This window comes from Hemitrygon akajei, chromosome 13, assembly GCF_048418815.1.
Source record: "Hemitrygon akajei chromosome 13, sHemAka1.3, whole genome shotgun sequence".
In the NCBI taxonomy this organism is placed as follows: domain Eukaryota; kingdom Metazoa; phylum Chordata; class Chondrichthyes; order Myliobatiformes; family Dasyatidae; genus Hemitrygon; species Hemitrygon akajei.
In genome coordinates this window covers 47058194-47190424 of record NC_133136.1, presented here as the reverse complement: position 1 = coordinate 47190424, position 132231 = coordinate 47058194, and the positions used below count along the sequence as shown (strand labels likewise).

The 132231-nt window shown below is 43.0% G+C and overlaps 1 protein-coding gene across 1 annotated transcript; it reads left to right on the top strand.

Annotated features, from left to right (window-relative positions):
- The first annotated feature begins 19983 nt into the window (after positions 1-19983).
- Positions 19984-95834, top strand: mtnr1ab (melatonin receptor 1A b). The gene is made up of 2 exons (XM_073063950.1): positions 19984-20220; positions 94966-95834. The coding sequence occupies exons 1-2, from the start codon at positions 20037-20039 to the stop codon at positions 95832-95834; spliced, it is 1053 nt and encodes a 350-aa protein (XP_072920051.1). The 5' UTR covers positions 19984-20036.
- Positions 95835-132231: the final 36397 nt, after the last annotated feature.

Sequence of the window (132231 nt, the reverse complement as noted above, 5' to 3'; positions counted from 1 at the left end):
ACACCTAGTCACACAATCACGGGTGTAGAGAGAGTAGAGCAGTGGGCTAAGCACACATCTTTGTTGTAAGCCAGTGTCGACTGTCAGCGAGGTAGAGATGTTATTTCCAATCTGCACAGATTGTGGTCTGGTTAGAAAGTTGAGGATCCAGTTGCAGAGAGAGGTACAGAGGTCTAGGCTTTGTAATTTTTCCATCAGGACTGTAGGAAAGATGGTGTTAATGCTGAGCTACAGTCAATAAACAGCATCCTGACATAGGTATTTGTATTGTACAGGTGATCCAAGGCTGTGTGGAGAGCCATTGGGATTGCGTCTGCTGTAGACCTATTGTGGCGATAGGAAAGTTGCAGTGGGTCCAGCTCCTTCCTAAGATAGGTATTGATTCTAGCCATGACCAATGTCTCTCAAAGCATTTCATCACCGTATATGTGAGTGCTACCTGGCGATAGTCATTGGGGCAGCTCATGCTGCTCTTCTTGGGCACTGGTATAATTGCTGCCCTTTTGAAACAAAGTGGGAACTTCTAACCTCAGCAATGAGAGAATGAAGTATCTTTAAATATCTCCGGCATTTGGTTGGAACAGGTTTTCAAAGCCTTACCAGGCACTCCATCGAGCCTTGCCACCTTACGACGGTTCAACCTCTTGGAAGACAGACTGACGTTGACCTCCGAGTCAGAGATCACAGGGTCACCAAATGCTGCAGGGATCCTCATGGCTGTGGTTTTATTCTCCTTTTTAAAGTGAGCATAAAAGGCATTGAGCTCATCTGGTAGTGAAGCATCGCTGCCATTGATGATGCTGGGTTCTGCTTTGTAGGAAGTCATAGCCTGCAAACCCTACCAGAGATGTCGTACATCCACGATTGCCTCCAAACACTCTTGGGCTTGTTTCTTGGCTTTTGAAATAGCCCATCACAAGTCATACTTGGCTTTTTTGTGCAGACCTGGGTCACCAGACTGAAATGCCACAGATATAGCCCTCATCAGACTACGAACCTCCTGGTTCATCCATGGCTTTTGGTTTGGGAATTTACAGTAAGCTTTTGTAGGCACACACTCATCCATACAGGTTTTATTGAACAATAACACCCACAAAATGCTGGTGGAACACTGCTGGCCAGGCAGCATCTATAGGGAGAAGCGCTGTCGACGTTTCGGGCCGAGACCCTGCATCAGGACTAACTGAAAGGAAAGGTAGTAAGAGATTTGAAAGTAGTGGGGGGAGGGGAAAATGCGAAACGATAGGAGAAGACCGGAGGGGGTGGAATGAAGCTAAGAGCTGGAAAGGTGATTGGCGAAAGTGATACAGAACTGGAGAAGGGAAAGGATCATGGGATGGGAGGCCTCAGGAGAAAGAAAGGGGGGGGGGGAGCACCAGAGGGAGATGGCGAACAGGCAAACAACTAAATATGTCAGGGATGGGGTAAGAAGGGGAGGGGGGGCATTAATGGAAATTAGAGAAGTCAATGTTCATGCCATCAGGTTGGAGGCTACCCAGCCGGTATATAAGGTGTTGTTCCTCCAACCTGAGTTTGGATTCATTTTGACAATAGAGGAGGCCATGGATAGACATATCAGAATGGGAATGGGATGGCCCTGGTTCCCCTGCTGTATTCTGACTCTATGGGGCCTTGGTTCCTGTGCTCCCTTCCAAATATCTAGACCTTTCAAAAGTCATTCTTAGTCTGACGTGATGAGACGCAGGAGGGGGTAATGTTAGAACGGATAATAAATCAAGGTAGAAGAGACAACAATAGGAAAAGTCATAAAAGTGGGACATTGGTCTGGAAAAGTATAAATGGGAAAGAAAAAGAATTTTGAAGTTACCCAGAAGAAACTGTGAGCTGGAGATGTGAAAGAATGTAATTGATATGTTAATTATCTGAACTTGTAATTAACATTATTACTAACGTGCATTTCCTTAAAATTAGCGAGAGCATCCACAAGGGAATAGGGGCAGGTATAGATATACTAGGAGAAAGAGTAGATATCCTAGGGGCAGGTGTAGATATACTAGGAACTTAACAGGTCGGGCAGCATCCATAGAAATGAGCAGTCAATGTTTCGGGCTGAGACCCTTCGTTAGGACCCGAAATATTGACTGCTCGGTTCCACGGATGCTGTCCGACCTGCTGAGTTCCTCTAGCTTGTTATACATGTTGGTTTGACCCCAGTATCTGCAGTGTACTTTGTGTTAGATATCCTAGGGGCAAGTGTAGATATCCTAGGGGCAGGTGTAGATATCCTAGCCCTCTAAATCTAACCCTCCAAACACAATGATCTTAGCTGCTCTGCCAAAGGCCTCAAATTCCCTTCAGTGTCAGTTGCACATAACCCTCAAAAATGTACATATGCCTTTTTAAATCCTTCCAGTGATCTTGCCTCCACGATGCTGTGGAGTAGAGAATTCCCAACCCTCTGCAAGAATCTGTTCCTATGTGTCTCAGTTTTAAATGACTGCTCCCTTAGCTTGAATCCACCTCCCCTTGTTCAAGATTCTCCCACTAGTGGAAACATCTCCATCTCTAGTTTGTCATGCTCCCTTAGCATCATATGTTTTAACAAGATTAACAGTCTAAACTCCAATATCCTAACCTTTTAGTCATTCAAGATAGGCCAATCATTTCATTCCTGGTATTAACCAAATGAATCTCTTCTGGATAGTCTCCAACCTCAGTATATCATTTCATAAACAAGAGGACCAGAAAAATATCGAGTCCTTCGGGTACAGCCAAATTGTAAATTACCGTATTACAATACTTATTTACAGTACAATTGCAACATCCTAACAATAAAGGCCAACGTACAATTTTCCTACTCAATTATCTGTGAGTATGTATTCCAGATATTTATTTTCCATTCACAAAGACACCAAGATCACTGATCTCCACTCATTTTCAGTCTTTCTCTTGATTCCACCCACAGAAGTGCATCATTCATTCCTACATTAAACTTCATTTGTCAAGCTTTCACTTACTGACTCACTCACTCAACTGAGCTGTTCCCTCACAAGCAAGTAAAAATCTGCTGGAAAGCCAAGCAACACAAGGGGAGGAAGAAACACGAGGTGATAGGTGAAACCAGGATTGGGGAGAGCGGAGACGAGTGAAATAAAGAGCTAGGAAGTTGACTGGTGAAATGGATACAGGACTGGAGAAGAGGATATCTGATAGGAGAGGACAGAAGGCCATGGAAGAAAGAAAAGGGAGGAGCACCAGAGGGAGGTGATGGGCAGGTAAGGAGATAAGGTTGGAGAGGGAAAAAGGAATGGGGAATGGTGAGGCAGAGGACATAACTGGAAGTTTGAGAAATCAGTGATCATGCCATCAGGCTGGAGGCTACCCAGATGGAATATAAGGTGTTGCTCCTCATCCTGAGTGTGGCCTCATCGCGACAGTAGAGGAGGCCATGGACTGACATGTTGGAATGGGATTCTCCAGCCCTGTATCTCTTTTACCAGTCAACTTCCCAGCTCTTTACTTCACCTCTCCCCACTTCCTGGTTTCACCTATCACGTTGTGGTTCTTCTTCCTCTCCCCCCACCTTCTATCTCTGACTGCTCATTTTTTTTCTCCAGTCCTGATGAAGGGTCTCAGCCTGAAATGTCAATTATGCTCTTTTCCATAGATACTACCTGGCCTGCTGAGTTTCTCTAGTTTTTTTGTGTGTGTTGCTTGAGCTGTTCCCTGTTGGAAGGGTCCACACACCCTCGTTGCAGCCTGCCCTTGCACCCACATCAGTAAATTTTGGATATATTACACTCTGCATGTTCCTCCAACTGGATACAGATAACAAGTAACTGATCCTTGAGACATACTGTTCATTATGTCTGTCCAGCCTGAAAAAAATACCCAATTATTCCAACTCTCTGACCTCCATATGATAACCAGTCTTCACTTCATGATTTATATCAATGATCTGGAGGATGATGCAAAGTGTAAGGTATCCAAGTTTGTCTATATGATGGAAGCAGGTCAGGGCACATGCTGCGATGCTAGCCAGTGCTGGGTGGCATCCAAACCAGACTCTGAGGCAAGTGGTCCCAGGTTCGATCCTGGCCAACACCTTGCACACTTTCCATCCGTGCTAGATTGAGAATCAAGCTAGCAACTCAGCCTTGTAAAAAAAAACCAAACAAAACATAAAGAAATAGCACGGTTGCCACCCGATGCACCACAAGGCATGGAAAGGAACAGCACAAATGCTGTGATGAGGAAGCATCAACACTACAAAGGGTAACAGAAAGAGTAAGTGAGCAGGTGAAAACTAGGCAAATGGAGTTTAATGTAGGACCATCTATTTTATTCAGAAAAATCTATACACAAGCAATTATCTCAATGGAGAAAGTTTGTAAATGAGCAAAGTGCAAAGGCATTCTTATACACAGGCTATGGAAAGTTAGCAGGCAGATGCAGCAAGTAACTAGGAAGGCAAATGGGTTATTGGCCTTCATTGCAAAGTGTTTAGAGTTTAGAAACAGGGAAGTACTGTTGCAATTGCACAAATCACTAGTGACACACATTTTAGTCCCCTTGTAAACAGGATACATAGAACATAGAACAGTACAGTACAGAAATAGTTCCATCAGTCTATGATGTCTGCGTTGAACATGATACCAAATTAAACTAAATCTCTTCTGCTAGCACATGATCCTTATCTTTTCATGCCCTGCAAATCCATGTGTCTAACGGCCTCTTAAATGCCACTATCAAATCTGCTTCTGCCACTACCCCTGACAGCCTGTTCCAGACAGCTACCGCTCTACGTAAAAAACTTGTCCTGTATACTTTCTTTAAACTTTCTCACCCTCACATTAAATGCACATCCTGCAGTACTCAATGATTATCCACAAAGAAAACGATAAGTGGATATTTTCCAAGAAGACTTAAGAAGTGTAATATCTCCGCTGACTCATAGAAATCACAGGCCCATGACTGCTGAGAACAGTGAAGGGCCATTCAGGATAGCACAGAGAACCACAGGTGCATTTGGTGCTATCACACTGTGGTGAACTACATATACCTGTCTGGACATGCTCCCTGATGACTGCTCCTGTGGCTCCTCCCACAGACCCCTGTATAAAGGTGATGGAGGTCTGAGCCCGGCCTCTCAGTCTCCAGGATGTAGTATGGTGGTCACTCACTGCTCGTTCCTTCTTCCAGTCAATAAAAGCCGATATCTCGTTTTTACGTCTCAGAGTGAGTTATTGATCGTGCATCAATTTTATTGACTGGAAGTTTTAAAACATGGAAACCGTTTTACATCCGGAAAGATTGGATTTGGACCCCCAAGACCCTGAAGCGGCTCTTGCCTTTGAACTCTGGCTTGCATGCTTCCAATCATACTTGGAGGAGGTTCATGCAATTGACCCCGCTGTTATGCACAGAATTCTCCTCTCGAGAGTCACCCCAAAAGTTTATTCATTTATCAGGGACCTGTCGACCTACGAAGGGGCACTGGACGCCCTCAAAAGACAGTACCTGCGGCCGGTGAACGCCGTCTACGCAAGACATCGTTTAGCTACACGCCGACAGCGGCCTGCGGAGTCGTGCGCCCAGTTTCTCCGAGCTCTGCAGACACTCGTGTGGACTTGTGACTGTAAAACGCTCACGGCGGAACAGCATGCGGAACTCTTGGTACGGAACGCCTTTGTGACAGGAATTAGGTCAGTGTACGTGTGCCAGCGGCTGCTAGAAAATGCCAATCTTACCTTACGCTTGGCGATTGAGACGGCCGACATGCTGGAGGCTGCTCTGCACAACGCTGACGCTGTCCAGCCGCGCGATTCCCCGCCGGTTCCATGGATGCCTCAGACCCCGCCGCCGCCGGTTCCCGTGAGCGAATTCGCCAACGCCGCTGCCAGTCGCGATTCCACGAACTCCCCAAACCCGACCACGGCAGCGGCCAGGCAAAAGCCTGAGCTGTGTTACTTCTGTGGACTCAAAATGCATCCCCGAAAACACTGCCAGGCTCGAGAAGCGACCTGCTCCAGCTGTGGGAAAAAGGGCCATTTCGCCAGGGTCTGTAAGTCTAAACCGCGAGCGGGGTCGAGTAGCGCGGCGTGTGAGATGTGGGGGCCGCCATCTTGCAAGCCCGGATGTTGGCGGCCATCTTTGTCGGCGTCACCATGCCCCGCCCCCGACCCGCCAGTGTTTACCGGGCACCAAGACGGCAGTTCAACTCTGGCCACCGTAACCCTCGACCAAAGCGCCCCACACCAGCTTGCAAGGTCAGTGATGGACATCCTGGTGGAGGGGCACAGGACTAGCTGCCTGTTTGACATGGGCAGCACCGAGAGTTTTATTGACCCGGACACGGTGCAACGCTGTGGACTCGTGACACAGCCGGTAAGCCAGAGGATCACCATGGCTTCTGGGTCGTATTCCACAGACATCCGGGTGGGTTGTGTAGCGACATTGGTGGTGCAGGGCACAGAATATCAGAACTTTGCACTACTGGTCATGCCTCAACTGTGCGTGCCTGTGCTATTGGGGCTGGACTTCCAGAGCCACCTCGAAAGTGTGTCTATGGCATATGACGGGCCCCTCCCACCACTCACTGTCAGGAATCCTGAGTTTTGTGGGACCTCGCCATATACCCCGCTACTGACCACACACACACACCGACCCACACATCCCACCCAGCACCATGCCGACAGCTGCGCTACTGACACCACTTGCAGCCTCTCCACCCTCAAGATCCCTCCCCCACCGCTGTTCGCCAACCTGACCCCTGACTGTAAACCGGTGGCAACTAAAAGCAGGAGGTACAGCACGGGGGACAGGGCCTTCATTCAGTCAGAGGTGCAGCGGCTGCTCGGGGAGGGGATCATTGAGCCAAGCACAAGCCCTTGGCGGTCCCAGGTGGTTGTTGTTTGGACTGTGCAGAAAAATAGGATGGTCGTGGACTATAGTCAAACCATCAATAGGTTCACGCAGCTTGACGCTTACCCCTTACCCCGCATCGCGGATATGGTCAACCAGATAGCTCAGTACAAGGTGTACTCGACAACAGATCTGAAATCCGCTTATCACCAGCTCCCCATCCGCCCAGAGGACCGCCCCTACACCGCCTTCGAGGTGGGCGGCAGGCTCTATCACTTCCTGCGCGTCCCATTTGGTGTCACAAATGATGTCTCAGTCTTCCAGAGGGAAATGTACCGGATGGTGGACCAGTACCAACTGAAGGCCACATTTCCCTATCTGGATAACATCACCATCTGTGGTCACGACTGGTCGGATCACGACACCAACCTCCAACAATTTTTCCAAGTGGCCAAAACTCTGAACCTTACTTATAACAGGGACAAGTGTGTGTTCGGAACCACCCGACTCGCTATCCTTGGGTATGTCGTGGAGAACGGGGTCATTGGCCCTGATCCCGACCGTATGCGCCCCCATTAGAACTCCCTCTTCCCACCTCTCTCAAAGCCCTCAGACAGTGCCTGGGTTTTTTTTCCTATTACGCCCAATGGGTCCCCCATTACGCAGACAAGGCCCACCTCCTGGTCAAGTCTACCACTTTTCCCCTCTCTGCTGAGGCCTGCACGGCCTTCAGCTGCATTAAAGGGGACATTGCCAAAGCAACGATGCATGCAGTGGACGAGACCATTCCCTTCCAAGTACAGAGTGACGCCTCCGACTTCGCGCTGGCTGCTACCCTCAATCAGGAAGGCAGGCCAGTAGCATTCTTTTCTCATACCCTTCAAGGCTCTGAAATTCGGCACTCTGCGGTGGAGAAAGAAGCCCAGGCCATAGTGGAAGCTATTAGGCACTGGAGGCACTATCTCGCCGGCAAAAGGCTCACCTTGCTGACCGACCAGTGCTTGGTTGCGTTCATGTTCAGCAACCAACAGCGGGGCAAAATCAAAAATGATAAAATTTTGCGGTGGAGAATAGAACTCTCCACCTACAACTATGATATCCTGTACCAGCCTGGAAGGCTCAATGAGCCCCCTGATGCCCTATCCCGGGGAGCATGTGCCAGCGCACAGCTCGACCAGCTATACGCCCTCCATGCACATCTTTGTCATCCGGAGGTCACCCGATTTTACCATTTCGTGAAAGCCCGGAACCTGCCGTACTCCCTGGAGGACATCAGGACGATGACCAGGGACTGCCAAATCTGCGCTGAGTGCAAACCGCACTTCTACCGTCCTGAAACGGCGCAACTTGTCAAGGCCACCCGCCCTTTTGAGTGACTGAGTGTTGACTTTAAAGGCCCCCTTCCCTCCACCGACCGCAATGTCTATTTTCTCAATATTATTGATGAGTACTCGCGGTTCCCCTTTGCCATCCCCTGCCCCGACACCACTACCACGTCCGTCATAAAAGCCCTGCGCCAGCTCTTCACTCTGTTCGGATATCCCTGCTATATCCACAGTGATAGAGGGTCCTCCTTTATGAGTGACGAGCTGCGCCGGTACCTGCTAGCTAGGGGCATTGCTACTAGTAGGACCACGAGTTATAATCCCCGGGGGAATGGACAGGTGGAGAGGGAGAATGCCACAGTGTGGAAGGCCACACTTTTAGCCCTTAAGTCAAAAGGGTTGCCGGTCTCTCGATGGCAGGAGGTCCTCCCCGAGGCACTCCACTCTGTCCGCTCCCTGTTATGTACGTCCACCAATGCCACCCCTCACGAGCGCCTATTCTCTTTTCCCAGGAAGTCTGTCACTGGGACCACCCTACCGGTTTGGCTGACATCCCCAGGGCCAGCGCTGCTCCGGAAACATGCGCGGAGCAATAAATACTCCCGGCTGGTCGAGAGGGTTCACTTTCTACATGCGAACCCCCAGTATGCTTACGTGGTCTTACCTGATGGGCAGGAGGACACGGTCTCCATCTGCGACCTGGCGCCCGCAGGAGCAGCAGACCACTACCCCGAACACTCCATGGTAACTATGAACCCTGTACCCGAGGTGACACCGCGCACACCAAGCCCTACACTGACCCCTCACGACACTCATATACCGGGAGTCTCGTACGCGTATATTCCAGGTGCCTCGCACACGCATGAGGGATCACTGACGCCTAGTGGGCTGACACCTCCAGTTAGGCCGGAACCAGCACAACCACCGTCTCCGGTGCAATCACCACTGGCACCTGTGCAATCACCACCGGCACCTGTGCAATCACCACCACCGGCATCTGTGCAATCACCACCATCAGCACCTGTGCAATCACCACCAGCACCTGTGCAATCACCACCACCGGCATCTGTGCAATCACCACCACCGGCACCTGTGCAATCACCACCTCCGGCACCTGTGCAATCACCACCACCGGCACCTGTGCAATCACCACCTCCGGCACCTGTGCAATCACCACCACCGACACCTGTGCAATCACCACCTCCGGCACCTGTGCAATCATCACCACCGGCACCTGTGCAATCACCACCACCGGCATCTGTGCAATCACCACTATCGGCACCTGTGCAATCACCACCACCGGCACCTGTGCAATCACACCCGGCACCTGTGCAATCACCACCACCAGCATCTGTGCAATCACCACCACCGGCATCTGTGCAATCACCACCACCGGCACCTGTGCAATCACCACCACTGGCACCTGTGCAATGACCACCACCGGCACCTGTGCAATCACCACCACCGGCATCTGTGCAATCACAAGTACCGTCTCCAGTGCAATCACCACCGGCACCTGTGCAATCACCACCACCGGCACCTGTGCAATCACCACCACCGGCATCTGTGCAATCACAACTACCGTCTCCAGTGCAATCACCACCGGCACCTGTGCAATCACCACCACCGGCATCTGTGCAATCACAACTACCGTCTCCAGTGCAATCACCACCGGCACCTGTGCAATCACCACCACCGGCATCTGTGCAATCACCACCATCAGCACCTGTGCAATCACCACCAGCACCTGTGCAATCACCACCACCGGCATCTGTGCAATCACCACCACCGGCACCTGTGCAATCACCACCTCCGGCACCTGTGCAATCACCACCACCGGCACCTGTGCAATCACCACCACCGACACCTGTGCAATCACCACCTCCGGCACCTGTGCAATCACCACCACCGGCATCTGTGCAATCACCACCACCGGCACCTGTGCAATCACCACCTCCGGCACCTGTGCAATCACCACCTCCAGCACCTGTGCAATCACCACCACCGGCACCTGTGCAATCACCACCACCGGCATCTGTGCAATCACCACCACCAGCATCTGTGCAATCACCACCACCGGCACCTGTGCAATCACCACCTCCAGCACCTGTGCAATCACCACCACCGGCACCTGTGCAATCACCACCTCCGGCAACTGTGCAATCATCACCACCGTCTCCGGTGCAATCACCACCACCGGCACCTGTGCAATCACCACCTCCGGCACCTGTGCAATCACCACCACTGGCATCTGTGCAATCACCACCACCGGCATCTGTGCAATCACCACTATCGGCACCTGTGCAATCACCACCTCCGGCACCTGTGCAATCACCACCACCGGCATCTGTGCAATCACCACTATCGGCACCTGTGCAATCACCACCACCGGCATCTGTGCAATCATCACCACCGGCACCTGTGCAATCACCACCACCGGCATCTGTGCAATCACCACTATCGGCACCTGTGCAATCACCACCACCGGCATCTGTGCAATCATCACCTCCTGCATCTGTGCAATCACCACCACCGGCACCTGTGCAATCACACCCGGCACCTGTGCAATCACCACCACCAGCATCTGTGCAATCACCACCACCGGCATCTGTGCAATCACCACCTCCGGCACCTGTGCAATCACCACCACCGGCACCTGTGCAATGACCACCACCGGCACCTGTGCAATCACCACCACCGGCATCTGTGCAATCACAAGTACCGTCTCCAGTGCAATCACCACCGGCACCTGTGCAATCACCACCACCGGCACCTGTGCAATCACCACCACCGGCATCTGTGCAATCACAACTACCGTCTCCAGTGCAATCACCACCGGCACCTGTGCAATCACCACCACCGGCATCTGTGCAATCACCACCGGCACCTGTGCAATCACCACCACCGGCACCTGTGCAATCACCACCACCGGCATCTGTGCAATCACCACCACCGGCACCTGTGCAATCACCACCACCAGCACCTGTGCAATCACCACCACCGGCACCTGTGCAATCACCACCACCGGCACCTGTGCAATCACCACCACCGGCATCTGTGCAATCACCACCACCGGTATCTGTGCAATCACAAGTACCGTCTCCAGTGCAATCACCACCGGCACCTGTGCAATCACCACCACCGGCACCTGTGCAATCACCACCACCGGCATCTGTGCAATCACAACTACCGTCTCCAGTGCAATCACCACCGGCACCTGTGCAATCACCACCACCGGCACCTGTGCAATCACCACCACCGGCATCTGTGCAATCACAACTACCGTCTCCAGTGCAATCACCACCGGCACCTGTGCAATCACCACCACCGGCACCTGTGCAATCACCACCACCGGCATCTGTGCAATCACCACCACCGGCACCTGTGCAATCACCACCACCGGCATCTGTGCAATCACCACCACCGGCACCTGTGCAATCACCACCACCGGCATCTGTGCAATCACCACCACCGTCACCTGTGCAATCACCACCACCGGCACCTGTGCAATCACCACCACCGGCACCTGTGCAATCATCACCACCGGCACCTGTGCAATCACCACCACCAGCACCTGTGCAATCACCACCACCGGCATCTGTGCAATCACCACCACCGGCACCTGTGCAATCACCACCACCGGCATCTGTGCAATCACCACCACCTGCACCTGTGCAATCACCACCGGCATCTGTGCAATCACCACCACCAGCACCTGTGCAATCACAGCCGGAGCTACGTAGATCGCAGCGACAGATTCAACCACCTGATAGACTTAACCTGTAAATATACTTGTAAGAAACTTCGCCCCATGGGGACTCTTTTTAAAACAAAGGGGGGGTGAATGTGGTGAACTACATATACCTGTCTGGACACCCCCCCCCCCCCCCCCGCTGACTGCTCCTGTGGCTCCTCCCACAGACCCCTGTATAAAGGTGATGGAAGTCTGAGCCCGGCCTCTCTGTCTCCAGGATGTAGTATAGTGGTCACTCACTGCTTGTTCCTTCTTCCAGTCAATAAAAGCCGATACCTCGCTTTTACGCCTCAGAGTGAGTTATTGATGGTGCATCACACACAGAAACCAAGGCAGCAGTGGAAGGAGCACCTGCTACATGGAGCCCCGTCTACCCACCTGTGTCCGAGTTTGCTGGCTCCACACCTCAAAACTCGTAATAAAGGAAAATTTAAAAAATTATATTCAGAAGCTGGAAAAATAAAACAAAAATGGAAAAGGCTGGAGAGTCATTGACATCGAGTCATAGTCATACAGCACAGAAACAGGCCATTCACCCAACTGCTTCATGCTGACCAAGGTTCCCATCTAAGCTGTCCCATTTGCCTGTGAATTGGAGGGAAAGCAAAATTTCCTCAACTCGGAGGGACTGAGGATTCACTCTGTTGCTTCTACTTATCTACAAACTGCTGAATTGCACGTGTCTTGTGAATTCCAGTGCTGGATACATTTTCAGACCCCTAGGAGAAAGATTCCTCTTAACAGGTACGTGGGATGCACATGATCACACTTCATAGAATAAGGGCACAGTGCGAAAAGCTTGAACTGCTCGTTTTATCGACAAAAGCTGCTTTTTCACAGGCTTAATTTAGTGATTCTGCAACCTCATTACTTATTGAGCATCTAACACGTGGGACAGACTTTCTGAGATCTGTAACATATGTGTTCTTACGTAGGCAATCTCCATGGGGATGAGATAGGTTGGCCTATCTGTTCTCTGGATGCAGAAGGAAGATGGGTCCTGAGAGTAGTGATGTGTTGGCCCACACCAATCCCATCACATCCCCCAATTCCCTAACCTATTCCAACCACACCCATCCCCCTCCCACCAAGCTCACCTGTGATCAAACCTGCTGCTTAACTAAAAAAATTGTGAGCGTCTTGGACAGCCACAATCACTCAGGACCTGCCAAAGGTTCAAGATAATGTCAACATTAAATAAGGTCTAAACATACAAACATATTTCAAAACATTCAAACAAAAGCGTTCCTTATATCAGATCAAATGAAATACTATACTTGCTTTTTACCTGGCGGTTAACTTCCACCAAAAAGGCAGCAGAACCGATCTGGAACTCCCAGCCAGAGAGGTGAGAAATCTGTGACCATTCCTTCAGACTCCAGAAGCACAAATGCTATAACCTGTGTGACAATGTCTACATTGGAGCATAACAGACTGATGCACATCTCATAGGCTGAGCTCACACGGGGAGTGAGTATTTGTCCAAGGACTCTTCCTGGACTGCTTTCTGGAACTTTATACAAAAACCAGCTGCAATCCAGGGAATTCTCTATTCTCTGCATTTAAATATATCAGACGGCCCTGTAATGGCCTGCATGTCGTTGCTATGGTGAGGCCTGAGCTCCTGCACTAGATGGCCTGCTGGAATACACGAGAAGAAGAGTGCATTTTGGGCAGCAGACAGCCAGTGAAGCCTCTGCAAGATTCCCACGCAGATCCCCCTTCACCAAATGCAACGCTGCTTGTCCGGTGTGGAATATCTATGGAAATATGGAGGGCTATGTGTGAGGGCAGGGTAAGATTGATCTTGGAGAAAATTAAAAGGTCAGCATGATATCATGTGCTGAAGGGCCTGCACAGTACTATACACTATGTTCTATGTACAAAATCTCCTCATACCCTATTGCGTAGGCCAACCATTAAATGTACTGTACCCAACTCTAGAATGTAGATGGTTTGATCCAATTTCCACTTTTTGGTTAGTGATACTTGGCTTAAATAAGTATGACCTCAGCACAAAAGACACTTTCCTCAGATGCTCTGCCTTCAAACGGTGTAGGTTCGTTGTAGTCTGGAATGCTGCTCAGCACCGACAGTGGCAAGACAGCAGCACGTCACAACGTTTTGATCAGACACACAAAATAGGAGCAGAGGTAGGCTGTCAGAGGCTTGACCTCTGTGTGAGAGTGGAGGGGTAGACCGACATTAGTGGGTTGAAGTGGGTGCATGGATAGGAAAGGGGGTACTTGGACAGGAAAAGTTTAGGGAGATATGGGTCAAATATGGGCAAGTGGTACTAGCATGGATGGGTATCTTAGTTGGCATGGATGAGTTGGACCAAATGCCCTATTTATGTACTGTCATGGCTCTGTGACTCTCTGTAGCTGGTTTTGGAGTATAAAAGTATAAATATACCAAAACTATGAAGTCAGTTCTGAGCTTGCTCCTATTTGCTATGCATGTACTCAATTTAGTAGAATGAAATCTTAGGAATGTAGAGGTAGCTAAAGAGCTAAAGAAATGTAGATTAGAACATTGCTCAGTTCTGAGTTTATTATTTTCTATGCATGTATCCAATTTGGTAGGAGACTGCAGTCTTAAGATGACAATGGTGTGTTAATAAGAGGTAGCTACAGGAAAGAGCTTGCTATTTGCTATGCATATATCTTAAGAATGTAGAAGACAATAGTATGTTAATGAGAGGCAGCTAAAGAGATGTGGATTGGAACATGGTTGGGTCAGTGGGTAGAAACAATAGGGACAAGATAGTACGTGTGATATGCAACTATAGCAATTGGACCAGGAGATTGCTTTAAAAGCTGCTGTGTCCTCGGTGGGCAATCAGCGACTAGCTCAATGACTGTCTCAGCTTTGATTTGCAAATTAAAGTTTAACCCTTCTTGAAGAACCTTCTGCGTCTCCTGGTCATTTGTAAGGCACAAAAAACCACGACACTGGTGGTGTAGGAATCGGGGGTCATGAATGGAGTAAAGGGTTTTGTAGGTAACCATTCACCTGAGTGAGGAAATGTGTCTGTGTTTGTGCATCTGGACAAATGTGTAAGGTGCAGTATCTTGTAGTAAAACATTTGTCGTTGCTCCATAGCACTGGAGTTCCCACTGCTGCAGGAGCAGCTCCAGCTATACTCTTATACTCTTAGTCTTCTGCCTGACTAAGGCCACTTTCTCCCTCCTGGTGTGTGTTTCATGCACCTAGACTTTGCAGAGCCTTTTTTGGAGTTCTCTCCACCGAAAAGGAGTCTTACAGCTGTCTGATTGCCGTGGGCAGTGTGCCTTTAAGAGATGACCCACACATTTCCCTGATGATTGCACAGTAAAGTGCGGGCAGCTGTGCTCATTTGAAGCTGGTTAGCTCAGGAATTCTGTAGATACCAATGCTACTCTTTCTTTCTGGATGCAAACAACCCATCACTGTTCCCAACTACTTGACGGACCAGTTGTGTTCGTTTTTTGATGGGAGCCCTACTTAATGTTGGTGCTGCACAAAACAATGCAACAGAAATAGGTCAAATCTAACTGCATATGTGGGTGAACTGCATTTCTGTAGGAGACAGGGAGGCTGGAAGCTTCAACCTAATGTGGGATCATGGGTTATTTTGTATTTAGAAACCTTTATATTTCAAAATAAACTTTATTCATATTAATAAATGCCTACAAAGAATAAACAGAGCAAAGCCTTTACACTTATGGACAACATTTTCAGTAGTGCTAACTTATCTTTTAACGCATAGCACCACTCATAAAAAAGTACCCTAAGTTACAGAACATAAATAAATAGATAGTTCAAAAGAGGAATAGAGAGATAGTGTACATGGACCTCTTTTAAGGTAGTGTCAATAAGAATGAGTTGTTAAATTAGAATACTATTTAAAATGGAAACAAAATTCCCTTGAGCACCTGTGCCGTTTCATCTGACAGCGAGGGGTCGCGAATAAAGATATGTTACCGCTTGTCAAAATAGATAGATAGATAGATAGATAGATAGATACTTTATTCATCCCCATGGGGAAATTCAACTTTTTTTCCAATGTCCCATACACTTGTTGTAGCAAAACTAATTACATACAATACTTAACTCAGTAAAAAATATGATATGCATCTAAATCACTATCTCAAAAAGCATTAATAATAGCTTTTAAAAAGTTCTTAAGTCCTGGCGGTAGAATTGTAAAGCCTAATGGCATTGGGGAGTATTGACCTCTTCATCCTGTCTGAGGAGCATTGCATCGATAGTAACCTGTCGCTGAAACTGCTTCTCTGTCTCTGGATGGTGCTATTTAATTAATAATAGCAGTTTGCATTTAATTTTCTGTGTCCTGACTGTGAGGAAACTAACCAGCTTCTGAACAACAAACACAAAACCTGATGGAACTCAGCAGGAGAGCACTTAAGGGACATCTGGAGAGCTAAAAGAAGACATGACAAGGTAAAGGAGAATCCCAGCAGCTTCTTCACATGTATTAAGAGCAAAAGGATAGCAAAGGACAAAAATCAGTCCTTTTGAAGATCTGCCTGGTCATCTATGCAGGCCTGGATGGAGGCCCATGAATGGTGGTGTGCCACAGGGATCGGAGCTGCTGTTATCAATGGCAAAGGTCTGGATAATAATGTGGTAAACTGCCCATCAGAAAATTTTACAGATACCAAATTCGGGGGCATACTAGACAGCGAAGAAGGCTAGTATCAGGATCTGGACTAGCTGGAAAATTAGGCTAAAAATGGCATGTGGGATTTAATGCAGACAAGTGTGAGGAGTTGCACTTTGGGGGACAAAGCTAGGACTTACACAGTGAACTGAGGAGTGTGGTAGAACGGAGGGATCTGGGAATACAGATCCATAATTCCTTGAAAATGGTGTCACAGGTAGATAGGGTCATAAAGAGAGCTTTTGGCACATTGACCTTCCTAAATCAAAATATTAATACAAAAGTTGGGCTGTTATGTTGAAGTTGTTTAAGGCATTGGTTTGGCCTAATTTGCAGTATTGTGTATAGTTCTGGTCACCTACCTACAGAAAAGATATCAATAAAATTGAAAGAGTGCACAGAAAATTTACATGGATGTTGCTGGGTTGAGGACCTGAGTTATAGGGAAAGTTTAAATAGGTTAAGACATTATTCCCAGGACTGTAGTAGAATGAGGGGAGATTTGATAAAGGTATATACAATTATGAGAGGTATAGATAAAACAAATGTTAACAGGCTTTTACCACTGAGGAAGGGTGATACTAGAACTAGGTTGTGGGTTAAGGATACAAGGTGAAATGTTTAAGGGAAACATGAAGGGGAACTTCTTCATTTAGAGGATAGTCAGAGTGTGGAATGAGCATTTAAGAAAAATTTGGATAGGTACATGGAAGGGAGAGTAATGGAGGGCGATATTCCAGGGGCAGGTCAATGGGACTAGGCAGAATGAAAATTTGGCAGGAAATATATGGGCCCAAAGGTTTGCTTCTATGCTCCACTGTTCTATGTCTCCATGATTCTATGCCAGACATCTATGAAGGGGAATAAACACTATCGATGTTTCAGCCTGGGACACCCATCAGGACTGGAAACTGGGGCGGGGGGAGGGGAAAGAGGCAGAAAAATAAGGCAGGGGCGAGGAGGTGGAGCACAGGCTGCCAGATGATGAATGAGACCAGGTGAGGGGAAAAGTCAGTGAGAAAGGGGCTATGAAGTGAGAAGCTGGGAGAGCATAGGCGCACTAGGGAAAGGGCCGAAGGAGTAATCTGCTTGGAGAGGGCAGTGGAAGAAAGGGCAGAAGGTAATCCAAGGGGAATGATGGGTCTTGGCCCGAAACGTCGACTCTACTTTTTTCCATAGATGCTGCCTGGCCTGCTGAGCTCCTTTGTGTGTGTTGCTTGGATTTCCAGCATCTGCGGATTTTCTCTTGTTTGGGAACGATTGGCAGGTGAGGCAAAGAAACGCAGTAAGATGGTAACCAAAATGAGGAATGGTAAAAGGGAAAAGTGTGTGTGTGTGGGGGGAGGTAGAAATTACTGGGTTAGAGAAATCAATGTGCATTCCACTAGTTTAAAGACTACCCAGACAGAAAAATGAGGTGTTGCTCCTCCAACCTGAGAGTAGCCACTTCGTGGCAATGTCAGAATGGGAATGGGAAGTCTCACTGAAATTGGTGGACAACGGGAGATCCTGTGTTTTGCGGCAGTCAATGTGAAGGTGCTGAGCAAAGCGGTTCCCCAATCTGCACCGATGTCGATGAACCTGCTCCGGGAGTGCCGGATGCAATTGATGTCTCTGACAGACTCACCACTACCGCAGCTGGTCGATGATTCACTCTATCTGCCGCTGCGCGAATTTTTGCAAAAAAAGTTGCTGCAAGGACATAGCCCATTTATTAAGTGTGTATGTGTGTGTGTGTTGGGGGGGGGGGTTGGGGGAAGATGTGTACATGGACAGATAAAGAAGAACTTACGAATCATACAAATTGAACATAAGACTTAACCAAGCAACTTGTACACAAATCTCCCACACAGTAGTTTCAAAGAAAGCTTTTATCTGGATTTCCTGGGGGGAAACAAACTGGTTATTTGGTATCTTTATTTTATGATTGGGTGACTCCAGTTAAAATAGGATCTTTACCAAAATAAATCTGCATGAAATGACAACTTGTTCAAAATTAGTGCAGATCCGAATGAATAGTCAAATAAACTAAATTAATATGAAAGGTCCCGATGAAGACCACTAGATCATAAGACATTGGATCAGAATTGGGCCATTCAGCCCATCGAGTCTGCTCCTCCATTCCATCATGGCAATTCCGGATCCCACTCAACCCCATACACCTACGTTCTCACCATATCCTTTGATGCCCTGACTGATCAGGAAACGATCAATTTCCGCTTTAGATATATTCACGGACCTGGCCTCTACCGCAGTCTGTGGCAGAGCATTCCACAGATTCACTGCTCTCTGGCCAAAACAAAATCTTCCTTATCTCTGTTCTAAAAGTTTGCCCTTCAATTTTGAGGCTGTGCCTCTAGTTCTGGATACCTTCACCAAAGGAAACATACTCCTCACATCCACCCTGTCTAGTCCTTTCAATATTCGGTATGTTTCAATGAGATCCCCACGTATTCTTCTAAATTCTAGTGAGTAAAGGCCCAAGGCTGTCAAACTTTCCTCATATGTTAACCCCTTCATTCCCAGAATCATCCTCGTGAACCTCCTCTGGACTCTCTCCAATGATAACACATCCTTTCCGAGATATAGAGCCCAAAACTGTTGACAATACGCCAAGTGCGGCCTGACTAGTGTCTTCTCAAGGCGCGGCATTATCTCTTTGCTTTTATATTCTATTCCCCTTGAAATAAATGGCAACGTTGCATTTGCTCTTTTTTTGCCCACAGACTCAACCTGTAAATTAACCTTCTGGGAGTCTTGCACAAGGACTCCTAAGTCCCTCTGCACCTCTGATGTTAGAACCTTATCTAAAGCGTCCAGAGAGATGTTGCTTGACTTGCTGAGGTTCCTCCAATATTTTTTGTGTTGCTCGAGATTTCTTCGGAATTTCTTGTGTTTGTGTTATATTATTGCCTCGATAAATCGGCAGAGATGAATGGAAAGATTAAATGAGTGGCAATGGAACAAAGGCATTTTTATATGTATGTACATGTATGAATGAACAGCAAGTGAAATGAATGAATGAATAGCGAAGGCTGCAGGCTGGGGAAGCGCCGGGCTGTGATCTGTGAATCGTGCAATGTGACCATAAATCGAAGCTGCTCCTTCCCTCCACCACCAAGAGGCGGTCTTCCACACCGCCTCGCCGCAAGAGCGCGTCACGGGATGAAAGAGGGGGCAGCAAACGCGAAAATGCCACTAACTAACATTGTAATGGGGAGACCGAGTGATATAAAAGTCCAGCGTCTTAAAGATTAGACACTTCCACAAAAAAAGTTAGATAGCTCTAGTTTTTCAATGAAAAAATGTGAGGTTGAATCATAATAGGAACAGATGGAGGTTACCTTGATCAATTTCAGTGCTGGTGACCAATTGTGAATCTGAGCCGGACAGGCTTCAGATTGCATGGTTGATCATTTTCCTCCTAGAATCTGAAATCGTCGTGCCAAGTCAGAATCCAACCAAAATGAATCGGAACATAAGCGGTTTTAACAGTTCTGGCTCGGGACCCGATGCGTTCAATTTCGATCGCCCTGCCTGGGTGGCAAACACTCTAGCCGGACTGCTCATATTCACCATCGTGATTGATATCTTGGGGAACCTACTCGTCATTTTGTCAGTTTACAGGAACAAAAAACTGAGGAACGCCGGTGAGTCCGGAAGTTATTAATGCGTTTTCTATTTTAAGTTTTAATTTATATTTTAAAAGAGCCCCGTATGTTGTTTGATCAAAACTGTGCAGGCTTTTTTGGACGGGGAAGTGGGTGTAGTTGGTTGGGGTTGATGCTCGATAAAAGTGCGCGTGTTTCCCAGGTACTGGGAGCGGCAGCAGTGTTTTATACATTGAAATACCACAGACCATTACAGAAATGGTAGCAGCCAACTGTTGTAACATCAGCGCGGTGAGCGGATCACCCCGCTGACCCATTCCGACATCAGGGAAACATGCACAGAAAGAAGCAACTGGGCTCTTGGTGCCGGTACCACCAATTCTCTGGAATTCTCCCCTCCCCTCCTTATCCTTTTGAAAGTTATGAGAGTCGATTTCCACCACGTTTTCGAGCGGGATATTTCAGATGTCGTCCGTTTTTAAAGTGACCCTTTCATTCCAAACTTCCTGTGTGAGGGGCTATTGAACCACTCCCCCTCCCCTCTATCTATCTATTTATCCATCTTTCCATCTAACTATCTATCTGTGAGAGTGAAATAGAAAGGTTAGGGTAGTGATTGCATTAGGTGGCACTCCTGGAGTTGCTCCCTTCTCCATAAAATCCCCCCCCCCTTTTTTTAGAGGCGATTAGATTGATTTTAAAGTTGAGGTTGCAGCTGAGCCTGACTTTGCACCTTTACACCCCGGTCAGTCAAGTCATAGTAGCGCAGAATTTTAGCACTGCCTGATAAATGATGAATGAGCCGTGTCGTTTCACCGTGTTAAGCACACAACAGTACACCGGACGTGGTGTGTAGTGGCGCGGTTCGGCTCCAGGTGAATGAAACACCTGTTGATGCTGAAGAGAACAGTTGATTTCAGTTAATCCCATGACAGAAGTGTTTGCATTGATGGAACAGGCAGAAGGCATCAAGAGTAGAGGGTTGTGTTAATGCCCATACTAGCATCAAGGACTAGTTTGAGAGTGAGATGTCCGGGATGGTATGAGTGATGTTCTGCTGCTCTTATATCTCCTGCACTTCCTAAAGAGAAAAAACTGTTAAGAGTACACAGTCAGCTTTGGATCCGGTTGGAAGCGATACTAATATATTTCTCTCACCGTGTTGTCGTTTTCATTAGAACAATTTGTGGAAAATTTAAAGAAAATTAGCGCACATATTTCGGAATACTATGGCAGAAAAGTTTAATGACCCGTTCTCCCCGGATCCACAGACTGTGCCGTGTTTGCTCAGGGAGCATCACAAGCAGCATGGTTTCCCGCAGCTTCGCAATGTTTTTGCGGGTTTATCCACATCTATGACTGTTCTGTTGTTATTCACAGATAATGAATGTTGATGGTACTATTTTTACTTTTTCAGTGCAGCTATAAATATTTCTTGAATAAAATTCTTCCCTGTGGTGATGCTAATCCTTAGTGAAGTTTGTAAAGAATTCATCGGTAAAAACAATACTGCTGTTAAGGAGCACTGCCTCTGGCATATTTCAGCCGACCGTTTCTTGTAAATGCTGTTGTCTGCACCCAATGCTGTCTTTAATTCAATTTTTGGTACAATTAGTAAACAAATACCTCTAAGATATTAAGCTGTACAATATAAGGACATGAAATACATCTGGATTAGCCCTGACACTTCAATTTTTATACAATTATTCGTTTGAAGGGGTGGGGATTTATTTCTGCAAATTATCCAGTAAAAAAGGTAATCAAATGAAGGATGTCAGAAGAGTCTAAGCAAACTCTTCAGAGCTTGACCAAGATGAATCCATAAGCTTCTTGAAGGCATCTCCAAATACAGTATGTGAGCATCATTTCACAATTCTTCCCTCTGAGTAGTATGAATATCTTGATGGGCAAAGTATGATGTCAGGAAGTTATTAAACATCCCCAAAACGATCTAATTTTAAGAATTAGAATTCTTCTAATTTAATATATTTGTAATAAAAATATCTGATGAATTTTCCAAATTCACTGTTAAACCAAATCAATTAACTCAAGAACGTGGCTTACCATAGAGTTCTCTAAGCAACTTATGAAAGAGAAATATTCACAGGCTTTGGAAGTGCAGTTAAAATGTCAAACATTAATAATGTAAAGAAAAAGGCAATTTTTAAAAAAATGCATATTTCCTTTAAAGTTATAGTAAAGGCAATTAATTGATAATTAAATTCACAGATATATTTGAGCAAGCTATGAATATGGATTTCATTTTAATTTTCCTATGGGTACTTCAAAGTATACAATAAAAATGAGAGACTTTTTTTGTTAATGCAAGGAATAACTATCCATAGATTGGACATTAATGTTTAATGTAATGTGCATTTGAAAGGAGCTTTGAAAACTCTTCATGAATTTGAAAGAATGATGAGAAACAAGTGTAAGATTTAATCAGAGACCCAGGAGATTGAAAAGTTCATGAAGGCATGGAAAAGAACTAAGTAACCGACCAATATTATTATTTGAAGTATATTCTATATCCTGCTTGAGCTCATCTAGTAATCAGAGGTGTAGCAGAGCATATCATATCAGGGGAATGCCTGCCTTGACTTTGAAAGCATTCTGTGTTCTGGACAAGTTTAAGCACCTAGAGGAGTTTAGATGCCAGGTGACATTAGCACCGTTTACCTTTGATGCAGAATCTTTCATAGATGGAGCTTTATAAGAGATATTCCTGCCACAGCTCAAGTGAATGCAGGTGGAGAAATAATGGTTAATCCCCAGAAAGATTGAAAAAAAGGACAGGCTGCTACTCCTGGAGACTTCTGAGGGCATCATAGATTAAATCCTTGGCATGAATGGAAGAGAAAAGTGTCAAGAGATTGATGGATACAGAGGGTAGTATAGTAAATGGAACACATAGGTGTTTCTGTGGCTGCAGAAATAATCCTGGCATGGCTATTATGCTTCAACCATAAGGCTCTTGAACCAGAGGGGATAAATTCGATCAACTTCACTCATCCTAACATTGCGCCAATCCCACAACCTAAGAACTTACTTTCAAGAACTCTCCATTTCATGTCTTTGATATTTATTGCTGTTTATTTGTTATTATTATTTTGATTGTTTTTTGTTATCTTTACATTTTCATAGTTTGTTGTCTATTGCACATTGGTCATTTGTCCATCTAGTTGCATATGGTTTTTCATTGATTCTATTCTGTTTCTTTGTATTTACTGGGATACTACGTAAAAAATGAATCTCAGGTTAGTATATGGTGACATTTATGCACTTTGATAATAAATTTACTTTGAAATGGGAACTTTAAACTTTGTTATGTTCCTTGCCTGGTAACATGGTTAAGGATATCACAGAGTCATTAGGGAAAATCTTTGGTGGGCAGTGGAGGAAGGATGAGCAACCAACAATCATGGTCTACATCACCACAAATGACAAGAGTAGATAATGAAATCTACCCTGCAAGTAGATTTTATAGAATTATGAAAATGATTAAAAAATCAGCATCTCAAACATAGCAATATCCAGATTACTCATTGTGCCAAGCACCAGTGATTTTAGAAATAGAGTTGTTGAGGGTGAGGCTTGTAGTGCAAAGGAGGGAGATTTAGGCAAATTTGCCAGGGAAATGGACAGAAGAAAGTAGAACTGAAAAGGAGAAAAATACTGCAAACAATCATCAAGGGAGATAACTAGCACCCGAAGACAAAGCAGGAAGTTTTTGGATAGGACCAAACTGAGTAAAGAGTACAAGGCAGTATAGGGTGTGCTTACTGTGCATGCGGGTAAATGTGGGAAGCATACTAAACTAGGTTGGTAAGCTGCAAATGGAATTGACCAAATGGCATTAAGAAGATGTAATAATAGCAACCCAGCTAAAAATGGGGATGACAAGTTATATAAAATATTAATGGATGCAATTTGTCCAGGGAGGGTTGAGAAAGGGAGTACGCAGTGGGAAAGGCATTGTAGATTAAGGAGAATGTTACAGTACTGGGGAAAGAAGATGTCCTGGAACAATCAAGGAAATAATCTATCTGATTAGAATCTTTAACTGAAAGAGATGCAATTATACTATTTCACTACCACACTCAGTGGCTACTTTATTAAGTGGCAGTGGGGAGGATGTTGGGAGGCGACTGCACAGGATCAAAAGAAGCAACAGAAAGTTGTAAAATTAGTCAGCTCCACCATGGGTACTATTCTCCATAATATCCAAGACATCTTCAAGGGAGCGATGCCTTAGAAAGGTGGTGTCCACTATTAAGGACTCCCATCACCTAGGAGATGCCCTCTTCTCATTGCTACCATCAGGTAGGAGGTACAGAAGCCTGAAGGCACACACTCAGCGATTCAGGAACAGCTTCTTCCTCTCTGCCATCTGATTTCTAAATGGACATTGAACCCATGAACACTACCTCACTATTTTTTAATTCTGCTTTTGCACTTCTATTTTTAACTATTTATTATACAAATACATACTTACTATAATGCATTTATTTATTTTTTCTATGTTTATCCTTTAGTGCATTGTACTGCTGCTGCTAAGATGTCAAATTTCACAAGATGCAGAATGCTGGTGATATTAAACCTGATTCTGATTCTGAATTAGAATACAAGTATCATATCCTTTGTAATTGCATAACCACCCATAACTGTTGTATTCAGTTCACCAGTTTGAAAGCTTCACATAAATCACCTCTCAGGGTTCAAACACCTTCAAAGTAATGTGGCAAAGAACAATGACTGGAAGAATAGACCATAAGACCATAAAATATAGGAGCAGAAGTGAGCAATTTAGCCCATCGAGTCTGCTCCGCCATTCAATCATGGGCTGTTCCAATTCTTCCAGTCATCCCCACTCCCCTGCCTTCACCCCATACCCTTTGATGCCCTGGTTCATCAAGAACCTATCTATCTCTGCCTTAAATACACCCAATGATTTGGCCTCCACAACCAGTTGTGACAACAAATTCCACAGATTTATCACCTTCTGACTAAAGCAATTTCTCCACATCTCAGTTCTAAATGGACATCCTTTAATCCTGACGTTGTGCCTTCTTGCCCTAGAAACCCCTACCATGGGAAATAACTTTGTCATATCTAATCTGTTCAGGCCTTTTAACATTTGGAATGTTTCTATGAGATCCCCCCTCATTCTCCTGAGCTCCAGAGAATACAGCCCAAGAGCTGCCAGACGTTCCTCATATGATAACCCTTTCATTCCAGGAATCATTCTTGTGAATCTTCTCTGAACCCTCTCCAATGTCAGTATATTCCTTCTAAAATAAGGAGCCCAAAACTGTACACAATACTCCATGTGTGGTCTCATGAGTGCCTTATAGAGCCTCAACATCACATCCCTGCTCTTATACTCTATACCTCTAGAAATGAATACCAACATTGCATTTGCCTTCTTCACCACTGACTCAACCTGGAGGTTAACCTTTAGGGTATCCTTCACAAGGAGTGCCAAGTCCCCTTGCATCTTTGCATTTTTAATTCTCTCCCCATCTAAAGAATAGTCTGCTCGTTTATTTCTTCCACCAAAGTGCATGACCATACACGATAAGCCCAGCAAAGTAGGGAATTCTGAAGTCTATGTGGAAGATACAGTGAAGCCAAAAAAAACAATGCATCCCATGATGAAAGAACAGCAGTTCAAGCAACTTTCTGATACATGAACCTGATCGCTTGGCGGTCCTTCTATCTGCATACAGGCAGAGGCTAGAAAGCAAAGCGCTAGAAATTAGGACAACAAAGGTGTGGTAATGGGAGGCCAATGAGCAGCTATGGGATTGCTTCAAGTTGGTGGGCTGGGCCGTGTTCAAGGACTCCTCTGTGAATCTATATGAATGCACCATGGTTGTCACGTAACGTTAAAACAGTAGTAGTTGAGTGTGTCTCACAAAATCATTTAGTCTTCCCCAAACTGAAGCCCTGGATGAACCATGAGATCCACAATCAGAGGTGTTAAAGTTACAAGAGATCCAGGTTCAGTCTTTAGAAAGCCCTCTCATGGGTGAAGTGGCAATTCCACAACTGAACTTGAATCAGTGAATGATGGTCAACAGCTGTGGCTGGGCTTGAATATTATCACCTCTTATGCAGTAAAATCAAATGACATGGGCAACAACAGGGCTTCACTTCCAGATGAGCTGAATGCCTTCTATGCTCGCTTTGACCATCACAATATGGAGGAACCGTCACAAAAACTCCTGCACCCTCTGATGTTCCTGTGATTTCAGTCTCTGAGACCAACGTGCGAGCAGCCTACAGGAGGAGGGTGAGCCCACAGGGTTTTTGGCCAAGTATTGAAGACCCGTGCTAGAGTGTTCACTAAGATCTTTAACCTCATGCTTCATCAGTATGAGGTACCCAGCCACTTCAAGTAGGCTCCAATTATACTGATGCCGAAGAAGAACTTAGTAACTTTCTTCAATGACTTTGTCCAGTAGTACTTACATCCACAGTGATAAAGCGTTTTGAGAGGTTGGTGATGAAACATACCACTCCTACCCAAGAAGCAACTTGCACCTGCTCCAATTTGCCTACTGGAGCAACAGGTCCACAACAGATGTCATCTCATTGGCTCATCATTCAGTCCTGGAAGACCTGGGTCACAAAGATGCATACACTAGGATCCTCTTTACTGAACTTGCCATTCAATACCATCATCCCCTTAAAACTGATCAATAAACTTCAAGACCTTTTGTGTCTATATATCCTTCTGCAATTGGATCCTCAATTTCCTCACTTGTAGACCCCAGTCTGTTTGGATTTAGAACAACATCTCCTCCATGGTCTCCATCAGCACAGATGTACCACAAGGCTGTGTGCTTAGCCCCCTGCTCTACTCACTTTACACTAGTGACTGTGTGGGCAAGCACAGCTCCAGTGCCATATTCCAGCTTGCTGACAATGCCACCATCATGGGCCAAATCAAAGATGGTGATGAATCAGCATATAGGAAGGAGATTGAAAATCTGGCTGAGTGGTGCCATAACATCTACATAAAGTATTGTCGGAGGAAAGTAGCATCCATCATCAGGGACCCCCATTATCCAGGACACGCTCTCTTCTCACTGCTGCCAATAGGAAGAAGGTACAGGAGCCTCAGGATTTACACCACCAGGTATTACCTGCCACTCAACAATCAGAATCTTGAACCAAAGGGGATAATGTCACTCTACATCATTTGCTCCATCATTGCAATGTTTCCACAACCTACTGACTCACATTCAAGAACTCTTCATTTCATGTTCTCGATATTTATTGCTTATTTATTTATTATTATTGTTTCTTTCTTTTTGTACTTGCACAGTTTGTTTTCTTTTGCACGCTTGTAGAACTCCCAAGATGGTGTGATTTTTCACTGATTCTGTTATGGTTATTATTCTATCCAGGACTTATTAAGTATGCCTGCAAGAAAATGAATCTCAGGGTTGTTTACAGTGACATATATGTACTTGGATGATAAATTTACCCTGAACTTTAGACCTCTTCAGCTTCTAAGATACTTTCTTTCTATTATATCACAATAAAAAACACCTCATTGCACTGCATATCCTGTTTTGAAATTATCTTTCTTTGCGATAGTATTTCTTGATTATTTGAACTAAGTGTCCCCTCTTTAAGATGGATTAGTGAAAAAGGATGTTTTCATTTGTTTTCCAAATTGGATAGCATCTACTATTATGAATGAGTGTTTCAAAGTGAGGGAGAGAATTTTAATTATGTATCTTCATCTTTTAGTGAATGAGCTCAAATTTCAGCTATCAGTATAATTGTCATCTGCCCAGCAACAGGCTGGGCAGATGAGATTTCAAATAAGCAAGGATAAAAAGTATCTGTAAGTCTACCTGTAGAGCAGCTTCCTATAATTTTGTACTTTTCACATAATTAAATGATAAAACTTTATAAATGAATGTGATCCTTTGCAAGATCAAAAACACATTTGTATCAATGCAAATCTTCATATTAATACTAATCTACTATAGGAAGCTCACATCTGTAAAATAATAAACCACTCACATAGCAAGTCACAAAGATTTCAAAACTCACGATTCTTAGTCACCATTTGATTGTCGCTGTTGTTGGGGGGGACTCGGAATTCTGACTCATTGTGAAACCACAAGTGTGTCTTTTGTTGGTTGAAGGCAGGTGAAACCAGGAAAGGCACCCTAATAAATACAAGTTTGTCAAGCACAGAGCACCCATGGAACAGGCAAACACTTTGATCTTTTGTCCCAATACAGCCTGTACTTTTTCAAATACATCCCATGTCCATTAAGACAGTGTTCAGCATACCCTCATGAATCAATTACACATTGTCCTCCAGAACACAGCATTGCTTTGCACTTACAAAAGGACATTAACATCTACACACATAAAAAATAAGTTCAAATGCAGACACTAAGAAAGAATCCATTAACCTAGCTGTCAAAGTGACCAACAGACAGTTACTTACAGATGGACAATAATGGACCTACTGTGGCAACCCACTTTCTGCGCAGGCGAACCGGCTCACAAATAGCCAGCACGCGGGGGGAGACTTTGGTAATGCACCTCTGACATCATTTCCGCCCGGAGAGGGTGGGCGCTAGGGATTAAATGCCAATCCCACGAAGTTTAAGTAAACTAGTCTCCAAACGACTTACCGACTGCGTGTCGTTATTTCAGCGCTGTGTGTAGCACATCGCTACATTGGTGACCCCGACGGTCCAAAGGGGATTTGGACCAAAGATGACCGACTCTTCATCTGTTCACGCAGTTTCACTAAAACTGCCGACTTTCTGGATGCTGCGACCACGCGTGTGGTTTAGCCAAGCAGAAGCCCAGTTCCAGATTCAGCAGATATCCTCTGATTCCACGCGTTACTACCACGTGGTGAGTGCCCTTGACCAGGAGACGGCCGCCCAGGTTGCGGATTTCATACAGTCGCCCCCGGAAGAAGGCAAATATGAAGCACTCAAAGCACTGGTCATTGGGACCTTTGGCCTCTCACGGCGTGAGCGGGGTGCCCGCCTGCTTCACCTGGACGGTTTGGGAGACAGACTGCCGTCAACATTGATGAATGAGATGCTGTCCCTGGCTGACGGACACAAGCCCTGCCTCATGTTCGAGCAAGCATTCCTAGAGCGACTGCCCGAGGATATACATCTGCTGCTGGCCGATGCAGATTTCAGTGACCCCCGGAAGGTGGCGACCCGTGTAGACGTGCTGTGGAAAGCCAAGAGGGAGAGCGTGGCATCCGTCGGTCAGATTACCAAGCCACGCGCCCAACAGCAGACCAGACCAGGCCCGGCAGGGGGGTGCACACAACACAGAGGCAGGAGTGAGGAGGCCAGTGAACAGTGGTGTTTCTACCACCAGCAGTGGGGCACAAAAGCCTGCCGTTGTCACCCGCCCTGCAAGGGCCAGGGCCAGGGCCAGCTGCCGCTAATGACTATGGCGGCTGGCCACCAGGATATCCTCTTGTACGTCTGGGACAAACAGTCGGGACGCCGCTTCTTGGTCGACACCGGAGCGGAGATCAGCATCTTGCCCCTGACGGGGTACGACACCCACAACAGGAAGCCAGGACCCACCCTGAGGGCCGCAAACGGCAGCACGATACGGTCCTACGGCACCCGCACAGTGCAGCTGCAGTTCGGCGCCAGCTGGTTCGCATGGGACTTCACACTGGCCGCAGTGGCCCAACCACTCCTGGGGGAAGACTTCTTGCGAGCTCACAGCCTGCTGGTCGACTTGCAAGGGAAAAGACTGGTACATGCCGAGACTTTCCAGACGTTCTCCCTGGGTGAAGCCAAGTTGCCGGCCCCACACCTGGACCTCATCACGCTGTTGGACAACAAATTCACCAGAATCCTGGCGGATTTACCATCGATTCTGGCACCGCAGTTCACGGCAGCCATGCCCAGACACGGGGTACAGCACCACATTCCGACCCAGGGACCACCCCTCCACACCCGCACATGAAGGCGCCCCCCGGAAAAGCTCCGCCTGGCGAAGGAGGAGTTCAAGAGGATGGAGGAATTGGGGATCGTACGGAGGTCCGACAGCCCATGGACCTCCCCCCTGCACATGGTGCCCAAAGCAGCCAGGGGTTGGAGACCATGCGGTGACTACCGCAGACCGAACAAGGCTACAACTCCAGACCGCTACCCCGTGCCGCACATACAGGACTTTGCAGCAAACCTGCATGGGGCAAGAATCTTTTCCAAAGTAGACCTTGTCTGGGGATACCATCAAATCCCGGTGCACCCTGAAGACATTCCCAAAACAGCACTCATCACCCCATTCGGCCTGTTCAAGTTCCTCTGAATGCCGTTCAGCCTGAAGAATGCCGCACAGACGTTCCAGTGGCTAATGGACGTGGTGGGACGTGACCTGGACTTTGCGTTCATCTATTTGGACGACATCCTTATAGCCAGCAGTTGTCATCAGGAGCATCTGTCCCACCTCTGCCAGTTCTACTCCCGCCTGAGTGATTTCAACCCGGCCAAATGCCAGTTCAGTCTCGATACCATCGACTTCCTGGGCCACAGGATTACCAAAGACGGGGCAACACCTCTGCCCACCAAGGTAGATGCGATCTGCCACTTTGCCCGGCCCAACACGGTCAGAGGCCTGCAGGAGTTCGTTGGTATGGTGAACTTCTACCACCGTTTCCTCCCCTCAGCAGCCCGTATCATGCGCCCTTTGTACACCCTGATGTCAGGTAAAGGCAAGGACATTACTTGGGACGAGGAGGCCGCGGCCACTTTCGTTAAAGCCAAGGAAGCCTTGGCAGATGCAGTGATGCTGGTGCACCCCAGAACGGACGTTCCGACCGCCCTCACAGTGGATGCATCCGACACAGCAGTCGGTGGGGTGCTGGAGCAACTCATCGAGGGGCGCTGGCAACCCCTGGCGTTCTTCAGCAAGCACCTATGACCACCCGAACTCAAGTACAGTGCTTTCGACCGGGAGCAGTTGGCACTGTATCTGGCAATCCAGCACTTCAGGTACTTCTTAGAAGGCAGGCCGTTCACCGCGTTCACGGACCACAAACCGTTGACCATCACGTTCACGAAGGTGTCCGATCCCTGGTCGGTTCGCCAGCAGCGACATCTGTCCTACATCTCCGAGTACACGACGGACATCCAGCATGTCTTGGGAAAGGACAATGTCGTGGCGGACGCACTCTCCAGGCCAGCTGTCCAGGCCGTCCCTGGGGGTGGACTATACGGCACTGACGGAGGCGCAGCAGGCAGACGACAAGATGCCCAGCTACAGGACCGCAGTCTCGGGTTTGCAGCTGCAGGACTTTCTCGTAGGCCCAGGTGAGAGGACCCTCCTGTGCGACCTGGCTACCGGCCAACCTCGCCCCATCGTCCCGGCAGCCTGGAGGCAGCGAGTTTACGACTCCATACACTGTTTGGCACACCCTTCTATCAGGACAACAGTCCGGCTGGTCTCCAGCAAGTTCGCGTGGCACGGACTTCGCAAGCAGGTCAGTGAATGGGCCAGAACGTGCGCGCAGTGCCAAACAGCCAAGGTGCAGCGGCACACTAAAGCCCCGCCACAGCAGTTCGAACACACCCACTGGAGGTTCCACCACATTTATGTGGATATCGTGGGCCCCCTACCAGTGTCCCGAGGAGTGCGGTACCTCCTAACTATGGTAGACCGGTTCACGAGGTGGCCAGAGGCGGTCCCGCTCACCGACACATCTGCCAATTCCTGCGCTCGAGCACTGATCGCAACCTGGGTAGCACGCTTCGGGGTACCGGCCCACATTACCTCCGACAGAGGTGCCCAGTTCACCTCCAGCCTGTGGTCGGCTGTGGCCAGCCTGTTGGGAATGCAGTTACCGTCACTTGAAGTCGGCTCTCATGGCCCGCCTGAGAGGACCTAACTGGGTGGACGAGCTTCCCTGGGCCCTGCTTGGAATCCGCATGGCGCCCAAAGAGGATCTGCACGCCTCGTTGGCCGAGTTGGTGTACGGCGCGCCCCTGGCTGTCCCGGGAGAGTTCATACCAGCCCCAAGGGGGCAAGAGGAAGAACCCACAGAAGTCCTGGACAGGCTACGTGAAAGGCTCGGCAACCTGGCCCCCGTACCAACTTCACAGCACGGACGGACCCCGACCCATGTACCCAAAGACCTGCAGAACTGTAAGTTTGGGTTTGTATGAAGGGGCGGACACTGGGCACCGCTACAGCGGCCGTACGAGGGGCCATTCAAGTTGATCAACAACAACGGGTCCACGTACGTTCTGGACATTGGGGGGAAAGAGAAGGTTTTCACAGTGGACCGACTCAAACCAGCCCATGTGGACTTGGCGCAGCCGGTCGAGGTTCAGGCACCGCGGCGCAGAGGCAGACCTCCCAAACAGAGGCTGATCCAGACTGTGGACATTGCGGGGTGTGTCGCTGGTTCTGGGGGGGGGGGGGGGGGTTATGTGGCGACCCACTTTCTGCGCAGGTGAACCGGCTCACAAATAGCCAGCGCGCGGGGGGAGACTTTGGTAATACACCTCTGACATCATTTCCGCCCGGAGAGGGCGGGCGCTAGGGATTAAATGCCAGCGCCACGAAGTTTGAATAAACTAGTCTCCAAGTGACTTACCGACTGCGTGTTGTTATTTCAGCGCTGTGTGTAGCACCTCGCTACACTACTGTGTTTACCTTGTACAGACACTTCACAAACATTACCCACTAACAGACCTCACATGCAGCAAGAACAGAAAGAGCTAAATTGTCGTTTTATCCTCCAGACATTCAACCAATGTTTTACGAATGTTAATATGACACAGTAAGCCGCATCTCTTAGCAACTAGCCCAGGTGTCCTTTTAACCTCAAACAGATTACTGTTTACAATTTAGAGTTACGTTAATACTGAAGACTGATTCTTATTTACGACAAGAAGTTTAACTTTGTCACAAACAATTCTGACCCTTTTGGAAAGGTCATGCAGAAAGCTGAGGTTAGCAATAAGCCTCTCAGGCCCTGGAAAGCGAATTTCCATCACAGCAAGAGACTATGTGCAGATGGCAAAAGGCAGTATTAATTTCATCTGAATAATTTTAAGAGGCTTTCTATTAAGTCTCAGGATAAGTATCCAGGAAATCCAACACAGTGAGTTCACTGAATTTAGTTCTATGGCTTTTATTCAAAATTCTTGTATCTTCAAGACAATGGTGTAATTGTAGTTTAACAGCAAATTTAATATACAAAATACAACGTTGTCCTTGGAAGAATTCATAAAAAAAGAGATTAATATAAGCATCAACACACACAAAATGCTGGTAGAACACAGCAGGCTAGGCAGCATCTATAGGGAGAAGCGCTGTCGATGTTTTGGGCCGAGACCCTTCGTCAGGACTTAATATAAGCATCCAGGGTTGACAAAATACCTTATCAGATTCTTGATTGCTTTGCAGACTTTCTTTAATAATGCTGTCAATGACATTTCAAAAGAAGTTTGCTAAATGTAAATCCTATTAATTAATGCATTTAATATTTACCAGATTATCTTGCTGTGCTTATAGAATATTGTATTTGAAAACATGGGCAATTTGACTTCTTTCTTTCACATGTTGTATCGCCAATCAACGTAATAGTTCTGATTCCACTTATTTTACAAAACAAAATTCATCCAAAGGGTTTCAGTATTGTTAGTATATCAAGTAAGCTGTTAAACTGAAATGTAAATATAACAGTTCACATTTTTCTTTTCTGCTTCCTTTGACAGATGGTATTGAAAAGAATTTCAAAGAATATTTCATGTACTTACTTTTCCTGATTTTTTAGTAACAAACTGATTGCTGGCATTTATTGCCTTTTCTATTTCCTTTGAACTGTGTGATTTTCTGGGCCACAGGACATTAATGCAACAGCCACATTGCTGGATAAGGGCACCAGATCTCCTTTATTTTTATCTCCATAGGAATATACAGGTGTTTGTTCTGCATTTCACATTTAATGAACTCCCAACACCCAGTGATGGAATATAGACCCACATCTCTAGATTATTATTCTAAGATTCTGTATTAATATCAAACACAATATGGTTAATGTCAATCATTCTTATGACTATTGGGAGTTGACATGAGTTAGCAAAGTTGTTAAACAAAGGCTCCATCTAGTTTTTCAGGAAGATATAAAAGAATCATAACACTATTTTAATAGATAGCAGCAGAGTTCACTTCAGCATCCTAGCCAATATTTATCCCTCCAACAACATTATTAAAAGTAAATAGTATAACAGGTTATTATCTCCTTGTTGTTTGTGAGTCATTGCTATATTGAATTTTGATTCTTCATTCTATATTACAACATCAAAATGCACTTCTCCATTTATAAAACACTTCAGAATACCTTGCGGATATGAAAACTAACATGAAATTTATTTTTCCTGTTTAGTACATGTTTTCTTACTGTGCCCATTAAAATCCACAACATTAAATATGATGTGTTGCAGAACTTCAAAATGATGCGGGGGAACTCAGCAGGTCAGGCAGCCTGTATGGAAAAGAGGGAACAGTCAACGCTTCAGGGCGAGACCCTATATCAGCTTGATGAAGGGTCTCAGCCCGAAATGTTGAATGCACTCTTTTCCATAGATATTGCCTGACCTGCTGAGTTCCTTCAACAATTCGTGTGTTTTCCTTTGGATTTCCAGCATCTGCAGATTTCCTTGTGTTTGTGATTAAAATAATTCATTCTAATGGATTAACAATTCTTTTAAAAGCTCCTTAAAGTAAGGCACCTTGATTTTTGCAGTTGTAAATTACTTTTTCAGCTAGTTTCCTTCAGATCAATCTGTTTATCTATTAAGTACCAATTCAGGAAGTATCAGATATACATCTCAGCTAGGTCTTACTCAACAAATCTCTTGCAAACTTAGCAAAGCATTTTGCTTACAATATATAACAATATAATTTTAGAGTGAACTAGATCTGGGGAAGAAAACATAGCAAAAATATTGCTACCCATGCACATTCCAGGTGATCATCCTATTTTATAGACCATAAGACATAGAAGCAGAATTAGGATTTCGGACCATCGCGGCTGCTCTGCCATTCCATCTTGGCTGATTTATTATCCCTCTCAACCCCATTCTCCTGCCTCTTCTCATAATCTGAGCACCCTTACTAATCAAGAACCTATCAACTTTGATTTTAAATATACCCAATGACTTAGTCTCCACAGCTGTCTGTGGCAATGAATTCCACAGATTCACCAGCCTGTGATGGGCACTGAGAGTTTATTTATCTTGCATGGAATTGCCCAGTCTTTCAAGCAACAGTTCACGGTTGCTCAGGGTGTGTGTGTGTGTGTGTGTGTGTGTGTGTGTGTGTGTGTGTGTGTGTGTGTGTGTGTGTGTGTGTGTGTGTGTGTGTGTGTGTGTGTGTGTGTGTGTGTGTGTGTGTGTGTGTGTGTGTGTGTGTGTGTGTGTGTGTGTGTGTGTGTGTGTGTGCGTCCGTCCGTCCATACATGACAAGACATTTTTTCCCAATCAGTCTGATTTGAAAATATATAATGAACAGACATTCAATCTCAGGTAGATGTGCAGATTGAATAATAAAGAAAAAGTACTGTACATAGTTTGTACTTTCCTTCTGAAATTTATTTCCACTGATCTCACTATATATGACATTCTTAGTAATTCAAAGATGAATCTATACCAAAAAAGAAATGGAAATTGGAATATTTAAATCAATATAGAGAGAAACATAAGAAATGGGTTTACAAGAGACAGACAGGAAGAAATTTAGGATGAAATTCCATGTTCTTAACTTACTTGAATATTAATCTGCAATAATAGTTAAACCACATTTTAATATAACTTAACAGTAATATAGATGTAAAGATTAAAAATATCACACATTCAATAAACCATTTTCTCATTTCATAAATGGGTAACCAGTATGTCAGTACTGTAACTCAATGCTGTTACATGTATTACAATGTCAAGACCATTAGACAGGTTCAATTATACTGTGGCCTGTTGAGATTATTAGAGTGGGACTTCAGATTTTACACATTTGACTCTCGTGCAATGGATTTTTATAACTGACCACCCCAATCCCGCAAGTGATAATCACAAACTGTTTCCATTGTAAAATCCTACTCGTTTTGGTCATTTGTTAGGATATTCTTAAAGAATTATAATAGCATGTTATATCAATTTTTAAAATTCAGTTGGCTATATACTCTGGCAATGGTGGGAATATAGCTTATTGTCAGAGTTCATTTGGTTATTTTTCTGTATGTGACTGTATCGCATATGATTATATTGTCATTGCTTTGACAACTACTGTGTTTTCTTTAATATATATTTCTTTGCATCCAGAAACTCTAATGGAAGTTTGTTAGTCAATGATGCAGTAAGCGCAGTCTGATATGAAACAAATAACACACACGAAATGCTGGAGGAACTCAGCAGGCCAGGCAGCATCTATGGAAAAGAGTAAACAGTTGACATTTCAGGCCGAGACCCTTCATCAGGACTGGAGAAAGAAGATGGGAAGTCAGAGTAAGAATGTGGAGGGGTGGAGGGGGAGGAAGAAGTGCAAGGTGGTAGGTGATAGGTGAAGGGGAAGGGGTTAAGTAAAGAGTTGGAAGGTCGATTGGTGAAACGGATAAAGGGCTGGAGAAGGGGGAAACATATTGCAACTCATGAGAAATTTAATTAGTTTTTTTCTTTTCTCTGTGTATCAAAATACTACACTCTGTGACAACTGCAACAGAAGGCAGAGTCGTCACCCTGGTTTTGTTTTTAATTAAAGCCTAACAGGACCATTGCAGAATTGAGATTTTTGTTCTGCAAGTTGCTCCTAGCAGCCTCGTTAAGCTATCATATCTGATGAAAGAGACATCTACTGTCTTTGGACTCAGAAGGTAAAAGGAGCAGCTTTCTAGCAGCCAGATAGCAGCTACACAGAGAATCTAGTACTAGTTCATTAATTATTCCAGGGTGTGAAATTCTAGGGATATGATTTACAATTAATGTATTACTTCATATTGCTTTGTTATAAAAATAAAATCCAATTACAAGCTCTTTCAAGTGCATTCTCCTTTGGGGCAAATTGTTATATTGTGAAGGATAAGTTGCACCAGTGTGAGGCAGCTGCTGTCATTGTTGCAGACCCTACTCGGTTTTGCCTGGAATGGTGCTCATGTCATGTATGTCAGGTTAGTGTAATTAAATAATCTTTCAGTGTCACTAAACAGAATGATGCTACCTGCATAAATACTATCCCCAAGACCACAATTGTGCATTAATTTGACTAATTCCTTTGCTGCTATATTCATCTTGTCCTGATTGAGTGTAAAGTTCATTTGTACGTCTGGTCTCTCGTCCACTAGATGTTTTGCTTAGAGTTATGCTGGCCTCTTACCATGGTATTTCTGAGATGGGTTATATTTATGACGGAAGTTGAGAATGAGGTAAGATTTCTGCTCTATGTTGCCTTTCTCTCAGAGCATTTATTGCACAAGAAGCTGAAAGCAACAGAAATAGGGGAAAGATAATTGCTTCTGAAAGAATAGAAAATGCCACATCAACCTATCTATGTGTTATAAGTTGAGTGAAAATTGCCACTGCTATTTCTGAGCCTTCATTCGTTATGGCCCATTGAAATCCTTGAAATAGTCAGTTGCTGCAATGGTTTAAAATGGATCTCAATAAATGTCTCATGAGGTATTTTACAAAGTTGAATGATTATGAACTTAATTTCCTTAATGTTAGTCCCTCAAGCATCTTTGTTCATTTAACAACAATTCAATCAATATTTTTATGTGTATTCCTGCCTGCTTTGTAGCTGAAATAGTGGCTGGTTATAATTGATATTGAGCAGCATTCAAAGTCTTTTGGCCAACCAGAGTGGGACTGATGTGAAATCTGTATTCTAAGTGGCCACCAGAACACTGCAACTAGTTGCACTCATTAGGGAAGAAAGGGATCTTGTAACAAGCCATTTAAATTAAAAGATCGGAAAATAATTCAATGCTGTGTATATTCTGAACAGTTGGACTACACAGCAAAATGTAGAGGAATTTCTGTTTTTTTCCTCTGGGATACTCTCACTACCTGAGTATGCTGCTTATAGGATGATTCAGTAGGTTCCTGATGAAAATTGTCTCTCTCGTAGCCCTTGCGGAGATTTCCCTTGCTCCTTCACTTTGTACAGAAATTAGCCTGCGGATATTCAGCTGGGTTTCGCTCATCCTTCTGCCGCTGAAGCCTTCATGCAGTGCTATATAACCCTCAAGCTCAGGATCTGCATGTGGCCCTCGCATGGCACTAACCACTGTCTGGACATGCAACGTGAAAGTTAAAGTCTTGTCACCTGCTAGGTAGGCACCTCCAGAATGATGCAGACAATGAAGTCTTATTTTAAAGAGACCAAAGACATTTTCTACCATGATTGGGCTCCTTGATCTCATTGTATTTCTGCTTGGCAGCTGTGGTGTAAGACGAGGAGGTCAAAGCCAGGGTCCATCCCTTCAAATTCATAATGTCATTTCCAGTAATGCAATGAACCGGCAGAGTCATTATTGAGGAGTATCTCAGCAGTAAATGTTGGAGAAAATACTTGTTGCAATATTTCCCTGAGTCTCTAGCTATCAGCAGACTGGGATTTAAAAAGCAAAAAACTAGAACTATGTGTTCCTAATAGTTGTGAGTGAATTGATGGCAATCATAGTGTGGAACTTAGCCTCCAATTTATGATGTACTGTATATGGCAAGGGTGTACTAAGCCACAATATTACTCAGTGCATGTCTGACCCACCAGGAACAGGTCGGGTGTACAAATATGGATCAAAGCAGAAGGGCCTGGTAACATTTTGAGTTAGCATGACTAAAAAGGAAACTCTGCATGAAAGTGAATGTTACACTATTAAAAAATGGATATGCAATCAATTTTTGTTGACTAAATTGATAATTATATTTCTTAAGCTACTGTTGTTTAAGGCTGCTTAAAATTTTCCTAAGCTTCAGGATACCAGAGCAATTATGTCACAAGGCTCTGAAATACATGACCACCTCAATTGATTGAAGCTTGTTACCATAAAAAAACAATAATTTAAGGCAGCTAGCTGAAAGCAAAGAAAATAAAAAGATTTGGAAACAGAGTAGCTCATAGTGTTCAGGTTACTTGATGAAGGATAAGCATCAAACATTAACCATGATAGTGTATTTAAATAATTTGCTTCTGTGCTGTAATTTCTATGTAGTCTCTTCAGTCTGCTATCAAACTCTGTAGAATATTTACTATCTCACTTTCTCCACTAGCCTTCCTGAGCTATTAGTACTCTACTAGACTTGATGTCAGAAACAAAAGTGCATTGAAACTCATTTCACTTTGGGCTCCAGCAGATGTACAGCTCTTTGGAGCAAAGCTAAATCTCTGCCCTGACGACACAAAACCAGTATTTCTGAATGCTGTTCCACTTAATCTTTCCTTACTTCAACGTAAATTATTATGGTAAGGTACGTTATAGAAGCAACTCATTTTAATTGCTTAGCAGCGATGTAAGGAAGTTGTGATTTTCTGAAATTCCAGAGAATCATGAGAACCCCAACAGTACTTCATATGAATTAGAAGCCAAATCTTCAGTTATTTTACAATATTCTTCTTCTTGTTAAACACTATTTTTAATAAAATAACATACCCTCATGCAACACACACATTTGAACTTTTTGAACAAGATACCAAAGTATAACATAATTTCTAAGGGTAGAAGACTCAGAGAGATGTGGTGCTATGTTCATTCCACACTAACATATGGAAGCGAATGTTGGACAATATCAAAGCAAAATGAGGGAAGACACAAAGCTGCCAAAATGTTGTTTTTGAAAAGAATGATGAAAATGTCGTGGAAGGACAGAGTAAAAAATGAGGAAGTGTTGCAAAAAGCCTGAAGAAGAAGAGGGTTGATATCATCAATCAGGAAACGGCAGCTGGAATTTCTGGGGCATGTACTGAGGAGAGGGAATCACAAACATCATGCGGTGATGGGAAAAACTGATGGAAGAATAAGTCGCGGTCGACAGCACATGGCATTAATGAGTTACATTAAGGGATGGACAGGCAAAAGTTTGAAGAGCTTATTAGAACTTTTCAGATTAAAGACAGATGGAAGACCGTGATCACCCACATCAAAAGACACAGCACATAATGACTGACTGGCCACCATGCATTTATTGACATTGAGTTTTGCCATTGCTCTTCCATCTCAGCTCTCTTTGGTCCTATTTTGAGTCCTATTTATCATGTGGAACATAGATATTCCAGGTTGCTATTGTATACCTTCAATTAGCCACAATGTTTTTGGTGTTTTTACAAGCAGCCTTCTATTCTCCAGGATAACAACCACAGATCATCATAAGCTCAATGCAATAAAGTCATGTTATTTTCTTTATTGTGTACCAAACATAAGCAATGTTCCTCACATACCATATCTCCTGCAATGGGTCAATGGTTCAGCCACCTTGGTGGCATGCGGAGGAACCAGCATGCTGGTCAACGGATGGCAACACTAGACTAGTTAGTTGTCACTGCGGGGCAGCTTCCTTATCCGCTAATTCTGTTACACTCCTGTGTACCACTTAGCATCAGATTTGGAAGCTCAGAGAGACTGTATGGTGGGGGCATGACATCGTCTGTCTCATTACTGTGCAAGCCGTGTTGGAGCAGAGTTTCTGGATGGTGTGTGTGGCCCATAAACATGCCTGCAGAGACTAAACTTCCAGCACAGTCAATGGAGAGCTGAAGAAGAAGATAACTCCTGCAGGTGTTTTTGAGATATTATCCTAGAGTATTTTAGTCTGTGAAAATTGGAAGGAGAAGTATATATAATTTAAAATGTTTAACGTGAACATGAGTAAAGGTACTTTAGGATAAAATTGTTATGCCAGAGAAAAGCTGCCTGATTCTCTAGTAACTCCTGATGTCTGATTACATAAAATGAACATTCTGAACATGTCTGAAAATGGCATTAGGGGATACGGTGAGCGAGCAGGTAAGTGGACATGAGGCTAGGTTTAGATCAGCCATGTGATCTCTTGGACCAGTTTTCGATAGCCTGGATGGGTCGGAGAGGAATTTTCCAGATTTTTTCTCCTCAATTGGCAACTCGGTTTTTTCCCCCGGGTGATCACATGGGTTTGGGCGGGATGAATAATAAAATAAAATGGGCGGCATGGTGCCCTGTTGGTTGGCACTGCTGCCTTGTGGGATTCGGTGAAAACTAGAGTTAAGATCAGATCAGCCATGATCTTGTTGAATGGCGGAGCAGGCTTGAGGGGCCGATTGGCCTACTCCTGCTCCTATCTCTTATGTTCTTATGTTATGTTCTTATGTCTTGGGGAATGAAAGTATATAAGGGAAAACTGGTTAGAATATCTTTCACTTCTGGCTCTCAAGAGTAGGGGTGGTCTGGAAGGACTGGATAAAATATTAAACACAAGAGATTCTGCTGATGCTTGAGCAAAACACACTAAATGTTTCACAATCTCAGCAAATCAGGCAGCATCTATGGACGGAATGAACAGTCAAGATTTCAGGCTGAGACCCTTCATCAGGCCTTAAAAGTAATCTCTTTTCTTGCGATGGTGGAAATGCACAAAGTTAATCCAATCCAAAAAGATATCCACAGCATGAACTATTAAGCTCCAGTGGAGAACTTGACATTTATTTTCAATAATTGGACAAACAACAGATTGAAAGTGTTGTTGGTGTGAGAGCTGTTTAAGGAAATACCCCAGGGAAAGTATGCAAACATTGCTTTGAGTAAGGCAGTGAGTTCTGAGCTTCTGCACACATTTGGCGACCATGGCATCATCTGAAGTGATGCACGGTGACTTGAGCCCACTACTGCTGCAGTATAAAATAATTTGTTCTGGAAACAAAGGTGAACAACCCTGGAAATGATTGCCAGTTTAGGCAGCATCTGTGGAGGCAACTGGCAATGTACTGTATCTGAGCACTCAGCTTCAAAACTGAACAAACAATAATCCTAACACATACACCATCTTAAAAGTAGAACATGAGGGAAGGAAAAGGACAAACAAAAGGCAGGTTAAGAACAGAATATTTCCAATACGCTTGAGTGCGGTGTTATAGAACAGACATAATGTAAATATGAGCTAACAGAAGACTTAGAGGGAAAAAAAAGAAATTATGAACCAGAATGTTTAAACAACTTAAACATTTGAAAACTGATAAGTTGAAGGGGAGCATAAAAGCTTGATAAAGCTAAGGAGAAACTTCAAAAGCATACAATGCAAGTTCCTCTTTCCAAGCACTGACCTAATCTATCCCTGGAAATGTCAGCACCTCCATTCTGCATTTCAAAAACTATTTCCAGAGAGAGAAAATGGAATCTTTAATTGTTATTGATCATGCTAGAAGGCATTAGGACATTATTGGAAAAAGTTCATGGATATTTTCTGAAGCTTGAATTTCACATAATTTGATTAGCAGTGAAATCCAGATGTAGGCAGATCAAATTCAGAATAGGACAGTGAATCACAATGATCCAAAGTTCAGTATCATGTTCAGAGACAGGAAAGAGCTACTTCACAACACAATCACCTGAGATGGGGTTGACCACCCCGTAAAGGAGGACAACATCCCAACGGTCGTGGATTTGTTCTGTATATTACGAAACTGAACATTTTTGTGCTTGCATCAGAAAATACCATTGGGAATGTTGATAGAAGGCTAAATCATCATAAAATTAAGGTTGCTTGGGACACCTAAATAAGGAGGGGAAATAAATTCAGTGGCTGATGGTACAGTACATAGTGGGAGGACACTCAGCAAGAACACATGAAGAAGGAAGCACAGGTGATGGTAGTGACTCAGATGAGGTCTTGTCTGCTAGAAAGATGCAAATTCCTAACTTTGGGATAAACGAACACACTGAAAGTTCTGATACAAAAAAACCTTTCTTAATTTATTTATGATGTACAGGCGTTGCTGGTAAGACCATCATTTCTTGTCTATTCCCACTTACTCTTTATAAAGTGATGAACTTTCTTCTTGAACTGCTGTATCTTTTGGTGATCATCGTTCCACAGTGGGCAGGCTGTTCCAGGATTTACACAGACCACCAAGAGAGGAACAATAATCTATTTTGTTATCATTATTATTAACCAAGGCTAACCAGCACATGGTGGTATCCCATGTGCCTGCTGCCCTTCTTGGTGGGTTGAAATATGCAGTTAGACTAGGCAAGAGGAGTGACTGAATTATATTTTGTACATGGCATCCACAATGGAGCTCTACCACTCTTGGGGTCCAAGGGCCTTCTGAACTATTTTGGAGAGAAATTTTCACTGTAAGAACAGAGAAATACTTTGGAAGTATTACTGCAGATATTGGATTCCTCAGAGCTGCAACGTTAGAGAGACTACTTTAATCACAAATAGCAAGAATTTGCATATATACAATGTCTTTTATCACCTTGGGTTATTTCAATGCAATGTACACCCAGTGAAGATCTTTTGGGGCATAATACTGTTGTGATGGAACATCAGGAGCTGAATTGCACAAAGCAAATTCCTAGTTTAAAGATAATGGGCAGATAAAACATCTGTGCGATATTGAATGAGGAATAAACATTTGCTGGATACTGTAGATACTTCTCCTGCTTTTCTTTGAGTTAGTACCCTGGGATCACTTACATCCACCTGAGAAAGCACAAAGATTACGATCGCATTTCCATTAATGTGCTTATTCAATGCTGCACTCTATCAGTCTAGATTTTTCTGCACTGCTTTTTGGTCTGGGACTTGAATTCACAACTTTTAGTCACAGAAGCAGACACAACCATTGCTGGCACAATATGACATTGTGCCCTCCAGTACTTTATCAGCAATGTTCATAATTGCTCGTCTAATCTGCAGTTTCACCAGTTTCCTTGTCATGCCATTCTGGGAATAATTGTTCATGCTTCTGTATTTAAACTCAGCAGGTAAACTTCCATGTGGATTTTTCTGCTTATCTGTTGTAATTTAAAAGAACAAGCTAAAAGCTTCTTTTTGATTTAATCCATTCAGCCATGGTTTCTGCTATTCTTTTGTCAAGGGTACAGAAGATTTCCCTATGGAAATTAATGCCATATTCTTCCTCCCCAAACTTTTCTGCCTCTACTGAATGTAATGTTTCATATTACTGTGCATAAGATACCCTCTGATATCTTCTCCAAGTGATAGGTCATTACGAGTCACATTATAGCATATGGTAACAAGTGCAACTTCAGCAGCCAGAGATAATCCTGATGATGAGTTTGGACTGTTAATCTTAGAATGAGTACTAATTACACTCGGAAGGGCTAACAAATCCAGGTGAAATGCCAGAGCTTTGCAAGAATATCTTAGGATATCTTGCACTAAATAAATGCAGATGAGATATTAAAATATCTTGGATGTTGTGTCTCTTTGGTTAGATAAATATTTTCTCAGTGCTGCAGAATATAACTATTTCTGAAACATAAGCGAAGTACACTATTTACAAGGCAAAGGTTCAAGACTAAGACAGCGAAGGCGGTTTACAAGGCTGATCCTCAATAAATGAAAACTGAGCTATTTAAATGTCAACTTGAAATAATGTGAGAATTAGGAGCAAGATTTTGCCAACAGCAACCCCACCAACCAACCAATATCATAACTGATCATAAGGTTGGCTCCCTTGACTTCCTTCTTAATCCCTCCAAAGCTTACTTTTGTCATAGTCCAAAAAATGTACCCATCTCATCCTTAGAGCCAGAATAAGGGGCACAGTAACTAGTCAAAGGAATAGTAAATGTGGGCTATTCTCACAATGAGCTCCCGCATGTAAATGAGAGATTTACCGTCAATATCAAGAAAATTTACTTCACGATTAGCGTTGTGGGATGGAAGTGGGACACAGTGAACTGAGAGATGGGATGGGGGTTAATATGTATTATTGAATTAGGTAATTAAGCAGTGATAGTATCAGATCACTGTTGTAGAGGGACAAGCTATAAGGACTGTTTGGTCATTGGGTTCATGGGGGTAGTTAGGAGGTGGGACATACCTAGCAAATCATTCTATGATAATGGACATGAAAAACCGAGTCAATATCACCGATGGAAGACATAGCAGGAATGGACAGTTCTGACACAGCTCGTAATGTGACCAGACGGTAAGTGAGTTGCCACTCTTGAACTTTGGTTTGCCCTTATTGTTACAGTGGAAGAGGCCACAGGCAGGCAGTTTGGAGTAAGATTTGGTTGGTGTATCAAAGTGGCAGGCACCTGGACGTGCAGGGTCGCTGCTGTGGATCGAGTGTGGGTTCTTTACAACGTGGCCCATGAGACCAGAGGATACAGGAGCAGGATGAGGCAATTCTACTCAGATCTGCACAACCATTCAATTATGGCTTTTCTTTAATTAACTCTGTTCTCCTGCCTTCTCCCCATTACTCCTATTCCTCTCACCAATCAAGAACCATTCAATCTCTGCCTTAAATATACCCTGTGACCTGGCTTCCATGCAGGCTAAGGGAACAATAACTCATCTATTGTCTGGGTGTACTGCAGCCATTTCCAAATTCAGTTAAATCGCTTTCTCTGTCTGTGTCAGACCTGCTCCTTTTTTGCTCTGACTCATACATCTGTAACATTGTCTCAGTTTTACTCTCTCCATTAATACCTGATCTGTTGGCATGTCCCTCAATAGCAACACATTATGCTTTTCGGTTATATCACTTTCTATCTGCCACCATTAATCCATTTGATTGGGTGGTCAATGCAATTCATCACTATGGTAGCCCCGGTCTTACCCTATCATAGATGCTCTTTTTTTCCTATTCAGCCTTCTCACCAACTTAAAACTATCATTCTTTTCGACCTCTGTCCCTTTTCTGAGAAATATTCTTCAATTTGAAATATTAACATGGAGGAGCAGACGTTTGCTGAATCTCCGCAGACTCCTGAGGTGCTGTCGTGCTTTCTTCACAATTATATTTATATGATGGGTCCAGGACAGGTCCTCTGAGATAGTGACACCCAGGAATTTAAAGTTACAGACCCTCTCCACCTCTGATCCTCCAAAGATTACTGGCTCATGGACCTCTGGTTTGCAAGCAGAACAAACAGAGCTTTGTGGCAGGTTTCTCCAGGTTGGACAGTCGACACCAGGGAGTGCGTAAAAAGAGCTTGCTTTCGATCAGGAGGATGACTGAGATTTTAAAGGCAGAGCTTCACAGCAGTTTCTCTGAGTTGAGGAGCAACCAATCAGCAGGAAGTAGTGCATAAAAAGAGCTGCCTTTCAGTCAGGTCCACGCTCAAGGTTTAATAAGCAGAGCATCGAGGCAGGTTGAGTTGGAAAATCGATATCTGGAAGTGCTTAAAAAGAGCTTGCTTTCGATCAGGACAGTGATCGAGTTTTTAAAGGCAGAGCATCCCAGCAGTTTTACTGAGCTGAACAGCAACCAATCAGCGAGCGGGATTCATTAGAAAGGGCCAATAAAAATAGCACAAGTGCAAGTGGAGCAGGCCTTGGCTCATCAGGCTTTGGTGAGGTAGGTTTCTCTCTTTCTGTTCTTATTTGTTCATCATTATCTGTTAGGGCGTAGTACTCTAGTGAGAATGGTCCAGAGGCAGTGTTTTGTACTGTGAGTGGAATGTCTTAAGTCCAGTCTCCCAGATGAGCACACCTGCACCAGGTGCACCAAGCTGCAGCTCCTGCGAGAATGAATTCAGGAACTGGACCTTTGACTCATACGGAAGAATGAAGAGGTGATAGACAGGAGCTACAGGGAGGTAGTCACCCCTAGATTGTAGGAGACAGGTAATTAGGTGACTGTTAAGATAAGGAGGAGAAATACACAGCCAGTGCAGAGTAAACCCGTGGCCAATGCTCTCAATAATAAAGATTCAACTTTGGATACCATTGAGGGGCACGACCTATCAGGAGAGAGTCACAGAGACTAGGTCTTTGGCATTGAGACTGAAGCAATGGTGCAGAGGAACAGAGAGGTGAAGCGGACTGCAGTGTTGGCTGATAGAAGATTCCCTAGCAGGAGGAACAGAGACAAAGTTATGAGGGCGCAATAGAGACATTCGTATGGTATGTTTCTCCTTAGTGCCAGGATCAAGAGGGAGGGTGAGCTGCCAGATATCTTGATGCATGTTGGCACCAATAACATAGGTAGAAAAGGTGAAGACGTCCTAAAGAGAGGTTTTAGGAAGCTAGGTAGAAAGCTGAGAAACAGGACCTCTAAGGTAGTAATCTCGGGATTGCTGCCTGTGCCACATGCCCCAGAGGGTAGGAATAGGATGATTTGCCAGGTGAATGTATGGCTGAGGAACTGGTGCAGGAAACAGGTTCAGATTTATGGATCACTGGGATCTCTTCTGGGGAAGGTATCAGCTGAACAAAAGGGACTGATTACACCCTAACTTGTAGGAGATTGGTAACTAGGTGACTGTCAGGAGAAGGAAGGGAAATGCACACCCAGTGCAGAGTACACCTGTGGCCGTTCCCCTCAATAATAAATATACAATGTCCAATCCTTGCGGGTGGGTTGGCTAGAGTTGTTTGGGTGGGTTTAAACTAATTTGTCAGGGAAATGGGAACTGGAGTGATAGTGCTGAAGATGAGGTACCTTGTTTACAAACAGAGTCAACGTGTAGTGATGAGAGGCTGTTGATAGCGAAAAATTGAGGTCGAAAGGATAAGTTGCAAAGTAAAAGGTGGACAAAATCAAAAAGGGTGAACACAGGACTGAAGGTGTTGTATCTGAATGTGCACGGTATATAGAATAAGGTAGATGAACTTGTAGTACAGTTACAGATGGGCAGGTCTGATGCTGTACACAACACTGAATCTTGGCTGAAAGATTATAGCTTGGAGCTTAATGTCCAAGGATACACATTGCAATGAAAGGATAGGCAGGAAGGCAGAGGGAGTGGCTTGGCTTGGTTGGTAAAAAATTAAATCAGATCATTAGAAAGAGGTGACATAGGGTCAGAAAGTGCTGAAACATTGTAGATAGAGCAAAGGAAATGCAAGAGTAAAATCTCCCTGATGGGAGTTGTATACAGACCCCCAAACAGTAGGAAGGATGTGGCCTACAAATTACAACAGGAGATAGAAAATGCATGCCAAAAGGGACAATGTTACAATAGTCATGGGGGACTTCAAGATGCAGGTAGATTGGGAAAATCAGGTTGGTGCTGGATTCCGGGAGGGAGAATTTCTAAAATGCCTATGAGATGGCTTTTTAGAGCAGCTTGTGATTGAGCCCACTAGGGGAACAGTTGCTCCAGATTGGGTGTTGAGCAATGAATCAGAATTGATTAGAGAGCTTAAGCTAAAAGAACTCTCAGGGTCAAGTGATCATAATATGATCAAATTCACCCTGAAATTTGAGAGGGAGAAGCTAGTCAGATATGTCAGTATTACAATGGAGTAAGGGGAATTACAGAGGCATGAGAGAGGAGCTGGTCAGAATTGACTGGAAAAGAACACTGGCGGGGGTGACATCAGAGTGACAATGGCTGGAATTTCTATAAGTAATTCAGAAGGCACAGGATATACACATCCCAAAGAGGAAGAAGTATACTAAAGGCAAGAAGACACAACTGTGGCTACCAATAGATGTCAAAGCCAACATAAAAGCCAAGGAGAGGGCATATAATAGAACAGAAATTAGTAGGAAGTTAGAGGATTGGGAAGCTTTTAAAAACCAACAAAAGGCAACTAAAAAAGTCATTAAGAATGAAATGATGGAATATGAAAGTAAGCTAGCCAATAATATTAAAGAGGATGCCAAAAGTTTCTTCAGATACATAATGCGTAAAAGAGAGGCAAAGGTGGCTATTGGACAACAGGAAAAGAATGCAGGAGAGGTAGTAATGGCGGACAAGGAAATGGTGGATGAACTGAATAAGTATTTTGCATCAGTCTTCACTGTAGAAGATGCTAGGAGTATGGTGGAAGGTCCAGGTGGCAGGAGTCACTTAATGTGTAAAGTTACCATTACTAGGGAGACGGTTCTTGGGAAACTGAAAGGTGTGAAGATCTATAAGTCACCTGGACCAGATGGTGTACACCCTGGGGTTCCAAAAGAGGTGGCAGAAGAGATTAAAGGTATTAGTAATGCTTTTTCAAGAAGTACTAAATTCTGAAATGTTTCTGAAATGTCCCAGCCAACATCCCACCAATCTCACCCCCACAACATCTATTTAACATCAGCCCTCCCAAGCTGAGTGAGGTGAAAAAGGCAGTGAAGAAGGCAAGATCGGCATCAGCGCCAGGCCCTAACGGTGTTCTGTATTGTGTTTACAAGAACACCCCGAATGTTCTGAAATTCCTCTGGAGAAACATGTGGGTTGCGTGGGAAAAGCAAGTTATCCCCAAAGCCTGGAGAAGAGCGGAAGGAGTTCTGATCCCAAAAGAAAAGAATTCGTCCACCATTGAACAGTTTCACCAAATAAACCTTCTGAACATAGAAGGCAAGATCTTTTTCAGCATGTTGGCGCAAAGACTTACAAAATATCTGAAACAAAACCATTTCATTGACACAACAATCCAAAAGGCTGGCGTACCAGGCTTCTCGGGATGCCTTGAACATACCAGCGTCATATGGTATCAAATCCAGACAGCTAAGAAAGAAGGAAAGGATTTGCATGTCTTGTTCCTCGACCTGGCCAACACCTATGGATCAGTTCCTCATTTCCTACTGTGGACTGCTTTTGAATTCTTTCAGGTGCCTGCAACAATAACAAATCTAGTAAAACACTACTTCCAGGATCTGCAAGTTTGTCTCACAACATCAGACTTCACCACAGCTTGGCAACCACTGGAAGCAGGCATCATGGCGGGGTGCACCATCTCCCCATTGGCCTTCACTATGGCAATGGAGCTCATTATCAGAGACTCAAAATGGGTTGCAGGAGGAAAACGGCTACAGTTTGGTCAGTGGTTACCACCGATACGAGCCTATATGGATGATATAACAATACTGACGACAACTGTCCCCTGCACCAAGAGGCTTCTGGAAAAGCTTCATCAAAACATCACATGGGTGAGGATGAAGATCAAACCCAGCAAGTGCAGAAACATCTCCATTGTCAAAGGCCAAGTCACAGATCAAAGATTTCATTTTGATGGAACACCTGTCCCAACTGTGTCAGAAATGCCAGTGAAGAGCTTGGGCCGATGGTATGGTACTAAGCTCAAGGACACCGAGCAGTTTAAACAATTCAAAAAGGATACCATCACGTACATAGCTCGCATCAACAAGACCTTGCTGCCAGGAAAACTCAAGCTGTGGTGCTTCCAGTTCGGCATACTCCCAAGTCTCATGTGGCCTTTAACAGTGTATGAAATCCCCATCAACAAGGTGGAAAAGCTCGAAAGAGTGATCAGCACACATGCAAAACAGTGGCTTGGACCTCCATGATGCTTAAGTCCTGTTGGACTGTACGGGAACGGCAAATTGGAATTACCAATTACAAGTCTCGTGGAAGAATACAAATGCACCAAAGCAAGGTTGGTCATTACTCTCACTGAATCCGAACATACTGTTATTCGAACAGCAGCCCCCCCGTGTGGCAACAGAGAGGAAGTGGACCCCATCTGAAGTCGTTCAGAGTGTTAGGTCTGCTCTTCACTTCAGGGATGTGGTTGGCCAAGTCCAACATGGGAGAGCCGGTCTAGGGCTCATCTCAAAGGCTCCTCAATGGCACAAGGCAACAGCAGTGCAGAAGAGACGGCTCGTGGTGGAGGAGGTGAGGAGACAGGAGGAGGCAAAGCAACACGCCAGGGCTGTCTCAATGGCCAAGCAGGGCCATTGGACTAATTGGGAGAGCCTGGAAAAGAGGAAACTCAGTTGGCGTGACATCTGGGAGATGGAGGGATCTCAGCTAAGTTTTGTCATCAGAGCCACTTATGACCTCCTACCAACACCTCAAAACCTGACCCAGTGGTGGGGAGAAGACCCCACTTGCTCCCTTTGTCAAGCACCTGGTTCACTGAGGAACATTTTAACAGGATGCACCATGAACCTCAGCCAGGGGCGGTATACTTGGCGGCATAACCAAGTTCTCAGACGGCTGGCATCAATCTTGGAACAGAGGCAAACCACCGTAAACGCTCTTCCACAAACATCGTCAGGAAATACCCACATTACACGATTTGTACCAGCAGGCCAACCTCCAGAGCACCAAGTAACATCAAAGGATATAAGCATTCTGCATGTTGCTCGGGATTGGAAAATGGACGAGGACTTGGAGAAAAAGCTTGTGTTTCCCCCAGACATTGTTGCACATTAATAGGCGGAGGACCAGCATTCTGGCAGACAGGTTTGCCACTGCAACACGGATGTGTTTAAACTAAGTAGTGGGGGGAGGGGATGAACTGGAAATATAAGGATGGAGTTAAAGGGAAAGTGAAAATAAGAAAAGTTAAAAAGGACAACAGAATCAATGGAGTAGAAAGCTCAAGAAGAGATCATACAGTATGGCCAAGTGTAATAGAAATTGATATGAAAGGAGAGGGGAGTACTGAATTAAAAGTATTATATATGAATGCACGAAGTATAAGGAATAAAGTAGATGAGCTTGAGGCTCAGTTGGAAATTGGCAAGTACGATGTTGTGGGAATAACTGAGACATGGCTTCAAGCAGACAGGGCCTGGGAAATGAGTATTCAAGGATCTACATCTTATTGAAAGGACAGACTGACTGGCAGAGGGGGTGGGGTGGCTCTGTTGGTGAGGAATGATATTCAGTCCCTTGCGAGGGGAGACATAGAATCAGGGGATGTAGAGTCAGTATGGATAGAACTGAGAAATTCTAAGAGTAGAAAGACCCTAATGGGAGTTATCTACAGGCCCCCAAACTGCAGTCTGGATGTAGGGTGTAAGTTGAATGAAGAGTTAAAATTGGCATGTCGCAAAGGTAATGATACAGTTGTCATGGGGGATTTCAACATGCAGGTAGACTAGGAGAATCAGAATGGTACTGGACCCCAAGAAAGGGAGTTTGTGGAGTGCCTCCGAGATGGATTCTTAGAACAGCTTGTACTGGAGCCTACCAGGGAGAAGGCAATTCTAGATTTAGTGTTGTGCAATGAACCGGATTTGATCAAGGACCTCGAGGTAAAGGAACCATTAGGAGGTAGTGACCATAATATGATATGTTTTAACCTACAATTTGAGAAGGAGAAGGGAAAATCGGATGTGTCAGTATTACAGTTGAACAAAGGGAACTATGGAGCTACGAGGGAGGAGCTGGCCAAAGTTCAATGGAACAATACCCTAGCAGGGAAGACAGTGGAACAAAAATGGCAGGTATTTCTGGGAATAATGCAGAAGGTGCAGGATAAGTTCATTCCAAAGAGGAAGAAAGATCCTAAGGGGAGTAAGGGGTGGCCGTGGCTGACGAGGGAAGTAAAGAGCAGTATAAAAATAAAAGAGAAGAAGTATAACATAGCAAAGATGAGCGGGAAACCGGAGGACTGAGAAGCTTTTAAAGAGCAACAGAAGATAACAAAGGCAATACGCCAAGAAAAAATGAGGTACGAAGGTAGACTAGCCAAGAATATAAAGGAGGATAGTAAAAGCTTCTTTAGGTATGTGAGTAGCAAAAAAATAGTTAAGACCAAAATTGGCCCATTGAAGACAGAAACGGGTGAATTTATTATGGGGAACAAGGAAATGGCAGATGAGTTGAACAGGTACTTTGGATCTGTCTTCACTAGGGAAGACACAAACAATCTCCCAGATGTAATAGTGGCCAAAGGAACTAGGGTAAAGGATGAACTGAACGAAATTTATATTAGGCAAGAAATGGTGTTGGATAGACTGTTGAGTCTGAAGGCTGATAAGTCCCCGCGACCTGATGGTCTGCATCCCAGGGTACTTAAAGAGGTGGCTCTAGAAATCGTGGACACATTGGTAATCATTTTCCAATGTTCTATAGATTCAGGAACAGTTCCTGCTGATTGGAGGGTGGCTAATGTTGTCCCACTTTTCAAGAAAGGAGGGAGAGAGAAAACAGGGAATTATAGACTGGTTAGCCTGACGTCAGTGGTGGAAAAGATGCTGCAGTCAATTAGAAAAGAGGAAATTATGACACATTTGGATAGCAGTAGAAGGATCAGTCCGAGTCAGCATGGATTTATGAAGGGAAAATCATGCTTGACTAATCTTCTGGAGTTTTTTGAGGATGTAACTATGAAAATAGACAAGGGAGAGCCAGTGGATGTAGTGTACCTGGACTTCCAGAAAGCTTTTGATAAAGTCCCACATAGGAGATTAGTGGGCAAAATTAGGGCACATGGTATTGGGGGCAGAGTACTGACATGGATTGAAAATTGGCTGGCTGACAGGAAACAAAGAGTAGTGATTAACGGGTCTCTTTTGGAATGGCAGGCTGTGACCAGTGGGGTACCGCAAGGTTCGGTGCTGGGACCACAGCTGTTTACAATATACATTAATGATTTAGATGAAGGGATTAAAAGTAACATTAGCAAATTTGCTGATGACACAAAGCTGGGTGGCAGTGTGAAATGTCAGGAGGATGTTGTGAGAATGCAGGGTGACTTGGACAGGTTGGGTGAGTGGGCAAATATATGGCAGTTGCAGTTTAATGTGGATAAATGTGAGGTTATCCACTTTGGTGGCAAGAACAGGAAGGCAGATTACTATCTAAATGGAGTCAAGTTAGGAAAAGGGGAAGTACACCGAGATCTAGGTGTTCTTGTACATCAGTCAATGAAAGCAAGCATGCAGGTATAGCAGGCAGTGAAGAAAGCTAATGGCATGCTGGCTTTTATAACAAGAGGAATTGAGTATAGGAGTAAAGAGGTCCTTCTGCAGCTGTACAGAACCCTGGTGAGACCACACCTGGAGTATTGTGTGCAGTTTTGGTCTCCAAATTTGAGGAAGGACATTCTTGCTATTGAGGGTGTGCAGCGTAGGTTCACAAGGTTAATTCCCGGGATGGCGGGACTGTCATATGTTGAAAGATTGGAGTGACTGGGCTTGTATACACTGGAATTTAGAAGGATGAGAGGGGATCTGATTGAAACATATAAGATTATTAAGGGATTGGATACACTGGAGGCAGGAAGCATGTTCCCGCTGATGGGTGAGTCCAGAACTAAAGGCCACAGTTTAAGAATAAGGGTTAGGCCATTTAGAACAGAGATGTGGAGAAACTTTTTCACCCAGAGAGTGGTGGAAATGTGGAATGCTCTGCCCCAGAAGGCAGTGGAGGCCAAGTCACTGGATGCATTCAAGAGAGAGTTAGATAGAGCTCTTATAGATAAGCGGGGTCAAGGGATATGGGGAGAGGGCAGGAACGGGGTACTGATTGTGTACGATCAGCCATGATCACAGTGAATGGCGGTGCTGGCTAGAAGGGCCAAATGGCCTACTCCTGCACCTATTGTCTATTGTCTATTGTGGCTACAACACTCCGGCCAGACGTAGTCCTGTGGTCCACAACAGCCAAGGGAAAATGGTGTTGAAGAAGCTTATGAGAGGGAAAAGACCAAATACTCTGAACTGGCAACTGAAGCTGCTCAGAACGGCTGGAAGACCAAGATTTTCCCAGTAGAAGTGGAATGCAGGGGATTCGTTGCTACATCCACGACCAGTCTATTGCAGAAGATGGGGGTGGGGGGTGTCTCCCTCCAACAAGCAATCAAGTCCTTGTCAAATACAGCAGAAGAAAGCAGCAGTTGGATTTGGATTAAAAGGAAAGACAACAACTGGGCTGCAAGATGAAGACAGGAGGGCATGGAACTGAGGGGGGTGTATCTGGGACACCAGGTCACACCGTTGAGCCCTCTGGAGACATCGTGGGCTTATCAACAAAACATCAAAGGAGGGTGCCCACCTGATGACCCCGATGACATAGCTACCCTCCTCGTCACCACTCCAAGCCTACTGCCAACATCAAGAATGCTGACTTTATCATTGGGATTGAAACATCAAGTCCTAGTAGCTCTACTGAAATTACCATTACTAGGGAGATGGTTCTTGGGAAACTGAAAGGTGTGAAGATCTATAAGTCACCTGGATCAGATGGTGTACACCCCAGGGTTCCAAAAGAGGTGGCTGAAGAGATTTAAGGTATTAGTAATGCTTTTTCAAGAAGTACTAAATTCTGAAATGTTTCCAGAAGACTGGAAAATTGCAGATGTCACACCACTCTTCAAGAAAGGAGAGGAGCAGAAGAAAGAAAACTATAGGCCAGTTAGACTGACCTCTGTGGTTGGGAATACGTTGGAGTTGATTATCAAGTATGAGGTCTCAGGGTACTTGGAGGCTCATGATAAAATAGGCCGTAGTCAGCATGGTTTCCTCAAGGGAAAATCTTGCCCGACAGATCTGAATTTTTTGAAAAAATAACAAGCATCATAGACAAAAGAATCAATTGATGTTGTGTACTTAGATTTTCAGAAGATCTTTGACAAGATGCCACACATGAGTCTGCTTAACAAACTGATTCCATAGCATTACAGCAAATATTCTAGCAAGGATAAGGTAGGGGGTGATTGGCAGGAAGCAAAGAGAAGGAATAAAGAGACCTTTTTCTGGTTGACTGCCAGTGACTAGGGGTGATCCACAGGGGTTTGTGTTGGAACTAATTTTTTTACATTATATATCTATAGTTTGAATGATAGAATTGATTTTTTTTTGGAAAGTTTGCAGATAATATGAAGATAGGTGGAGGGGAAGTTAGTTTTGAGGAAGTAGCGAAGCTACAGAAGGACTTGGACAGATTAGGAGAATGGGCAACTAAGTGGTAGATGGAATACAGTGTTGGGAAGTGTATGGTCATACATGTTGGTACAGGAAATGAAAGGGTTGACTATTTTCTGAATGGAGAAAAAATATATAAAAAACTGAGGTGCAAAGGGACTTGGGAGTTCTTGTGCAGGATTCCCTAAAGTTAATTTGAGGGTTGAGTCTGTGGTGAGGAAGGTGAATGTGATGTTAGCATTCATTTCAAGAGTACTAGAATATAAAAGCAAGGATCTAATGTTGAGACAATATAAAGCACTGGTGAGGCCTCTCTTGGAGTATTGTGAGCAGTTTTGGGCCCCTTATTTTAGAAAGGATAGAACATAGAATAAAGAAATTTACAGCACATTACAGGCCCTTCAACCCACAGTGTTGTGCCAACCATGTAGCTTACTCCAGAGACCACCTAGAATTTCCCTAGCACATAGCCCTCTAATTTTCTAAGCTCCATGTACCTATCTAAGAGGCTCTTAAAAGTCCATATTGTATCCAAGTATATTGGATGTGCTGAAACTGGAGAAGGTTCCTGAAAGTGATTCCAGGATTGAATGGCTTCTCATATAAAGACCGTTTGATAGCTCTGGGCCTGTATTCACTGGAATTCAGAAGAATTCCTCATTAAAATCTATGGATTGGTAAAAGACCTTGATAGAGTGGATGTGGAGAGGACGTTTCCAATGGTGGGAGAGTCTAAGTCCAGAGGACATAAGCTCAGAATAGAGGGGCTTTTAGAGTGGAGATGAGGAGGAACTTCTTTAGCCAGAGAGTGGTGAATCTGTAATTCTTTGCCACAAGTGGGTGTATATTTAAGGCAGAAGTTGATAGATTCTTGATGGGTCAGGCCATAACGGGATACAAGGAGAAGGCAGAAGATAGGGACTAAAGGAAAATTGGGTCAGCTATGGTGAAATGGCCTAATTCTGCTCCTATATCTTATGGTCTTATGTTGTGCAATTATATGGGAAAATGAATTATTATCAATTGATACATGGTGTTTTATTGATTATCTTTGATTAATTCTAGCTGTTTGGGTTACAGTAACTTCCTGATAGCTGACAAAGTTACATTCAAGGTATTTTACTGACTGAGCAGTTACTGGAATTGCTGGGCTATGTGCTGATGGCTCACACTTCTGGCTGCAAGGCACTGAGTTGGCCCATATGTTTAGGAACACTTGCTAACCTCACTTTCTGAAGCCTTGACCTAATTATTAGACCATCCTCCATCAGATTTATATCTATCCTGACAATTCTCTTAATATCTTAAAGTTCAAACAGCACCATTATTCAGGGACTGTAATCCTCGTCTGTGAGTTCTCTCCTTAAAATTTAATGGTAGGTTAGTATATTTTCTCACCCTCTGCATGCCACCATGGCTGGACAGAAGAGTACTTTCAGTGATAGACTAAGACAACCGCTCTGCTCCAAAGAATGCTATAGAGGCCATTCTTACCCTCAGCCATTAGACTCTATAATGAGTCAAACTATAGCCAAGGAAGTGATGACCCCCTCCTTTTAGACTGTTTGAGGTAACATTTTTTTTATTCTTTCTTTCTTCTTTTCTAATATTTATATATCTGTGCACTTGTAATTCTACCATGACATTGTAATTTCCTTTGAGATCCATAAAGTATCTATCTATCTCCTTCCTGACAGCAACAATAAGAAGAGGTTATGTCCTGGGTGGTGTACATCCTTAAGGATGGACAGCGTCTTTCTGAGGCACCACTCCTTGAAAATATCTTGGATACTATGAAGGCTAGTACATATGATAGAGCTGACTAATTTTACCACTCTCTGCAGTTTACTTCAATCCTGTGCAGTAGACTCCCCCCACTAACACACCGCTTCCCCCATACCAGAAGACACCCAGGTGCTTGAAATTGCTCACTCTCTTCACTTCTGATCCCTATTAATTATAGTAATTAAATAATTAATTCAAACTATTAACTTGCTCTGTTCCCTTTGCTTGTTGCATAATTATCATAACCTCTGTTGATATCATGCTCTCCACTTTTGATTTATTGGTTCATTTTTATTACTGTTGTCACATGTATTATCACAGTTAAAAGCTTGCCTTGCCTACTGTTCATACAGATTCAATTATTAAGCAATGTGTTGAGACAGAAGAAGGTAAAACAATAACAGAATACAGAAGAAAGTGTAACAGCTAGAAAGTGCAATATAGATAAAATTTAAGGTAGGATCATAACCTGGTAGATTGTGATGTCAAAAGCCCATTGAGTACCTGTTTGTCTTATAACAGTGGCATAGAAGCTGTTCTTGCGCCTGCTGGTACGCACTCTCAGAGAGAGTATCCAGCGAGGGTGGGGTCATTGATTATGCTGGCTACCCTACTGAGGCAGTGAGAAGCATAGAAAGAGTTCATGGAGGGGAGGATGTTTTCTCTGTGTTCACAGCACTCTGCAGTTTCTTTTGTTCATTTCCAGAAGAGTTGCTATACTAAACCATTTTGCATCCAGACAGAATGCTTTCTACGGTATATTGATAAAAATTGGTAAGAGTCGAGGGGGACATGCCAAATTTCTTTTGCCTCCTGAAGAAATAGAGGCTTGCATGGTTGTGATATCAGTGTGGTTGGGCTGACAGACTATTGGTGAGGTTCGCACTCAAGAACTGGAATCTCCCAACCTCAGCAACGTTGTTGTAGACAGGAGGGTGCGCACTGCCTCCACTTCCTGGAGTCGGCAACCAGCTCTTTTGCTTTGCTGCCCTCGAGGGAAACATTCTCATCATGTCACCATGACACTAAGGTCTCTTCCTTTCTGCACTCAAATTCATTGTTATTTGAGATTTGCACCATTACAGTGATATCATCTGCAATTACGTAAATGGTGATAGAGCGGAATCTGGCCACACAGTCATGAGTTCACAGGGATCAGAGTTCGGGGCTGAAGATGCAGCCTTGAGAAGCACCAGCTTTAGAATAATTTTGGTGAAGATGTTGCTGCCTATCCTTAAGGATTGCAGTCTGTTGATTAGGAAGTTGATATTAAAGTTCCACTATTTAAGTTTTTCAAAAATTTGAAGTCTATTTATTTTTTTATTGTTCTCTTGACTTGTCCATGACACTTCAATGATCAATACCCTTGCATCTCCAAGCCTCAGCTTCCAACCATTTAGAGTATTTGTTTATGTCCAAGTTATTGATTCTCCCATCTCCCTTTCCCCAGTTGAATCCCTTCCAGCTGAAATGTTGACTGAATATTCTGTCACCTTAAGTCACTGCACACACTCATCTATCCAACAGCTGCATGTGCTAACCATGTTATATTTATTATGTGCTTGATGTACTTAGATTGAATAATTTATATTTCACAATGATTTGAAGAGCACTTCATGTGCCATCAGTTCTCAATGGAAAGTGAATCCTCACATTGAAATTTTGTTATAAGCCATATTTTGATTTCCTCAACTGGAAACTTCTGAATTGTTTCCAAATTAAATAATGACTGAACATTCTGCTTGAGTTCTTCTTTCTAGATCATAACCGAGAAACTACTTCATCTGCACTAATGGATGAATAATTTAACCATTAACTAACATTACTTGTTTATTATTTCAGTTTAGTATTAATTCACTTCAAATAGCTATGAGCAATGTCATACAAAGAAGTTAAATAGTGGTCCACTATGAATGTTTATACAAACAATGTTGGCGAGTTTCTTGTACCATAAGCGTTATCAATAAAGAAACCTTTTTGTTTTTTTTGTTAATGCTGATTAAATATCAAACTATTAAGGTAGATATAAGGAAAGTGCATATTCTCAGGGGGGGAAACAAAAATGAGGGAACTTAATAAAATGGGAACTAGGACATTTAGATTTAGCAGATTATGGGAATGAAGGTGGAGAGGGTCCTTAGCTTTAAATTCCATGGCGTTAGCATTCCAAAGGATTTGTCCTAGGACTGGCATGTAGTGTCATCACAAAGAAGGCACAACAGAACCTTTATTTTCTTGGAAGTTTGTGTAGATTCAGCATGTCACCAGAAATTTTGACAAGCTCCTATAGGTGCACAGTGAAGAATATCCTAACTGGTTACATCACAGCCTGGTATGGAAACACCAATAGCTAGGAACAGAAAAGGCTACAGAAAGTAGAGGACATAGCCTAGTCCATCACAGGCAAAGCCCTCCCCACCACTGAGTACATTTACATGGAATACTATATAAACAGCATCTATCACAAAAGACCACCACAGTCCAAGCCATGCCCTCTTCTCGCTGCTACCATTGAGTAGTAGATTCAGAAGCCATTATCTTCCGCATCACCAGGTTCAGGAACAGTTACTACCCTGCAACCATCAGACTCCCGAACCGGTATGGATAGCTTCATTCACCTGCCTACTCACTTTAGAGGATTCTTTAATCTTATGTTATCAGTATTATTTTTATTTGCACAGATGATCTTCTTTTGCACAATGCTTGTTTGCTAGCTTTTGTCTGTTTTTGTATAGTTTTTATTCCGAAATTCAAGAAGTTTTTAATAGTTTTCATTAAAAACTATTGAATTCTATCCGATAAATTCCTGCAAGAAAATGAATCTCAAGGTAGTGTATGTGCTGTCATAATAAATTTACTTTGAACTTTGATTTAGATGGGAAATCAGAAAGTGTTTTGTCATAAAAATCATAATAGAATTTTAAAATTATTTCCACCAGTACATTGTTATTGATGGGAAAGCATTCAAGGTTTAGAATCATAAATTTCTATCCAGCAAGGTCCCTATGGTGCAAACACAATTAAATATCCAAGTATTGATCAATCACTATCTAACTGATGGTGGTTTGTAGGGCTGAATGACTTACACTGCTCCCGTGATTGGTAGATCTTCGATAAATGCAGGAAGTTGTTAAATAGAGCATAAGAAGTCAGTCTCCCAGTGAAAGCTATGTCATCTGTATTTTGAAAGCACTTAGAAATCTTAGCAAATTGTAAAACAGCTGTCAGTCGACCGAAGCACTTTCCCCGACACTGAGAAAGCTTCTTCTGATGCAGCAAAAAGATAGCACTCCCACGATAGAACCTTGACTATTTTCATTGTCCAAAGATGGAATAGGTGTCTCAGGATCAAACAAAATATTTTAAGCACTAAGACATTTTTTTTACCTCCAGAAACTAAATGAAAGAAAAACACAGCAGCTAGGATGAACTTGTCTAAGCAACACACAAAGGGCAGGCAGCATCTATGGAAAAGAGTATAGAAGACTTTTTGGGCTGAGACCCTTTATCAGGACTGGAGGAAAATAAGAAGAGGAGTCAGAGTTAGAAGGTGGGGGAGGGGAGGAAGAGATGCAAAGTGATAGGTGAAACTGGGAAGAGAGGAAGGGTGAAGTAAAGAGCTGGAAAGTTGACTGGTGAAAGAGCATGGGGCTGGAGAAGGAGGAATCTGATAGGAGAGGACATAAGGCAATGGAAGAATGAAAAAGGGGAGGAGCACCAGTGGGAGGTGATGGGCAGGTAAGGAGATAAGGTGAGAGAGGGAAAAGAGAATGGGAATTGGGAAATGTGGGAGGCATTACTGGAAATTCAAGAAGTCAATGTTCATGCCATCAGGTTGGAGGTTTCCCAGACAGAATATAAGATGGTGTTCCTCCAGCCTGAGTGTGGCCTTATCACAACACCTTATATTCTGTCTAGGTAGCCTCCAACCTGATGGCATGAACATCAATTTCTTGAATTTCCAGTAATGCTCCTTCCCCTTACTCTTGTGGGATAATGCCTGACCGGGTTGGGGGGGGGGGGGGTGCGGTCACTCTACTTGTCAGGGGAGACTTTTGGTTGTGCAACAATCGCAGTTTCTGAGGGCTCTTCCATAGTGGTTGTAAGAGTTGACTCTGGGACTGTGGGAAGTGGTTCTGACAGCTCTGGCCACCTTTCTTTCCAAGTATTGACTCTGCTCTCCTCAACTGATTGATGTGTTGTCTCCAGATGCAATCTCCACTGTATAGGAAAGTGGTCCAGTTCTGTCCTTAATCTTACCAAGTACCCACTTTTGATCATCTCTGTAGTGCCTCGCCGGGACTGCTTGTCCAGGAGTGAAACATCAAACCTCCTTGTTTGAGGAGCCCTCAATTTGTCTCGGCTGTTTGTCCTGCATACTCCTGATATTGGGTTTCAGGAGATCCAAGCAGGAGCACAAGGGATGACCCAGGAACAACATAGCTGGTGAGTTGTTGGTTATGCAGTGTGTTTCATTGTGAAATGCAGAAAGGAAATTGGCGAGCTTCTGATCCACTGTAGTGTGTTCTGCTGACATTGCTCACAGTAGATCCTTCAGACTCCGGACAAAGCTTGTCACCAAGCCATTTGCAGCAGGATGGTACAGTGCAGATGGAAAATGTTTCATCCTATTCATTTTCAGGCACAACTAGGTGTTCTGGAAAACCAGTCCTTGAGAAGAGGCTTCTCAACACATCAGGAATATCCGAGGCTGTGGTGAAGGCTATCGGGAGCACTTCTGGGCACTGTGTAGCTACATCCACTACCACCAAGAAATTTGTGCCCATAAGGAGTCCAGCAAAGTCGATGTGAATCCTCTGCCAAGTCAACGCAGGCCATTCCCAAAGATGGAGAGGCACTGCTCTTGCCATGGCAAGCTGCTCAATCTGCTAACCTAAGCCAGGCCACTATACAAAGCTTCAAGCTAATGCTTTCATCTTGAACATGCCTAACAGATGACCAACATGTAGCTCCTTCAACACTTTAACTCTCAGCTTGGATGATACAACAACTCTCAATCCCCACATAAGGCCACCACAAGGGCAGTTTCATCTCGGTGCTGGTATAAATGGGGGAGCTGGAATTTCTGCTGCACATTCCAGTCATTTTGTGTTGCCATGTGGACCTGAGATAGTGTGGTATCTTTTCTGGGTTCCCTTTGGATTATCTTTGCCATAATAGGGAGACTTTCAAGTTGCATTATGGAGAATAGATCAAGAGGAGTGTCCACCTTTGAAGTTTTCAGTTATTTCCTTTTCCAAGGGTTATTGCAATAATACATCAGCATTTCCATGATTAGTTGCTGTTTTGAATTCAATCTTGTAATTGTGTTCTCCAAGAAATAGAGCCCATCTTTGTATTCATCCTCCTGCTATTAGTGGAATACCCTTCTGTGCATTGAAAATGGATACCAGAGGTTGATGATCAGTAATGAGGGTAAACTCTCTCCCACACAGGTTCTGGTTGAAGCGTTTTACACTTCAAACCAGACTCAAGCCCTTCCTGTAAACCTGTGCATAATTTTTCTCTGCAGTGGTAAGGGAACATGGCGCAAAGGCTATGGGGATTCACTTCCATTACTCATAACATGAGACATGACTGCACATATGCAATAAATCACAGGCAAGCTTCTCTGGATGATATGGATCATAATGTGAGTGTACAGTGTCTGATGTCACCATTTTCCTTACCTTTTATAAAGCCACATCTCAATGCTTTTTCATTGCCATTTCTTCCCAGTCTGAAGTACTGAGTTCAAGGGGTGGCAGGAGCCTGTTATAATAATAGACAAATCCTAAAAAGGACATGTCCTTTGGGCTAGGGGCATCCACCACTCCTTGAATTTTCTCAGCACACTTGTGTAATTCTTGATTGTCAATGGTGTGACCACAGTAAGCGATGCATGATTTAAGTAATTCACACTTAATCACATTGTGCTCTGAGCCCATAATCTTCTAATGTTTTCAACACTGTTTTAAGATTTTGAAGATATTCTTTGTCATTGACACTGGTAACAACGATGTCATCCAGGTAACACTGAGTGCCTGAGCACCTGGTCCATAGCTTTCTGCCTGAGTGCAACTCCAAAAATAAGCCTATTATAGCGATAAAGCTCTTTGTGAGTATTTGTGGTTTAAAAAAAAAGCACTTTGGACTCTTCTGTAGGTAGGCCTCAGCTAAGTACTCATCGCTGACATCTTTCCCTGCAGAAAGGTTTGCAAAGATATCTTCTATCCCGGGCAGAGAGTATTGATCTACTCTCAGTACTGGGTTGATGGTGACCTTAAAATCACCACAGATCCTGACAGACCCATCCCTCTTGGTTACTGGGACCATTGGCATTGCACATCGGCTCTACTCAACCTTGGAAAGAATTCCCTCAGTGTCCAAACAGTCTAGTCCCATTTTCCGGCATTTGGCCCACACCCCTCTAAGTCTTCCCTATCCCTGTACCTATGTCTAAGTGACTTTTACGTGTCATAATTGTACCTGTCCAAACACTTCCCTTGGCAATTACCCACAACTTACTGTGTAGAAAACCTTTCCCTCAGGCCATTTTTAAACCATTCCCCTCTCATCTGAAACCTTTGTTCTCTAGTTTTAGGCTGCCCTACCCTACGAAAATGACAGTGACCATCCATTTTATCTTTGCTTCTCATGATTTTATCAGCCTCTGAGTTCACCCCTCAGCCTCCTTCATTCCTGGGGAATGAGAACCCAGTCTCCCCTTACAACTCAGTCTCCTGGCCCAGCAACAACCTTCTGTATCATTTCTGCACCGTCTCTAGCTAGGTCATATTCTTCCTATAGTATGATGAGCAGAACTGCACCAGTTCTCAAGGTCCCATCTCACTGTCATCTTGTGTGTCTGCAAGGGTACTCCTATAGAGCTGCTGGGGTGAGAGTTCCACAGTTTAGTCCCAGTGGTAATATGAAGGCTTTTGAACCTGAAATACCGAGTGTTTCTTGGGCACTGCCTGTCCAGCTGAGTGTTCCAGCATTTTTATTTTTACTTAAGTTTTCCACCATCTGCATTTTTTAAAGTTTGCTTGTTAATCTATACCTCTTCTCAATCCTCAGTCCATTTGCAGAGAGAATAATAAGTGTTTAAATCTACTCATTACAAGAAAGTTGTGACTGCACAAGAGAGAAATCAAAGGGGATTTGCAAAGATATTATAAGGATTAGAAAATGTTAATTGTGACAATGCTTTGGAAGGCAAGGGATGTTTTATTTGGAGCTGAAAAAGTTAGGGTAAGGCTTACAAAGGAATATTAATTTATGAGGGCATGGATTCAGTGATTAGCCTTTCATAGTTAAGTTATTAATTAGGGAGCGCAGATTTACTTCAAGGTCATGGGCACAACAATTATCAGGAACCCGAGGGAAATATTTCACTGAACGAAAGGACAAAGTGAGTGGAATTCATTGTCTGGAAGAACGGTAGAGACAGAAACGTGCCCTACAATTACAAAGTACTTGGACATGGATTTGAAGTCCTGTGAATTACTAGGCAATGGAGTCCAAGCTCGGTGCTCTCGGCTGGTCTGTATTTCTTAGCTGACACAGACATACAAAGCTGAACAGAGACCAGCTGTACTGTGAATGTCAATGATTCTAGTCTGGCAGTATCTTGCTATTGAACTTTCAAGGGGTGTCATTTACAATGGAGTGTAATATGCAACATCAATGTAGATAGCTGCCAGATTTAAAGATTGAAACTACATTTATTATCAAAGAGTGTATAAATTATGCAACCTTGAGATTGGTTTGCTTACAGACAGCCACAAAGCAAGAAACCTGAAAGAATCCAATTTTTAAAAAAAGACCAGCCCCTATGCACACAGGGATAGAGAAAACTAAACACAAATCATGCAAGCAATATAAGCATGCAAAAACAACAGCATCCTGCACCAAACGAAGTCGTTAGATCCAAATCCGCGGAGTTGTTCTATGGTATATTGTTCTTCCTTACAGCGTAGGGAAGTATTGTCATGCACTTCGGTAGAAGGAATAGAAGTGTAGAGTATTTTCTAATTGGGGAATTAATTCAGAAATTGGATGTGCAAAGGGACTTGGGAATCAAGGCGCAGTATTCCCTAAAGGTTAACTTGCAGGTTGAGCTGGCAATAAGGAAGGCAAATGCAATGTTAGTATTCATTTCAAGAGGATGAGAATATGAAAGCAAGGACATAATGGTGAGGGCTCAGAAATTTTGGGCCCCATATCTAAGAAAGAATATACTGGTATTGGAGAGGGTCCAGAGAAAGATTACACAGATAATGCCGGGAAGGTAAGGGTTAATGTATGTGGAGCCTTTGATGGCTCTGAGACTGTACGCGCTGAAGTTTAGAAGAATGAGTGGGATCTATCTAATGCTGAGGGCTTAAGGCTTTGGTCAGACCATCTTTGGAATATTACGAACAGGTTGGGCCCCATATCTAAGAAATAATTTGCTGGTATTGGAGAGGGTCCAGAGGCAAATTATGAGAATAATGCTGGGCATAAAAAGGGTTAACATATGAGGAGCATTTGATGGCTCTGGACTTGTAGTGACAAGAGTTTAGAAGAATGAGGGGATATCTATTTGAAACCTAACAAACGGTGAAAGGCGTAGATTAGTGGACTTGCAGAGAATAGTTTCCAGCCGTGGGAGAGACTTGAATCAAAGGGCACAGCCTCAGAATAGGATATTCCTGTGGTGCTGAGATGAGGAGGAATTTCTTTAATCAGAGAGTCGTGCATCTCTGGAATTCATTACCACAGGTGGCTGTGGGTCCAAGTCATTGAGTATACTTAAAGCAGAAGTTGAAAGCTTCTTGATTAGTCAGGCAGTCAAAGGTTGTGGGGAGAAGGCGGAAGAATTTGATTTGGATAATAAATCAGCCATTATGAAATGTCAGAGCAGAGTCGATAGGCCAAATAGCCTAATTCAGCTCCTATGAATTATGGGTATTATGGTTTTATTTAGTAAGGGTGTCACAGGTTACAGGGAGAAGCCAGGAAAATGGAGTGGAGAGGAAAAATAAATCAGCTATGATCAAATGGAAGAGCAGACTCAATGGGCTGAATGGCCTAATTCTGTTCCTATGTCTTATGGCCTTATGGAAATCACCAAAAAAGGGAAAAAATAGATGAAATATGGCAATCAATTCAATATCATTCAACTAGAGCAAAGATTGCATAATTGAACCCATCAGAATTGTTTGATTTCTCCTTTTATCTCCAAGCATGTCAACAGCCTTGTGGAATATACACAGCCAGTCTTTACTTTCCATTATATTTAGTGGAAGGAGATAGTGATGTACTACTTTCTTGAACTACTGTAACTCTTCTGATGAATCTACTCCCATCGTTCTGCCAGGGTAGATGATTTCATCTGGTGAAGGACTGGTGATATATTTCTAAGTAAGGATGAAATGTGACTGGGAGGAAATGGGAGAAGGCAGTAACTTATGTGTAAAAACAACTTTATGGTATTGGTTGAGACTCTGTTGAACTGACATGAGCAAGTAAATCAGTACAAGTTGTAACAGGTACATACAGTGACAGTTGTGGAGAAAATGATTGTTCAGGGTTTAGCATTGGGTGCCAGTCAAATTGGCTGCTTTGTTATGGAGGATGGCTAGTTTCTTGAGTGCTTTTGTGGAAACAAGAATGGTTCCTGAGTGTCGCACTCACATAATGGTCCACCTTTTCCCTTGCACCGTCTCCTCTGGACGCCATCTCAATTTTGAGTATAACTTATGTAATGTGCTGTAAGGTTTCACAGCTAACATAATGGCCTCTCTGTAATGTTTCACTGCTAAGGCAATGGTTTCTCTATAGCAGCAATGTTTGGGTTATAACTAGAGATAACAGTGGCTTTGGAATGTATGCTAACCAATGAGAGGCATGTTGTTCTCTCTTGTGGGGCTGGGAGCAGGAATTTTCTGGTCTTTTTTTGGCGAGAGATGAAGAGAGGAGACACGAATGGAAAGAGTTGGTAGACCGGCGGATGAAGTGGACTCGGAGCGAGGGTCTGACGGTCAGCGATGCTCGGAGGAGGAGGATGGGGAATGAGTGGACGAATCTGTGAGCTCCAATGTGCACGTTAGATTGTTTCATTAAAATGGGCCCTTTTTCTTTTTATTTTCTTTACTAACCCTATAGTCAGATTAAGATTTATAAAGTTCAATGGTTTAAGTGCATATGGTGTACTGTCTGATATTTTGTGGTTCGGATTTGTAACCAGGCAACACATCACACAGCATCCACACAAAGAGATTTCTCAGCCTGGCTGGGCCAGATACTGTCTTACCCTAGACAAATGCATGCTGGCTGAACCTGAGGGTTACAATTTTGGGGGCTTGGCCGGGATCAATTCCGTTGGATGCTGTGTGATCACCCTGAGTATTGAACCAATGAGATGTGTGTTTAAATTTATGCTGGTATGAATGCTGCCGGGTGGAGTGGTGGTGTCCCTCCGTTGGGTTACCAGTAACTAATGTGTACGTGTTGAGTGGGGTGGATATTCGTACCTCAGATGAATTGTTAATTCAATTTTTGAGTACTGTTAAAGCTGTTGGCAAAGTTGCAGTTGTAGCCCAGAGGTTTGATAAAATGGCAGGCTCAGACCTTGTTTTAGTTCAAATTAGTGCTGACGTAATGGTAGTGGAACTGCCAATGTTTATCAGTTCTCCAGGTGAGACAGGACCATGGGCTGTCCATACTCTCAGGGAGGAGGGGAATATAGTGGAACGGGCTGAGTCAGGTGTCCCGTAGCTGGGGGCGGAGACTTCAAAGACAGGGTTCTATTGTTTCTGAGGAATGAGAGGAAGGAGTGGTCGGATTTGAAATGTTTAATTAGTCCATGTTCCCCAGTGAAGAGTGAGAATTCTGAGGTAGTATTTGCCCTTACTTCTCTGACAAATAAATGGAAAAAATGCCCAGGTTCAAAGTCTCTGCTGTGGTATGCTCCACCTATTCTTTGAAATAACAGCCACCTGTAAAGGGGAAAAGGAGTATGAGACTTGGGCAGAGCAGACCTCTCAGTTGTTAGATGAGTGGCAGTGCTCTGATGTAAAGCGACAGAGATTGGTTGAGAGTTTGAGTGGGCAGGCCGCTGGTGTGGTGAGAGCAGTGAAAACCTTTAGCCAACCTTGCCAATTATCTGGGCGCATTAGAGAGTGCCTTGGGTACGACAGTGAGCCCACTGGAGCTCATGGTGGGGTTTCAGAATATGCGTCAGGAGAAGGGGGAGAAGCTTTCTGCTTACATTTTTCGGCTAGAGAGGCAGCTAAATTGCTTGCAGCACAGGGGTCATTCAGGCGGCTGAGGTAGATCAGTTAAGAATGGACCAGATAGCAAAGGGTGCACAGTCCCAGGAACTGATTGCTTGGGGTCTCCAACAGTCTTGTAAGACGTGCTGCCCTCCTTCTATTGTTAAGCTGATCAGAGAGGAACGGGAGGAGGAGAACGCGTTGGAGGTGCGGGAGGGCTCTGTCAGCAGGGTACAGTTTTCGGTAGTGGTCCCCCTGCGGTAAAGTGACTACGGATAGCCTACCCCAGGGGGCGGTAGAGGAGAGTGTGGCAGAGTTGAGAATGGAAATATGTCAGCTGTTATCAGCAGGTGTGACCCCCCATATGATGAAGCTGATGGGGGTGTGGATCCCCCAAGGGGACAAACAATGTGGAGGGCTGCTAGCAGCCAGTGTCACGCGAGGAGAGTGAATCCCTGGGTACCTCAGCAGAGAGAGTCATTGGGAAAACCTAGAGGAGGCCCAGTGAGGGAATGGCCTGGTGTCTGGGGAAACACGTTCCCAACAATACACCAAGGAACTCCCAAAAGTGAAAGACCCTATTCCTGAAGGCCTAGTGGGACCATGCTCCATTGTGTCGCTACAGATAGATGGCATTTATACTAAAGCCATACTCGATACAGGGTCGCAGGTCACGTTGTTGTACTGTTTGTTTTACAACCAGTATCTGAAGCATTTACCATTGACACCATTCAATGCAGTGGAGATCTGGGGTCTCAGTGCCGGTGATTATCCATACGATGGTTATTTGTCAGTGAAACTGGAGTTCTCGGAGGCTGATGTGGGAGTGTCTGAGGTTCTTGAGACGTTAGTGCTGATTTGTCCGGACTCCACTGAGAAGGGCTGCATTTCAATACTGGTGGGGACCAACACTCCTCTTGTGAGAAGGCTCATGGGGGCCTGTAAGGAGAAGGCTGGTGAGAGCTTTCTGGGAACATTGTCCATGCATCCAGTGTTTTGAGCTGTTTGAGGAAGAATGTGGCTGCATTGGGTCGGAAAGTGAATTTAGACAAGGGACTGTGTGGTTCACCCATTCGAAGCCAACGTGGTATGGGCTGGGGAAGTAGCAAGAGTGATGGGGACCCCAAAATTTCCAGAGTGCCTGAGGACAAGGCCCCCTTAGTGGATTCACCGGAAGACCATGAGGGGGAGTCGGGATTTCCTGCTGGGGTACTGGTGAGGCCTGAACTACAGAAGCCCTTGGTTGTACAGGCGAGCAGGATGAGAGTGATTGTCAGGAACACTATGAAGAGGGGGGGCCACCTTCAAACGGGGGATGCCCTGTCGCATCTGTTCCCGGTGACAGTAATGTTTAGTGTCCCTCTGAGACAAGCCGAAGAGAAACTATTGGGAAAAGGAGGTAAGTTGACAGCTGAGTCATTCAACTTCGGGGACTCCTCGGTTCCTGCAGGTTGGAAGAGGAGGTTGGTAGAGAAGACGTTTAAGCTGGAAGGTGTCTTTTCCATTGACAAGTTTGATGTGGGTTGTTCCAAGAGCACTCGTCACACTATCTGGATGAGAGAGGTTGCAGCGACTGGCCTCTGCAGACGTGGAAGATGTTTGGCAGCATTTGTGTAAGTTGAAGAAAGCTGGGATCATCACCAAGTCCCGAAGTCCCTATGCCTCCCCAATAGTGGTGGCCAGGAAGAAGAATGGGAAGATACAGATGTGTGTGGACTATAGGAGTCTGAACAGGTGCACTGTCCCTGACCAGTGTATGGTCCCGAGGATCGAAGACGTGCTGGCCTGTCTGAGTGGTTCAGTGTGCTGGACTTGAGGAGTGGATATTACCAGATCCCCATGAGTGAGGCCGACCAAGAGAAGACAGCATTTATATGATTCTTCCAATTTGGAAGGATACCCCAGAGCATATTGGGAGCTCCTGCAACCTTCCAGTGGGTTATGGAGAAGACAGTGGGAGATATGAACTTGCTTGAGGTATTGGTATATTTGGATGACCTCATAGCGTTTGGATTCACCTTGGAAGAACATGAAGCGAGGCTACTGAAGGTGCTCAGTCACCTGAAAGCTGAAGGGTTAAACCTTTCCCCGGACAAGTGCCAGTTCTGCAAAACGTCTGTTAGCTACATTGGGCACATAGTCTCATGGTTGGAGTAGTTACAGATCTGACTAAGATAGAGGCAGTGACCACTTGGCTAAGACCCCAGACTGTGAGTGCTCTGCGCTTGTTCTTCGGGTTTTATGGTTACTATTGGAGGTTCATGTGAGTCACCCATTGAAACAGCTTCTGTGTGGTTACCCTCCCTTGCGGAAGAAAGGGAGGGGGAGAAACGGGCAGGAGGTGGAAAGTATCTTAGCCTGTAGGAGCACTTTGGACCAAGGTGGATGCAAAATGTGAAGAGGCCTTTCAGTCGCTGAAGGAGTTGCTGACCCAGGCGCCGGTGCTGGCTTTTGCGGACCCCCGATTGCATTGTGTACTGCACACGGACACCAGTCGAGAGCCTGGGGGGGCATCCTGTATCAGGGTCAGGGTACTGGGTTGAGACCCATTGCGTTTGTCAACTGGAGTCTGTCGCCCTCTGAGAAAAACTATCCCACGCACAAGTTGGAACCCCTGGCATTGAAATGAGCAGTGGTGGATAAACTGAGTGACCACCTCTAAGTGGCTAAGTTTAAGGTGAGGACGGACTACAACCCCCGATCTTATATCCTGACCTCAGCGAAACTGGATGCCACAGGTCACTGGTGGTTAATGGCATTGTCTGCCTACGATTTCAGCCTGAAGTACTGGCTGGGAAGCAGAAACATTGACGACCGTGGTAGGTCTCATCAGCGAGAATGACGAGTCAGCATACAGAGAGGAGGCTAAAGGACTGGTGTAGAGCCAACAACCTGTCTCTGAATAAGAACAAAACAAAAAATGAGGTTGTTGACTTCAGGAGAGTATGGAGCAACCACTCTCTGCTGAACATCGATGGTTCCTCTGTCGAGATCGTTAAGAGCACCAAATTTCTTGGTGTTCACCTGGCGGAGAATCTCACCTGGTCCCTCAACACCAGCTCCATAGCAAAGAAAGCCCTGCAGCATCTGTACTTTCTGCGAAGGCTGAGAAAAGTCCATCTCCCACTCCCCATCCTCACCACATTCTACAGAGGAGGTATTGAGAGCATCCTGAACAGCTGCATCACTGCCTGGTTCAGGAATTGCACTGTCTCAGATCGCAAGACCCTGCAGCAGATAGTGAGCTCAGCTGCAAAGATCTTTCTTTCTTTTTAGATCTTCTTATTAATTTTCAAGCTTAGGCGTAATAACAATAGCAATACAGAGAGATTGGGAATACATAGTTAATAAACAGCATATACGAGTATAAGCTGTAGACAACACAAACGTACTAAGCCTCCCAAACTCATGATGTATTTAACATGATAGAAAAAAAACATACCAAAAAAACCCCCATATTAGAAATAAAAAAAACTAAACTAAACTAAACAAAGCTGGGCTATTGTATTACAACGGATATAATCAGTAATGTCACTAACTCCACTCCTCTATCCAAATATTTAAGAGTAATAAAAAGGATTCGGAAAAGGTCGAGTTACCTCGTATGCAAATGCTGAATAAATGGTCTCCAGGTTTCTTTGAATTTAACTGAAGGGTCAAAAATGACACATGATTTTTTCTAAATTTAAACAAGATATAGTTTGGGAAAACCATTGGAACGTAATTGGAGGATTAATCTCTTTCCAGTTCAATAGAATGGATCTTCTGGCCATTGTAACAAATGCAATCATCTGACGAGCTGAAAGGGATAATTAACTACTTTCCACCATTGGTGAGCCAAAAACTGCAGTCATAGGATGAGGATGTAAATCAATACTCAAACCTGTTGAAATAACATCAAAAATATCTTTCCAATATTTATCCAAAAAAAGATCAAGACCAGAACATATGAGTCAAAGAGGCTATCTTCCGGATGACATCTATCACAGATAGGATTTATGTGGGAGTAAAAACGAGCAAGCTGGTCTTTAGAGATGTGGGCCCTATGCACCACCTTGAATTGTATCAGTGCATGTTTAGCACATATAGAGGAGGAGTTAACTAATTGAAAACATTTCTCTCATTTCTCTGTAGGTAAGGAAAATTGAAGTTCTTTTTCCCATTCATTCTTAATTTTATCTGATATACTTGGCTGTATTTTCATAATCATATCATAAATAGTTGCTATTAAACCCTTCTGATAAGGATTTAAACCTAAAATTTTTTCAGTGATATCAGTTGGGTATGAATTAGGAAAAGTCTGTAACATATTATTCAGAAAATTTCTAATTTATAACTATCTAAAAATGGGACCTAGATAAATTATATTTATTAGACAACTGTTCAATAGACATGAAACAGTTATCCAAAAATAAGTCACGAGAACAAGTTATACCCTTCATTTTCCATATCAAAAAGGCTTGGTCCATAATAGAGGGTTGAAAAAAGAAATTAGATATAATAGGGCTTGATAGAATAAACTTATTCAAGCCAAAAAATTTATGAAATTGAAACCATATTTGTGATGTATATTTAATTATTGGATTAATCATTTATTTATTCAATTTAGAAAGAACAAAGAGAAGCAAGGTCCCTAAGATAGAAACCAATGAAAACTCTTGTACAGATTTACATTCAAGGTTTACCCATTGTGGCCTTTGAGTTACATCCGAGTCCTGTGGCCAAAATATTAACTATCGAATATTAATTGCCCAGTAATAAAATCTTAAATTCGGCAATGCCAAACCATCGTCCTTTTTAGAATTCTGTAAATATTTTTTACTTAACCTAGGATTTTTATTCTGCCATATATATGAAGAAATTTTAAGAGTCAACAATATCAAAAAAGGATTTAGAAATAAAAATTGGTAGCGCTTGAAATAAGTATAAAAATTTAGGTAAAATAATCATCTTAATAGCATTGATTTGACCAATCAGTGATAAAGACAAATGGGCACGATTTAGTAAGCAATTGTTTAACCTGATCAACTAAAGGTAAAAAATTAACCTTTAATAAGTCCTTATGCTTCTTAGTAATTTTAACACCTAAATCAGTAAAATTGTCTGTGACCAATTTGAATGTTAAATGTTTATAAATTGGAACTTGCATATTTAATGGGAGTAGTTCACTCTTAATAAGATTCAGTTTGTAGCCAGAAAAGCTACTAAACTGAGCAAGCAGAGATAAAACTGCAGGAATGGATTTCTCAGGATTGGAAATATATAGTAACGAATCAACTGCATATAATGATAGCTTGTATGTCCCATTCCATGCGTAATACCAGAAATGTTGGGTGAATCATGAATTGCAATAGCTAAAGGTTCCAAAGCAATGTCGAATAATAAAGGACTAAGAATACAGCCTTGCCTAGTACCACAAAACAATTGAAAAAAGGGAGATAGCTGCGAAGATCATCGGGGTCTCTCTTCCCACTACTACAGACATTTACACTACACGCTGCACCCGCAAAGCTAACAGCATTGTGAAGGACCCCATGCACCCTTCACACAAGCTCTTCTCCCTCTTGTCATCTGGCAAAAGGTAACGAAGCATTCGGGCTCTCTCGACCAGACTATGTAACAGTTTCTTCCCCCTTCCATCAGACTCCTCAATACTCAAGAGTCTAGACTGACAGCTACATCATTTATTATTGTTATTATATTGTAATTTGTCCTCTACTGTGCCTATTGTCTTGTTTGTTAATTATTGTACTGACCTGCACTGTTTTGTGCACTTTATGTGGTCTAGTGCAGTTTTTATGTTGATTTACATAGTCTAGTGTAGCATTGTGCTGTCTCACATAGTCTAACGTAGTTTTGCGTTTCATGTAGCACCAGGGTTCTGGAGGAACATTGATTCATTTTTACTGTGTACTGTACCAGCAGCTTATTGAAATGACAATAAACTTGACTTAATGCTTTGTCCTGATGAGGGACTGGTCAGGGACGAGGAATGGGAGAATGTTCCTGCCCTGGGGGTGAAGGCCATGTGTCAGTTTGCCATCACCATGAGGGCAGGGGGAAAGGAGGGGCAGGATCAAGCGGTGGATCAACTGGGAGCTTCTGATGACGCCATCCCCCAAGTTTACCTGACTGCTCTGAAGACAAATCAGCTGCCAGAATTGAGTTCTGGGGAAAAGGCAGTTGCTCATCGAGATGATCTGGGCTTCGGTATGATTTGGTCAGCAGTCCAAAAGGGAGACATGGCTCAGGCAGAGAAGATGAAACACGTGTTGGTGCCTCCATTGCTGAAAGAATGGCCACAGTTGAGTTGTGGAACCAGATCTTATACCGGGTCATGTCAACCCCAGACTGACCTCGGCGTTGCCAGCTGGTTCTGCCGGAGAAGTATCAGAGGATTGCGTTGAAGTCACTTCATGACGATTCTGGACATTTAGGGATGGAAAAGACCTATGGATTGCTCAGAGGCTGGTTTTATTGGCCCCAGATGAAGTCGGAGGTCGAAGAATACTGCAAGTCCTGCATTTGATGCATCGGATGGAAGATGCTGCCTGCCCGGGCAGCTCCCTTGTTCTACCTTCAGAGTGCAGGGCCTCTGGACATGGATTTCCTGTCAAAATTTCCGATGCCAGCAACTCAGCGAATGTCTTAGTCATCACGGACCTCTACACCAGATATGCCAAGGACCAGAGGGTGTCGACAGTGGCCAAAGTGTTATGGGACAAGTGTTTCATTTATTATGGCCTTCCCAGGCAGATATATAGTGACCAGGGACGGGATTTCGAGAGCAGACTCAACTGTGAGTTACTGGGTATGCTTGGAGTTGAGAAGACGAGGACCATGCCCTATCATCCGCAGGGTGATCTCCAGCCCGAGAGGATTAATTGGACCCTACTAGACATGCTCAGGACCCTGAAGATCAGCAAGAAGAGCTGGTGGAGTCAACATTTTGGACATTTGGTTCATAGTTACTGCTGTACTCAAAATGATGCTACTGGGTACTCGCCATATTATCTGATGTTTGGGCACGAGGCGAAGTTTCCCATTTACCTTTGATTTAGGACTGACGAGGATGATCTACCACTGAAGACTTATCTGAAGTATATGTCTGACATGAGAAGAGAGCTGAAAAGGGCTTATGAATTAGCTGGGGTCACAGAGAGGAGGTATGATCAAAAGGTGAGATTCTCCCAACTCCTGCCAGGAGACCGGATCCTCAAAGAATCTGGGGCTACCTGGGAAACATAAGTTGGTGGACTGCTGGGCAGCTAAGCTCTACGTGGTGGAGAGACAAATGCCAAACCTACCAGTTTTCTGGGTGAAATCGAAGGATGGGAAAGGGCCTGTCAAGATTCTCCATTGGAACCACCTGCTGCCCCTGGGACAAGAGGTGCAGGTAGGCCCAGAGGACTCTGTGAAAACGTGGGGCGACTGAAGGGCCCACAGCAGGAGAGGCCAGGCTAATCCCCAGCCCTGAGAGGGATACCGATTTGGAGGATGAGGACCTAGATGAGTGGTATATGCTGCCTTTTGCTAACTCCCCATTGATTTAGGAAGAGACTTCCCGCTCTTCACCCGCTGAGTCAGGTGAAGTGGGGGGGACAGCCTGGGTTGCAGCAGGACCCTGCAAGGGATGAAGCGGGGCTTGGCCATGTGACAGAGGGGTCTAAGTTGCAGGTGGGAGTGACAGGTCGGGGGAGGCATCACCAGGTAGACCTGAAGCATTAGGTGAGGGGGTACAGAGGTCTGTGGAGAATTAGGAGACCACCGGATAGGCTGGCCTACGTGGCACCGGGGGAACAAAATGTGACCCCTACTGTTTTGGGGAGCTCTGTCACTTCCTTTTACACCTGGGTTGGACTTTGTGTTTTTCAGGAAGGGTTGGTAAATTATCTCAACATCATGAAGACATGACTAAATTTGGTGGGTTTAGAGTGTAATGTGCTGTAAGGTTTCACCGCTAAGGTAATGGTTTCTCTGTAGCAGCAATGTTTGGGTTTTGACTAGAGATAAGGGGGCCTTTGGAATGTATGCTATCCAACGAGAGGCATGTTGTTCTTTCTTGTGGGGTTGGAAGCAGGGATTTGTCAGCAAGAGATGAAGAGAGAAAATGCAAATGGAAAGAGTTGGTAGACCGATGGATGGAGTGGACTTGGAGCAAGGTTTCGATGGTCACCAACGCTCGGAGGAGGTTGATGGGGAACAAATGGACGAATTTATGAGCTCCAATGTGCAAATTAGACTGTTTCATTAAAATGGGCCCTTTTACCTTTTATTTTCTCTACTAACCCTATAGTCAGATTAAGATTTATAAAGTTCAGTTGTTTAATGGCATACGGTGATATTTTGCGGTTCGGATTTGTAACCCGGCAACACATCATGCAGCATCCACACAAAGAAGATTTCTCAGTTTAGCTGGGCCAGATGCTGTTGTACCTGAGACAAAAGAATGCTGGCCAAACCTAAGGGTTACACTTAAGTTACCTAAAGAATAAACATTATTTAAACTATCAGAATCAGATTTAATATCACTGACATATGTCGTGAAACTTGGTAACTTTATGGAAGCAGTACAATGAAATACATGATAAATAAATATAGCAAAAAAATGGTGTGTGTGTGTGTGTGTGTGTGTGTGTGTGTGTGTGTGTGTGTGTGTGTGTGTGTGTGTGTGTGTGTGTGTGTGTGTGTGTGTGTGTGTGTGTGTGTGTGTGTGTGTGTGTGTGTGTGTGTGTGTGTGTGTGTGTGTGTGTGTGTGTGTGTGTGTGTGTGTAGGCTTCTGTAAGTCCTTCCTGACAGTAGCAGTATGAAGAGGGCATGGCCTGGGTGTTGGAGGTCCTCAATAATGAACAGTGCCTTTCTGAGGTACTACTCCTTGAGGATGTTTGATACACGGGAGCTGATACCCATGATAGAGTTGGCTAATTTTACAAGTTTATTCAACTTATTTCGATCTTGTGTAGTAGCAAACCACCCCCTCCCCCCACCTCATACCAGATGGCGATATAGCCAAGCAGAATGCTCTCCATGGTACATTTATAGAAGTTTTCTTAGAGGGTCTTAGTTGAAAAACCAAATCTCCTCAAACTCTGAGTGAAATATAGCCACTGCCTTGCCTTCTTTATAGCCTCATCAATATGTTGCATCAGGTTAGATCCTCAGAGATACTGACACCCAGGAACTTGAAATTGCTCACTTTCTCCACTTCTGATCCCTCTGAGGATTGGTTTGTGTTCCTTCATCCTACCCTTTCTGAAGTTCGTAATCAGCTTGTTGGTCTTGCTGATGTTGAGTGTAAGGTTGTTGCTGTGACACCACTCAACTAACTGGTATATCTCACTCGTGTATTCCCACTTGTCACCATCTGAAATTCTGCCAAGGGTAGTTGTATCATCAGCAAATTTATAGATGCTGTTTGAGCTATACCTAGCCACAGTGTCATGGGTGTAGAGAGAGTAGTGCAGTAGACTAAGCACACATCCCTGTGAGTGCCAGGGATGCTGCCGATTGCCAGAGAGGTGGAGATGTTATTTCCAATCCTCACAGATTGTGGTCCTCCAGTTAGGAAGTCGAGGATCCAATTGCTTGGAGGTACAGACCCCAGATTCTGTAGTTTTTTCATCAGGACTGTAAGAAAGACGGTGTTCAATGCTGAGCTATAGTTAATAAACAGCATCCTGACATAACTGGTGATCCAAGGCTGCATGGAGAGCCACTGACATTGTGTCTGCTGTAGACCAATTATGGTGATAGGCAAATTGCAGTGTGTCCGGTTTCTTCCTAAGACAGCTGTTGATTCTAGCCATGACAAATCTCTCAAAGCATTTTATCACTGTCGATGTGAGTACTACTGGACATTAGTCATCGAGGCAGCTCATGCTGCTCTTCTTGGGCACTGGTAAAATTGCCTTTTTGTAGCCGGTGGGATCTTCTGACTATAGCAGTGAGAGGTCAAAAATGTCCTTGAATACTCCTGCCAGTTGGTTGGCACAGGTTTTCAGAGCCTTACCAGGTACTTCATCGGGGCCTGCAGCCTTGCAAGGGTTCACCCTCTTAAGAGACAATTTGATGTCAGCTTCCAAGACAGAGATCACAGGGTCAACGGATGCTGCAGGGAACCGCATAGCTGTGGTTTTATTCTCCCTTTCAAAGTAAGCATAGAAGGCATTGAACTTGTCTGGTAGTGAAGCATCACTTCCATTCATGATGGTAGGTTTTGCTTTGAAGGAGGTAATGGCCTGAAAATCCTATCAGAGTTGATGTGCGCCTGGTGCCGCCGCTAACCTTATTTGCGATGAATATGTTTTGACATTAATTCCCACAGTTTCAAACTTTTCTAGCATGACTCTTTTAGACAAACTTTATTTAAGAAAAAAAATTAGTAAAATATTATTCAAGTTTATTTAAATTGAAGATCCAGAAAATGGATTTTCTTTGTTCAAATATTTCAATTTATTCCTGATAGCTGCTGCACGTGGGTAGCCTACAAGCCATGGTGTAACCATTGTGTTTTCCAGTTTCAGATAAGTCAGGTTCCCTGTGATTTTCCCACTTCCATCAGTCCAGCCGAATTCACAAGTCACATCTATCATCCATCCCCCAACCTCGTTAACAAGACTCATTACTGTCATTCATCTGGTTTCACATCACCATCACCCATATACATATCCAACAGGGTTTCCTCCTATCTGAACTACCCTTCCTATTCTCTTCCCCCTCTTGTTTGATCTGCCCAACATTACTCATTTTTCTGTTTCCACCTATCACCTACCAGCCTCCGCTTCTCTACGCTACTACTTTTCCTCATCATTTTCTTCAGTCTCCTCATCACCATCTCCTCCAATACCATATTCAGATTTGCTGACGCCACCACTGTCATAGGCTGAATCAAAGGTGGTGATAAATCGGCATATAGGAGGGAGATTGAAAATCTGGCTGAGTGGTGCCACAGCAACAACCTCTCACTCAATGTCCGCAAAACCAGGGAGCTGATTATTGACTTCAGGAGAAGGAAACCAGAGGTCCTTGAGCCAGTTCTCATCAAAGGTGGAGAAGGTCAGCAACTTTAAATTCCTTGATGTTATTATTTTGGAGAACCTGTGCTGGGCCCAACACATAAGTGCAATTACGAAGAAAGCACAGCAGTACCCCTACTTCCTTAGGAGTTGCAAAGGTTCAGCATGACATCTAACACTTTGGCAGACTTCTATAGATGCGTAATGGTGAGTATATTGACAGGCTGCATCGCACCCTGGTATGGAAACACCAATGCCCTTGAATGGGAATTTCTCCAAAATGTAGTGGATACAGCCCCAGTTATCTTGGGTAAAGCCCTCCCCACCATTGAGAACATCTATGCGAAATGCTGTCTCAGGAAAGCAGCATCCATCATCAGAGATCCCCACCACCCAAGACATGTTCTCTTCTCACTGCTGCCATGAGCAAGAAGGTACAGGAGCCTCAGGACTGACAACACCAGGTTCAGGAGTAGTTATGACCCCTCAGCCATCAGGCTCTTGAGCCAAAGGGGATAACTTCACTCAATTTCACTTGCCCTATCATTGAAATGTTCCCGCAACCTATAGATTTACTTTCAAGGTCTCTTCATCTCATGTTCTTGATCTTTATTGTTTAATAATTCATTATTATTATTCCTTTCTTTTATATTTGCACATTTTGTTATATTTTGCACACTGGTTGAACACCCAAGTTGTTGTGCTTTTTGACTGATTCTTTTATGGTTATTATTCTATGGATTTATTGAGTATGTCCACAAGAAAATGAATCTCAGGGCTGTCTATGGTGACATGTCTGTACTTTGATAATAAATTTACTCAGAATTTTCATCATCTCAGTCCTCATGTTTCCACATTGAATTCAGCGATTTCAGATAAGCAGCTTTTCCAGTACTGCCAGCCGTTACAGACAGCAGATCAACAATCACTTCACTCTCTCCACAGATTCTTCATGAACTGTTGAATATCTCCAGCACTTATTTATATGTCAGATTTCTAGCAATTGTGCTGTTTTCCATTCCTCTGTCACAGCATTTTCAAAAATTTTCTTTCGTTTGTTGTCAGTCATTTTTATCTGTTTTTATTTCCTCCAGTCAGATCATTAACAATTAATAAATCTTCACACACTTACATATTGCCACATGTATCAGGTATTTTCTTCTTGGTCTTACAATGAATAAATAAATAGAGAAAAAAAACTGAGTTTCTTTAAATATACGTATGTCTATTAAATAGTTATGTCACAGATATTCTCTTTGTTCTCTCCAAAAACCCATTCCCGCATGACCCCAGCCCCTGCTGCAACTCAACATCGCATCGAAACTTTCTATTGTTCTCTAATTCTGGTGCAAAGTCATCAGCCTGAACACTTAACTCTGCCTCACACTCCGCGGGTGCAGCCTGATGTCGCGTAATCCCAGAATTTTCATTTTCTCTTGCTAATTACCTAGGCTTTGCTTTATATTAGTCAATTTATTCATAGTTGTCTTCTTTGAGATTGATCTTAGCCCATTTCCATTACCTTGATACATACCTCCTTTAGTAAATTTCTTCTGTTACTGATAAGAATGACTTCGCTCTTTTTTAAAGAATTTATGAAAGTCATGGACCACGTAATTTACAGATAAATTGTTTTCATCTTATTTTTGCTTAGTCATTGCTTTCAGTCCGAGATATCCCGCTTACACAGCACTTTACGTTAAATGGTACTCCACATGATCAATTCGGAAAGAACGTCTTTGCATTTCTCTTGATGTCCTCTTCCCTGTACTTTCTCCATCACAGCCAGATTTACATTGAATAAAAGAAGCTGGCTTATAGGTAGACTATTGTAGGTGATTTTGAAAATGTCCTCTCCTTCAACAATTTGTCTTTTCAAAGTTTGAAATCACAGGAGTATTAATGGGGGTGGGTCAGTTTAAGATCTAGTCACCCCTACAGTAATTGGCTATTTAAATAATATGATGAAACGTCATTCCTAAGCCTGCCTGCCTCGTACAGATATAACCCTGATTGGCTAGGTTTCCTGGGCCTACTCTTGTGAAAGGATAAACACCTTTAAGGCAATACATGAACTAGAGGAGCAAGAGTGCTTTAACCTAACTCCTAAACATTCCTTGGCATTCAAAGATCACTTTACAACACCACCCAGTTCCAGCTATATTACCACACTGTTATCGTATCTCTCAGGGACTGAGGATCAGACTTCCTCTTCAGAATTGAACCGCCTCAACTCACAATCTCACCTCTTTTCCCACTAATGTTCCCTGTTCAACAGCAAATACAGTCTCTTAAGGCAACTCATTAACTCCCTTCTCTCCTTGTTATCAGCACCCTTCCCTGGAACGCAACCCACCCAACTCATTATAAAGTATTAATTCCACTATTTTTTACCTCTTATTTCAAGTAAGGGGAAGTCAATGTGAGAAAGTAATACCTCAATAAGAAGCACTTGCAGTCCACGTCTGGTGTGGGCCTTGCTGAGTAATGCATCTGGTGGGAAGAGTTATGTGCTGTTGTGACTGTGATATCTGTGCTGACCAGAGTACAACTAAGCCCAAAGGTTTCTACAGAAAGGACCCAGAATAGAGCCAATCCATCAGTTCTCCTGTTGTCACATAAATAATCCAGAGCTTTAAATATAAAAAGCCATAATGTACATGATGTTCAAACAGAGTCAAATACTTTTCTCTGGACAGATAGCTGTGAAAGGGATATTTTGTTGCATATGTCACTCAACACATAACTCGAACTGCACATCCCTGGTGATGCTCAATGAAATCTAGAAGAAATTGATTTCCCTTTTACCCTGATCTTAATGCATTGGTGGAGCATTATTTAATTTCCCTTTAATGATTATCTTTAGTCCCTGGGAAAATTGTGTGCCATAAGGATGCAAAGACCGTAGTAATTCATTTTGCATAGGGTCTTTAGAAATTGTACTCAGTGGACCATGCATTGAATTCTAATAACAAGTCCAAATACTTCATGTTGGTATACTGCATTGGGCAGACCAAAAAACTGCAGAATCAGGAGGCCTCTTCAAAAGCTTGGTCAAAGAGATGGATTCTCAGGAAAACCTTTCAGCAAAGTTGTTAAGGGAACGAATGGTCTACATTCTTCTATTCCCTGGCTGTCCAGGCGTCTTTCTAAATGCCTTTTAAATGTTGCTATTGTAACTGCATCTAACACATTCACTGGCTGTGCCATTCTCTGTCAAAGAAAAAGAAACTTGCCTCATAAATCTTTTAAGATTTTCTCTAGCATCTGGAGCCTCTGAAAAGATAATCCAATTTTGTTCAAACTCTCCTTATTGTGAATACTCTCTCATCCAGGCAACATGCTGGTGAACCTCTTCTGTAACCTCTCCAAAACCATAACATTCTTCATGTAAAGTTGCAACTAGAACTCCATACAGTACTGCAAATGTCACCTAACCAAAATTTTATACAGCTGCAACATGCCATCTTTTAGACTCAATATTCCATCTATTGAAGGAAGCCCTGGATTTTTACCGCAAGATCCCTCTATATGTCAGTGTTTCTAAGAATTCTGCCTTTTTGTATAGTTTTGTCATGCATTTGATCTCCTGAAGTTCAAGTCCTTTCACTTATTCTGCTTAAACTGCCTCTACCTTTTCTCTACACAATTCCACAAATAGTTCTGTCATCTGAAAACTTACAAATACCATACCTGTATTTTCATCTAAGTCATATATGTCAAACTCAAGTCCCGTGGACCAAATCCGGCCCGCGGTGGAATTATCTTTGGCCCGCGAGATAATATCTAATTACTATTAAAGCTGGCCCCAGTAATCGAAGCGCCTATGGCATATGATATGGCTAATGCTGAGTTTATTCAGGTACCAGGTTTTCAGGGTTTTTAGTGTTTATTCGGCAGTCTTGCTTGGCAGTCTTCTTCATAAGAAATGGAATTTGTAAAGTGAAACGCTTTGTAGTTATAGCAGAGACTGAGACACATGAGAGCAGGCTGAAAAAACGGAGGCAGCGAAAGCTGCGTTCGCACGCGTCCGACTGATCCGGCCCGCATGAAGCTGCATTTTGCTCAATCCGGCCCATGACAAATGAGTTTGACACCCCTGATCTAAGTTATATCACAAGCAACAGAAATCCCAGAACCACTGGTCACAGATCTTCCAAGAGAATAATGCCCCTCCACTGCGAGCCCCTGTCTTCTATGACCAAACTAGTTATTGAATCACATCTATTGTCACCATTGGTTCAATATATTGAATCTTCTGGATTAGCCTACCATGAGGGACCTGTCAAAAGCTTTACTGAAGTTTGTATTTACAACATCCAGTGCCTTACTTCATCATCCTAGTCACCTTTTCAAAAAGTCAATCAATTTTGTAGGACATGACCTTCCCTGCACAGTTCCAGGTTGACTATGTAATAAATCTATTGAAATATGAGTCGAATCATCTCCAATAACTTCCCTACTATAGATGTAAGACTCACTGGCTTATAATTTCTTGGTTTGCCTCTATTGCCCTTTCTACACGGAGAAGCAACACCAGCTATTCCTCAGTCCTCTGGAATTCATCTGTGGCCACTGTCTAATCTCTTCTTTTGCCTCTTTCATTAAGCTGGGATAGATTCCATCAGTGGCTGGGAATTGGTCCATTTTAATGTTCTTCAAGAGATCCAACATCTCTTTCTTGATATCAACAGACCCTAGAATATCAGCATAACCCCTTCTGGTCTCATTATTTCAATAGCTAAAATGGAAATGCCATTCTTGTGGATTGGCTGCTGTATGTACCATTTACGAAATATGCTGCTATTCCCACAGCACATCTCAAGTCCACACACTTTACCACCAAGAAGGACAAGGGCAAAAAAACCATTGGAACATTACCATTTACAGCCTATTCAAGTCTCATATTATTTTGACTTAGAAATTTGTCTCTTTCATCATCACTGCATCTAAATCCTGGAGCTTCCAATCCAATGGTTCTTCACCACAATAATTGCAGAAGTTCGGATCTAATTGAGATTTATTACCACCTTCTCAAGGACAATTAGGTATGTCGATATATTTGCCCTTGCTTGCAACATAACAGTCCTGAAAATAAATTATTTTAAAAAATGAAATTCTCATGGGCGTTAGGACACACCGTGACTTAATGGGATGGAAAGGCAAGTAAAACAAAGATTACATTAATAATCAATCTAAAACAAACAAAGGGGAAGTAGAATTTATACTCCAGGCACTGCAGATAAAGAGCTAACTACAAAGTACAGAGTACAGGGATAATTTTAAGAAATGTGAATTATGCTCTTCAGGAAAATATCAAAAGGCAAGTCTTTTGTGAAAATAATACTGGATGGGACATAATAGAAAAGCTCTGTCAAGCACATGAGGGAGAATAGATTAGAGGTTTATGCTGATAGATTCAAGTGGAAGGAGACTTGGGTGAAGCATAAACACAATATGGACTGGTTGGTTTCCTTCAATCCTACTATGTAATCCAATATAATTAAATTTTGAGAGAAAAATAAGAAATATCTGGGTAACAAAAACACTAAATTTAAATTATTCCTGAAGTAAGCAATGCATTCTGAGATGTACTACTTACAGCTTTCTAACTAAGCATTACTGTTACCAATGTACTTGCAGTCCAATCATAAGTAGCCAAGGAAATTAGATCTATATTCTTTGGAATTAAAAAGAATGAGGGGTGATCTGATTGAAACATATAAGATCCAGATGGGGCATGATAGGGTTGATGTCAAGCTGTTTCCACCATTGGGAGACTCGTGAATGAGGAGACATGATTACAAATTAGAGGGTGGTCATTTAAAATGAGGCTTGCAGGAACATCTCACAGAAGATGATAAATCTCTGGAATTCTCTATCCTAGAGAATTGTAAAGCCTAGATCATTGAGCGCATTTAAGAAGGAAGTAGATCAAGTTTTGAAAGATGAATGAATTGAAACAATGTGTAATTAGCACTAAAGAGGATATGAGGTTTGGGGCAGATCACTCATAATCATAATTCATAGTGGTGCAGACTTGACCAGCTGAGTGGTCTAGTCCTGCTCCTATTTTCTTGTATTCCTGTGTATGATAGATTTGATGATAAAATGACATCATTGTTGAGGGAGAATAAAAGAGACCAGCAGACAAAAATACTTGTAAATATAGAATTAAGAAATAGAAAATTATTTAACACGAGAGCAAAAAATTGTGTCTGGACTTATATAGCAGCTATAAGGTTCAAAAATGCACAAGCAGGGAGTAAAGTCAAATCTGCCTACAAATTCAACCTCCATTGATAGTGTTGAAAGCTCTATGTTGTTGCATTTCTGCATTATACACTCCCTTTAATGCTCATTACATTGACGTCAATACACTGACCCTGGCTCTGCCTCATGGTCCTCTCCCTATTAGCCCCACTGTCATGCTGAAGTTGTGTGACCACATGGCCTTAAGCGCAGAGCTGCTGAGCTGCTGTGACCTTTCGGTGAGGTTCAGCAGGTAGCAAGCGACAGCCTGGATTCACGCAGCAGAAATAAAGGCCACGTCTACCTTGTGCTGACCTTCTAACTGACTGTGCCGTTCCAGGTCTTTTCACTGGTTCTATATGTCTCTGGTCATCAGGGATATTGAAAAATAACTTTTAAATGATACACTTACATAAAAGCACATAAAACCTCTGCAAATTAATTGAAAAACATAAACAAGAAGTGAAATTAAGGAAAGCTGAATTCAGCCCATAAAACCATATGACTTCGGAGAACTGGAGAAATCTGGTGCACTGAGACTGTCCACCATTCAATCATGGCTGACTTATTTGCACCTTCTCTGTAACCTTTGACCTCTTACCTTGAACGTTGGTGATAGTCAATTTGATGAGGCTGCATTATTGTACCATCTACGACTTTGGTAAAGCCGAAGGTTCTGATACGAGGCAAATCCATTCTCTCAGTTAGGAACATCCATAGACCAAATGATGAGTGCCAGAGACCAACAGTGTTATCTAACCTCCAGTAAGCTCCTGAATTCTGTGCTGCAGACTTTTCTGTGGATATTATTAACAGGATGTCAGCATGTTTCAGACCAATGGAATGAATTGCATTAGAGCAGAGAGGTCACTGAAGCAAATACACAGGATTTCTACTGCTAACATTCAGATTGGATTAGTAGAGAAATAGATTTGACTTTGATGCAGACTGGATTAAGAAGACTAGCTCATGGCATAAATCTTGTGAGGACCTTAAGGACTCTCGTCACACAAAAAGATGAACAGAAGGATTTCAGTAGGATGGTCAGAGAAAAGGTGAAATTATTTTCACTTAGTGGATCATGAGTCTTGGGAATTCTGCTTTCAGAGGACAATGGAAGTATTAAGCTCTGGCTATGTTGTTTCTTGGAGAGCAGGAACTTTGTTAAAAATGTGGGCTATGAACTTTAATTTAACCAAAGAAAAAGAAATTGCTGGAGACGCTTAGAACTTTAGTACAAGAGTGTTCATTAGTGTTTATCAAAAATCAAGCTTACAAAAATTAGCAGAAATAATGAAAAAATGCCAATATTTACAAAGGGTTTTCTACAAGAAACACAGTAATAGCTCTGTACTTTTCTTGCCCAGTGTGAACTCCTGGTAGCCCCTATTTCTCTCCGTCACTGCGGGTGATGAGATCCTTTTATAGGCACTAGCGCAAATTGTCTTTAGTTACCATCAAAGTTAACTTTGCACATGATTTAGAATATGATGCCCCCCACAACATAATTACAATCGCATGTCTACATTAAATATAGTATACAAAACAATATATACACACTTACATATCCCCATTACTAAAGAAATGGAATATTGTGCCATATACAGTGGGAGAGGTACCACAGAGCATCCCGAGTGCATTAGCTCAGTTTAAGACCCAGCAAATGTCACGGAATTGCATGAAACAGCAAAATGCTCAGCACAATTGTTTAACTTACAGTTAAGTACAAATAAAGAATGAAATTAAAATCAACTTTGGTGTTTGACTGAATGTAAGTAGCAATGTAGAGTGAAAACAGTAGGTTAATTATGAATACACCAGGGAAGACATTGAAATGCACCCACTCCCCGCAATATTGTGTGTGTGTGAGAGAGAGAGAGAGAGAACGCATGTGAATAAAGAGTGCTTTTACTGAGTGCTCTCTGTCACATTACCACCTTCCTCTCATGTGGTGATCGTGTTCGACAGCCAAGACATAATAACAGTCTGTAATGACATTTCTGCTATTTTGATGGACATTGTATTTGAAGGCTGGAGCTCCTGGTATCACTGTGTCACTTTGGCATTATAGTCCTTCATTGTCTGAATGTATGTCAGCGTCGGCGGTTGGTATAAAGGTTAAAACTCCCTGCCAATGAGGTATTATGGGAGGCTGTCAAAAGCCCATTTAGTGTCCAGACACTCCCTTTCAATAGTGGAATACCAGATTTCCCTTGGGAGGAGTGTTTAGCTCAGGTAAAGGACAGGGCCTCCACGTTCTCCTTGGGCCAGCACTGCTTCAGTATCTACTCCTGAGCATCCACCCAGACAAGGAACCATTTGTCAAAGTCTGGCTTGGAAGGACAGATGAAGAACATATGTGGGCTTTCAGGGCTTGAAAAATCCTGTCACATTCACTTCTCCATGTCACTGGGTTGCTTACAAGCTTCCCAGTAAGATTTGTCAGAGGTATGGCCAGAGTGGCGAATTGGGGAATGAGCCTGTGACACCAACCTACCAGACCCAGGAAGCACTTCACTTCCTTCTTGCTTTGAGGTCGAGGACTGTTGAGGATCACTTCCACTTTGTCCAGCTATGCTCAAACCTCTCCACGTCCATGTAGCCAAGATATTTGGTTTCCCTTTTTTGCCTACTCATAGTTTTGTAGATTGAGGATGGGACCGGCAGGATGAAAATTCCCCAGGACCTGCACATGTGGTCCAGGTGTTCTCACCATATCTGGCTGTAGATGACCATGTCGTCTAGGTAGGCCGCACTGCAGTCCTCACAGCCTTGGGGGACCCAGTCCACCGGCCGCTGGAAGGTTGTTGGTGAACTATGAAGGTGAAAGGGCATCGCAGACTCAGGGATGTGCAGAAGGCACTGAGGGTTTTGAATGGCTATCTAGGGGAACCAGCCAGTAGCCTTGCAAAGGTCCAGTGTAGTAATGTACTTTGCCCATCCAATCCTTTCAAGTAGATCATCAACATAGGGTTTAGGATTAGCATCAAAAAATAAACGGAATTCCACTTCTGGAAATCAAACTATACCCTCAGGGTACTATCCTTCTTGTGGACGATAATGATAGGACTGTTCCACTCACTACGGGAAGGTTCGATGACTTCCTGCTGCAGCCTGCTCCAAATCTCATCCTTCAGGGCTCCCGCAAAGTCACTCTGGCACTCTCTAGCGGTGTTGGCGTAGTGAGCCCTGGTCAGGTCTGATCCTGATGGAATGCTTTGTTAGCCTTGGTCTCTGCTGGAAGAGCTGTGGAAAGTCAGCAAACACCACCTTCTGCTCCACTGGAAATGGGAGAGGTCAACCTTCCCAGGCCCTTCTACAACCCCTTCCAAGTCATCGTCTTCGCGATCTTGCAGACCAGATGTGCTGTTGGCAGAAATCCTTCTTTCTTTCCAGGCCACTTGGAAGAGGCATCTTGGAACCCTTCCACAGTAGAGCAGAAGGATTGAAGAGCTGGTCAAACGGGGAGATACAAAACATAGGCTGGGTGATAGTCTCAACAGATATCCACAGGCTTTGGAATTCCTTTCTAAAAGCATCATCTCTCTTCTACTGGGCAGACAAAGAGTCTCTAAACAGATTTTCCAGGGAGGGTTTAGAGATGGTGCCACTTGAAGGCCATTTTGCTGCTGCCCTGAGTTTGGCCCTGGGGCTGAAGTTCTTCCTCCTTTGTTTCCGGGCATCTGCTTCACTTTTAGCCTGGGAGGTTTCCTGACTTGGGATTTCAATCCCACTCTTCCTCACATTGAATGCACCCCTTTGCAATTGGCCATCTCACTGCTGCCACCAGATGTTAAAAAGGTGGGTTATGACCTTTAATTTTACCAAAAAAATTGGCTGCAGTTACTTAGCTCTTTCGTACTAGGGTGTTTAATAGATGCGTCAGAAATCAAACTTACAAAAATTTGTGAAAATAGTGAAAAAATGGCAATATTTACAAAATGGTAAATATTCTTGCAGGTAGTTTTGCTAGACAGGCTCCAGTGAATTTAAACTAGATACAAGGGGGGAGGGGAACCAGACTGTAGGAACAGATGTATGGGAAAAGGAAGTAAAAGAAGATAGTAAAGTTGTTTGCACCGTTAGTAATAAACAGAGAGTAAGAGGTGGAAAATTTCTTAAATGCCTTTATTTTAATGCTAGGAACGTTGTAAGAAAGGTAGATGAGCTTAGAGCAAGGATTGATAACTGGGAATATGATATTGTAGCTATTAGTGAAACATGGTTGCAGGAGGGGTGTGATTGGCAACTAAATATTCCTGGATTTCATTGCTTCAGGTGTGATAGAATCGGAGGGACAGGAGGGGGAGGTGTTACATTGCTTGTCAGAAGAAATATTGCAGTGGTGCTCTGGCAGGATAGATTAGAGGTCTCATCTAGGGAGACTATTTGGGTGGAACTGAGGAAAGAGAAAGGTTTAGTAACAGTTATAGGGGTGTATTATAGACCACCTAATGGGGAGCGAGAATTGGAGGAGCAAATTTGTAAGGAGATAGCAGATATTTGTAGTAAGCACGGGATTGTGATAATAGGAGATTATAATTTTCCACACATCGACTGGGAAGATGATACTGTAAAAGGGCTGGATGATTTGGAGTTTGTAAAATGCATGCAGGATAGTTTTTTGCAGCAATACATAGAGGTACCGACTAGTGAAGGGGCAGTGTTGGATCTTCTGTTAGGGAATGAAATAGGTCAGGTGACGGAAGTATGTGTTGGGGAGCACTTCGGGTCCAGTGATCACAATGCCATTAGTTTCAATATAATTATGGAGAAGGATAGGACTGGACCCAGGGTTCAGATTTTTGATTGGAGTAAGGTTAACTTTGAGGAGATGCAAAAGGATTTAGAAGGAGTGGATTGGGACAATTTGTTTTATGGGAAGGATTTAATAGAGAAATGGAGGTCACTTAAAGGTGAAATTTTGAGGGTTCAGAATCTTTATTTAAACCCATTGTTTAAAAAGGGTTCTAAGAGTAAACCTAGTTTTTGTAGGCCTGTAAGTTTAACGTCAGTGATGGGTAAATTAATGGAAAGTATCCTTAGAGATGGTATATATAATTACCTGGATAGACAGAGTCTGATTAGGAACAGTCAGCATGGATTTGTGCATGAAAGGTCATGTTTGACAAATCTTATTGAATTTTTTGAAGAGATTACGAGGGAAGTTGACGAGGGTAAAGCAGTGGATGTTGTCTATATGGACTTCAGTAAGGCCTTTGACAAGGTTCCACACAGAAGGTTAGTTAGGAAGGTTCAATCGTTAGGTATTAATATTGAAGTAGTAAAATGAATTCAACAGTGGCTGGACGGGAGATGCCAGAGAGTAGTGGTGGATAACTGTTTGTGAGGTTGGAGGCCGGTGACTAGTGGTGTGCCTCAGGGATCTGTACTGGGTCCAATGTTGTTTGTTATATACATTAATGATCTGGATGATGGGGTGGTAAATTGGATTAGTAAGTATGCAGATGATACTAAGGTAGGTGGTGTTGTGGATAATGAAGTAGGTTTTCAAAGTTTGCAGAGATTTAGGCCAGTTAGAAGAGTGGGCTGAGCGATGACAGATGGAGTTTAATGCTGATAAGTGTGAGGTGCTACATTTTGGTAGGACTAATCAAAATAGGACATACATGGTAAATGGTAGGGCATTGAAGAATGCAGTAGAACAGAGTGATCTAGGAATAATGATGCATAGTTCCCTGATGGTAGAATCTCATGTGGATAGGGTGGTGATGAAAGCGTTTGGTATGCTGGCCTTTATAAATCAGAGCATTGAGTATAAGAGTTGGGATGTAATGTTAAAATTGTACAAGGCATTGGTAAGGCCAAATTTGGAGTATTGTGTACAGTTTTGGTCACCAAATTATAGGAAGAATGTCAACAAAATAGAGAGAGTACAAAGAAGATTTACTAGAATGTTACCTGAGTTTCAGCACCTAAGTTAGAGAGAAAGGTTGGAAAAGTTAGGTCTTTTTCTTTGGAGCGTAGAAGGTTGAGGAGGGACTTGATAGAGGTATTTAAAATTATGAGGGGGATAGATAGAATTGACGTGGATAGGGTTTTTCCATTGAAAGTAGGGGAGATTCAAACAAGAGGACATGAGTTGAGAGTTAGGGGGCAAAAGTTTAGGGGTAACATGAGGGGAAACTTCTTTCCTCAGAGAGTGGTAGCTGTGTGGAATGAACTTCCAGTACAGGTGGTAGAAGCAGGTTCGATATCGTCATTTAAAGTAAAATTGGATAGGTATATGGACAGGAAAGGAATGGAGGGTTATGGGCTGAGTGCGGGTCGGTGGGACTAGGTGAGAGTAAGCGTTGGGCACGGACTATAAGGGCCAAGTTGGCCTGTTACTGTGCTGTAATTGTTATATGGATATATATGGTATCTACAGGAAACACTTACTATAGCACTGTACTTATTCTTGTCCAGTGAGAACTCCTCGCAGCCCCTATCTCTCCTTCATACTGAGATGATTCTATAGGCATTAGGTCATACCATTTTTAATTACCAACAAAGTTAACAAGACTTCACATGAAATAGAATATGGTGCACCCACAATATAGTTATAATCCTATAACAAAATAAAAAGAAGTATCTACATTAAATACAGTATACAAACAACATATGTGCATTTACAGATCCCCATCACTAAAGAAACGGAATATTCCACCATGTATGGCAAGAAAGGCACCTTAAAGCCAACCTGAGCACATTAGCTCAGTCTAGGACCCAGCAATAGCTACAGAACTGCCAGGATTCAATAGCATGAAAGAGCAGAGCGCTCAGGGACAAATAAAGAATGAAATTAAACTAAACTTTGGTGTCTGACTCTGAATGTATGTAGCAATGCGGGGGTGGGGGAGCAGGGTGAGAACAGTGGCTTAATTATGAGAATATATCGGGGAAGACATTGAAGTTTGTCCACTCACCACAATGACAGCAGAATGACGGGGCAATGTTTTTGTGTATGTGAGTAAAGAGTGCTCTCCATCATAATCTGGAGTGTAATACCCCGGAATCCTATTGGTAGACTAGGTTTTCAGGAAAGGAGCAATTCTCTTCCCTTTTGAATCCTTTGGCCAGTCTACCCTCCTATGGGGTCCTTTCTTGTTCTTGGTCATGTAGAGGGACCAAACATGAACCTATCACAGCACTGATATTAAATCAAGGTTATCACATATCCTTTAACTAGTTCTGAAACTAGTTGCTGCTATACCACCGTGCCCATGCAACCAAAATCCCTTGTGCCTGACTCCTCAAGGCAGGTACAATGATTCATTTAATGTGAGTATATTGCCTGAACATTGGCAGGGAGATGTCAGCAACCTCTAACATTTAGCAACAACAGCAATCTTTATGAACAGTTCAGAAGTTACAGACAGTTGTTACTTGTTCCCAACTCTACTCCAACATTGGGTTCCTCATAGCATCTATCAATGGAACAGGAGCTGTAATAATTCATAAACACGTACAATGGGGAATCTACACGAACAACTTACACCAGGTCCAAGAGCTTACCATTCATTTCAACCATGAGTTTAATATAAATCTGAATGTTTTAATAGTCTCAACTGTTTTAATAGCTTAGTTTTATCCTTTTAATAAATGTTTCTGAAGATCTGAAAAAGTAGTGGCTTCTTTTCAGCTTCCTGCAGGCATGAATTGCTCTGCCCCCAGCAATATTGGGGAAGACAGTGTCAATGTCTTCGAAACAGAATCAAGTTTGCTTCAAGCAGCTTCAGCTTGAGAACTGCATGAAATGAATGTGAATTCCATCACACGGGTAGCTCGGGATCCATTGCAAATTCAGGGCCTGTGAATAGTTCCTGACCTTTCCTTTGGGAGAAATACATGATAGAATTTCACGAGGAGGGTGGGAAAGGAGCACTGCATGGTCATTTGCAGCCGGGACAGGCAAGTGTCAGTAAGATTTTAGGAAGCCATGCAAGGATACTGTTTTCACTTGGTCTGTGTGATGTTTGACCCAATATGGAGGTTTAAAATACAAGCTCTAAATGGAATGTCTAACCCATTCTATTTTCACCTTCTGTTGTTGTAAATTGTAATTTCTGACAGTTTAATATTTGAAATGCATAGAATATTGATCAACAACTGAAAGAGAAAAATTGATTGACATCTGGTTTAATAACCCCATTAGAACTTGGTATCCATTGAGTATTTAAGCCTGAATCAATATCAATAAAAAGATTAAATGGACATTATCACTTTGCTACGTGTGGAACTTTCTGTTGGTAAATTGCCATTGCCTGCTGTGTTTTCAAGATTATAACAGTGATTAGAGTTTAAAAATAGATTTTATTGGCTGTAAAGTTTATTGGGATGCAAAATAAAAATATTTCTCATTCATTTGTGTTTAATGATATAAAATCAATCATAGACATTTTTTAAGAAATGTTCATCAAATCTGCTTTGGTTTAATATAAACGCAAAATACAGTGGATGTCAGTAAAGTAAAAACAGTGGAAATATTTAGCCTCTGGGGAACAAGACAGAAGATTTGGAGTGATGACCTTTTATCAAAATTGTTTAACAGTTTCTCTCTTTTCAGCTGCTATCTGACATGCTGTGTATCTCCCACAACTTTGGTATTTCATTTAGTTAATTAATTTGTGATATTCTAACGGTACTTAGAACTATCAAATGAATAACTGTTTACATCCTTACATTAATCTCTTTCTTTGTTTAAACAGGAAATATATTTGTTGTCAGCCTGGCCATTGCAGATCTTGTAGTGGCAATTTATCCATATCCCATGGTCTTGACATCAATATTTCATAACGGCTGGAACCTGGGCTATCTGCATTGCCAAATCAGTGGTTTCCTGATGGGTTTAAGTGTGATTGGATCAATTTTTAACATCACTGGCATTGCCATCAATCGATATTGCTACATTTGTCACAGCCTGAAGTACGACAAGCTCTACAGTGATAAGAATTCTTTGTGCTTTGTAATCCTCATCTGGGCCCTGACATTTATAGCTATCGTCCCAAATCTGTTTGTGGAATCTTTACAATATGACCCGAGAGTCTACTCTTGCACTTTTGTGCAATCTGTGAGCTCTGCCTATACTGTGTCAGTGGTGTTCTTTCACTTCATTCTTCCCATCTCTATTGTCACCTTTTGCTACCTGAGAATATGGGTCCTCGTCATCCAGGTTAGAAGACGAGTGAAGCCGGACATGAGACCAAAACTGAAGCCTCATGATTTGCGAAATTTTGTGACAATGTTTGTGGTTTTTGTGCTCTTTGCTGTCTGTTGGGCACCGCTTAATATTATTGGTCTTGCAGTTGCCGTGAATCCAGATACAATTGCCCCAAGAATTCCGGAATGGCTATTTGTTGCCAGTTATTTCATGGCATATTTCAACAGCTGCCTTAACGCGATTATCTATGGACTTTTGAATCAGAATTTCAGGAGAGAGTACAAGAGGATTATTATCTCAGTGTGCACAGCACGGATTTTCTTCCTTGAGAGTTCCAATGATGCTCCTGACAGAATTAAAAGTAAACCTTCTCCTTTAATGACAAACAATAATCAAGTGAAAGTAGATTCTGTCTGAATGGTTTTCGCATTCACTCTATGTGCCAGTCAAAGAAGCTACAGAGAAAAGCACATTATGTAGAATCGATGGAACATATAAAATGTATATTCAAAGTTGCTAAACATAGGATTGCGTTTATCAAGCATGTTAAAGTATGAAGAAAACAATTCATTTATACACAGAACTAATATTCAAGAGAAAGTCTTCATTTGATTATAGTCCTATTCCTACAGAAATACTGTATATAAGGAGAAAGATTATTTTTAATAACTAACAAATCCTTAAAAAGGCATAGCCTGCATGTAATGGACCTTGAAATATGACATTTGACAATTTACTAATTTTAAAAATGAAAATGAGGTAATATTTTACTGGCAAAATATACAGTATCCTTAAAGAAACTTGAAAAGGTAAATTGCTTAGCCCCGGCACATAGGGTGGACTATACATTATCTTAGATAGGGTGCATGCTCTCCTTATATACAAATACAAAATTATTTTTCTAACAGTGCTTTCACGGTGCTTGGTATGACAGCTTTCGTTTCAATGTAAAGATATGTGAAGTCCTACAACTTGCATAATGCTATTGATTTTGAAAATCAAGAGTCTATGAATGTGAATGTTTACAGATCAACTTATCCCATGTGTAACAATTGAGCTAAAGCATTTAATTCAGAAGTTAATTATATGGATAATTGAATGATTGGCAGAATTTGTGTCTATGTTGTGCAAGATTAGAACTTTGCTTTTTATGTGTGAATCATCCTGAATATATCACTTTGCTTAATGATATTTTACCAGTACTTATGGTAATTATGTCAAATGATTTTCAACTAATTTGCTTGTCAAACTTGTCAAACCACAAACATTGTCACAAAGAGATTAACTGTTCTTTATTTAATTAGAAACGTGCAGGATAAAAAATCAGCAGCGTTCTCTTTGAAGTTTATCACATTGTAAGGTAGCTGCCCTCTCCCATATTGAAGAATTGCTGCATCAGCAGGTGTGAATTATAACCACGACCTCGAAGGTGGATCTGAGGCTTCTCTGTCAGATAAATAACTACTATAGCTCTAAAGAGTAAGTTAAAATTCTGAGGTTTCCTCAGAAACATGCATCCATAGATCTTCAACTCCAATAAGAACCGAAAGTCTAGCAATGTAAAGTGATTCACTTCATGTCAGATTGGAAGCTCATTAGCACAGGCAGGAGCTTTTCCTCGATGAGAGCTCTGGTTTTGTTTCCTAAGCAGTTAATTCTACAGTGGTTTGGCAGTACCTCTAAACATGCCTCTGAAGTATTTCATGATAGCCAAACTCACAACTAAGGAGTAGAATAAAGATAAAAACTGATTCTACGCAAGTGCTCCAAAGTCACCCAGTAAGACACAGATCTGCACTGGGCCAGAACAATTTTTTCTTCCATTTATGAATCTAAAAAGTGATTTAGTCACGCTTAGAGTCCAATGCTTTAAAATCAGCATCGTGTATCCACAGGACAAATTACGGGGCATTTGTCATGTCTTACTTTTACAAACCAATGTCATTTATTTAGAATTATCAATAGAAATAACGCTGTTACAGAAAACGTAAAATTACACTATAATAAGATCATATAAAGCTGAATATACTATGTGCAACAGGCAGCATCTGCGGAAAGAAAAACAGAGTTCAGCGGTTTGAATTGATTCAGGATGATTTGTTGTGATCAAAGCATTTTGACCAGAAATATTACATACAGTTGCTACCAAAACACCTCAGCATGACCAGAATTTCTTTTTTGATTTTTTTTCAGAATTCCAGCATCCCCAGTGATTTATTTGCATTTGAAATAATATTACACAAATGGTTTTCATATTTTAAAGTTACTCACTGAACTTGGATAATATTAAATGCAGTACACATTGCCTTAATTATGCATATCACACTAACATTTTTGTTCAAGTCGTTATCATCAAATGGCATCATAAAACCCACTAGAGATAAGTAGCATTGTCTAATTTTCTTCTCAGGTGAAACAACTTTGTTTCCCTCATTGGGGGACAGATAGTCTTGTGTGCATTGTTTTCAACCAGGCGCATTGTGACTAAAATTGTAGTTGTTTTCATTGGTATCTTGTATACCCATGATACTCATTATTTACTTTACACTGAGTAAACGAATATCCAATTACACATCATTAGGATTATATTTAGTGTGCAGTATACACCTGTATTTCTAGAATAAGTGGCTCAGTACATATGGAATTGTGTCTTTCTTATCCATTGAATTATTATAAGGGAGACATTATGACTTGTTAATTTATGAATAGTAAGGTTGACCTAAAAATATGCTAAGTTGTAGCTTTCAACTAATTGGCCAGCCATTTCTTTTCTTGTTTTAAGTCTATGTTGATGAATTCACAAGTGAACTCTGTCTCCAACCATTCAGAACATATTCTTTTTCACTTTTCACAGAAAGGCATTGGTATGAGGTGAAACCAAGTTTGCCTCTGGCATGGGGCTGATTGCCACTATTTTAATTCAGGTCAGGAGTCACGTGAACAAAGTGAACAACAATCTGTTAGAGTGTCAGATATGAAGTTCAATAGATCCCAACAAAGCAAGTGACATGTCTCCTGTTTTATTAAATGGATAAGATGCCTGGGGAGATGGATTGAAAATAAATCTGAAGAGGATTCAGCCATTTACTCCAACCTTTGTTAACTGCCTCCACTTCCTTTGGGTTGACGTAAGACTGTGTCAGAAGAATAACTAGTATATTTAAAGAAAAGTAGGCAATTAAATTGCACAAATTTTGTGCAGATTTTTGATTTTCTTATATTCAAAGATGTATTTAATTTAACTGATCATACTTTAGCAGCGTTTGACATGATATGTTTGGCTTTTGTGCAATCATAAGCAAAGTTCGGTATTGTTTGCACAGTGCAATTTATTCTGAAAGTCAAGAGTTCATGAACATGAATGTCTAACACATTTTATACACTGTGTACAGAAATGTAGAAATGCCCCAAGGAATATCTGCCCCCAAATCTATTTCAATTTCAGTGTCCTTTCTGCTGCAATAATTATAAATATGACCTTCATGCTTAAAAATGATTTTCCCCCATCTGTTAAATTCCAAAGCGGTTCCTGCAAATTGTTGGCATTTGGTTTTATCTTATTTTGCTAGTTAGGAAGAACAATCTCATTCGCCAGTGGCATTGCCAATCATATCAGCCAATACATAAGGATATGAGGAAAAGGAACAGAAGGCCAAGCTATCCCTCGAGCCCTCTCTGCCATTCAAGCGGGTCATTAATGGTGCTCCTCTTCAGCTCCACACACTGTCCCATTGTACATTGCTTTAAGACCCTTAGTACCTGAAAATGTATCTCTCCCAACGAGGAACAAATTCAATGACCAAGCACCTACTTGGTTAAGGAACTCCAAATATTCACACCTTCCTAAATGAAGAGGTTCTGTCCATATTCATTTGTATGTTTTCAGTGTCATCTTGAGATTATGACTCCTAGCTTTAGGCACTTAGGCCAGGGAAAGCCTCTTACCAAATAACCATAATTCCCTGCAAAAATTTCAATTGTTTCAATAACAACATCTCTTGCTCTTTTAAACTCGTGACAACACAGTTCTGTGAGTCTTAGAACAATGACTTCATCCCAGGAATTATCCTGAGCCTTTCCTGCACCCTTTTTGAGAAATTTACTTGCTTCCTGCCCCTCAGCCAATCACCTATCGATGGTAGTATCTTTCCTGCAATACTAGGGGCTCCAGTTTAGCATCCTTGTGTGTGGCACCTTGTCAAATGCCTTCTGAAAATCCAAATACACAACATCCACTGGCTCACCTTTGCCTTCTCTGCTGGTTATATCCTCAAAGAATTCCAACAGATTTCTCAGGCAAGATTTCCCCATGCTGACTTTTTCCTATTTTATTATATAACCCGAATCCTCATCCTTAATAATGGACTCCAACACCTTACCAACCACAGAACCCAGGTGAACAGACCTATAATTATTCTGCCTTTCTCCCTTCTTAAAGAGTGGAGTGACATTTGCAATTTTCCAGTGCTCCAAAATCATTCTGATATCCACCCTCACCATTCTTTTACTCTTTATCTGTCTGAAAGATTTAGTTGCCTTCTGTTGGTTTTGAAAAGCTTCCTAATCCTTCAGTTTCACACTAATTTTTGTCAGCCATAGTTGCCTCATCTTCTCTTTAGAATACTACATTTTCTTCTGGATGTATCTATCTTGTGCCTTCCAAATTATACCCAGATACTCCAGTCACTGCTCTTCTGCCATCATCCCAGCTAGTGCCCCTTTCAATCAACTTTGGCCAGTTCTTCTCTCAGGCCTCTATAATTCCTTTTACTTCACTGTAATACTGATACATCTGACTGCATCTTCTCCCTCCTATTATGATGGCTAACTCCTAAGTGTTACTTTACCTTAAGCTGCCTAATCAAATTTGGTTCATTACACAACACCTGCTCCAGAATTGCTTTTTCCCTATTGGCCTCAGCCATAAGTTGCTCTAAACACCATCTCACAGGCATTCTACAAACTTCCTCTCTTGGGATCCTGCACCAACTTAATTTTCCAAATCTATCTGCATATTGAAATCCCTCATTACTATCATAATAATGCCCTTTTTACATGCCTTTTTTGTCTCCCATTGTATCTTATATTCCACATCCAGGCTACTATTTTAAAGGTCTGTATATAACTCCCATCAGGATATTTTTACCCTTGTAGCTTTTTAACTCAATCCACAAGGATTCAACATCTTCGGATCTTATGTCACCTTCTTTCTAAGGATTTGATTTTAATTTTTACCAACAACTCTACCCTATCCCCCCTGACTGATAAGTCTCAGCCCGTAATGTCAACTGGTTACTCTTTTCCATAGATGCTGCCCGGCCTGCTGAGTTGCTCTAGCATTTTGTGCATGTTGCTTGGATTTCCAGTATCTACAGATTTTCTGGTGTTTGTCCCTCTGCCTACCCACATATTTTGATACAATATGTAGCCTTGGATGTTCAGATCCCAACAGTGATCTCCTTTCAGCCACGACTTAGTGATACCCTCAACATCATACCAGCCAGTCTCTAATTCCGCTACAAGCTAATTTACCTTATTCTGTAAACTACATGCTTTCAAATATAACACCTTCAGTCCTGTATTCATCACCCTTTTCAATTTGCCCCTGTCTTATCCCTTTGTCTTTTTATTCATCCTGGAGACTTCCATAATCTTTCCTTCACTTCCATTCCCTTTTACTTTGTCCTCACTTTTCCAAATTGGTGAACTGTTAAATGTACTACTTAGTTTAAAGGTACTCTTCAATCCATCTCACTGACTGTAATTTTGCCCTATCATCAGCCTGTCCTTCCTCACAGTCTCACTACACTGTATGTGCACCTACTTGTATGCCAACTACTCCATCCTCAGCTCTATCATTCCAGTTCCCCTCCTCCTGCCAAATTAGTTTAAACCCTCCTAAAAGCTCTAGCGAGGATATTGGTCCCCGCAGAGTTCAGGTGGAACCCATCCTTTTTATACAGGTCTGATCGACAGCTGATTTTTACTTTCATATTCGTTTCTTGATCAACTTGAATTTGCAGCACAAGCCCTTCCCTTATAAATAACTGAAGCCCAAACACTGATCGTTGCAGGATAGTTACCTTCTGATCTGCCATCAGGAAATGATGCATTTGTTTTTTTCTTCCGTTCTGCTCTTTAACCAATGATCAAACCATCCTGTTATCTCTGCTCTCATCTTGCGATCCCCAAATATGCAAAAAAAAAACCCAGTGCAAAACCTTGCCTTGTAAAAATCAAAATATAATAAGCTATTTATACTGTCAGTAACACCCCTCAACATAAGTAAAAATCAACAGCAACTACAGATGCTGGAAACCTGAGAGAGTAACAGAAGGCAGAGACATAACAGATTCTGGAATCCAGGGCAAACAGAAACTCTGCTGGAGGAATTCAGAAGGTCAAGCAGCACCTTTACAGTTAAAGAGACAGTAAGCATTTCAGATTGAGGCTCTGCATCAGGATTGAGAGTGCAGCCAGGAAATAGCTAGCATTAAGAAATGAGAAGGAGGGGTGAGAGAGGGACCGGTAGGTATTAGGTGGAACCAGGCGAAGGGTAGGGATACCGGACAGATGAAGCCAGGTGAAGGAGGAGGAGGTAAGGAACCACAGAGGCTGCTAGGTGACAGGTGGGAGCAGATAAAGTAAAAAAAAAATCATTTGTTCATCAGGTGGGTGGTGAGGAGGGACAAAGGTGCAATGAACGGAATGAGATAAGGGAGGGATGATGGATCAGGCTGAGAATAGATAGGGAAGGTAAGCCAAGGGAAAAGCCCAGGTGTGGATAGGTTTGTGGGTGATATGCAGATAGAAACAAGTGGGGGAGGATAACAAGTATGGGTAATAAGGTTGGGGGTTTGAAACGTTAACAGAAAATGCTGGGCTTACTTAGCTAGTCAGATAGCATCTGTGCAAAGAATAAAAAGGCTCTATTTTATGTCTGAGATCCCTCATCAGAACTCAATATTCTTTTCCCAAAATACTAGGCCAGCTTCCTCTTCCACAGATGCTGCTTGGTTTGCTGAACATTTCCCATTTTCCATCACACCATCAAATAGGAATATAATGTGAAAAATTTTTAAATTGCTCATTTTGGTAAAGGTAGGTTGCCATGTGGGCCATTTAATATGTTCTGAATTCATTATTTTTGTTTTATAAGACAATATTTGCTCATTTCTCCTAAGCCACGTTATTTGGGAGGCAGCACTATCAAGTCATTTGCCAATGCAGTCTGAGAGACGGGAAACTAGCTGAGCCTCAGTGGAGCTGGAATGTGGTTCTGATACAGCAGTTTGTTGTTTTCTTTCCCCTATCCATCAACGGGGAGACTTCCTACTCTTCCCAGACCTTCAAATGTAAAGACTTTTGAGTGTTTTTTAAATATCAAGTGCAAGTATTTTGAAAAGCCATCATGTTGCCACTTGTGCCTACTGAAGTTCAGCAGAGACCCATCTTAAACAAACAAAAATGACAATAAAAATGTCAAGGTTCCATCTCATACAGGTATAGGCTTCTGACAGTTTCAGTCAGAATATGACCAGTCATTTAAAGGATGGTTTGACAATCTATTACACTAATATTGTGTGATCTTGTGCTCTGGCCTTTCATAGTCTTTGTTTCCAAGTAAGTGTCAAGTTCCCATTTAAAAGATTCCCATTTAAGAGTTCCTATTACTTAGAAAGGGAAGACATAATGAGCTGCCTAGTAATACAGTTTGTATACTCACTACACCAGTCCATATTTTTGTCAAACAGGTATTGTTTGGGATGATGACTTGGAAAATAAAAGCCCTGTAGAAAGGTCATTAGACCAAAATATTACTTTTATTTTTCTCTCCACAGATACCTGTTACGTTTCCAGCACAATTAGTCTTTAACTCAGATTTCAAGCATCTGCAGTTTTTTTGTTGTGTACAATCTGTGATTATAATGTGTTTTAACTCCTTCTCCTTTTTATCATTCAAAAACCAAACACACCACCCACAATTATTTCCAAGCCCTTTCTGACATCAGCCTCTAACCCTTTGCCCATGCTGTCAAAAGTTCTCCTATCCCTGAACCATCAGAAAGAGTGCTTTGTCCTGTCAAAGAAGCATGCGTCCAATATGATTACAGAGTTTTTGTATTTAATCATTTTTGCATTTGTATATATTTGTATGATGAAAAACCAGATTCAGTTTGTTGTCCCAGTGACCTTGCTGCAGAAGGAGTTTGGAAGCAAATGAAAATACTTTTGCTGCGGGTGCTTCTCCACCCTCTGATGGACTGTGAATCTTTGGAACTGATGTTATGTGAAGATAGCATCTTGCTGACGAAGGAAAAACTGATGTCCTCCAGGCATATGTAGTAATTTGACTTCTATACAGTGTTACAGCACATGCTTTGGAACATTTGGCAGATGAGTTTATTCTGTGAATAACACATTGAATTTGAAATGCACATGAAAATATGAATATGCTTTTTTTTCTAAACGAATCAGATTTTTACATCCATGAATGCATCCAGACTTTTAATTCTGGTGTTCTTTGATGGATAAAGAAATAAATTGCTTTAATTATTATCCTTTTATCTATACCATGTAACATATTTCCTTAATGCTATGTTAGAGGCAAATATTTGGGGCTCAATAAAGTGCCCTTTTCCAACATACAAAGCAGATAATTGTACATTTTAAAATGCAAAGAATGGAGCTTATACCTGTCTTACATTCTTGCTGTGAAACTTGGTTGGAAGTGGTAGGCAGCAAGCCCCTAACAGCCTCCACTATTCTATCCAATCCCCAGCCAAACCCTTCTGAACATCTTCATTTACCTGAAAGAGGACAGTGGACGTATGGCACCCTTTGGCATCATATCACTGTCAAGAAAGGGGAATATCAAGAAAATAGCTTCTGAGCAACATCCTTCTTTGAAGGTGAAATATACTCAACTAACCATCCATTCTTTGCATAGAGTTTATACCATACACTACATCTGGGTCTTTCAGGTCCATATGCTCTCAATATTCAAGTTCTGATTCTTTGCGAAAGATAGGTGCACGACTTCCCACAGATAAAAGACACCACAAATCAACAAACAGAATACTGGAAGATCTCAGCAGGTCCTGCAGCTGCTGTGAAGGCTGATAGCTGATAGGTGAAAAAGTAGCTGGAAAATTTTTGTTTTATTAAATTATCTTATTGTCATTGCTCTCGGTGTAGCTGTGCCCATGAGTTCCAGACTTTTCTGTGTCTGTTATCCTCCTGATAAGTGGTCTTTTCGAGTGGGACCTGTACACCCTACAGGATGTTGTGCCAAATTAATTCAACTAGTAATTAAATGCCTAACTAAACTAATTTCTTCTGTCTACAAAATACCAATCTCCCTCAATTCTCTGCATATTCATGTGCCCATTTCAAATGCCTTTATTGTATTTGCCTCCACCAGCACTCCTGGCAGAAATTCCACTCTCTGTATAAAAGAACTTGCTCCACATATATTTCAAGCTTTCTCATTCTCATCTTAAATGTATGCCACTGGCATTAGATATTTTAAGCTTGTGGTAAAGATACTGAGGACCTAGTCATTCTATGCCTCTCATTATTGTATAATCTCTATCAAGATTCCCTTCAGTCGCTGCGTTCCAGAGAAAACAACCCAAGTTTGTGCAACCTCTTATTGTAGCACATGGCCTCTATTCTAGGCAGCATCATGCAGACCTCTTCTGCATCCTCTCCAAAGCCTCTACATTCTTCCAATAACTGGATGACCAGAAATGAAAGCAATAGTCCAGATACAACTTAGGCAGTGCTTTAGGAAGCTGCAATGTTAGTTTCATGATCTCAATGCCTCAACTAACAAAAGCAGGCATGCCATATGCCTTACGTACTGGCCGCTTTCAGAAACTAATGCACTTGGTCCCAAGAACCCTTTGTACATCAATACTGTTCAGGGTTCTGCCATTAACTGTGCATGAGCCCTTTACATTTGATATCCTGAAGTGCCACACCTCACACTTGGTTGGATTAAACTCCTTCTGCCATTTTCTGCCCAAATATGCAATTCAGTTATATCCTTTGATAATCTTCTACACTGTCTACAACATAACCAATCTTTGTATCATCTGGAAACTAACTAACACATTCATCTCCATTTTCATCAAAATCATCAGATTAGCTGTGATGTTGTAGCAAATTCAAATGCAATATGCTCTATTCCTGTTCCCAACGTGTGCGCAAATAAACAGCTCTTTGTGACACACTCTTTCAATGTGACTCAGTGCAATGGATGCCAATTATTGCAAGTGCCTGCTTTTGGCGCTTGAAGAAAAGACAACTAGACCCATCTGTTGGCACTGGTAACCCAGCAGTTCATCACTCCCTTAATCTGGAAATCCTTCCTGCATTGTTTCTCAACGTCCATCTGAATCCACCGCAAAGAGAAGTGCTTGAGGTAACTGTGTTACACATCCTGCGCAATAACGTCTCGTTTGCAGCAGTATCAATGCGTATGCTGAATAAGGAGACTATTAAGCTACTGACAATAATCATAGGACAGTAAATCCAATTTAATATTCCATCACTTTGCTCTCTGATTTCAATGCACGGAAGTTATCTCCGCAGCCATTTCCTTTCTCCTTGCCTTTTTCACTTGATGTGATCAAAAACAGCTGTCCGGCAGTAGCCTTCTTCAGAGGCCTGCAATATCCTGCACTCTGCCTATTCAATTATCCAACAGGACTAAAAGTTGCACCTTTCAATCAATGTCTCTTATCTAAAATCATACCCATTGACTGTTTTTTTCTGGTCTTGGTTGAAGATGCTAAATGTGTAACAGAAAGATTTGAATTAAAATGTCCTCTAAAGATTTTAACCAAATCCTCATGATAGATCTTTTCTGTGATTCTTGATATTCATAAATCCATATGCTTAATTTTACATCCCTGTCTCTACTATACATAATCGTTTTGCATTCCTCTTCTCGTGCATGAATGAATTCTTCTGTTCTCAGATTTTCATCAGGACTCCAACGTTATTGTTTGCTCTCAGAGCCTCTCCACCTCATTCTTGTATGGAGTAAATTGCTGTGGCCTCTCATACTGTTGCATGTTACCAGCATATGTTTCTTGTCCATCACCAATGCTCTGGCTGAGAAGCCCCGTCCTTTTTTCCCTCACCCTTGACTACTGCCCTACTACTTTCCCAACAGCAACATCCTAAACTTACTGCCAATGCACACTTTGTAAGTTTTTTCCAAGAAGGACAAGTAAAAAGGATACACCTTTGTAATAAACATGCTTTATGAGGACAAACAGCATTCAACTGACAACAGTGGTTGATATAACAGTGCATCAAAATCCATTCCATGTGGTACACACCGAGCTTAAATATGCACAAGATGTGCACTGCAACATGATCATCCAGCTCATAGAGCTTAGTTTTAGGCTTACATGTGCAGAAAGGTAGCACACACCATCAAAGGAGGCTTAGCAATCTGCAATTTTTAATTTTATTAGAAGTTTTTTTCGTACCTTGTGATACAAACATCCAGGAAATCCTGCCTTCTATGTCCCCATGTTTCCTTTAATCATAAACCTAAGAAATCACTCTTCTCACTATTTAGCGAACTAGGCACTATTTCTCAGCTTTCCTGTTGTCAGCTAGACTTCACTCCATGAAAACCTGGTTAAGTCATTTGGCATTGTCTTTATTCACTCTGAGAGGCTGTAAATCAGTACACAACATCACAATGAAGTCTCAGGAATCCGATTCTCCCAAATAAGCCAAAGGGTCCTCCTGCCTCAACATCAGTTCCCACTTTTGATTAAAACCAAGCTTGAGCTGCTTCATTTCAGAATGTCTTAGCTTAAAGCAAAACACTGGTAAAACATATTGACAATATTCAGACAAAGTATTTATAAATTTTGATGAAATGTGACTAATAACTGTAAACCATTTAGCATTCTTAGTACATAAAGGAGAATATAGATGCTCAAAATCTGGGGGAACACATTAAAAAGGCTGGGGGAACGGACAGTCAACATTTCAGGCCAAAACCCATCCTAATGAAGGGTCTCAGCCCAAAACATTGACTGCTCATTCTCCTCCATAGATACTGCTTGACCGACTACTGACTTCCTACATTTTGCATGTATTGATCTAGCATTCCTGATATTGCCCTTTTCAAACAAGAGTTCATAATTTACTGAAGTAAATGCGTAGTTTTGCAATCAATAAGTCTCAGATAATTTGTTTTTTAAAAGCTACATTGTAAAATAACTTTAAAGCTGGAATAATTGGATGTGAAGCAGAGCAGGTTGTTTTCTTTCAAGAGAGAAGCTTTTAATTTTTGAATTTCTAATTCATCCTTTATATTTTGTGGATTCCTGTAGATATCTACAGAATATGCTGAGATGTTATTAAAGGCTTTAAGGGTAAAGACTGATAGTGTAACTCCCAGTTCGGCTAGCCGATTAATCTAGGGGAAGACAGCCCTTGGCCCAGCCAAACTTAAGAAATCTTGTTTAGGTGTATGCTGCACGATGTGTCCCTTGTTACAAATCAGTACCAAGAAATAACAAACAGTACACAATATGCAATTAAACAATTGAGCTTTATAATTCTTAATTTGACTATATGGTTAGTAAAGAAACAAAAAAAGAAGAGGGCCCATTTACATGAAACAGTTTAATGCACAGCGATGGAGCTCACAGTTCAGTCCACAGACCTCCTCTGAGCATAGCTGACCCTTGGACTGTCATACCAAGTCCACTCCGTCCCGTGGTCTACCAACTCTCTCATTCGTGTCTTCTCTCCTCATCTCTCCCCGGCAAAAGAACATGAAATCCCTGCTCCCAGACACACAATAAAGAACAACATCCTTCTCATTGCATAGACCCACATTCCAAAGTTCCATTATCTCTAGTCATAACCCAAACATAGCTGCTACAGAGAAACCATTACACTAGCAGTGAAACCTTACAGTGCATTACAATAGGAATGCCAATGTTTTCACATCATAGCTTTATATATGGCAAAACATAGTTTTCTCTTCATTGCAATGAACCATATCTCCACAAGTATGGTGATCAATCATACAATTTAGTAACTAAAAAGTGCATATCCATGACAAAAAAAACTTATTTCCAATGGTATCTTAAAAGAGATTATAGAGAATCAATGGCTTACAGAGTTACTGAGGATGCTGGAAAATATGAAATATTCAATAATCGATATGTTAACATTTTAGATCAATGAACTTCCATAAGAAGTTAACAGTTCATATTATATTTTATACCTGCTTTGACTATTTACTTTATGGCCTGTTCACCCTCCTGCACATACTTATTTTTCTGAGGAAATAAAGAGTTTCAATTGAATGTATTATATTTTTTCTCAAGAATATATGCTTGCACTTGTTTGATTGTGAAAAATAAATCAGTGTAGCATAAAAGTAATATTTTTCTTGATTTCTTGCTGTGCTGAATTTAAATTGTATAAACCATGGATTAAGCCTGCTTTCTATTATTCTTAATAAACATGAACTACCAGAGATTTTTAGCTATCATTCTTTTTGCAAAAATAAAACGATTTTCCAATGTGTTATATTAAATGTAATTTAATTGAGGGAAAGTTTTTTCTGCAGCGAGACAAACATCTAGGTCCTGATACTGTCAAGAAAACTGCCAATGTAGTAAAATGGAAGCTACAGATTAACATGTATAGTTATATAATGTTTGAGAATTGATAAATCTACAGAATCTGTAAATACTGTACATATCTGGCTAAAACATGTCACCTTTTGAATGTATATGAAACATTACAATAAAATGTTAATAATTTAATGAATGTATCCCAATACTTTCAGCTTATGCAGATAACTTATGTATATGATGACAAAGAAGCCTTAAGTGGCAAGCCTTTCTGTTTGCCTTTGATAAGTGCATATTATGACTCATATTATACTTTCCATAAACCTGTTGTTCAATATTTCATCAATCCACAAAGTCTTCAGGATAATGCAAGCTCATAGAAGCAGCATAGCACATTGGAGACGAGAGACTGCAGATGCTGGAAATCTGGAACAACAGACAAAAAATGGTGGAGGAACTCAGCAGATCAAATATTATCTACGGAGAGAAATGAACAGTCAACATTTCAGGTTGACTCTCCATCTGGACTGGAAGGAAAGAGGATAGATCCAGAATAAAAGGATGAGGTGAAGGAGAGGAGCATGAGTTGGAGGGTCATGAGTGAATTCAAGTGGCAAGAGGAGGAAATGGGAATGATGTGAGAAGCTGGGAGGTAGATAGGTCGAAAAGGCAAAGTTGGATTCTGAAAGGAAAGGGGAGTTGAAAATGAAGAAAAGTAAGGATGTGGGGAACCAGAAGAGGAAGGTGTGGGTGATGGGTATTTTGTGAGGGCAGGAGAGAGGAAAGACAAAGGCAAAAGGGATTAGAAAGATAAAAGAAAACAAAAGGGAGTTGGGGAAGAACAGAGGGAAGTGATTACCTGAAGTTAGAGAAACTGATGTTGATGCTGTCAGATTGGAACCAACTAAGATGGAATGTGTGATGCTGTACCTCTGAACTCAACATTGAAATGTTTGCTTCCAAAGGAAAGGACAATAAATTGCAGAGGACATTCGAAGAGCTACTGGTAGATCAAAGGAATAGAGGAATAGAAATTCTACAAGAACTAGCAGAAATAGACTTATAAAGGAGGGGATTGATTATGAACATAAACTAGTAATGTCAAAGCAATTAGGAACAGCTTCCATGAATACAACAAAAGGAAGAAGGTAGCTAAAGGGAGTGTGTGTAGCCCAAAAGAGCTATTAATAACATGAAATGCCTGGCAGATAAGGTCAATCAGCACTTTGTGTCTGTCTCATGGTACACAACACTATACATACATGTAGCTATCACAATCGTGGGGTGAAGGTACAGGAAAATCTACTGAGAGTAAAGATAGGCCAGCTACCATGTCCTGATGGCCAGCATCTGAGTCTTTTAAAGCAAGTGTTTGCAGAAACAGTGGAATAATTGCTTGAGGATTTTTCAAACCTCCTGGAGTTCCTGGAAGGTGCAAACAGATTGCAAAACTTCCAATGAGTCTTCAAAAAGGGAGACCAGACAAAACAAGGTAACTACAGGCCTGTTTGCTACAATGCTTTAAGAACATAACAAGCAGAGATAGAGGGGAATAATAGAGAGGAACTTTGAATGTTTTATGTTGTTTTGTTTCAGGAGACACTCAGCACCAAGTCATTCAAATATGTCAGTGCACGAATAAGATCTTGAGACACAAATAACGAAAATGTTAGGATTGTGCAATTTGACATAGATAGATTTGATCAGTGCTGAGAACTTGGTAAGTGGAGTTTAATTTGGGAAAGTGTGAAGTCATGCAGTTCAGCAAGAGGAATTGAGTTTAGTATCTACAAGGGAAAAGGGTGCCAACACATACGTTACATGGGATCTTTCTTCTGCATGCATCAAAACAGTTAGCATGGTGATACAATGAAAGGTTAAGAATTCAAATGCCATTTTCACTTTTATTGCAAGATGACTGGAATTTGCAATTGTACAGGAACAGGGGAGGACACACCTGGAATGCTGTGCACAGATTTGGTTCCTTTATTTACAAAATGTATGGGGATTAGGAACAGTCTGAGAAAGTTTCACAAGGCTAATTGCTGGGATGAGAGTATTGAGCCATCACAAGTGGCTAAAGAGATGAAATCTACATTCTTTAGTGTTTAGAAACATAGAGTCATAGAAAAGTACAGCACAGCAACAGGCCCTTCACCTCATCCATTCCAATTTAAACTGCCTTTCCCATTGATTTGCACCAGCATCATAGCCATCCATACCCTTACTATCCATGTACCTATCCAAAGTTCTCTTAAACATTAAAGTCGAACTCACATGCACCACTTGTGCTGGCAGCTGGTTCTATACTCACAACACTCTTGAGTAAAAAAGTTTCCTCCCATGTTCACCTCAAACTTTTCACCTATCACCCTTAACCCATGACTTTAGTTGTAATCCCACCCAAACTTTGGAAAAAGCCTGCCTGCAGTTATGCTATCTATACCCCTCATAATTTTGCTTACCTCTGTTGAATCTCCCTCAATCTTCTACATTCCAAGGAATAAATCCTAACCTATTCAATTTTTCCTTATAACTCAGGCCCTCTAGACCTGGCAACATCCTTCGACATTTTCTCTGTTCTCTTTCAACATTATTTACATCTTTCCTGTAGGCGGGTAACCAAAACTGCACAAGACTCCAAGTGTCTTTTCCAGTGTCTTATACAACTTCAACATAACATCCCATCTCCTGCACCCAATACTTTTACTTATGAAGGCCAATCTGTCAAAAGCTTTCTTTATGACCCAACTTGTGACATCATTTGCAATGAATTATGGATCTGTATTCTGAGATCCCTTCGTTCTAGAACACTTCTCATTGTGTAACACCTACCCTGGTTTGTCTTACTGAAGTACAACACCTTGCAGTTATCTGCATTAAAATCCTTCTGCCTTTTTTTCAGCCCATTTTCCCAGCTGGACCAGATTCCTCTGCAAGCCATGATAGTCTTCCTTGTTCTCAACTGCACTCCCAATCTTGGTGTCATCTGCAAATTTGCTGATCTAGTTAACCACATTTTCATCTAGATCATTGGTATAGATGACAAACAACACATGATCCAGCACTGATCCCTGCAGCACACCACAAGTCACAGGCCTCTGGTCAGAGAGACAGCGATCTACCACAAAATCAATGTCTAATCCAATTTACTACACCACCTTGACCACTGAGCAAGATGAGTGGTGATGTCATTGACATATATAAGATGACAGGATAGATGTCAAGACATTTCTACCTGTGAAAGAATCTCAAACAAGGAGACATGGGATAAGATTAGCAGCTGGTCATTTAAAGCTTCTATTTGGAGTAGGTGCTGAATCTCTGGAATTGTCCACCCTAGAACATTGTGGAGGCTGTGTCATTGAGGGTATTTAAACCAAAAGCTGATAGATTTTTGAAGGAACGAGGAGTTGAATCTATTATGAATGTCATGGTCTGGTCTGTGAAGTCTGTGTTCCAGTTCACAGTCCGGTCCATGGATTCCGGACTACGGGTCTTCTGGCTGTCCCTTATTTCAGTTGGGCTTGATCATAGGCACCTGATGCTCGTCTTAGAGCTGGAAATATAAGTGGCCCTGGATTTGAGTGTAGGTGCTGGTTTGTCTTGTCAGTATCCTGTCCTTGTCTCTGTGGGGTAAGTCAGGCTGTCTTTGCTGTTACCCTGTGGTTGGATCAGTCCCTTCCTGTCCTTGTCTCCATTGGGTAAGTCAGACTGTCTTTGCTGTTACCCTTAGGGTGGACTGTTCCCTCCCCTTCCCCTTTTTGTAGCCCTTGCCTGCTTCCTTTTGCCTGGAGCCTTGCCTATTCTTGCTATCAAGTTCTACTGCCGGAGCAAGACTGGAGCCTTGCTGTGTCCAGATAAGGAACTGTCTTTTGTTGTTTGGAACTGTCTCTCTGTGTCCATGCCTTTGCTAGGTAGGTCCGACTGTTTGCTGCTACCTAGTGTTGTGAACTATCTCGTTGTGTTCAGCTTTCTGTGTATGAGTCCTGGCCCTATGTCCTGTTCCGAAGGAGGGTTCCCGGTTCTGTTCTGTGTCGCTGTTCCCAAGGAGTGGTCCTGGCACCGTGTTCCGCGCCCCCCGCCTCCCAAGAGCAGGGCTCCGTGTTCCGCGCCCCCCGCCTCCCAAGAGCAGGGCTCCGTGTTCCGCGCCCCCCCGCCTCCCAAGAGCAGGGCTCCGTGTTCCGCGCCCCCCGCCTCCCAAGAGCAGGGCTCCGTGTTCCGCGCCCCCCGCCTCCCAAGAGCAGGGCTCCGTGTTCCGCGCCCCCCGCCTCCCAAGAGCAGGGCTCCGTGTTCCGCGCCCCCCGCCTCCCAAGAGCAGGGCTCCGTGTTCCGCGCCCCCCGCCTCCCAAGACCAAGTCTGAGCTTCATGTTCTCATCCAGCCCAGGAGTCCCGCGTCCTGCCCCCACACACAGTCCTGTTGCCTTGCCACGTCTGTCCTCGCCTAGATCCGGAGTCCGAGCCCGAGTCAAGATCCAGGTTCCGGGTCCCTGTCCAGTCTCTGACTCGGAGTCCTTGTCCAGGTTCCAAGTTCCTCGTCCAGGTCCTGCTTTCCTAGTCTAGTTCTAGCCCAGGCCCTGTATCCTGTGTCTTGTCCAGTGTTGTTTCTTCCCTACTTCTCTTGCTTTCTTGACACACCTAGTCCTGTTCCTAGTACTTCAGTGTTTGTGTCTTGCATTTGGGTCCGCTCTCAAGGCCCACATTATGATAATGAATTGACACAGAAGAGGAAGTAAGGCCTGGTGAAGATAAGCTAGGATTATACTGAATGGCCAGGCAGGTATGAGGAGATAAGCAACTTGATTCTGCTTCTTTCTTCTTAAGTTCTTGTTCAAATTACTGTTGTCCAAATTAGCAAGGATTTCCCACTTTGCTAAATGAGGCTCCCTCCAACATGTACTTCAAGGAACTTAAAAGTTATCAGTCTTTCTCCCATAACATCCCTGCAAAATCCTTCAACTTCACAGGAATAAAATTAAACCAACATCAGCAATCTCTCCTACCTGTTATCCCTAGTACAGTCATTGCTCTATTGTCCTTCTGTGTGACACTAGACTCTTGAAAGAGAAACTCCAGTCTACAGGCCCTGTCAGAGGAAGGCAAGACCAGGTAGACAACTCAAAAGAGTTGAGGACTGTTTAAAGCCAGTGTTGAAACCATGCAACATTCTCATTGATTCCAGAGAATCACCAGTGCATGACAACACAAAATAGAGAAATAGCATTCTAGATGGTATTGAAAGCCTTGTAGCCATGCATTTAGAACACATAGAAGCCTTGTGTTCATAGTTTAAAGAGCACACCATCCCAGAAACCTCCCAGATCCTAAGGGGAGTAAGGGGCGGCCATGGCTGATGAGGGAAGTAAAGGACAGTATAGAAATAAAAGAGAAGTATAACATAGCAAAGGTGAGCGGGAAGCCAGAGGACTGGGAAGCTTTTAAAGAGCAACAGAAGATAACAAAAAAGGTGATACGCAGAGAAAAAATGAGGTACGAAGGTAAACTAGCCAAGAATATAAAGGAGGATAGTAAAAGCTTCAAACACGAGGAAATCTGCATTATGCTGGAAATTCAAGCAACACACACAAAATGCTGGTGGAACACAGCAGGCCAGGCAGCATCTATAAGGAAAAGCACAGTCGACGGGTTTTGGTCTGAGACCCTTCGTCAGGACTAACTGAAAGGAAAGATAGTAAGAGATTTGAAAGTAGTGGGGGGAGGGGGAAATGCAAAATGATAGGAGAAGACCGGAAGGGGTGGGATGAAGTTAAGAGCCAGAAAGGTGACTGGCGAAAGTGATACAGAGCTGGAGAGGGGAAAGGATCATGGGACGGGAGGCCTCGGGAGAAAGAAAGGGGGGGGGGGGGGGAAGCACCAGAGGGAGATGGAGAACAGGCAAACAACTAAATATGTCAGGGATGGGGTAATAAGGGGAGGAGGGGCATTAACGGAAGTTAGAGAAGTCAACGTTCATGCCATCAGGTTGGAGGCTACCTAGCTGGTATATAAGGTGTTGTTCCTCCAACCTGAGTTTGGATTCATTTTGACAATAGAGGAGGCCCTGGATAGACATATTAGAATGGGAATGGGACACAGAATTAAAATGTGTGGCCACCGGGAGATCCTGCTTTCTCTGGCGGACCGGGTGTAGGTGTTCAACGAAACGGTCTCCCAGTCTGCGTCGGGTCTCACCAATATATAAAAGGCCACACCGGGAGCACCGGACACAGTATACCACACCAGCCGACTCACAGGTGAAGTGTCGCCTCACCTGGAAGGACTGTCTGGGGCCCTGAATGGTGGTGAGGGAGGAAGTGCAAGGGCAGGTGTGGCACTTGTTCCGCTTACAAGGATAAGTGCCAGGAGGGAGATCGGTGGGAAGGGATGGGGGGGAACGAGTGGACAAGGGAGTCGCATAGGGAGCGATCCCTGCGGAAAGCAGAAAGGGGGGGGGAGGGAAAGATGTGCTTGGTAGTGGGATCCCGTTGGAGGTGGCAGAAGTTACGGAGAATTATACATTGGACCTGGAGGCTGGTGGGGTGGTAGGTGAGGACAAGGGGAACCCTATCCCGAATGGGGTAGCGGGCGGATAGGGTGAGGGCAGATGTGCGGGAAATGGGAGAGATGCGTTTGAGAGCAGAGTTGATGGTGGAAGAAGGGAAACCCCTTTGTTTAAAAAAGGTAGACATCTCCTTCGTCCTGGAATGAAAAGCCTCATCCTGAGAGCAGATGCAGCGGAGACTGAAGAATTGTGAGAAGGGGATAGCATTTCTGCAAGAGACAGGGTGGGAAGAGGAATAGTCCAGGTAGCTGTGAGAGTCTATAGGCTTATAGTAGATATCAGTAGATAAGCCGTCTCCAGAGATGGAGACAGAAAGATCAAGAAAGGGGAGGGAGGTGTCAGAAATAGACCAGGTAAATTTGAGGGCAGGCTGGAAGTTGGAGGCAAAGTTAATGAAGTCAACAAGCTCAGCATGCATGCAGGAGGCAGCGCCAATGCAGTCGTCAATGTAGCGAAGGTAAAGAAGGGGATGGATACCCATATAGACTTGGAACATGGACTGTTACACAAAGCCAACAAAAAGGCAGGCATAACTGGGACCCATACGGGTGCCCATGGCTACACCCTTGGTTTGGAGGAAGTGGGAGGAGCCAAAGGAGAAATTATTGAGAGTAAGAACTAATTCCGCTAGATGGAGGAGAGTGGTGGTAGAGGGGAATTGGTTAGGTCTGGATTCCAAAAAGAAGCAAAGAGCTTTGATGGAGGTATATAGGGACTGGAAGTCCATGGTGAAAATAAGGCGGTGGGGGCCAGGGAACTTAAAATCATTGAAAAATTTCAAAGCATGAGAAGTGTCATGAACATAGGTGGGAAGAGATAGTAAAAGCTTCCTTAGGTATGTGAAAAGAAAGAAAATAGTTAAGACCAAAATTGGCCCATTGAAGACAGAAACGGATGAATTTATTAGGGGAACAAGGAAATGGCAGACGAGTTGAACAGGTACTTTGGATCTGTCTTCACAAGGGAAGACACAAACAATCTCCCAGATATAATAGTGGCCAAAGGAACCAGGGTAAAGGATGAACTGAAGGAAATCTATATTAGGCAAGAAACGGTGTTGGATAGACTGTTGAGTCTGAAGGCTGATAAGTCCCCGGGACCTGATGGTCTGCATCCCAGGGTACTTAAGGAGGTGTCTCTAGAAATTGTGGACGCATTGGTAATCATTTTCCAATGTTCTATAGATTCAGGATCAGTTTCTGCGGATTGGAGGGTGGCTAATGTTGTCCCACTTTTCAAGAAAGGAGGGAGAGACAAAACAGGGAATTATAAACTGATTAGCCTGATGTCAGTGGTGGGAAAGATACTGGAGTCAATTATAAAAGAGGAAATTACAACACATTTGGATAGCAGTAGAAGGATCAGTCAGAGTCGGCATGGATTTACGAAGGGAAAATCATGCTTGACTAATCTTCCGCAGTTTTTTGAGGATGGAACTATGAAAATGGACAAGGGAGAGCCAGTGAATGTAGTGTACCTGGACTTCCAGAAAGCTTTTGATAAAGTCCCACATAGGAGATTAGTGGGCAAAATTAGGGCACATGGTATTGGGGGCAGAGTACTGACATGGATTGAAAATTGGCTGGCTGACAGGAAACAAAGAGTAGTGATTAACGGGTCCCTTTCAGAATGGCAGGCTGTGACCAGTGGGGTACCTCAAGGTTCGGTGCTGGGACGCAGCTGTTTACAATATACATTAATGATTTAGATGAAGGGATTAAAAGTAACATTAGCAAATTTGCCGATGACACAAAGCTGGGTGGCAGTGTGAAATGTCAGGAAGATGTTATGAGAATGCAGGGTGACTTGGACAGGTTGGGTGAGTGGGCAAATGTATGGCAGATGCAGTTTAATGTGGATAAATGTGAGGTTATCCACTTTGGTGGCAAGAACAGGAAGGCAGATTACTATCTAAATGGAGTCAAGTTAGGAAAAGGGGAAGTACAACGAGATCTAGGTGTTCTTGTACATCAGTCAATGAAAGCAAGCATGCAGGTACAGCAGGCAGTGAATAAAGCTAATGGCATGCTGGCCTTTATAACAAGAGGAATTGAGTATAGGAATAAAGAGGTCCTTCTGCAGCTGTACAGGGCCCTGGTGAGACCCCACCTGGAGTATTGTGTGCAGTTTTGGTCTCCAAATTTGAGGAAGGACATTCTTGCTATTGAGAGAGTGCAGCGTAGGTTCACAAGGTTAATTCCTGGAATGGCAGGACTGTCATATGTTGAAATATTGGAGCGACTGGGCTTGTATACACCGGAATTTAGAAGGATGAGAGGGGATCTGATTGAAACATATAAGATTATTAAGGATTGGACACGCAGGAGGCAGGAAGCATGTTCCCACTGATGGGTGAGTCCAGAACTAGAGGCCACAGTTTAAGAATAAAGGGTAGGCCATTTAAAAAAGAGATGTGGAAAAACTTTTTCACCCAGAGAGTGGTGGATATGTGGAATGCTCTGCCCCAGAAGGCAGTGGAGGCCAAGTCTCTGGATGCATTCAAGAGAGAGTTAGATAGAGCTCTTATAGATAGCCAGGTTAAGGGATATGGGGAGAGGGCATGAACGGGGTACTGATTGTGTATGATCAGCCATGATCACAGTGAATGGCAGTGCTGGCTAGAAGGGCCGAATGGACTACTACTGCACCTACTCTCTATTGTCTATTGTCTAAACCACCCACCTATTCAACCTTTGGATTTCTCCCTGTCTGTGGAAGAGTCTGCAGTTCCCACAGATCCTGAGTTCCTCGTCAGTCATTTAAATCTCACAGAACCAGAGTGAAAATGAATCATCCTTAATCCCAATGATGGGGAAACCATGAGCCTGTATTAAGTCTAACATTTACAGTTGAAATTCAGAAATGAATTGATTTTGATGCATTTGAATTATGTAGAGTTATTGCAACAATTATGTTGAAATGAGAAGTTTGGTATAGAATATATAGAACTAGATGTATATGAAATGTATTTGTAGAAGAAAATCCTGGGAAGTATTAGCAATTGCAGTGGATACTGTAGAGATGTTAAGTTTAAAGCATAGGATGGAATTTTTACTTGAAAAGACGTAATTGTGTGTTAGTTAGATACAGTATAAGTAAAAGAAAACTGATAATATAATTTAATCTATATATGTGATGGTTTCCATGGACCCGTCACTTCTTAGAGTCCATGTAGTAGGGTAGTGCAGTGCCAAAATTATTGGATTAGTAACCCAAGCCTGAAATCAAATCCCATCACAGCAATTGTGAAATATAAGTTCAGCTCACTATCTAGAACTGTGGAGGAAAAACAGCTAGTTTCAGAAAAACTGAGGATGTAATGCTGAGGATTTATAAAGCACTGGTGAAGCCTCACTTGGAGTATTGTGAGCAGTTTTGGGCCCCTTATCTATGAAAGGATGTGCTGCCTCTGGAGAAGTTCACAAGAATTATTCTGGGAATTAACGTGTTATCGTATGATGAGCCTTTGACAGCTCCAGCCTGTACTATAGAACCATAGAATGCTACGGCACAGTACAGGCCCTTCAGCCCTCCATGTTGTGCTGACCCATATAATCCTTAAAAAAGTACTAAACCCACACTACCCCATAACCCTCCATTTTTCTTTCATCCATGTGCCTGTCCAAGAGGCTCTTAAATACTCCTAATGTTTTAGCCTCCACCACCATCCCTGGCAAGACAATCCAGTCACTCACAACCCTCTGTGTGAAAAAAACTTACCCCTGATGTCTCCCTTAAACTTCCCTCCCTTAATTTTGTGCATATGCCCTCTGGTGTTTGCTATTGGTGCTCTGGGAAACAGGTACTGACTACCCACCCTATCTATGCCTCTCATAATCTTGTAGACCTCTATCAAGTCCCCTCTCATTCTTCTACACTCCAAAGAGAAAAGTTCCAGCTCTGCTAACCTTGCTTCATATGACTTGTTCTCCAATCCAGGCAACATCCTGGTAAATCTCCTCTGCACCCTCTCCATAGCTTCCACATCCTTCCTATAATGAGGTGACCAGAATTGAACACAATACTCTAAGTGCGGTCTCACCAGAGATTTGTAGAGTTGCAACATGACCTCTCTACTCTTGAACTCAATCCCCCTGTTAATGAAACCTAGCATCCCATAGGCCTTCTTAACTACCCTATCAACCTGTGCAGCGTCCTTGAGGGATGTATGGATTTGAACCCCAAGGTCCCTTTGTTCATCCACACTCTTAAGCAACTGACTATTAATCCTGTACTCAGTCTTCTGGTTTGTCCTTCCAAAATGCATCACCTCACACTTGTCCAGATTGAACTCCATCTGCCATTTTTCTGTCTAAATCTGCAGCCTGTCTATATCCTCTTGTAACCTTCGACCACCTACAGCTCCATCCATAACTCCTCCAATCTTTGTGTCATCAGCAAACTTACTCACCCACCCTTCCACCTCTACATCCAGGTCATTTATAAAAATCACAAATAGCAGGGGTCCCAGGACAGATCCCTGCGGCACTCCACTAGTCACTGACCTCCAGGCAGAATACTTTCCTTCCACAACTACCCTTTGCTTTCTTCCTTTAAGCCAATTTTTTTTATCCAAACAGCCAAGGATCCACTTATCTCATGACTTTCTGGATGAGTCTCTCATGAGGGACTTTGTCAAATGCTTTGCTAAAGTCCATGTAGACCACATCCACTGCCCTACCCTCATCAATTTCTTTTGTTACGTCTTCAAAAAACTCAATCAGGCTCGTGAGGTACGATCTTCCCTTCACAAAGCCATGTTGATTATCCATGAGTAGACTGTACTTCTCCAAATGCTTGTAGATCCTATCCTTAAGAATCCTTTCCATTAAGAATCTTACTCGCTGGAACTTAGAAGACTGAGGAGGAGGTATCACATCTATCAGTGAAACCTATCAAATGTTGAAAGGCCTAGGTAGAGTGGATTGAGGGTGAGTCTAGGACCAGAGGGCACAACCTCAGAATAGAGGGACTTCCATTTAGAATGGAGATGAGGAGGAATTCCTTTAACCAGAGGTGGTGAACCTGTGGAATTTGTTGCCACTGGTGGCTATTGAAGCCATGTGATTGGGTGTATTTAAGGTGGAGGTTGTTAGGTTCTTAATTAGTCAGGGAGTGAAAAGGAGAAGGCAAGAGAATGGGGTTGAAACCAAAATGAATCAGCCATAATGAAATGGCAGAGCAGACTTGATGGGTTGAATGGCCTAGTTCTACTCCTATATTACCAAATTGCATTAAAGGTGATCAAGCTCACCAATAGCCTTCAAAAATGGAAATCTCTTCTTTATCTGCTCTGGCTTATTGTGATTCTAGACCATCCCATCTGATTGACTTTTCAGCATGGACTAGATAGGTCAAAGGGCCTGCTTCTACCTAAACCTATAGTTCTACAATGTGGCTAGGGAACCACTCTGTTGTACCATCATCACCATGCACAAAGACAGATGGAACAAGACTTGATGAACAACCAGGCATTAACCTAAGCTCCAAATTCAAACTTGACAATGTTATAAGGTTGCTTCTGCCTAGCCAAACCAGCACTATCTTCATCATAAATATCTGGCCATTGGTGTATACTGCATATAGTGAGAGAATTGCCCCACTGATCAGTCAAGCAATAGACTATAGACAATAGACAATAGGTGCAGAAGTAGACCATTTGGCCCTTCGAGCCTGCACCGCCATTTTGAGATCATGGCTGATCAATTACTATCAATACCCAGTTCCTGCCTTGTCCCCATATCCCTTGATTCCCCTATCCATAAGATACCTATCTAGCTCCTTCTTGAAAGCATCCAGAGAATTGGCCTCCACTACCTTTCGAGGCAGTGCATTCCAGACCCCCACAACTCTCTGGGAGAAGGTTTTTCCTTAACTCTGTCCTAAATGACCTACCCCTTATTCTCAAACCATGCCCTCTGGTACTGGACTCTCCCAGCATCTGGAACATATTTCCTGCCTCTATCTTGTCCAATCCCTTAATAATCTTATATGTTTCAATCAGATCCCCTCTCAATCTCCTTAATTCCAGCGTGTACAAGCCCAGTCTCTCTAACCTCTCTGCGTAAGACAGTCCAGACATCCCAGGAATTAACCTCGTGAATCTATGCTGCACTTCCTCTACAGCCAGGATGTCCTTCCTTAACCCTGGAGACCAAAACTGTACACAATACTCCAGGTGTGGTCTCACCAGGGCTCTGTACAAATGCAAGAGGATTTCCTTGCTCTTGTACTCAATTCCCTTTGTAATAAAGGCCAACATTCCATTAGCCTTCTTCACTGCCTGCTGCACTTGCTCATTCACCTTCAGTGACTGATGAACAAGGACTCCTAGATCTCTTTGTAGTTCTCCCTTACCCAACTCTACACCGTTCAGATAATAATCTGCCTTCCTGTTCTTACTCCCAAAGTGGATAACCTCACATTTATTCACATTAAACGCCATCTGCCAAGTATCTGCCCACTCACCCAGCCTATCCAAGTCACCCTGAATTCTCCTAACATCCTCATCACATGTCACACTGCCACCCAGCTTAGTATCATCAGCAAATTTGCTGATGTTATTTTCTATGCCTTCATCCAAATCGTTAACGTAAATGGTAAACAGCTGTGGTCCCAATACCGAGCCCTGTGGCACCCCACTAGTCACCACCTGCCATTCCGAGAAACACCCATTCACCGCTACCCTTTGCTTTCTATCTGCCAACCAGTTTTCTATCCATGTCAATGCCTTCCCCCCGATGCCCTGAGCTTTGATTTACCCACCAATCTCCTATGTGGGACCTTATCAAATGCCTTCTGAAAATCGAGGTACACTACATCCACTGGATCTTCCCTGTCTAACTTCCTGGTTACATCCTCAAAAAACTCCAACGGATTAGTCAAGCATGATTTACCCTTGGTAAATCCATGCTGGCTCGGCCCAATCCTATCACTGCTATCTAGATATGCCACTATTTCATCCTTAATAAAGGACTCTAGCATCTTTCCCACCACCGATGTCAGGCTGACAGGTCGATAGTTCTCTGTTTTCTCCCTCCCTCCTTTCTTAAAAAGTGGGATAACATTAGCCATTCTCCAATCCTCAGGGACTGATCCTGAATCTAAGGAACATTGGAAAATGATTACCAATGCATCCGCAATTTCCAGGGCCACCTCCTTTAGTACCCTAGGGTGCAGACCATCTTGACCTGGGGATTTGTCAGCCTTCAGTCCCATCAGTCTTCTCATCACCGTTTCCTTCCGAATGTCAATCTGTTTCATTTCCTCTGTTACCCTATGTCCTTGGCCCATCCATACATCTGGGAGATTGCTTGTGTCTTCCTTAGTGAAAACAGATCTAAAGTACTCATTAAATTCTTCTGCCATTTCTCTGTTTCCCATAACAATTTCACCCAATTCATTCTTCAAGGGCCCAACATTGTTCTTAACTATCTTCTTTCTCTTCACATACCTAAAAAAGCTTTTGCTATCTTTCTTTATATTCCTGGCTAGCTTGCATTCGTACCTCATTTTTTCTCCCCGTATTGTCTTTTTAGTTAAGTTCTGTTGTTCCTTAAACACTTCCCAATCATCTGTCCTCCCACTCACCTTAGCTCTGTCATATTTCCTTTTTTTTAATGCTATGCAATCTCTGACTTCCTTTGTCAACCACTGTGGCCCCTTTCCCCCCTTTGAATCCTTCCTTCTCTGGGGATGAACTGATTTTGCACCTTGTGCATTATTCCCAAGAATACCTGCCATTGCTGTTCCACTGTCTTTTCTGCTAGGCTATCCATCCAGTCAACTTTGCAAGACTGATGTACTTGCAAATACATACCTGACAGACAGCATGCCAGATCCTCCATCATACTCCTAGTTCCATTTTGTCATACCAAGAGGTACCAGAGGCAGAAGGCACAGTGTTACACAAACAGAAAGTTAAGCCATACAGTCCCTCAATCTTGAATCTAGTTCCTATTAAATAATCATGGCATCAGGTCAATCATGGACAAGGACACCTCTTCTTCATCATTAGCTATTACCTTCCCACGGTTCATAAAACAAAGAACAATACAGCACGGGAACAACCTCACCCAGGTTGGTGACCAGTGGAGTGCCTCAGGGATCTGTTCTAGATCCTTCTCTCTTGATTTTTATAAATGACCTGGATGAGGAAGTGAAGGGATGGGTTAGTAAATTTGCTGATGACACAAAGGTTGGAGGTGTTGTGGATAGTGTGGAGGGCTGTCAGAGCGTATAGCGGGACATTGATAGGATATAAAACTGGGCTGAGAAGTGGCAGATGGAGTTCAACCCAGATAAGTATGAAGTGGTTCATTTTGGTAGGTCAGATATGATGGCAGAATTTAGTATTAATTGTAAGACTCTTGGCAGTGTGGAGGATCAGAGGGATTTTGGGATCTGAGTCCATAGGACGCTCAAAGCTGCTGCACAGCTTGACTGTGTGGTTAAAAAGGCATACAATGTATTGGCCTTCATCAACCGTGGGATTGAGTTCAAGAACAGAGAGATAATGTTAAGCTTGAGAAGTTAGATGTACAGCATAACAAGTGTAGACAGGATGGTAGTTCAGGCAATGGAATGCTCGTCCTGTAAGATGTAGGATTTCAGAATACCTGACAGTCTCCCTTGACTACATCTACAGGAAGTGCATCCAGCTGAAGCTCCTGACTGACAAGTCAAGGAAATAAAGCTGGAGATGAATGTACTCAGGACTACTCATGAGGCAGAAAACATCATAGATGAGACTTTTATGGAGGTGGTCACACCCAAAGTGCAGGCTTCAGACAACCAATTGTCCTGGGTGAAAACCAGGACAATTAGAGGGAGAAATAGTCAGTGTAAAGTTCCCCTATGGATATTCCCCATAGCAACAAGTATACCCCTTTGGATTTTGCTGGCAGGGTGGGGATGTGATGACCTATCGGGGCACAGCAGTAGCAGCCAAGCCAGTGGCACTGTTACTAGTTCTAAGGTTCAGCGGGGAAGAGTAATGTCAGGTAGAGTGAAACTCCATAGTTATGTGAATGAACAAGAGATTATGTGGTTGTGAAAAAGATACCAGGATGGTGTGTTGTCTCACAGGTGCTAGGGTGCTAAATTTTCTGGGGTAAATTGAGAAAGCGCAGGATAAATATATCCCAAAGCTACAAAAGATTCTCGTGGGGTGGGGCAGCGTGTGGTGGTGAACAGCCAGAGGTTGTAGTGCTCATTGGCACCAATTATATAAATAGAAAGCAGGAAGAGATCCTACACAATGGGTGTAGGGGTTATGAAAGAGGCTGAAGAGCAGGACATCCAAGGCAACAATCTCTGAATTACTCCCAGCGCCACATGCTATTCAGGGCAGGAATAGGATAATAGTACAGATGAATGAGTGGCTGTGAAACTGGTGCAGGGGTAAAGGTTTCAGATTTCTGGATCATTGGGATCTCCTCTGGGGAAGGTATGACCTGTACAAAAAGGATGGGTTACAACTGAACCTAATGGGGACCGATGGGCAAGTTTGTTAGAACTGTTGGGGAGAGTTTAAACTGCTTAGGGGGATGGGAACCAGAGTATTAGGACTGAGGACAGGGTAGTTGCTTTACAAGCCAATGCATTGTGTAATAGGATCGTGAAAAAGGAGATGCAGATTTGAGGGCTAAATTGCAGTCAGTGGGATAAGATGAAGTGCAAAGTGGGGGCAAAATTGAAAAGGGTGATGAATATAGGACTGATGTGTTATATTTGAATGCACATAATATATAGAATAAAGTAGATGATCTTGTAATGCAATTAGCAGGTATGATGTTGCAGGTATCACTGTGTCGTGGATAAAAGAAGATCATAGCTGGGAGCTTAACATACAGGGATGCACATTGTATGAAAATGGCAGGCAGGTAGGCATTGAGGCTGGGGTGGCTCTGAAGGTAAAAAATTAAATCAAATCCTTAGAAAGAGGTGACATCAGATCAGAAGGTGTAGAATCCCTGTGGGTACTGTTAAGAAATTACACGGTGAAAGACTCTGATGGGAGTTATATACAGACCTCTGAACAATAGTCAACGAATATTATGGGGAAATAGAAAAGGCAATGTTACAATAGTCATGGAGGATTTCATTACATAGGTGGATATGGTAGGTTGGTGCTGGATCCCAAGAGAGGGAATTTCTAGAATAGCTACGAGATGAATTTTTAGAGCGTATGGTTGAACTAACTAGGAGTTGGGTGTTTTGTAATGAAACAGATTTGATTATGGAGCTTAAGGTAAAGAAGCCCATTAGGAGACAGTGATCATAATATGATAGGATTCACCCTGCAGTTGGAGAGGGAGAAGATGAAGTCAGATGTATCAATATTACAGTGGAGTAAAGGGAATTAGAGGTATGAGAAGGGAGATGGCCAAGGTTGATTGGAAAGGCATACTATCAAGGATGATGGCAGAACAGCAATGGCTGGAGTTTCTGGGGGCAATTTAAAAGACGCAAGATAGATATATCCCAAAGAAGAAATACTCTAAAGAAAATATGAGACATATAATGTGGCAAAAATTAGTGAGAAGTTAATAGATTGGGAAGCTTTTAAAAACCAACAGAAGGCAACTAAAAAAACTGTAAGAAGAGAAAAGATGAAATATGAAGGTAAGCTAGCTAATAATATAAAAGAGAATTCCAAAGCTTTTTTCCAGCTATATAAAGAGAAAGAGAGAGGCAAGAGTGTATATTGGACCACTGGAAAATGATGCTGGAGAGGTAGTAATGGGGCACAAAGAAATAGCAGATGAACTTAACAGGAATTTTACATCTGTCTTCACTGTAGAAGACACCAGCACTATGCCAAACATTTGCAAGTCTCAGGGGGCAGAAGTGAATGTAGTTGCTATTACTAAGGAGAAAGTGCTTGGGAAGCTGAAAGGGTTGAAGGTAGATAAGTTACCTGGGCCAGAAGGAATGCAGTCCAGGGTTCTGAAAGAGGTAGCTGAAGAGATTATGGAGGCATTAGTAATGATTTTTCAAGAATCACTAGATTCTGGAATGGTTTTAGAGTACTGGAAAATTGCAAATGTCACTCCATTCTTTAGAAAGGGAGGGAAGCAGAAGAAAGGATTAGCCTGACTTCACTGTTTGGGAAAATGTTGAAATCCAATATTAAGGATGAGGTTTTGGTGTACCTGGAGGCACATGATAAAATAGGCCAGTCGGTATGGTTTCCTTTAGGGGGAACCTTGCATGAGAAATCTGTTGGAATCCTTTGAGGAAATAACAAGCAAGATGGATACGGGTAGTCAGTGGATGTTGTTCACTTGGATTTTCAAAAAGCCTTCGACAAGGTGTTACACATGAGGCTGCTTAGCAAGATAGAGCCCATGGTATTACAAGAAACATACTAGTATGGATGGAAGGTTGGCTGACAGCCAGGAGGCAATGAGTGGGAATAAAGGGGGACTTTTCTGGTTGGCTGATAGTGACTATTAGTGTTCTTTCACATTATAGTCAACAATTTGTATTGAATATTGAAAGGCATAGATAGAGTGGATGTGGAGAAGATGTTTCCTATAATGAGAGAGTCTAGACTCAAAGGGCACAGCCACAGAATAGAATGACATCCATTTAGAACAGAGATGAAGAGGAAATTCTTTAGCCAGAGGTTGGTGTAACTGTGGAATACATTGTCACGGATAGCTGTGGAGGCCAAGTCATTAAGTATATTTAAAACAGAGATTGAGAGGGATAATAAATCAGCCATAATGGAATGGCGGAGTAGACTCAATGGGGCATATGGCCTAATTCTTCTATGTCTCATGGACATGGTCCTATTCACATATCTTTCTAAATGTCTCCCAAATGCTGCTTTCATATCTGCTTCCACCATTTATCCTGGCAGGATATTCTAGACACCTACAACTTTCGTATGTAATAAAATTCCTAGCAAATCTTTAAACTCCATTACTTGACAGCTTCCCTCTAGGATAAAAGTCCGTGACAGTCTACTCTGTCAGTGTTTCTCATTATTTTATATAGATTCAGTGGCCACTTTATTAGGTACACCTCTGCATACCTATTAGCCAATCATGTGGCAGCAACTCACTGCACAAAATCATGCAAAAGGAGGTTCACTTGTCGTTCAAACCAAATATCAAAATGGGGAAGAAGTGTGGTCTAAGTGACTTGGAACGTGAACTGGTGGTTGATGCCAGATGAGGTGGTTGGGTATCTCAGTAACTGCTGATCTCCTGAGATTTTCGTGCATAATAGTTTTTAGAATTTTCAGAGAATGGTGTGATAAACAAAAAAAAATCAATGGAGTTGCAGTTCTATGAGCCTTGTTAATGAGAGGGGTCAAAGGGGAACAGCTGGACCAGCTCAAGCAGACGGCAGCTCAAAGAACTGTGTGTTACAACAGTGGTGTGCAGAAGAACATTTCTTCAAAAGAGGGCTCAGTTGCACCATGACCGAGTTCGCCAAATCCTTTAAGGACATAGTTACCTGACCATGGTGTCTGCGGCAAGTAGCAAGCAAATTGACACAAGGGATAAACTTACACTTGTCTTTACAAGCCGATAATGATGCCATGGAATGAGCTGCTAGAGGCCTTAGTGGAGGCAGACAGAAACAACATTTAACAGGCACCTGGATAGGTACATGAATGAGTAGGGCGTAGTGCTACGAAAAGTGGGATTAGTGTAGATGGTTCAGATAGACAGAGGCTAGAGAGCCTGTTTCTACACTGAACAGCCCCATGACCATGACCAATATCTAAAAGCAAAGAGGTGCTAGTCTGGTAAAACTACAGCACAGCACTGCATGAGCACTAAACAACAAAAACAGCATGCAGCGCACAAAGCTGAGTGATCTCACAACCAATAGGTCAGAATGAAGCACTCCAGTCCTGCCACATCTAGTAGTGAATGCTGGTGGACTATTAAACATCTAATAAGAGGAGGGGGCTCAAAGGCCAATCCATGCTCAGTGATGGCAGGGCCCAGCATGAGAGTGAGAAAGAAAAGGCTGAAACGTTTCCAACCACAGTCAGAAGGATCAACTTCCTCCTGACATCCCCACCATCACCAAAATTGACTCACTCCATAAAATATGAAGAAGTGGCTACAACCGAGGCTCTGGGACGAGATGACATCCCAGCTGTGCACACTAGTAACGTGCTTAGTGTTGAGGGTCTATTCCCAGGAACAGGAATCCAAATGGAATAGACACTTATAGGATTTTTGGAAAATTGTATAGAGAGATCTATGATGTTAACAGCCTTGCTATGCTGAGACCTGGTAAAAACAAGATCACACATGACTTGTTCAAGGGATGACCTGACAGAGGACGACCACAGTGATCGAGTCTCTGGCACTGAGCCTGGTTCTGTGGAGCAGAAGGGGAAGAGGAAGATGAGGAATGCGGTAGTCATAGGGGATTTCATAGTGAGAGGAACGGATAGGAGGTTCTGTCAGCTTGACAGAGATACCTGTGTGGTGTGTTGCCTCCCAGGTGCCAGGGTACAGGATGTCTTGGATCGGGTGCAGAGTATTCTGAAGGAGGAGGGTGAGCAGACAGAAGTCTTGGTACATGTTGGTACCAATGACATAGGTAGAAAAAGTGAGGAGGTCCTGAAGAGAGAATTCAGGGAGTTAGGTAGGAAACTAAAAGGCAGGACCTCTTTGGTAGTAATCTCAGAATTGCTGCCTGTGCCGCATGCTAGCGAGTGCAAGAATAGCATGATCAGGCGCATCAATGTGTGGCTGAGAGCCTGGTGCAGAGGGCAGGGATTCAGATTCCTGGATCACTGGGGCCTCCTCTGGAGGAGGTACGACCTATACAAAAAGCATGGGTTAAACTTGAACCCAAAGGGGTCCAATATCCTAGTGGGCACATTTAATAGAGCTGTTTGGGAGGGTTTAAACTAATTTGGCAGGGGGATGGGAACTGGAATGATAGGGCTGAGGAAGGGGAAAACATAAGTAAATCAAAGATAGCAAGCAACAGCGATTATAGAAAGAACAGGCAGGAGATGAGGCTTAATTGCAGCCAGTGGCATGAGTTACAGGGCAATAGAGGCATGGCACAGTTAAAACAGAAAGCAACAAATACTGGACTGAGGGTGTTGTATTTGAATGCACGTAGAATGAGGAATAAAATGGACAATCTTGAAATTCAGCTACAGATTGGCAAATATGACATTGTGGCCATCTCTGAAATTTGGCTAAAGAACGGTTGCCATTGGGAGCTGAATGTCCAAGGATATAAGGTATATCAGAAAGATAGGTTAGTAGGCAGAGGGGGTGGTGTGGCTCTGTGTATAAGAAATAATATTAAATCATTAGAAAGAGAGACATAGGATTGGAAGGTTTAGAGTCTCTATGGGCTGAGTTAAGAAACGGCAAGGGTAAAAGGACCCTATGGCAGTTGTATACAGGCCTCCAAACAGCAGCTGGGATGTGGATTACAAATTACAGCAGTAGATAGAAAAGGCATGTCAGAAGGGCAATGTCATGATAATCGTTGGGGATTTTAACATGAAAGTGGATTGGGGAAACCAGGCCAGTACTGGACCTCAAGAGAGAGAGTAGAATGCCTAAGGAATAGTGTTTTAGAACAGCTCATTGTTGAACCCACTAGGGAATTGGCTGTGCTGGGTTGGGTGTTGTGAAATGATCTGGAAGTGATAAGGGAGCTTAAGGTTAAGGAACCCTTGGGGAACAGTGATCACAATATGATCGAGTTCACTTTGAAATTTGAGAGGGAAAAAATAAAATCCAATGTGTTGGTATTTCAGTGGAATAAAGGAAATTACAATGGCATGAGATGGGAAGGGGCCGAAGTTGACTGGAGAAGGACATTTGCAGGAAAGACAGCAGAGCAGCAATGGCTGGAGTTTCTGCAAAAAGTGAGGGAAGTGCAAGACAGATATATTCCAAATAAGAAGAAATTTTCAAAACGAAGAAGGGCACTACCGTGGCTGACAAGTGAAGTCAGAGCCAAAGTAAAAGCAAAAGAGAGGGCATACAAGGAAGCCAGAGCTAGTGGGAAGAGAGGTTTGGGGAACTTTGAAAAACTTGCAAAAGGAAACTAAGAAGGTCATTCAGAAGGAAAAGATGAATTATGAGAGGAAGTTGGTGTCTAATATCAAAGAAGATACTAAAAGCTTTTATAAATAAGTATAAATAAAGAGTAAAAGAGAGTCGAGGGTAGATATAGGACCAATATCTGAATGCGTATTTTGCATCAGTCTTCACAGTGGAATGCATCTGCAGTATACTGGACATTCAAGAGTGTCAGGGAAGTGGAGTATGTGCAGTGAAAATTACAACTGAGAAGGTGCTCAGGAAGCTTAATGGTCTGAGGGTGGATAAATCTCCTGGACCTGATGGAATGCACCCTTGGGCTCTGAAGGATGTAACTGGAGACATTGCGGAGGCATTAATGATGATCTTTCAAAAGATTCTGGCATTGTACCGGATGACTGGAAAATTGCAAATGTTACTCCGTTACTTAAGAAGGGTGGGAGGCAGCAGAGAGGAAACTATAGACCTATTAGCCTGACATCAGTGGTTGGGAAGTTGTTGGAATTGATTGTTAGGGATGAGATTACAGAGCACCTGAAGGCACATAACAAGACAGGCCTAAGCCAGCATGGTTTCCTGAAACGATAATCCTGCCTGACAAATCTACCGCAATTCTTTGAGAAAGTTACAAGCAGTGTAGACAAAGGAGATCCTGTAGACGCAGTGTACTTGAATTTTCAGAAGGCCTTTGACAAGGTGCCGCACATGAGGCTGCTTAGCAAGATAAGAGCCCATGGAATTACAGGGAAGTTACTAGCGTGGGTGGAGTATTGGCTGGTCAGCTGAAAACAGAGTGGGAATAAAGGGATCCTATTTTGGCTGGCTGCTGGTTACAGAGTTTGGTGTTGGGACCACTGCTTTTCCGATGCATGTCAATGATTTGGACTATGGGATTAATAGATTTGTGGCTAAATTTGCCGATGATACAAAGATAGGTGGAGAAGCAGGTAATGTTGAAACAGAGAGCCTGTAGAGAAACTCAGATTGTTTTGGGGAGTGGGCAAAGAGGTAGCAAATGAAAAACAATGTTGGACAGTGTATGGTCATGAACTTTGGTGGAAGAAATAAACAGGCAGACTATTAGTTAGCTGGAGAAGAATTCAAATAGCAGTGATGCAAAGGGGCTTGGGACTCCTTGTGCAGGATGCCCTACAGGTTAGCCTCCAGGCAGATGCAATGTTGGCATTCATTTCTTGAGGTCTCGAATATGAGAGTAGGGGTGTGATGTTGAGGCTCTATAAGGCATTTGTGAGATCATACTTGGAGTATTGTGTGCAGTTTTAGGCTCCTTATTTTAGAAAGAATATACTGATATTGGAGCGGGTTCAGAGAAGATTCACGAGAATGAATCCAGAAATGAAAGGGTTACCATATGAGGAATGTGTGGCAGCTCTTGGGCTGTATTCCCTGGAGTTCAGGAGAATGAGGGGGGATCTCATAGAAACATGCTGAATGTTAAAAGGCCTGAACAGATTTGATATGGCAAAGTTATTTCCCATGGTAGGGGTTTCTAGGGCAAGAAGGCACAACATCAGGATTGAAGGATGTCCATTTATAACTGAGATGCGGA

Coding starts and splice junctions, on each gene's coding strand:
- mtnr1ab (XM_073063950.1), top strand. CDS start 20,037: ATGAATCGGAACATAAGCGGTTTTAACAGTTCTGGCTCGGGACCCGAT. Junction 20,221..94,965: donor CAAAAAACTGAGGAACGCCG/GTGAGTCCGGAA, acceptor TTGTTTAAACAG/GAAATATATTTGTTGTCAGC.